Source organism: Trifolium pratense, linkage group LG1 (genome assembly GCF_020283565.1).
Source record: "Trifolium pratense cultivar HEN17-A07 linkage group LG1, ARS_RC_1.1, whole genome shotgun sequence".
In the NCBI taxonomy this organism is placed as follows: Eukaryota; Viridiplantae; Streptophyta; class Magnoliopsida; order Fabales; family Fabaceae; genus Trifolium; species Trifolium pratense.
In genome coordinates, this window is record NC_060059.1 from 15101313 (window position 1) to 15235564 (window position 134252).

General features: G+C 35.2%; 9 protein-coding genes and 2 pseudogenes across 11 annotated transcripts; 9 read left to right on the forward strand and 2 right to left on the reverse strand.

The window, feature by feature from the left end:
* The first annotated feature begins 6056 nt into the window (after nt 1-6056).
* On the forward strand, nt 6057-11862 carry LOC123903194 (U11/U12 small nuclear ribonucleoprotein 48 kDa protein-like). Of its 3 annotated transcripts, none has more exons than XM_045953118.1 (6): nt 6057-7981; nt 8101-8215; nt 8969-9076; nt 9667-10340; nt 10433-11230; nt 11409-11862. In XM_045953118.1, exons 1-4 carry the CDS (start codon nt 6945-6947, stop codon nt 10297-10299), a joined length of 1893 nt encoding a protein of 630 aa, XP_045809074.1. In that variant the 5' UTR covers nt 6057-6944; the 3' UTR covers nt 10300-10340; nt 10433-11230; nt 11409-11862. The 3 variants fall into 3 exon arrangements, with proteins under 3 accessions (XP_045809074.1, XP_045809075.1, XP_045809073.1); XM_045953119.1 differs by having other exon boundaries at nt 6850-7981; nt 11189-11230; XM_045953117.1 differs by having other exon boundaries at nt 6850-7981; nt 9667-11230.
* Nucleotides 11863-12871: 1009 nt separating this feature from the next.
* LOC123888955 (U-box domain-containing protein 9-like) lies at nt 12872-15136 on the forward strand. The gene is made up of 2 exons (XM_045938124.1): nt 12872-13241; nt 14033-15136. The coding sequence occupies exons 1-2, from the start codon at nt 12984-12986 to the stop codon at nt 15134-15136; spliced, it is 1362 nt and encodes a 453-aa protein (XP_045794080.1). The 5' UTR covers nt 12872-12983.
* Nucleotides 15137-17763: 2627 nt separating this feature from the next.
* On the reverse strand, nt 17764-25981 carry LOC123888960 (probable serine/threonine-protein kinase PBL25). The gene is made up of 6 exons (XM_045938135.1): nt 25829-25981; nt 25362-25537; nt 25078-25267; nt 24184-24575; nt 23284-23908; nt 17764-17957 (listed from the first exon to the last, which is right to left on the reverse strand). The coding sequence occupies exons 1-6, from the start codon at nt 25920-25922 to the stop codon at nt 17764-17766; spliced, it is 1671 nt and encodes a 556-aa protein (XP_045794091.1). The 5' UTR covers nt 25923-25981.
* Nucleotides 19215-21230, reverse strand: LOC123903195 (annotated as a pseudogene).
* A 4558-nt stretch (nt 25982-30539) lies between the features above and the next one.
* LOC123888965 (F-box protein PP2-B10-like) lies at nt 30540-31577 on the forward strand. Its single transcript, XM_045938143.1, has 3 exons — nt 30540-30821; nt 30930-31048; nt 31160-31577. Exons 1-3 carry the CDS (start codon nt 30540-30542, stop codon nt 31575-31577), a joined length of 819 nt encoding a protein of 272 aa, XP_045794099.1.
* A 7694-nt stretch (nt 31578-39271) lies between these two features.
* LOC123903196 (putative F-box protein PP2-B12) lies at nt 39272-42139 on the forward strand. The gene is made up of 3 exons (XM_045953121.1): nt 39272-39613; nt 39717-39835; nt 41467-42139. Exons 1-3 carry the CDS (start codon nt 39344-39346, stop codon nt 41885-41887), a joined length of 810 nt encoding a protein of 269 aa, XP_045809077.1. The 5' UTR covers nt 39272-39343; the 3' UTR covers nt 41888-42139.
* Nucleotides 42140-51640: 9501 nt separating this feature from the next.
* On the forward strand, nt 51641-55421 carry LOC123903197 (putative F-box protein PP2-B12). Its single transcript, XM_045953122.1, has 3 exons — nt 51641-51913; nt 52000-52121; nt 54935-55421. Exons 1-3 carry the CDS (start codon nt 51641-51643, stop codon nt 55398-55400), a joined length of 861 nt encoding a protein of 286 aa, XP_045809078.1. The 3' UTR covers nt 55401-55421.
* Nucleotides 55422-56180: 759 nt separating this feature from the next.
* Nucleotides 56181-60539, forward strand: LOC123888976 (annotated as a pseudogene).
* An 858-nt stretch (nt 60540-61397) lies between these two features.
* On the forward strand, nt 61398-64000 carry LOC123903198 (F-box protein PP2-B10-like). Its single transcript, XM_045953123.1, has 3 exons — nt 61398-61695; nt 61796-61914; nt 63305-64000. Exons 1-3 carry the CDS (start codon nt 61426-61428, stop codon nt 63765-63767), a joined length of 852 nt encoding a protein of 283 aa, XP_045809079.1. The 5' UTR covers nt 61398-61425; the 3' UTR covers nt 63768-64000.
* Nucleotides 64001-72506: 8506 nt separating this feature from the next.
* On the forward strand, nt 72507-73935 carry LOC123903199 (F-box protein PP2-B10-like). The gene is made up of 3 exons (XM_045953124.1): nt 72507-72776; nt 72880-72998; nt 73268-73935. The coding sequence occupies exons 1-3, from the start codon at nt 72507-72509 to the stop codon at nt 73737-73739; spliced, it is 861 nt and encodes a 286-aa protein (XP_045809080.1). The 3' UTR covers nt 73740-73935.
* A 4191-nt stretch (nt 73936-78126) lies between these two features.
* LOC123903200 (F-box protein PP2-B10-like) lies at nt 78127-107901 on the forward strand. Its single transcript, XM_045953125.1, has 4 exons — nt 78127-78396; nt 78497-78615; nt 80002-80442; nt 107664-107901. Exons 1-4 carry the CDS (start codon nt 78127-78129, stop codon nt 107671-107673), a joined length of 840 nt encoding a protein of 279 aa, XP_045809081.1. The 3' UTR covers nt 107674-107901.
* Nucleotides 107902-134252: the final 26351 nt, after the last annotated feature.

The window sequence follows — 134252 nt, forward strand, 5'->3', positions numbered from 1 at the left end:
TTAACTTGATTACAAATAAGATAGTTCGTTTATATCTCCAACGAGTCTTTCGGAAATTTATTTTAATTAGAGTTATTCTTTACCCACAAAAGTTCCAATAAAAGAAATCATAAAGACACCATATTTGATATGGAGGTAAGAGTACCTAGTTCGACTTTATGATAGTTTGGATTGTAAGGTTTATTAGATAAACTTAATTCCGACTTGGATGAATGTGTATTTGTGGAGGTATCCTAAAGAAACTCAGGAATACTAATTCTACAACGCTCACTATGACAAAAGTTGTTTTGTTACTAGAATTAAAATATTCCTTTAGAAGGAATGTGTCTCTAGAATAGATAGTGGGAGTAATGTAGAACTTGAGTAAATTCAAGTACCACAAAATACATATCTTTTGAGAATGAACATGGAATCAGTTCCACAAGGGTTGTTATTGGATCACCAATTCGAGTAGCACAAGACCTATATAAGTCGGATATGTCATATCACACGGTTGAGAGACATGGTTTTACCATGACTCAACAAGGTGATCTGATGCTCATAGAAGATGAAAATGTGACTTATTAGGAGGTCGTGAGTGACCTAAATTCTGAGAAGTGGCGGAATCTTAAATAGAGTCCATGTACACAAACCATATATTGATATTGGTTTTGACATCTAAATGGGTAAGACCCATATGATGAAATTGGGTCTTATTGTAAAGACTCACATGGATGGTATTGTGAATACCTTTATGGTGTGATTGGATGTGAAAAGTTTCACACAAATGATGAAACCTTTATTTCAATCATAGTACTTAAACTCATTTGATTTCACTTGCAATTGTTGTATCTTTTATTACGAGTTCTGGCAGATGGACAACGAGGTTACATTCCTTAATTGGAATGACCTTACATATGTATTTGACATATGGATGGGGCTTCGTTAATCTAAAGGATGCTAGAAAGTGTAAAAATTACAAAATTCATTTATGAATTTGTTCAAATTTCTCAAAGTTGAATTATCGGTTTCGTTGATCTAGTTTTATGAAAACTAAGATTAATAAAGGAAATCTTGTGCACACAAGAAATTCAGTGGGAGTATTTAAATTAATCTGGTATTGTATGTGGATGACATACTGATCATCAAGACAATTTTCATACACTACACATGTAAGACATGATTAGGTAATTGTTTCTTGATTAAATGCTTAGGTGAGACTTCCTAAAAGATAGGAATCAAAATCTATAGAGATAGATAGTTGACATATCTCAACCTTAGCCTACATACATATTTGATGAAGTGTACAGACACCTCGTGTGCTTAATTTTATTGAAATCATTGCATACGTCACATGATGTATTTTGTCTGAAAGACAATATCCAACCTCATTAGACGAGAAAGGGATGCATGAGGAGTAACCAAATGCTTTGGCAATTGGATTGATCATGTACATCATGATATGTACTAGACCAGATGTACTATATGCTATTAGCAAAAACAATATGTACCAAATTATTTCTAGTGATTGTCATTAGATCACCATCAAGAATATCCATGGATATCTTAAAAGGACTAAGGATGACTTCTTGATTGGATCTGGAAAGGATCATTGTAAATGAGTTACAATGATATTGATTTTCCAAACCAAAGAACAGTATAACCAGTTTGTAGTCTGGAATAAACTTTATGCTCGGATGTCAAATCTGTAAGCTTACAAGTTTCAGAAGATTGATATATCTATTACAAAGGTCAAATATATGATTTGAATCGTTTGTCTCATAAGATGAGGAAGAAAATTGTTTTCCTTACGTTGCAGATTCCCTTGACCTCATTAAAGATGGTAATGGTTTAATCTTGCAAGCAACGGAAAACCAGATCTCACCAACGATTCAAATACAAGTTTTGACACTTTATTTCCTTTTGATAGAAGATCAAAAGTGTGAATTGGAAGATGTATCGGGTACCAACATAGGAAAGAGTTCCTTATCCACTAATAGAAAATCTTGCATAGGATATGCTTGATGATGACGCTAGTCCAATAGATTTTGAGTTAATATTTGATTGGCTTTAGTGCTAGTGGGAGATTGTTGGAGTAAGCCCTAAAAGCCAATCTATTTTGATAGAATCGTCTTTTGTATGATGACTTTGATTTATATATTTAATATATATAATAAGGCATTACTTTATTATGTTTATTTGAAACTAATAAAGTCCCTAGAATAGCTAGTCTAATTAATGGAACATTAAGTGTGACTTAATAGTGAGACTCCATTAAACATAAGGACACTATTCTTAAAGTATCCATAGTCAAGTTTTACTGTGATGTGGGATAACGATAAAACATAGAGACTATTATGTGAGTAACCTGATGACCTCATCTCACGAGTCATGGATATGAGATATCAAGTCTTCACATAGATATAAATGTTAGGAGTAATATTTATATTGGATTGACCCGCCATGAGAATACTACATAGTATGTTATGAAAAGTGTCATAAGTTATTCTCATAGTGATAATGGTGTATACCACCCTTCGACCTGAAACCACTATGGACCCTAGATGTGGAGTAGAGTACTTAGTTGCTGTTCAAACATTGTCCGTAACAGGATGACTATAAAGTCGGTTGATGGGTACTCTATAAATCATGTTGAGGGACATGAGTGACCTAGATGGAATTTGCCCCTCCTACATAACAGGAGCAATATCTGTAGGCCTCTTGATTGAATATGACTGATAAAATGCGTGGCCACGCCGAACTAAGTCAATATGAGATATTGAGCTTATTCGTTGCTCAGTATATTCTGGGATCAAGAAATAAGATATTGAACCATACAAGGGTGACACGATCTATGCCTTATGTTCAATATAGATATAAGGGCAAAGGGGTAATTATACACACGATCATTATCACATAAAGGTTTCGTCAGATCACATGACATTCTCGTCACTTGGGTAGCAGTGATGTGTTGCTAGATACCGCTCACTGTTTATAATATTAAATATGTGATTTAATATTATTGCCAACGTTACGAGAACCTATAGGGTCACACACAAAGGACAGATAGATGAGAGAAATAAATAAGTAAGACTTATTTATAAAATAATAAGCAGGACTTATTAGTAATTAAATAATTAAGTATGACTTATTATTTAATTTATGAAAAATAGAGAAATGCGGTCCACCGTAAGGTACGGTGCAGTGCTTGGCTTGATGACCAGACAAGTGGTTCTATAAATAGAACCCTTGTGATGAAGTTTTGTAAGCTTAACCTAATTTACAAAGTGAAACCTAGCCGCCACTCTCTAAACCCGGTTCTCTCTGAATCTCTGGTGGAATTGGCTAGCACCGGTCATCGGAGAAGGTCTGTTCGTGTGGACTGAGTAGATGCATCGCTACTTTGCTTTGCTCGTGATCAGAAACAGTTTCTACTTCAAAGGTTCTGCACTTCAAGAGGTAAACACATAAACTTGTGGTTTTGTGTTCTTTGATTTGTGATTAATGGTTTAATCAAGATCCGTTCATCGGGAATCCGCTAAGAGGATAAAATTTTTGAAAAACTCCTCTTAAATCCCTTCATGAGGCCCAATGGGGCTTGTCTCATGAGAGGGGGCAGTTTATATAGCCCATTAGAGAGAGAAAGTCTCATTTTTCTTGTTCTTGTGGAGAGCTAGAGAGAAGGGAGAGCAAGAGGGAGCTAGGGCAAGCTTGAGCAAGAGAGGTCAAGAGCAAATCGTCGAGCTTTCGTCGGATTAAGGTAAGAGAGTAGATTTCATATTCGTGGGTGATACGAGGAAGGGGAGAATGTCGATTTCTCCTTACCCGAACTTCCTCCACCCCATTTTCGTTTTAGTTTTGGATGGATTTTCTTAATGGAAATCGAATCTAAGGTTCATAACATGTTTAACATGCTTTTATCATGATGTATGAACGGATTTATTTGATAAAAACGAGATTTATAAAGGATTAAACTCAAGAACATTGTGTTCTTGAGTGTTTTGAGTAAAAATGGTAAATCTTTACTTTTTCGTAGTAAAAATGGTAGATCGGTGAAATGAACCGTCCTTTTGTGTTTAGGTATGTTTGTTACACTTGAATACAAACTCATTTGGGATTTATGACATGAAAAATGGGATTTTTGGGTGATTTGAAGTGAAAATCGCATGTTTTGAGCATTCCTGACAAAAGGCCTTCGCTACGGCTCGCCAGGAGCCAGTGTCCCACTGGTGTGGTTCGCTGATGCTCGCTAGGCCTTCGCTTAGCGAACCGTTCGCTACGGCTCGCTACGGATCGCTAAGCCACCGTGACAGCACAACACTTTGCTGTTTTGAAATTTGAATGGCTTTGAGGGTTCTAACATGTTATATTATGTATGTTAATTATTGTAATAGACATATATGCTTATAATATGGATAATGAACATATTGTATGAGATTAATTGAGTAATCTTAGAGAATAAATATGATTGTGATGATGTATGCAATTGGATTATGTGTGTGTATCTTGTTTTGGAAGATGATTATCGATGATGTTTGTTTAAATGTCAAAGAAGTATATTAAGGTGTTAATAAACTTAATAAAGAAGGATATTAGAGTATGTTATTATAATAAAGAAGTATATCGAATTATGTTATTCGATAAAGACGTATATTAAGGTATAGTGTTATCTTAATAAAGACGAAATGTCGGATAGTGTTCCACATTATAAATGACGAGCAAAATGCTAATTGTGTGAGTGTGAATTCATGAATTACATACATGCATTCATGAATTGTTGATGTATATTGGATATTCCAATAAAGACGGATATCGGATTATATTTATCCGATAAAGACGAATATTAGAGGTGAGATACTCTAATAAAGACGATGGTACCACATGCATTAGATATGTTTAGGGGACATAGCATGAAGATTGTGGCATTAGATTGCATTAGGATATGTGTACATTATTTGATATTTGATATGTGACACATATGTTTGCATTTATGTGATAATTGTTATGTGACACATATTTTGCTAAGTGTGCTTATTGATATTCGATGAAGTGATGTTTGATTATAATGATCTAGAACTTATAATTGAATGATAGATGATGATGTATATGTATAATGTATGATTATGCATGAGTTAGAATATGCATGATTAATGATGAAGTGTTTAAGTACCATTTACTTACACTTGTATATTTTGAGTATGTTATCTAACTCTCTTTTATGTGTTATGTGCTAGACCGTTGGGGGTCCAGATTCACAGGTTTTGTGGTTATCGATGTCGAGTCGTCGGTGAAGCTCTGCTCTGATTGTGACACGGGAAATGGTTGTATTTAGTATATAGAGTCTTCATGACTATTTGTATTTACTTTGGAAAATGTATCTTTATAAAGATTTATTTTGTATAAAGCATTTTTACTAATTAACTACATTAGTATTATTTTGATTGAAGAATGTAATGCTCGAACCATGACTTTTATAATAATAAACTTTGATTTTCCGCCGCGTATTTTGAAAAAGATTTATCATGGTAGAATTTTATTAAATAATGGGTTTGAGTGTTACATATGCTAGAATAATGTCAATGTCAAAAGCATGCATTGGTTCCATTTGCATGAACATCAGCAATATTAAAATTTCATTTGCAACATCAAGAAACACATTATAACAAACTAACTACACAACCAGTGCAAAAATCCACTCACATAAGTCTATTTTTACCGAAGAGGGATTGGACAATCCTCTTGATTTCAAAAAACATGAGAGAACTAACAAATACCAACAATTCAATTGTGATGATTCATTTTTATCAACATCAGAATTGTTTCTATGAGCAATAGTTGCAAAACAACACTCTCTAATTGGTCTAGCACTAAACTGGTTATACAAACATTGAATTGGAGTATTACAACTAGGCTGAAACCATTGGTATTGCCTCATGGTTTTAGGTAGAGATGATTAGATTAAGACAAAAGGTTATTGCAGTTTCCTGAAAAAGAACCAATAATGCTTTAGATCATAGCAGACACAGTTTTGCTTTTTGTGGAATATTATAATACTGTTTCTCTACGAGGATTGGATTGGATTGACTTCAACAGTGAGTGATAGAGAGACTCAATTAACACAACTTCAATTCAACAACCAAATATATTCAAGTGGTCCTCTTCAACATTCAAATATTCATTTCATTATTTACAACATTCATATGCAGAGAACACAATTGTGATTCAAAATCAATTTAGGGTTTCATTTTGCAATTATTCAATTCCTAAATTATTCAATTCAACATAATCTTCTTCTGTCAATGTGAAATCTATGGTGATGAATGATGAAATCAAAATTCAATTTAGTTTAACCTAATTCTCAAAATCAGAATCAAAATCAATGGTGATGAATGATAAAACCTAATTCTCAAATCAAAACAACATTCAGTTCAGACAAAATCAAAATGAATATCAAAATCAGAAGAAGCTTACTCTAGTACTACAATGAACAGACAGAATCGTCGAACAATGCAGATAGAGAACGAATAAGACGACGGAGAAAACGGAGAAGACGATGGAGAGAACGAAGAAGACGACAGAGAAGAAGCTTTGAAACGGAGAAGACGACGGAGAAGAAGCTTTGAAACGGCGACGGCGTAGACGAGCGATTTCGTGGCTGTGTGATCTAAGTGTGATCGTGTGTGACAAGGCTCACAGTGTCACACATTCAGATCGTAACATGTGGCAAAACAATTCCATGATCAAATGACTATAATTGACTTATGCACTGTGCATAAAAACAGTCTTATGCACATTAACTTTTGCCGAGTGAGAGTTACTTCTAATTTGGTTTGCTTAAATTATTATTATTATTATTTTTTTTAAAACAAAAGTGTCAAAAGACCCGGTTTAATCTTAACTCGTATATTGAATGAAATGTTGAAAAAAGACCGAAACTGAACTCAAAAACATTGCACTAAACAACCATGAATCCACCACCACCACCACCACCAACCTCCTCCGACCACCTGAACACAACACTCTCATCCCTCACCAACCTCCTCACTTTCTCAACTCAAATCCTCTCAATCACCACCCAACCCCAAACCCTAACCACCAATTTCATCCCCTGCCCTTTCAATCCCAACCACCTCATGCCCCCATCTTCCCTTTTCCTCCACCACCTCCGCTGCCCATCCTCCCCTAACCCCCTTCCCCACCTCAACCACCTCCTCACCTCTCTCTCTTACCCTAAAACCCTCCAAAACCCTAACTCCATTCACCTCTCTTCTTACTTTGATTTCACTTCCAATTTTTTCTACAACGATTGCCCTGGCGTCGTTACTTTCTCCGACGCAACCTCCGTCGCTAATTCCGCAACTTTTCATCTCCCTGATTTTCTATCAATAGAATGTTCAGACAACAATACCACACTCAATCATAATCCCAAACCTTCCCCCATTGTTCCTTCTGAGTATTTTTACATTTCACGTGAAATTGAATCATGGAACAATTTTCCTATTACGTTTTCGAACTCTGTTTTTCGTGCAATCCTAGGTATTGGAATTGCGAAAGAGAGTGAAATGGCGAACTGGTTGTTATCGAATTCGCCTCAATTTGGTGTTGTAATTGATACTTCTATGCAGTGTCATATTTTTTTGCTGTTTTGTTTGTGTTTTAAGGCAATTCTTAGAGATGTTTCTGTTTTGAATAATGCTTTAGTATGGTTAGAATCTCAGGTTTCGATTTTGTATGGTGTTAATGGGAAATTGTTTGTTCTTAATTTTGTGAAAAAATGTATTCTTGTTGGTGCTTCGGTTCTGTTATTGTTTCCTTTAGAGAATGAGGTTGGTGATTCTGTTGATTCAAAGAAAGAGAAGAATAATACCACAGATTGTATTCGGGAGAAGAAGATTTTAATGCCGCAAGTTGTAGCGGGTGTTGCGGCGTTGCATGAACGAGCATTGCTTGAACGTAAATTTAAGGGATTTTGGTTTCCGCATCCATCAAATAACTATCAGCTGTATGTATTTTCTGTTATATTCTGTATCATTTTGCCACATGAATGAATACTTGTTTGGTGAATTTGAAACTTGTGGATATCATGAGGTTAGTATGAATTATGGCGATTTGATTATATAGGAAAGCTGAGCATTGTTATTTATCTGACAAAGCTAACGAAGAGCGGAATAAGCGTGTTGATTATAGACCTATAATTGAGTATGATTGGGTTCATCGGCAGCATTCACATAACCAGGTACTTATAAATTATAATCTGGTTTATATAGTTTTGGGAAACAATTTTCCATTTTGTGTTTTTCTAAATTGTTTTATTTGTCTAATTAGGGATCTGGATTCACTACGTTCAATAGATTAGAGTCGTCTAATAGATTAGACGGAGGTGTCGACATATAAGTTGTATGATTTTCATCCAAAGGCTTCTATTTGTTTTTTTTTGAACAAGAAAAGGCTTCTATTTGTTAACTGCGGTGATTTATTTATTTTAATTGTAGTAAACCCAGATCTGTCTAACTAGATGCGTTTTGACTTTTTTAGTCACATTTATAACACTGAAATACGTAGCAGATGACTAATAAGTAATTAGGGAACACTAAAATACGTAGCAGATGACTAATAAGTAATTAGGGAGTTAGTATGCTTAAATGTACTGTTAGGGTTATAAAATCAGCATTACATCCGCTTCCCTGCCACAATCCCGGTTGCTAGTCGCCATCATCAAATGGGTTCGCTATTCGCTAAGTCTAGTATAGCGGCTGCTCCCACCATGACCCCAATTACGACAACATCAAAAGGATGGCTAAATCCAATCCTAATTGTTTTCATTAGTGACAAGTTCTGTATGAGAAATTGTTAATAGAATGGTAGCAGTTAACTCAAAATTTGTACCCAAGTTCATATTATCTAAGGCATCACATTCACGGGAGTAAATATACCATTTTCTTTTGTTTTACCTACAACTGACGTATTTTCAATCTGTTTTCAATTATAGGGAACACAAAAAGAGAAGACACGAGAGGAGTTACTAGCTGAAGAAAGGGATTATAAACGTCGAAGAATGTCTTATCGTGGCAAGAAGAGAAATCAATCAACTATACAGGTTAGACTTACTGGACGGTTATTGAATTTTTCTGCTTCTATCATTGAATCAATCTCCCTCTGTCTAATAAAAAGTGTCTTATTTGCGATATTTCTATGTCTCAAAATAATTATCACTTTAGAATACCAATGAAGCATTAATTATTTTTACCCCACTAGTATGCCCTTATATATTTCAACTCATCTAACTATTTCACTAACTACAATCAATAAGGGTGTTTTAGTAAATGTAATCTATTTTATCATTAAAATTAGTACAACTAATAATTTTCTTAAGAATCGCACACAGCCCAAATAGGATAATTTTTATGAGATGGAGGGAATAGTAATTTTAAGTACTGAATCATGGTTCTGTTCTGTTTTCTAATTGTTCGTTGTCTCTATTGAAGCTGAATAATCATGACATCTTTTAATTATCATGTAGTTATTCCAGTTGGTATCAGTACTATATCAGATTCGGTGGGAAGGAGATTTTTGTTTGGATTGTTTGTCTTTAGCAATATTTCAGAATAAATTATTCAGAGGAATTTTGACTATTTTCTTTAACGTCTTGCATTTTAATGATTTTTTGCTTAATTCTAAACTCTGAAGGTGATGAGGGATCTGATAACGGAATACATGGAGGAAATCAATCTGGCTGCAGGTGTAAAGAGCCCCGTCAGTGTTTCTGAAGACAATAAAATGCCTCCTCCTAAACTTCCTTCTAGTCACGCCATTCCCATGGAAGCCGATAATTCAGGAAAAGCTAGTCATGACTCACCTGCAGTGACAATCAGTAACCCAGGTTATCATGAGCAACAATCTCACACAAATTATTCTGACAAAAGCGAAGCTGTACATGATGCTACTTCTAGAGATTATGAACAACATAAACAAGGACATCACAAGAGCCACCATTACAGAGAAGATCAACGGAGTGCTGATCAAGGAAATCATAGGAGTCGTACTTCAACAAGCCCTGAAAGACATAGAAATCGTGCTTCAACAAGCTCTGAAAGACATAGAAGTCATAGTCGATCACATGATCGTAGAGTTCATCATAAGAAACAAGATTACTCAAATGAAAACAAGTACAATAACTCGTCAAGAACCAAGGATAGGGACCAAAATGTATTTTCAGAGCGCTATGATCCTTCGGAGTATCATGATGTTAGGGAGCATGATAGCTCCCCTGATGACAAATATATCAAGCCAGATAAATTTTATCCTAAGGAACTTAATTAGCTATGCTAGCCAAAACTATGAAGGCATTACATATGCAGTGGGTAAGTTTTGCTTGCCATTCCTATTTAGAAGTTGAATATAAATTTAAATATGAAACTCTACTTTAACGTAGTTTATTTGCATTATTTTGCAGTATTAACATATCAAGCTTTGGCGATTTTAGCAATGTATCCTCTTTTGTATCCTTAACTGTGAAATAGTATCTTTGAAGCATTCCTTGGAGTGATTTTACTGTCCATATTATCACTATGTCTTTATTTTTCCTCTCAAGTTAAATGCAACAAAATGCAATTATGTCAACCACAATAAAAATTCTCATTGTGTTAGTGACAAATTTTGTTACTTTTTAGTTTAATTACATGGTATATGTGTCGCTAGAAGAAATGAAATAAGATGTTAATGTTCTAATTTGGATATTGAATTATTTGATTACCAAAATGCAATTTTATAGGATCCTATGTCTTTAGTAGCTTTAGGTATTGAGGTGAAACAACTTCAGAGAATTTTTTGTCTCAATATACATATAGAGTGATTTGATTTGAATTCTTTTAAATTGCTATTATTTTCTTGTCATCTACTTCCCTGTTGTGCTCACTTCTCTCCCAATCACTTGCTGCTTACCTTGGCTTAGAATATGTGAAGGCTAGCCAAGCATTGTCATTATTCAACTATTTATATTATATATTGCAAGAAAATTTGTTAAATACTTCAGCATTATATGAAATCAAAATGCCTTTGACGGCTAACTTGTTTTGCTTTATTTCATTCAGGTTGAAAAAAAACAGAACATTTCAATATCTACCTGAATTCCCTCTATTCTTTTTTCTTTTTATTTTGCTGTTTCTGAGTGACACATCAATTGACTTCTCTTTGTTTCAACATTGTTTAGTAGTAGAGAGACTCAGCCGCGATGGAGTGATTACAAGCTCAGGTAAGTAAACCCCTGTAAATAATGTTTGTATGCATAGAAATTAGGGGATACCAATACAATGACAGGGTAGTTTGGTATCTGCGGGAGGGAAGATAACTTTGGACATGTCTAAATTTAAGTGCTGCTTACATCTGTTAAAAATATCTAATACGTTTGTTCTCTGGCTGTCTTTATTCAGGACTGCAGATGTAACCATGATAACTGTGGAGGCCGGGGCTCAGCGGGAGACAATACCAAACAATTTATTTTGGAAGAGAAGTGGTCTCAGTTCTTGCTTTGCACAAGGGCCAAGTGGTCGTATGTCATAAGATGGATTGTGAACTGCCTCTTCCCATTTTTGAGAACTTAACTTTATTTTGAAAGAATGTCCACAGGTTCTCTTGATTGGTTTTATAGGGTACTTTGAATGATATACCAGAATGCTGTACAACTTAAAGGGGAATTATCACAGTTTAGCCCCAAGTATGCAATTGGATTAGACTAATGTGGGGAAAGAACAAGTTACCCTGAATGTTTCCTCTGATAGCTATTTTTCGTTTTGAAAGTAGCGTAAGATTAATTTGTCAGAATATGGTTATCGTGCTACATTCGTTATGCATTTCATTATTAGAATGAGTTTTGTAGTTCATGAAGTCCGAGTGAGTTTTGATTCTGCTTGCGTTTGGTTTGGCAATGCGGGGTAGCAACAATATTCCAAAATTTATATAGTACCTTCATGTCAAAAGTTTTCACCTTGATTCACCCAGACTAGTTTATTTCTTTTATCCAAAATGAATTAGGGGCATGAAATCTAAAGGGTGGCTTTATTATACTCAAAAGTTACATTTCTACGAGAACAAATTGTAGTTAATCAGATGATTTGCAAAAAAATATGAAAGATTTAACAAAAAATAGAACATTAGGTGATTGGATAATGGATTAATCATTTACTTAACTACTAACTGTATTATTTTACTTCAAGTTTCTCAACAAATTTGCAAAAGGACACATTGGGAAGTTGAGAATGCTTTTCTTTTGAGAATTAGAGACGATTTTTAATTCCATATTGGTGGCTAATATGTAGATAAGTATTCAATAGGCATAAATTCTACATTTTTTTTTTGGTCAAGAAAAAAAAAATTCTACAATTTATTTTGGTTATTTTTCATTGTTCTTCCCTGACGCATGCATAATAGATGATTGACTGTGTGTTGTATACGCTCTTCTATATTTATATAGTTTCACTTAAACAACCTCTTCAATTCAACAGTTAGTACTATGGAGCATGAACACAAACTCAGACACCGACACTTTGACACCAATAATAATTTGAAAAATAACATAATTCAATGTAATTAATCATAAGCGTTAGAGTTGAACACTGTAGCATGTCTGACACCGAGACATGCTTAATCCAAAGAGTGTCCGTATTTCATAAAATAATAGTATAATAGCTTATTTGGCTAATAAGTCAACGCGGTTTCCTTGATATGGGAGTGAATGATGCGCTTGAACTTGAATAATGAATAACAAATAAATACTGTGTATAGTACATTGTATGACACACACACAAAGACACAATAGTGAAGTGGGTCGGTGGCTTTATTTTCAAGTGGGCCTCTAAACTATTTACTTATCTAACATCATACCATGCATGCCAATTGCCAAGTCATTCTATTTCTGTTATCAAGATTCATTTTTTAACTGTCAAATCTTTTTCTTGTGTACCAAGATTTGACATCTAAGTCTAGTTGCAAGAAATTCTTGTTTCGCAATGGCCAACAATGAAGAACAAACATATGCGTTGAAGGATAAATTGAAGGAACTTGTTAATACTATTGTGGAAAATGATGACTTTACTGTGCATGCTGCTGATGAAGCTATCACTGCTCTTTCTATTCTCCGAGATATGAAATGTAGTGTTTCTTTCTCGCGTAAACTGGATCGTTTATCTGTTTCTGTTCCTCCACAGTTTCGATGTCCTATCTCAGGTCATGTTATGACTGATCCTGTTATCTTGGCTAATGGACAGGTACTTTGTTCTTTCTCTTTCACTAATATAAAGATCATTTCTTGAATGATTTTTTTTTAATTTTATTTTGATGGATCATTGTGTTCTATTAGGTGACTGTATAGTTTTCTCTGGCTGCATGTTTAGTTTTATTTTTTGGGGGATTTTGTAGTGTTACTTGTTTCTCAAGCATCATAAAACCTTGAGGGTTAGATGTTATGATGATTCCAAGGTTTTAAATCGGGATAGTAGTCACAATCATGCAAAGAATTGTGGGTTTTAGAGGGTTAGTTATTATGATGATTCCAAGGTTTTAAAATCGTGGTAGTAGTCGCAATCATGCAGAGATTTGTTGGTAAATTAAGATGACTGATGCAACCTCAATTGCAGTTGCATTGTGGTTGCAGATACATCGAAAATTATGATGTCGCGGTTCAGATTTCGGTGCGGACTTTTGAAAAATAAAATATGATGGGGTGTCAATTAATTTCCACTTGGTTGTTTTTTTTGGGCGGATTTTGAAGTGGTAATTTTTGTAGATTGAGAATTAGTTATAATGATTCCAAGGTTTTAAGTCACAGTACAGTCACGATCCTCCTGAGAATTGCAGGTAAATGTGACTAATGTGCCCTCAATTGCAGCCGCGTTGTGGTTGCAGAGACAAAATTATCATGTCATGGTCAATTGTCGAAAGGTTTTCGATTTAGTAGGATTTCAATTTTCAATATGGAAGGATTAAAGGGTTGGGGTGTTACACTGTTATTCAATGCTCATGATTGTTGTATTACTTACTTAATGTATCGGTACTGCAGACTTATGATCGACCATTCATCCAAAGGTGGCTGAATGAAATCCACAAAACTTGCCCTCAAACTCAGAATGTCCTCTCTCACTCCATCCTTTCTCCTAACTATTTGGTACATGACATGATTTCAAGGTGGTGTAAGGAGCATGGAATTGAGCTACCAATGCCTATTGGGGAAATCGACAATGGAGAAGTAAGCGAAGCACACAAATACCGTTTAAGTTCATTACTTCACAAACTGTCATTATCTACACTTGACCAAAAAGAAGCTGCAAGCGAGCTTCGGCTGTTATCGAAGCGAATGCCTTCGTTTCGAACACTCTTTGGTGACTCAGAAGTGATTCAGAAATTACTCACTCCATTTTCACCCGGCATGGCTTGTATTGATCCTGAACTCCAAGAGGATTTGATCACAGCTGTTCTAAATCTCTCAATAGAAGAAAAAAATAAGAGAGTTTTCGCAGAGGATGAAAAGCTTATCGCCTTTATTATCGATTCATTGAAATCAGGAACCATTCAAACCAGAAGCAATGCTGCAGCAGCTGTTTTGTCATTATCAGCACTTGATATCAACAAACACATCATTGGAAAAACCGGTGCTATCAAATATTTGGTCGATCTTTTAGAAAATGGACATCCATCAGCAATGAAAGATGCTGCTTCGGCTATATTCAATCTATGTATTGCACATGAAAATAAAGCGAGGACTGTTCGAGAAGGTGCAATTCAGGTTATTCTCAGCAAGATCATCATGGACCATGTTCTAGTCGACGAGCTTTTGGCCTTATTGGCACTTCTATCTAGCCATTCCAAGGCTATTGAGGCATTGGGAAGTCACGGCGCTGTTCCTTTCTTAATGGATATTTTAAGGGATGACAGTGTTTCGGATCGGAGCAAGGAGAACTGTGTTGCAATATTGTACATAATATTTTTCAACGATAAAACAAAGAGGAAGGAAATTAGAGATGATGAAATAGCCAATGGTACATTGTCTAAGCTTGCCCAATGTGGAACTTCAAGAGCTAAGAGGAAAGCTTGCGGTATTCTCGATAGGCTCAAGATAGCTCAATCCTCAACACTTGTGGGTCTCTTTGCTGTCAATTTTAAATAATTGTGAGAAACTTTCAAGCAAATTCCCATTAAGGGCAAACAATTGTACTCACCACTTTGTAAATGAGTTTCTTGTGTATATTATGTATATTGCATACAATTGTATCATATTTTCTCTTTACAAGAAGCTTTCTACTTAAAACCTTATTCATATTATGATAATGTTGACTAAATTTCATATGAACTATTGAAAGATTTATGCTTCTCCTTGATGGAGGCTAATGATTGATTTTTTATTTGATTCATCAATGTCGCTTGTAGATATCTTCAAGTCGTCGAAATACTCAGAGTCTAGATAAAGAAAATCATGAGAATTATTGATAGTGCAATCGTTGGTTTTAAAATGATATTGTTTGTCTGCGGCAGGCAATGAAAAAGAGTAAGTTCCAAAGGTGGAACTTCTGATATCAGAAGTGCTTGGAGATGTTGCAAAATTTTCATCTAAGATATAAGGAATAGCTTTTTCTATTGGTTTGATTTGGTTCTGACTCTTACTGAAGTTTTCCAATGTCATTGATGTTACTGCTTTAATGATTCTAGGAATTTCATGATCTATGAGTACAACATTGCTGTTAAGCTGTTTTATGCACTGACCAGCTTCCTTCTTTTGGAATCTGCATTTTAGAAAAATTTATAAAGTTAAGTGTTGGCACATTGTTATTCAAATTATTGCCTTCACAAAGTTAAAGTGTAATAGTACCTATCAAGTATCACCCATGTGGCTTTAATTTCTTTGGCTTTTGTGGCTATTGAACCCGCTTCTGCATCAACAATAACCTTCACTTTGTAATGCACCTAGGATGACAAAACAAATAGTTAAAAATTACTGGCTCCGGTCCTTTTTATAAGAGACAGTTCACCTTTTAAGATTCATCGAATAAATTATGTATCTGGTCCATAATAGTGACTAGATCCATTATTTATTCAATGAATATAGAAAGGTGAGTAGAATTTAGCACCTAACGTTAAGCCAGGTCCAAGGCCGGAACAACATATGCAGAGGCCTTAATTCAACTCGAAACAAATAAGTGCGGATCCACTTTTAAAAGAGAAATATTAATACATTAAAACTTGGAAAAATATTAAGTGTGAAATGTACCTGCATGAGATTGTAAATTAAGCATAGCTGCTGCATCTTATGGACATATTCATAAATTGTTTGTTTAAGGATATCCCTTTTACATTGATCAACTTCATGAGAAGAGCTTTCTTTTTTGTGCTTCTCACCGCCTGTCATCGCGTAGCATCACACGTTCAATTGAAAGTTAAAATAAGGATATGAAAACTAATACTCGTGGAATGGTGAAAAGTGAAAACCTACAAGAAAGAAAACAACATGGTAGATATTTAAGCCTTTGATATAAATTTGGCCTAGGAAGTACAACAAGCAGTATTAAGAAATCATCAGGCTTGATCACATTTTGTATTGTCCATTCGATTGCATAATCGCTGCTGATTTCTTTACTGACATCAACAACAACTAGTATTACCTCCTGCACCATGGTATATCAGTAAATGCACTATGCTGAGAAATTAGAATTAACTATAGACTATAGTATTATTTTTCTGTCAAAACAAAAAACTATGGTATTATTTCTTTTGTTGAGTACTTTTATAGTATTAAATACTAGTATTTTCTTGGAGCAGAAAATTATGCTGTTTATAATTTAACCAGTGCGATGGTTACATAGAAATTAAATGAGGAAAAAACAAGTTTTAGCCAGAGAGAGACAGAGAGTCATGGTGTTGGGATGACCTTGATGCAAAGGGGTCCTACAAGGTTGAATTGGACAAATAGTTGAAATCAATGTGATTTAACAATTCTTTCAAAATCTGATAAGTTTAAATAGCATCAATTTCCACTTGCAGATGTATATAATACTATTTCCGTCCCAATATATAAGACTCATCCATAAAAGCACAAGAATTAAGAAAAACAGTTTTTGCATTAAATTTGTCACTAATATACATTCTCTTTCCAAAATTACCCTTCAATTATTAAGGGATAGAAATAGTGATTTTGTACTTCTTTTCATTCAATTAGGGGTAGTTTTTTAAAAATTTAATTAATGCACCTTAAACTTTGAAAATGTTCTTATAAAATGGGTCAACAAAATGGAATTGGATTACATGCGGTCAGTCTGCATGAAGTCAGTGGTTCTGAGTCATCTGATTAAGATCAGACGGTTTAAATTTTAAGACATTTTTTATTTTTGTTTAATATAAAATTTTCAGATGACATTTGGACCTTCCGATCGTTCGGCCTAAAAGTTACTGACCGCGTGACTGCACCGATTTTCGACTGCACAGAATCCAGGTCCCACCAAAATCTTACAAAAAGGTCTTATATATTGAGACGGAGGTTGTAACATTGATTGATATCATTTTTGTGTGTATGTGTGGAACATTAATAACATTAGATTTGCCCTACGAAAACTCACAGTTTTATCACTCTAGTCCTTGGACCAAAGGATGATATATTAATCATACATATGAATCCTACAAAACAAAACAATAGATTTAAAATTTTCTGTACGACATTCTGCATATGGTTAAATTGTAAAGCTTCTGCTGCATGATACAGTGCCGAAAATATAAAGCACCATGTCAAAGTATGTGCATGCCTATTCATTCTTCTATCCTTCTGCTACCGTTAATGTCCGAGCAAACACTTCCACTTCCTCTTCTGCTGCTACGATCAGACATACGGCTGCTTGTATATTGGCTTGATGAGGCAGTTCTTTGATATGAAAGCATGCTTTCATCTGCCGAAGATTTTGCACTTAAACCTCTTTTGGAAGATTTCCTACTGCTTTTCTGGCCTTTTTCTTTGCTTGAAGATTTTTTACTGCTCTTCTGGCTTAATTCTTTGATAGAAGATTTTATCGATTTGTTAGTCTTTTGGCTTATATTACCAACAAAGCTTTGCCATATTTTACTGCTTTTGCCACTTGAAGAAGCACTTTCATCTGCTGAATCTTTAGTGCTTGTTTTACTCCTTGATCTTGAGCTGCTTTTTGGGCTTGATTTCTTCGAAGACACATTTTTTTGAGATTGGCTTGAGATATCATTTTCGTTGTTTTTTGAGTAATGGCATTGGGAAGTCACGGCGCTGTGCCTTTCTTAATTAATGGTTATTTTAAGGGATGACAGTGTTTCGGATCGGAGCAAGGAGCTGTGTTGCAATCTTGTACATAATATTTTTCAACGATAAAACAAAGAGGAAGGAAATTAGAGACGATGAAATAGCCAATGGTACATTGTCTAAGCTTGCACAATGTGGAACTTCAAGAACTAAGTGGAAAGCTTGCGGTATTCTCGATAGGCTCAAGATAGCTCAATCCTCAACACTTGAGGGTCTCTTTGGTGTCAAATTTAAATATTAAGGGTGCATTGCATACAATTGTACTCGCCTCTTTGTAAATGAATTTCTTGTGTATATTGCAAACAATTGTATCATATTTTCTCTTTTCCTTTACAAGTAGCTTTCTACTTAAAACATTATTCATATTATGACTATGTTAACTAAATTTCATATGATCCATTGAAAGATTTAAACTTCTCCCTGATGGTGGATAATGATCGAATCCTCATTGAAACACTCGGAGTTTAGATAAAGAAAATCATTAGAATTATTGATAGTGCAATGGTTGGTTTTACAATTATATTGTTTGTCTTTTGCAGGCATTGAGAAAGAGTAAGTTCCAAAAGTGGAACTTCTGATATCAGAAGTGCTTGGAGATGTTGCAAAATTTCCATCCAAGATATAATGTACAGCTTTTTCCATTGGTTTGATTTGGTTCTGACTCTTACTAAAGTAAATTTGGTGGTAATCGATTTTAATATATTAGAAGTAGATAAGTGAAAATGTAAACATAAACCAATAGTAAACAAACAATTAATGCCCACATCCGAATTAACTGCAAACCATTGCAAGTTTTGAAATCATTGACAAACAAAAAGGAAATAACTGAAAACATAATAAAGACCACAATTAACATTGTGTACAATATGCAAGTTACTCAACGAGCGAATAATCTACCTCATATTGTAGATGTCTAAAACACCAATCGAACAATTATCAAAAAAAAAAAAAAAAAACCAATCGAACACGAAGGAACTTTCTTCAGGACGAGTTAGAAGCCTAGTGCATTATTTATCATCCCCTGAACACACACTAACGTCTACGGAGTAAACAGTACTGACATAAACAGAGTTGCTCTCATATCCCCATCTGTTTGGGTTGCTTAGTGCATAACAGCTCTTTTCGCGAGTATAAAATAACGCAGCATCTCCCAAAGTTTTCAGGTTGACATAACTCATTGCTGAGAAGTCTATCTTGTATATATTCCTTATTTTTTTGTAATTAAAATCAACCACTAAAAGTTGCTCATCACAATTAACCAACGTAATCCATGGGAGGAGGCCCGGCTTTGTTGTTACATTGGGAGTACTCTTCAATTTTAGAAATTTAATATATGCAGAATTCAAGCTGAGTACCCCTATGTTGGCCTTGTCGGTGACAACATATATTATATTATGCAAAACAACAAAGTCAAGAACCACCCCTACATTTTCCTCCACTGTCGGATAAGTAACCCAACCACAATTTCGAGATTGATAGACATGCAAAAGTCTAGGACAACCAGTTAAAACCACCAAGACAAATTCCTTGGAGCATTTGCCAAAAGCCAATAAGGCATGGCAAACCTTTACTAACTTCAAAGGTTGAGGTATTGATTACCTTGGTTATTCTTGTAAATGGATGATTAGCACAATTGAATTATTGTTCTGCATCTCCAACATGATAAAATATCCGCTAGAAGACGTACAATATTGAAACTCAAAGTAGTACTTCCCATCCATCATCTTCCACCAATAAACTTTGTGGTCGGGTAAGCTTCCAAAGGAATATGCTTTCTTAGTATAATAAAACCTTTGATAAGTAACGGTGCTTGGGATGCGAGTAAATTTCTCCAGTAAATTTTATGAGAAACACTCCAACTCTTGCACACACCAGAAAAATGAAAGAGGTCGTCAAAATCAAGTTTACCGGTCCTCTCGGGCGGAGATGTGATTTGATGTTCAGCTGGCAGGCAGGCAGGCTCCTTCTGAATCATCGCTGTTTCGGGGGATCTCCATCTTCATTGAGACAATGATTCAGTTTAACTAATAACTCCAATTCAGAATAAAACCAAGTACAGTATAAAAAAGATTAGATCTTTATTTTGTTTTGTGTGTTATTTTTTTTTTTTTCACCACCAGTTTAATCTAGCTCGGGTAAGTTCTGACATCAAGTGGTTCTAACCTCCTCCGATCGCAGTTGCGGGGATCAAATCCTGGTCCACCCTACCAATTTTGTGTGTTCTTTTGTTCAAAGTTATATTTTTTTTTTTGTAAGGGTTTTGAATAAATATATTTCAAATAGTGAGGAACAAGAAAACGAGCCTTTAACCCTATTTCAGATATTGTATAATAAATCTTTTTTATTTTATTATCAAATCAACTTGATTGTTCAAAATAATAATAATAAATAAGCTTTTATTAATTTATAAGTTTTTGCCAAGAAATCTTCACAAGTTTATGAATAATAAATCAAAGCTTATTTATTTACATAAGCTCAAAAATAAATTAATCGAAATGGGGAGGCTTATGAATGAAAACATGCGTGAATGAAAACATACCTTGAAGTTTAATGATTGATTTGTGATTCAACTCATCAATATCGCTGCCAGAGATCTTCGAATCCTCATCGAAATACTCAGAGTCTAGATAAAGAAAATCATGAGAATTATTGATAGTGCAATCGTTGGTTTTAAAATGATATTGTTTGTCTGTTGCAGGCAATGAGAAAGAGTAAGTTCGAAAAGTGGAACTTCTGATATCAGAAGTGCTTGGACATGTTGAAAAATTTTCATCTAAGATATAAAGAATTGCTTTTTCTGTTGTTTTGATTTGGTTCTGACTGTGACTCTTACTGAAGTTTTCCAATGTCATTGATGTTACTGCTTTAATGATTCTAGGAATTTCATGATCTATGAGTACAACATTGCTGTTAAGCTGTTTTATGCACTGACCAGCTTCCTTCTTTTGGAATCTGCTTTTTAGAAAAATTTATAAAGTTAAGTGTTTGCACATTGTTATTCAAATTATAGCCATGATGCTATAATAGGTTAAAATATAATAGTACCTATCAAGTATCACCCATGTGGCTTTAATTTCTTTGGCTTTTGTGGCTATTGAACCCACTTCTGCATCAACAATAACTTTCACTTTGTAATGCACATAGGATGACAAGACAAAAAGTAAAAAATTACTCCCTCTAGTACTTTTTATAATAGGTAGTTCACCTTTTAAGATTTATTGAAGAAATTATGTATCTGGTCCATAATAGTGACTAGATCCATTATTATTCAATGAATATAGAAAGGTGAGTAGAATTTAGAACCTAACGTTAAGCCAGGTCCAAGGTCGGACCAACGTATGTAGAGGCCTAAATTCAACTCCAAACAAATAAGTGTGGATCCACTTTTAAAAGAGATATATTAATACATTAAAACTTGGAAAAATATTAAGTGTGAAATCTACCTGCATGAGATTGTAAGCTAAGCATAGCTGCTGCATCTTATGTCACCGCGTTAGAAATGAACATCACACGGTCAATTAAAAGCTAAAATAAGGATCTGAAAACTAATACTTATGTTATGGAATGATGAAAAGTGAAAACCTACAAGCAAGAATACAACATGGTAGAGATTCAAGCCTTTGGTATAAATTTGGCCTTGGAATTAAGAAATCATCAGGCTTGGTAACATTTTGTATTGTCCATTCGATTGCATAATCGCTGCTGATTTCTTTACATTCATCAACAACAACTAGTATTACCTCCTGCACCATTCTGGTGTATCAGAAAATGCACTATGCTGAGAAATTAGAATTAACTATGGTATTATTTTTCTGTCAGAAAATAAAAAAAACTACTCTATGGTATTATTTCTTTTGTTGAATACCTATATAGTATTAAATACTAGTATTTTCTTGGAGCAGAAAATTATGTTGTTTATAATTTAACCAGTACTTATGTTACATAGAAATTGAATGAGGAAAAAACAAGTTTTAGCCAGAGAGAGACAGAGAGTCATGTTGTTAGGACTTAGGATAGCCTTGATGCAAAGGGGTCCTACAAGATAGAATTGGACAAATAGTTTTTTTTTTTTGAAAACTTGGTATCCGGCCTTAGGACCGACTAATCCAAGGGGACCAATCCCACCGCCCACTTGCGGGGGCCCCATTTAAAGCCAGAGTTTTTTTTTTGCTCTGTATGGACTTAGCCCACCGAAATTGGCACCAGTGGGAATCGAACCTGAGACCTTGAGAGGAGCATACTCCAAGGGCCCAAGCCAACACCACTCGACCAACCCCAAGTGGGTTAATTGGACAAATAGTTTAAATCAATGTGTTTAACAATTCTTTCAAAATCTGATTTGTTTAGAAGCATCAATTGCCACTTGCATATGTATAATATTAATAACATTGATTGATGTCATTTTTGTGTGTATGTGTGGAACATTAATAATAACATTAGATTTGTCATATAGTAATATACAAGAAAAATGTTAGTTAGTTTACAAAATTAATATGTATTTATTAAAACATGTAGCATACATTAGAGTACTGGTTAACATGACCAGCAATGCAAAACAAGAGGGACCATTCTTCCAATAACAACAACATTTGCCCTACGAAAACTCACAGTTTTTTCACTCTAGCCCTTGAACCAAAGGTTGATAAATTAATCATACATATGAATCCTACAAAACAAAACAATAGATTTAAAATTTTCTGTAGGACATTCTGCATATGGTTAAATTGTAAAGCTTCTGCTGTATGATACAGTGCCGAAAATATAAAGCACCATGTCAAAGTATGTGCATGCCTATTCTTCAACATTACAAGTAGCAACCACTTCACACTTCCCTCGTCTCCGATCTTATTCACTGTTTTCTTCTATCCTTCTGCTACCGTTAATGTCCGAGCAAACGCTTCCACTTCCTCTGCTGCTGCTACGATCAGACATACCGCTGCTTGTTGTATATTGGCTTGATCTTTGAGAAGAAAGCATGCTTTCATCTCCCGAAGATTTTGCACTTAAACCTCTTTTGGAAGATTTCCTACTGCTTTTCTGGCCTTTTTCTTTGCTTGAAGATTTTTTACTGCTCTTCTGACTTAATTCTTTGATAGAAGATTTTATCGATTTGTTAGTCTTTTGGCTTATATTACCAACAAAGCTTTGCCATTTTTTACTGCTTTTTCCACTTGAAGAAGCACTTTCATCTGCTGAATCTTTACTGCTTGTTTTACTCCTTGATCTCGAGCTGCTTTTTCGGCTTGATTTCTTCGAAGACACCTTTTTTTGAGATTGGCTTGAGATATTATTTTCGTTGTTTTTGGAACTTGCTGCATCATCTGAACTTTCTCCTTCTGATTCACTTCCAGTCTCACTATCGTATTCGCTTTCAGTAGCAACACTATGCTTAGAGACAGAGGTAGCAGTGGGGCGCAAGGGTGGTGGAATAGGTTCTGCTGGAACTGTCGAAAGAAAACTCAGAGCGGTTACAACGTCACTGATCCAAGGACGAGCTTCTGGTTCCTCTTGTAAGCACATTGCTACTATTGCAACAGCCTGGTTGAGATCCTTTTCTGGAAAATGTTTATTCAGAAGTGGATCTGCCATTTCTGGATATTTTTTCGGGTCCCTGAATAAGGGTTGTGCCTGCAAAATCACAGAACAAAAAATAATACCGAGTCACATTACATCAACATAGCTCAGAAATGATATTTTGACGAAAAATTTGACAACGACTTAGATACTTAATTGATCTTTAAACAAGGCAGATGCATACTGACTTGTTGCCCAAGCAACTAACTATCGTTTGATTGCTTAAAGTTATCAGTCTTATTCGATTCAAGTTAGTCCAAAAAGAAATAATATAATTCGGTTAAGCATAAAACACAATATCTATTATCAATTAGATTGGTAAATTTTACCCATGAAACTAGATTTTGCTCTTCGTTAGATCTTGTGGTGTCAATGGCACGTCGACCAGTGATAAGTTCAAGCATGACAACTCCGAAACTGTATACGTCTGATTTCAAGGAGAATTGACCGGTTGTTGTATATTCAGGAGCACAATAACCATATGTACCCATAACTCGTGGAGGTGCATGGTTCATCTTGTCTCCACTACAAAGTTTTGCCATTCCGAAATCATATAGTTTTACATTAAGATCACCATCCAATAAGATGTTAGCTGCTTTCAAGTCACGGTATATAATTGAGGGCTTGGCGCTGTCATGCAAGTATTCTATTCCTTTCGATGCACCTGCTGCTACTTTCATTCTTTCATACCAATTTAATGGTGGTTCATTCTTTTTATTCTCTGCCACATTAAACACACAAGGGCTATATGAATAATTTCATATTGAAATAGAAAAAAAGGACACGTTCTTATCAAAACTAAGATATGACAAGGAAAAGATTAATGGTTGTAAAGCCACAAGTAGTCCTAATTAATTGTAGTCTCCAACGGCAATTGCTGTTGCAATATAATGGTTGTAAAGGTCTTCTTAACAGCATCACAACTGAAATTATGGCCACATTTACAACCATGTAAGCGCGACTGCAGTTTGCAACCACAATTTAGAACCATGTCACCCGCCCTTTTCATACCCCCACCAAGCGGAGCCTCTTGCAGGCTAGTAGGTTCTAAAATAGGACGAACAAGTTTTAGTCGGTATATCTGATTTCACCATAGATAAAGCGCGATAACCACTTGCCTCGAAAGCATTTGTTACCATGAAGATGATCTTTTATGCAATATTAATATACATACATATATGTTAAAATAATCAAATTAGACTTAAAAATTGATCGAAGATTACCAAGCAGACGTTCTTCAAGATTAGTGGCAGGAAAGTATTCATAAACCAAAAGACGTTGATCGCCATCAGCACAATAACCAATGAGATTGACAAGATTCTCATGGTGAGCAAGACTCAGCAGAGAAATTTCAGATAGAAAATCCTTGCTGTTTTCCATCGCATGTCTGTCGAGTTGCTTCACGGCCACAACCTGATAATGATTTGAAACAAAACAAAATGAATCAAAAACATAACATAAACAAACAAGAATAAGAATAAAGATAAATCAATGAAAGCTTTATAACCTGTCCAGTTGCAGGAATAACCCCTTTGTAAACTCTTCCAAATCCTCCTTCACCAAGGAGACATTCCTGTCGAAAATTCTTCGTTGCTGTTGCAAGCTCACGAAAAGTGTAATTATGCGCATTAATGTTATTTGGGTCTCCTTGGATTTGCTCATCCCCCCTTTGTTTCTTCATATCTGCACGCATGTCAACAAAATCACAACAATAGTAAAAAACCATCCCATAATAAAAATAAAAATAAAAACCGTTGCATATAGGAAATATCTTAAATAAAATTCTGCAAACGCAATCTAGACTACAACATCAAAGTTTTTTATGTCTATATGACCGCAACATGATGCATGGTCACGTAAATTGTATTTAACCATAATTCTCTACATTATCAAATATTGTGACATGACCAGAACCGCAATTTAAAACCATGCATGCATATATATAACGAGCCACATAATTAATTAATTAATTACCAGAAGTGGCCTCCTGTTGTGTGGGAGAATCATTTTCTTTCATGCTGTCACTCTTCTTATTTTTTTGAGGGCCACAACACGGAAAGCAGTTCATGCTTTCCAAATCCACAATATGTTAGAAAAATAAAAAAACAATTTCTCCAACAAAAGGCTTATAATTTATACAATTTCTCCAACAAAAGATTAAATTTTCTGAACAATTAATGTTGTTATTGTCACCAACAATAAAACAATGTGACAAAGATTAAGGTCACAAAGGGACGAAGGGTCCCTCAAATTATTTGCATTAATTAAATGAAGGACCCTCCAGAGGAGGGGAGCAGAGGCAGCAGGAGTGGCAAAGAGATTAACAGGGAAATATGAAAACAGGTTATTGAAGGATTAGCCATGGTTGATGACAATGGAAAAATGGTATTGTTTGTCTCCGAGAGAAAAGGAGGATATATGAGTGGACTTAATTATCAGATGGATAACCAATAATTTTGGGATTAAATTAGGTATTATATGTGTAGTTTTTTTACTTACAAGGCCATTTATAGATTGCATCCAGCCATTTCCTTTCCTTTAATTTGCTTACTTGGTTGGTTAATTGTTTTTTTCCTTTCATACTTGTATCATTTTTTATTTTCTTTTACATTAGTGTATATATTAGGTCACGAGGAGGCAGTCAGATGATCATTTATATTGGACTCGGTACAATTATACAAGTGAGTTAAATATCACATTTTATCCAAAACTTTAAGACATTAGGTTTATAAGTCATTTCACTTATATAAAGTGCTCAACCTCTCTACTTTTTGAAGAAATGTAGGACTTAACTCATCTTACACTTGCACCGCTGTTGCTGCTCTGTTGCACTTGATGAGACACGCTGTCTGACCACCTTTGTCAGGAAGACTTTCAATACAAGGAGCCGAGCAAACTCTCCATCAAACCATCGGCTCTGATACCACTATTGGGTCACTAGGGGGTAGCCTGAAGATCATCCATATTATATTGAGAGCAACCATACAAGTGAATTTCACACCACACTTTTACTCAAAACCGCATTAGATTTATGGATCCTCTCATATTTAACCTCCAATTTCCCAAGCAATGTTGAGAATTAACTCATTGCCACAACAATATGATGATTGCTTATTTTCAATCTAAACTAACATATGTGTAACAATAGGGGCCGAGCCGCCTCTCATAGGCCGGGGAGGGCCATGGCCTGCCCCGATTTTTTTTCTCTTCATTTTTCTTATATATATTTTTATTTATATAATAGTGTGTGTATATATATGAATTTAATGTATATACATCGTCTGTGTAAAGTTATTTTACACATGCATCCAATAATATACTGACACATCATGTATGTTATTTAAAAATATATGATGTGTCACATTCATTAAATGATGTGGCAACGCATCATTGGATGTATGTGTAAAGAATCTTTACACCAACGATACACAACAATTAAACTCTATATATATATTCTACGTTGCATTAATACATCAAATGTGTGAAGTGTTCTCGTGGTTAAGAACTGCATTAATTAATACATATTACATGACAATCGATATGGGAAGAATAATTTTTTAAGGAATGTTTTTCCGCTCAATAACGTTTCAACGAATACAAATTTTTGTAAAATTTAACCTAAATGGTCGATATGATATAACTTTTGATCCAAATTTTTTAAAATTTGTATTCTTTAAAGCGTTATTGAGCGGTGTAATATTACTCAAATTACACCGGTGTAACATTTGAGTAATGTTACACGGCTCAATAACACTTTAACGAATAATTTTTTTACAAAATTCATCGTTGTATTGAAATTTTGGTATAAGTAAACCATTAAATTAGTTCATGTTTCTATAACTCGCTCTCATACAGGTCCTCAACTCTTTCAATATCTCTAATTAGTTTTTGTCTCTCTGTCAAATGTTTCTCAATATGGTTCGTTTGTTGGCACCAATTTTCTAACACCGTTAAATGCGTTGATGTAGAGTGTAAAATCCTGAAAAATCGATGTATATGGGTGTTAGCTACTTAAGTAGAGAACAATATTGAAATTCTGGCACACTCATGTTATGATGTTGAACTCAACGCTTCACCACTGTAATACACTTTCAAAGTGTGAATCAATGATTCAACATCCAACAGCGCTTACGAAATGAACAATGAACTTAATAAACTGAGAAATAAAACAACACAGTTATTTGTTAACCCAGTTCAGCATAAGCCTACTCTGGGGGATACCAATCCAGGAGTGAATCCACTATGATAGTATTAGTTTGAAGCCCTCAATAAACAACCCGTTTAAGACTTCTCACCTAATCACCACCCGTGTTATATTCTACCTAAGACACACCTAGGTATGAGAACCTTCGCTCACCTCCTCTTGACCACAGCCACTGTGATCGTACACTTCTAGATTCAACAGGTGAAGACACACTTCATAAAACACACACCACTTCCGTACTTAAAAGCTTTGGAATGGTATACACACACTATGTCCTTGCTTAGAAGCTTCAGAGATATTACAACACAAAGACACACAGTTCCTAGTCTAGTATGTAAATCAACACAAGACTCAGAACACAATTGACACAATACTAAAACCTAAACTCACGCTTTGTAAGACTCAGATCTGGTTTCAGTGCCTTGAGCAATGGTGTCAGCATCTTTAAATAGCCTGCGCTAGCATGGGCTAGGTCTTGAATTGGGCTTCGAAAACTTAGCAGGATCAAAGGTTCCTTCAAGGAATATTCTTAATTAAATGTTTTGTTTCCTTATTTGGATGATCTGATTAGCAAACAAAACTAGGTCACGAATGCCTTCTGAATCATGCGTGACGGCGTTACTTGGCGCATTCGAAGAATTAGCGTGGATTCCATATTTAGAAAAAGGCGCGAGATCACAACTCACACAGGCCCGGCCCACTGGATGTGGTATCCAATGTTGAAGCATTGTACCCAACATCTTGCTTATACTGGATGGTGGAAGCATGTCGTTCCACATCAAGATAGATTACATGTTTTAGCAAAATGAGGCCAATCATACAACGCCAACAAATATAAAATCGTAAAATTTCATGTATATGAGGTTTCAGCTAGTTAAGTAGCAAACTCAATTTTCTACTTAAGTAGCACTTGAAAATTTCTTGTATAGGGGCTATCATGTAGTTAAGTAGTGAACTGAGTTCGCTACTTAAGTAGCGGACAATGTTTTCTCTCAAATTTCTCATTTTTATATATAACGTCCGCTAGTTAAGTAGCGGAAGAGTAAAAATGAAAATGAGCAGGGTGCGCGAGATATACGGGTAGCACCAAAAGAAATTCCCAAAATTTTATGAAGGTTTAATAAATTTCAAAGTTTTGTTTGGATCATTTGAAGGGAATTTCTTTTGGTGCACCTCATATCTTTTCACGCGTGCACCCTACGATATTTTCAAAATATCATGCTCGCTATTTAAGTTGCAAACTGTATTTTTTCAGAATTTATTTTTTTATAAGATTCGCTAGTTAAATCATACCGAACCACTACAAGAATTTCATGTATTACCGGCCGTAGGAATTTGAGTTTATATCCTATAGAAACAAAATTCAAATCCTCAACCCAACGACATTTAGATGAGCTGACGCAAGGTTTCTTCTAGTTTAACCAAGGTCCTGAGTTCCGTCTCTGACTTGGGCATGCAACAATTTTAACACTTTTAGGGCTCATTTGGCCCAGCTTTTTTAGAGCTTATGCAAACAGCTTATGCAATATAAATTAGATTTTATGTTATTTTATAAGTTCACACTAGTGAAAATTGTATTTTTATAAGCTATTTTATCATAAATTATCTTGAAAAACTTATAATAATATATAAAAATTGCATAAGCTATTTGCATAAGCTCTAAAAAAAGATGGGTCAAACGGAGCCTTAATAAGAGTTTGTCACCTATTCGGGTCCGACACGACTCGAAAGATTAGTCTCTACAGTTACGCGTATAGGATACTCGATTTTTAATTTACAAAAAATTGCATTAATATATAATAAATTTATTTTCTATGTTGATTAATGTCACTATATATATATATATATATATATATATATAACACATATCTTCATAACATTTAATATAATATAATATATTTTATAATAAAAAAGAAATAACTCAATATAATATTTAATAGTATGATATGAACAAATATTATTATAATATTTTTATCGACTAAATATTATTATAATATTTAATGTATTTATTTTATAATTTTAACATTAAAGAGCTAAATAAATTCAGACAATCATATATACTTTCTTCGTTAAATTAAAGTTATTTTTTAGATTCATTGAATAATTAACGTATCTAGTATATATTATAGATCAAATACATTAATTATTCAATGAATCTAAAAGATAACTCTTGCTTATAATATATAACGGAGAAAGTACTTATTTTTTTATAGCATTTTTACTATATATACTTGCACAATATAATACTACTATTTAATAGTAGTATTCTTCAAGTGAGTAAAATAAAAATAATAGTATTTTTTTTATGATAAAGTTTTTTTTTTTGACTAAATGATAAAGTTCTTTTTAAAAGACCTCTCTTGTTCTATTTAAGAGGGGAACAAGAAATAACTCATCAAACAAAAATTTATTTTCAAATGTTAGCTTAATGTATTTCATTTTGCATACTCTATCTATCTATTAATGATGATGGAAATAAAAATGAATACAAAAGAAGAGAAAAGCATGATAGAGGTTTTGTCGAAGGATTGTATTGCCAACATATTGTCACATACAACTCCAATTGATTCGTGTAGGCTCTCCCTTATTTCTAAGGACTTCTGCTCGGCCTCTGAATCAGACATTGTTTGGAATAAATTTCTCCCATCTGATTTGGTCTCAATAATTTCTGATTGTCAATTTGCATTTGACACCTCTCTCTCTAAGAAGTCTCTATATCTCACTCTCTCTGATCATCCTATAATAATTGACAGTGGTAAAAAGGTATCATATCAAATTAAAATTATTCTTACATTATTAGGTTATTATAATGTTAAATTTAAATCTTCAATATTGTTTCAACTAATTAAATGGTTGCACACTAAAATTCAGAGCTTTCAATTAGAGAAACCTAGTGGTAAAAAGGTATACATGCTTAGTGCCAGAGATCTCTCCATTGCTTGGGGTGACACTCCTGACCAATGTGATTGGATAATTGTACCAAAATCAAGGTCAGCTTTTACTTAAATTTACTTTACTAATAATTTATTGTCGCATAAAGAAAAATCAGATTATATGTCGTTTTATAATACCAATAAAATATTAATGTTTCTTTTGACCAGATTTCAAGAAGTTGCTAGGCTTCGTTGTATGTGGTGGTTTGAAATTCACGGTACAATTAATACACGTGTTTTGTCCGCAAACAGTCAATATGCCGCTTTTCTTGTGTTCAAGATGAGAAATGCTTTTCATTTTGACGGTTTTCCTGTCGAGTTAACCGTGGGTATACTAGGAAATAAAAAATGTACAAAATTTGTTTGGTTAAAAGCAAGCTATGATGGTATTGAACCAAATGACTCGTTCCAAGGACTACAACGTCCAAAATTGAGAAGTGATGGATTTTTGGAGATCGAGATGGGAGAGTTCTTCAATTCAGGCTTAAAAGATGAAGTCATTCAAATGAATGTTCTTGAAATAAGGGGTGGTCGTGTGAATGGTGCTTTCATTCTTGAAGGAATAGAAATAAGACCTAAGAATTAGTGAGTGAATGATTGAGTTGGGTTGTCCCTAAAATTTTGAATGTTCGATGCGAACTAAGAAAATGATGCCCTATAGGTCATTTGAATATTATATTTCTTAAATTTCTTGTAGCAAAATTATTAATAATCCATTTAAAATCAAGATTCTTAATTACTATTATGTATATACTTCTATTTATTATTTATTTTCATATTATTGGAATATTATTTTCGAATGTTAATCACAATTTTATCATAATAATACAATAATGTTGTTGATTTCAAGAGTTTGAGTTAAATGTAAAAAAATTATAGTAAATTGTCAAATACCCCCATAAAATTTTAAAATTCGTCAAATACCCCACGAAATTTGGAAATAGGCAAATACCCCCCCTGAAATTTTAAAATGTCAATCAAATTGCCCTCTGACACTACCAGTCAGAGTCCACACCAGGGGGCAATTTGATTGACTTTTTGAAATTTTAGAGGGATATTTGACAGTTTATTAAAAAAAATTATGTTTAGAAATGATCTTACGACTACATTTAAATACAACTAGAACATCGACCCGTGCGGTGCACGAGTCTAATTAGCTGTAAGATATATAATGATTAAATAATATATGATAATTCCAATAATGTAAGGTATATGAAAAAAGTTGAGTGACATTAAACGATAGTTCAATAATAATTTTGGATAAATATTCATACAAAGAAAATTATGTTATATTACGAAAGACTTCCTTATAGACCACATTCGAAGTCTTAGTCGTATCTTCACCGTCGTCATCGATGATCAATATTTTTAATCATTTTCTAGAAGTAACTCTTGAAATTGCAACATACAACTGACCATGTGAAAACACTGGCGATGAAAGATATATCCCAACATGCTTTAAAGATTGCCTCTGACTCTTATTAATAGTCATCGCAAAAGAAATCATTATAGGAAATTGTCTCCGTTGAAATTTAAAAGGAATTATCACGTCAGATGGTGTCAGAGAAAATCTAGGTATGAAAACCTGATTACCAATATTACTTCTTGAAATAAATTTTCCTTCAAGAGCACGTTTTCCCAATCTCGTAATAATAAATATTGTTCCATTGCATAATCCTAATTTTTAATTCAAATTCCTTAATAACATAACTGGAACTCCAACTTTAAGTCTCAACTTGTGATTTAAAAGTCCCGACGTAGAAATCGTGTTAAAAAAATCGGGAGTATGAACATCATCCACTGTTTGACCGTCTACATTTTGTGTGAGTGTAGTATCATAACTCAAGTATGTTTTTTCTTCACCAGAAATTAAATCCAACATATAATCATTTATTGTGTCGACTATTGAATTTTTAGGAGCTAGTATAGCTCTATTTTGGAAATACGTTATATCGTTCATGTTTTGTAAAAATTTGGGATATGTGCTTTCAACGATAGAAGCAAGAGGATCACCTGAATTTGGAATCAATAAATTTGATGGAATGTCAAGTTCTAAATCATCGTCGTTTTCATCTCCAATTTCCCCATCGCCAACACCCAAAACCCATTCATAAAACAATTTTCTTTGTTCAACGTCTGCACTCGAAATACCACCGAGAAGCCTCTTGTTTTTACTTAATGTTAAAACTTCACAAAAAAATTTTAAGAACCGAAGAATTAATAGTAGCATGAACAACTTCTGGCCTTGTACCTTTGGGTATTACTGGTAGAATTTGTCTAAAATCTCTGCCAAAAACAACTTTTCAACCGAAGGGAATGTGTTTATTGTTTTTTATCAACAGACTTGAGAATATCTTTTAAAGTTCGATCAACAGCTTCGAAACAGTGTTTGTGCATCATTGGTGTTTCATCCCATATAATGAGGTTTGCTTTTTGTATTAATAGCGCCAAAGGGCTTTTAGGAACTATGATACATGTTGAAAACTCGTCAACATTTAGAGGAATACAAAATCTTGAATGTGTTGTTCTACCGCCAGGTATAAGCAATGTAGCGATCCCACTTGAGGCAACTGTTAAAACTATCTCACCTTTTGAGCGTAATGCGACTGACATGACCCTCAAAATAAATGTCTTCCTTGTACCGCCATAACCACAAAGAAAAAACACACCATGTTTGTTTTCGTTAAATCTTGTCATGATTGTGTCATATACTTTATGTTGCTTTGAAGTCATAGTTGACATCAATCTAACATGTTCCTCAGCTAATGATTGTTTGTTATAATTCAATTCGTCGTGTATTAAACTATTTTGTATATCAGGAACTAATGATGTGTCTGCTCTAGGCATTGGAGGATAATCTTTTAAACTCTTCCCACAACTACGTAACATCATCTCAATATCTCTTAGTGCATATTGTATCAATTGATCATCGGTTAATATTAAATCTGCAATGTTAAAATCAAAATAATGAATGTGATTAGTGACATGACTATGATTGTGTTTGGTTGTATTGCAAAAAAATTGATTTAGCAGAATTGAGTTTGATAGATTTGATTTTGGTTAAAAGTGAGTTAAACAGAATTGATTTATGTTTGGATACATTAACGTAAAAATAAAGGGTATTTATAAAAAATATCAATTCTTTTTCCATTAATCTTTTTTGACAAAATTCTTTTTCCAATTTTAAAAAATTACAATTTAATAAACTGCATAATAAATAATTTAAAAAGTGATATAAGTAAGGTTACATGAGACATTGAAATGTGAAAGATGATTTTTTTTTTAATAGATTTAAATATTGTTGAAGGTGTTATAGTATGAGAATATATATATAACTTTTCAAATCACACGTGATAATAACTTTCCAAATCTCACATGATAATTATTCTCTAAATTTATGATCCAGTAGAAAAAAAATCATTGATCAGGAAAGACATAAAAATATTTCGTGATGAATAATATAGTCAACAATAATTTTGATATGATATACTTTTAAAATTGATGGTGCTTATCAATTATTGCACATAATTTTAATCACAATTGGTATACTTGTCATAGTGGTTAGAAATATTGCCTTGCATTGAAGGATTGCGGGTTCGAATCCTAGTCAAGACAAAATTGTATTATTTTTTAATAAAAATTGCATTATAAAATGGAGGGAAAATGAGAAAAACAAATTAGGGTTTAGAATTTGCTTATCTTTTATATTATAAGCTTGTATACACAAGTAAATTCTAAACCCTAATTTGTTTTTCCTGTTTTCCCTCCATTTTATCTTGCAATTTTTATTAAAAAATAATACAATTTTGTCTTGACTAGGATTTGAACCCGCAACCCTTTGGTGCAAGGCAATATTTTCAACCACTATGCCAAGTATACCAATTGTGATTAACATTATGTGCAATAATTGATAAGCCCCATCAATTTTAAAAGTATACCATATCAAAATTATTGTTGACTATATTATTCATCACAAAATATTTTTATGTCTTTCCTGATCAATGATTTTTTTCTACCGGATCATAAATTTAGAAAATAATTATCATGTGAGATTTGGAAAGTTATTATCACATGTAATTTGGAAAGTTATTATCAAACTTAATTCTGCTAAATCAATTTATTTTTTTTAATACAACCAAACACAACCATAGTAATGTCACTAATCACATTCATTATTTTGATTTTAACATTGCAGATTTAATATTAACCGATGATCAATTGATACAATATGCACTAGCAGACCAATTGTGATTTAAATTATGTCCACAAAGTATTAAGCTCCATCAACTTTCATAGGAAATATTTCACACGACAATTAAGCACCATCAATTTTCATTGCACAATTTAAACAATTAAAAATCGATAATCTCTTATATTATAAGCTTGCTAACATAAGCTAACCCTAAACCTAATTTTTTCCCCTCTCATTTTCTCTTTCTTTTTATTGCAGCTTTATATTAAAAAAATACAGATTTGTCATCGAACCTGCATCCCTTACTTACAATAAAACCTTTCAACCGCTAAAACATGTGCTTCAATTATGAAAGAATTTAGGAATCCTAATATGTTAACTCTGTTTTCAATAAATTTGAACGACGAAATTAATCACAATTTTTATTTATTTATGGATGTCTACTTAAGTTTATGTTCTTGATCATTTTTTAATTTTTAACCTTTAATTATCATCAATTTTTTAACCTTTAGTTATCAGCAATTTTTTTTAATAAGTAAACAAAACGATGGGGGTCCAAAATTATTTAAAAAATATATAAAATATAAAATAAGCACATAAAACAAATATAGAATAATTAGTCCAAGAAATTTCCTATACTACTCTTATTGAAAATGCTCTTAGAATTTTTGTATTTTATTCTTTATCGCTACATATTACACCTAATTAGACCCATGCACCGCATGGGTCAAAGTTCTAGTGTATACAAGCTTATAATATAAAAGATGTTTCTTGTTCACATTTTTTTTATAGTAAAGTTACTTTTTAAGAAAAAAAATCAACCCTAAAGTTTTTTTACAAGAATCCTAAAGTTACTTATAAAATTAAGAATTAGTCTATTAAATTTAGTTATTAATTTAAAAAATGAATAACAAATATTATTTTAATAGTAACAAAGTCATTAATTTTTTTTTTCATAAATAAAATTATAGTGAGACTATATGAAGATTCGGTGGCTCACTGGGCACACCCGTAGATTAATCTTGATTTGTTTAACTAATTTCAATTTATTTATCATGCTTATACTTTTTTTGCCTTCTCCATAGCAATCTTTAAAGAAACAGGAACTTTTTTATTGCCATTATCGAAAAACTCTTGCCCCTTCTATTTCTCCCACGGTTCAATCACAATCACCAGCCTTTCTTGTTATTCTTCTTCGATGTTGTCAGAACTCAGAACTTCTTTAATCTTTTTTTTTTTGATCAAAGAACTTCTTTAATCTTGAATCTTAAAAAAAAGAGAAAAAATTAAAAAAAATAGAGGAAGTACGAAGGGATTTAGCTTGGTTACTTAATTTATGTCTTTCACTCTTTAATTTTCATATTTTAGGGAGTATTTGATGAAATTTGCAATTTCAAGGAGTATTTTACATTCCACTCAAAGAATATATAAAGTTAGCTAATGCACCAACACTCTAATTAAATTTGCGATACGAATGTCTCACCACCATAATTTCCCAATCCAACTCAAGAATAGACGGTTTTTACAACCAACACCTTAATAGATAGTATACTTCCACTGGTATTTCCTATAAGAGAAAATTAACTTCTTAAATATATTGATTAATTATTGTATCTGATTTATAATACAAATTAAACTAGATATATTAATAATATAAAAAAAACTAAATATATTAATTATTCAATATATCTAAAAAATAAATTTTTCTCTTATATTTTGTCAAAAAAAAAAAACTTTTCTCTTATATTAAGAATCAAAGCTAGCTAGTAAGTTAAGAAATTGAATTTGTAGTATGAATTGAATAAAATTAATGGTTGAATAGGATAATAAATGGATTTAAAGGATATACACGTATAACAATTTTACTCATACATCAGATGAAAATCTACCAATTTGCCACCTCTCACTCCCCTCTTGTATGATTATTTTGAGACTATTTGTATGATATAAAAGAAGGGTTATGCTAACATGTTAGCGCTTTTTCCATAAAAGAATTATGGTTTCTTATTGATTATCAATACAAAATTATTTTAGACGGACCATGTATGTCGATTAAAATAATATTTACCTCTGTCCCTAATTATAAGATCCTCTTTACATTTTTCTTTGTCCCTTTTTATAAGATCTCTTACATATTTTCAAGGGCATTAATTATTTCTTTACCGACATACTCCTAATTAAAGTGTATATTTTTTTTACAATCTATAATAAATACTTTAGAAAAGCAATAACTCATTCTCTTTCTTGAAGGATAAAATTGTAAAAATAATATTAATTGTCAACAAATTTAATGTCACAACCCACATTTTTAATCTCCGCAATTTTCTCAACAGAGTCTTATAATTAGGGATGAAGGTAGTAATAAATTTGAAATGATATAAATTTGAAATTTTTGCCAATTGAGTTAAGCTCGCATGACATAATTATGGTTTCTTATTAATTATCAATATAAAATTAATGTACTTTTAATCCTCCTATTTTGAAAAACCTGAACTTTTGATCCCTTAATTTAGGCATGACAATGAGTAGGGTATGGGTAGTGTACTATAGTACCAATCCCCATACCCGCGGATTGAAAAATACACGTACCCATCCTCATACCTGCGTGGGTAACAACTTTTTGCCTCCGTCCCAATACCCTATGGGTACCTAGGTACCCATACCCAAACCAGTTACCCACATTTTTATTAAAAATAAATTGATCAATTATAAAATATCATATAATTTTAATAGAATTAATTTTTTTTTTAAAGATTTTAATATTGAATAATGAAAATTATAAACAAAATTATTACTAACCTTATGTTAAAGTTCATATTTATGTTAAATATTCACATTATTTTTATATTATGTTATAAATAAACATTTTTATTAAAAATATGTAATAGTTTAGTAGAGTTGTATTGTTTTAAATTGATTTACATATATTATAATATACTAATATAAATAAAATAAATAAATATATATTATGCGGGGTGGGTACTAAGGTACCCATACCCGCACCCATACCCGTTCATTTTTGGAAGTAATTACCCATACCGGTGCACGTACCCAAAATGCGGGTTTTTACCCTACCCGTTGTGGGTAATTTTTGCGGGTACCCTCTGGATATGGGTCAAATTGGCATCCCTACCTTAATTTAAAAGCCATCTTTTTGATCCCTTATTTTAGATTTTTCTGAATTTTAGTCTCCGAACTCAATTTGGTCAAATTTTTGCTGATGTGTCAAGCTCATTAGTGATGTGGCAGTGTCCATGTTGACAAAATGTTTCCATGCATTTAATTTTTTACATCAAATATTTTAATTAATAATAATTAAAAAAACAGTAAAATTAACCTCTCTATATATATATAATTAAAAATCCTTTCCAAAATATATATAATTATAAATCAGTAAATTATCCAAAAAAAATTAACGATTGACAACAAAGTGAATGAATGATTGAGAGGGCGTGAACATAGACGAAGGATGTTAACACGAGTGTGATGATTTGTGTATCTGATTTCTTATGGTTCCATGATTTGGAAAATCGTTTGTTTTTCTGACTTCTTTGAGTAATTTACTAATTTTTAGTTATATAATAATGTTAACATGTTTATTTTAGTTATTATTATATAATGTAAAGAGGTTTATTTTATTGTTTTTTAATTATCATTAATTATTTTATTGTTTTAATACTTTTAAAATATTTGATTTTTAGAAAAGATTAATGACATGAAAATGTTTTGTCAACATGAAAACTGTCATGTCATTAATGAGTTTGACGCATCAACGAAAATTTGACCAAATTGAGTTTGGGGTCAGAAAAATCTAAAATAGAAGATCAAAAAATTGTCTTTTAAAATAGAGGGATCAAAAGTTCAAATTTTTCAAAATATCAAAAAATTGGGTTTTAAAATAGGGAATCAAAAGTTCATATTTTATAAAAGAGTTTAATTGATATGCAGAAACGATGTAAAATATACGGATCAGATATGCATTAAAAGTCGGTTATATTATTTAGAAGGACCATGTATGTCGATTAAAATGATGTAATAAATTTGAAATAATAATAAATATGTTTAATATCAGCCGTGTTGATCAAACATTGGATGAAGTACATTATAAAGTACGCTGATTTAGCATTCCTTGTTCGTCGTCACTACTTTACATAACCAATATGGCGGAGATCCAGGACTTGCCAGAAGGCTGCATCGCCGACATACTCTCTCGTACAACCCCTCTTGACGCCTGTAGATTCTCCCTCATTTCCAAGACTTTCCGTTCTGCCGCCGATTCCGATGCTGTATGGAATCGCTTTCTCCCTTCCGATTCCAATTTCATCGACTCTATCATCTCACAGTCTCCTTCCCTTGCCAACATTCCTACCAAAAAGGCTCTCTATCTAGCTCTCTCGGATCGCCCTATCATCATCGACAGTGGTAAAAAGGTATTATTCTTGATCATCGACAGTGTAAAAAGCTATTGATTTTTTGAAATGTTTTAGTTCAGAATGCTAATAATAAGCCTTCGATGGATATTTTGAAATCCAGAGTTTTCAATTGGATAGAAAGAGTGGAAAAAAGTGTTACATGCTTGCTGCTAGATCTCTCTCCATTGTTTGGGGTGATACTGACCAATATTGGACCTGGATTCCTTTGCCTGATTCCAGGTTTGCTCTTAACTTTTCTATTCTTTTTTTTTATTTTTATTTTTGCTCCTAATATTTTTTTTTTAATTTCACCTTTTAAGATGAATAAGTGGGCGCTAACTTATCGGAATAAGCTTAGATTAGAATATAAAAGATTACCTATGAACAAAAGGTCGACGGGCAACAAGCTGCCGCTAGAGAGTTCGAATCTCGGTCCCTGCCATATTGCATGCAATGTCTCTGCCAACTGACACTAGACTTTTTTTCTTCCTTGTGTTAACACTATTATCACATATTACCAGTGTTTCTTCAGTTACAGCCAATATGTCACCTAATTCGAGGCTATTTTAGTAGAACAGGAAGACTATAAACCCCAATTACTTGTTCTTGTTGACCAATTCAAGACATTAATGACTTGATTACTCTAAAGCTGAGCATGTCATGTCCCTTTTATGGGAATGAATGATTCTATTTCCCATGTTAGTGATCAATTACTGTTGATGGAGTCTAATCATCCTATCCCCCTCATCAACAAAATTTTCTTCTAGGTCATTCAAGAGAAAAACAGAGAGTTTGAATATGTTCTTCCATCTCTAGTAAGAATCAACTGACTTTTGCTATCATATTTTCAACTACCTGTTGGTGAATCTTCTAATCCAAGTTAGCGAAGAATGATTACCAGAACGTGTAGTGTGGCGATCTAGGCCATGCCATATAACAAACCCAATTTAAAGCACATTCAGTCAAACCAGTGTTGGTAGTGGTTTCTGTTGCCCCCTGGCTTAGAATTTGGAGTCTGTGTTCCTCCATATCGCTTCCAGTGTTGTCAAATATGCCATGCTGGTTTCATAGAGGATTTCTTTTTACAGCCGCCGCGGCTAATTTGTGACGGATGGAGGTGCCGTGGCAACTTTAAGTGCTGGATTTTTGGCATTGCCAGCGGTAACACTTCACTTCAGCTAAGTATCAACAGCACGTATCCATGCTCTTCACCCGCCTATCTCTAGCATCAAGTTAGGCTTGAAGCACCAAGACCCTTCATCTGTATTGCTGCAGTTACTGCATCTTCACAGTTTCCTCTTTGATCCTAATTGCTGCGATAACCATTCCTATTTATTTTTTAATGCATCATCAGTCCAAATTTTTAAAATCTCTGCCCAATATGTTTGTTGCTTTACAAATAAAGGTGCAGTTCCTATTTTAAGCCTTGATATTGCTACACATGTTCTTGACAAATTGACCGTGCATGGTTCGTGTTTTCATTCCTTCGTTCAAATTAAAATTGATTTCTATTATTTCATTGATATGAACTTATACCTATTATGTTATTTTATTTGCTGTATCCTTCATCAATGAGATAGTGTGGCATGTAGAAAAATGGATGTCCTTTAAAGTGAGAGAGGAGATGAATGATGGATTTTCTATAACATCATATATAACTAATTAACTAAGAAGTCTGTCATAATCAGTTTCAGCTAGAATGCTTCATTTATGCTTGTTAACGACCTCCAATTTTTATTTAACGAACCTGCAATGTTAATTTGGTTACACCGATATAGATACTACATCTGTTATGTAATGATTCACTTTCAACTTTTCTTTCAGTTCCTATATTCTAATCTTTGCAAATTTTGTGTACTACTTTTGGATAGGTTCCCTGAAGTTGCTCAGCTTTGTGATGTGTGTTGGCTTGAAATTCATGGTATGATAAACACCACTCTCTTGTCTCCAAATACTCAATATGCAGCTTATGCCGTGTTCAAGATGATTGAGCCCTGGGGATTTCAGAATCGTCCTGTGGAGTTATCAGTTAGTGTCGAAGGTGGCCATAGTAGTACTACAAATGTATGTTTGGATCCAATTGTTGAAGGTACGCCCCACCCCAGAGTAGTAGGATTGCAGAGTCCTAGTGTGAGAACCGATGGGTGGTTGGAGATTGAGATGGGGGAGTTCTTCAATTCAGGCATAGAAAATGAAGAAGTCCATATGAATTTTATGGAGATAAAGGGTGGTAATTGGAAGAGAGGTCTCTTTCTTGAAGGCATAGAAGTGAGGCCTAAGGAAGACAACTAAGCAACATTCACTAAACTATTGAAGGGTTCTTGCGTCTCGGCAGAACAATGTTTGAAGATATGAAGTCCCAACTTTTCAATATACTATATATTATTGTTCAAAACTGTTTCTTCGTAAAGTATATTATATACCCAAGTTATATTGCTGGTCATGATTCAGTATACTGGTATATCTGTTGTGGATGGATATCAGCCACCTTTTGTGTTTATTGCTCCAACTATATATAATATATATTGTAATATTGTGATCCAATATGAATTTGCTCTTAATTGATTTGGAACACTCCACCATGGACCCTAGGTATTCAATTATTCCAGTGAGTCAGTGACTTAAGTCTTGTCTACTTAAGGTATTGGTTCTATTTTAATCGATATTGTTATTCGTTGTGCACAGTGAGAACATAAAATAAAGAAGGACCGACTCTCCTTCTAGTACTCGCTAGTGTAGTAACAATGTTGATTAAAATACAACCAATGCCTTAAGGAAAATTGCTCTTTAGACCTCCCATGTTGCTTCCAAACCCACCAAAAATCCAAAAATACCCTTGATTTTGGTTTTCCGTATCCTACAATCCGAATTTGAGCGATTTCAGCACCTAGGATCCGAAATCTAGTGTTAGTGTCCTAGTGTTAGTTCTAGCTCTGTAAGTGTTGGTGTTGCTGCTATCATATTGTTGGTCAACCAGTTGGCATCACTAACACCTTGCTGCTTCAAATGTAGCAAATTTAGAAAATCTTCACTAATCACAACGCCCAAATTTTAGTAGATCTATAATCTATTAACTCAAATACAAATAGAAATATGTGGATCTATTATTGTACCTTGTGAATATCTCTAACCCAAATAGAATGTTTTGGTGTGAAGGAGAATACCAAAGGAGGATGAGTTCAACTTTGAGCATAGAAAACACAATTTCGGAAGTTACGTTCCAAACTTAAGCGAGTTAGGAATCTAGTATCCGAAATCAAGGGTGTTCGGATCGTAGAATCCGAAATTAAGCAATTGGGGAAAAAATTTGGGGTTTTTGAAAAGGGTTGTTATTTTTTGGTAAGGATGAGAAAGATGCTTTGTGTGTATGCAGTTGTAGTGTGTTCTATATATCCATTTTACTGTCTATTCTTGTTTCCAACATATTGATAGCACTTTTTGTTGATTTCTTGAATTTTCAGCATAATGATAACGCACCACTGAAAATACAAAAGCAAGACAATATCTCAACGCCTCATCATGTTACCTTGTGTCTGCAGTTGCTAATATAGGGGATATTTATTGCTCGCCTCATCATGTTACCTTGTGTCTGCAGTTGCTAATAGGTGTTTATTGCTCAGCAGCATTTCATAAAAAAAAAGGAAAAAAGTGCATTTCGGATCCTAAATTATGAAATTACTTTAGGGGCAATTTTGGCAGTTTGGGGGGCCTGGTAGCAATGCATGGCGGCCTAAAAAGAAATTTTCATGCCTTAAGTCAGGCGGACTACAATTTAAATTACTGAAAATTATAAGAATCGGTTAGTGATAGAATCAATTAAATTATAGGTTGTGGCTAATATGCACAAGCGAAATAAGTTCGAAATAAGTTCAAAATCAATAATATCCTAGTAATATTATGAAGGTTACAGAAGACCGTCTCGAAAGTCGAAAATAGTTCAAATCAATAATATCCTAGTAATATTACAAAACCAGTTTGACAACCCCCACAAGAGTACAGACTAAGCTTATAATAAAGCATGACATAACCTATTAATAAGGTACCATGAGAAAAAGGAGTGTCCCATTATGAATGTTACCACCCCAACTCTTAAACATTGAGAAATTCAACAAGTTTACACCACCACCATAACACTCCACCAAAGAATAATGCCAAAGGCCCAAAACCACACCACGGTAGGCATAGCTGTTGAGATTGCAAACTGTATTGACAGTTGCAAAACAGTTGTACAAGTTGGTTTTGGCAGTTATGCCAACTGTATTAGTTTGTTAGGATCTGTTGCTTGCACCTTAAGTTTAGCATAGTTTGTTAGTTTACATTGCCTATAAATTGGCACTCAATGTTGTAACCAAGATAGTTGATTGGGTTGAATGAATGCAATAGAGCTTTTGATCTAACAAGTGGTATCATCGAGCCACAGAGAGAGAGCACTGCATTCATCATCATCCAGGGAAGGGAAACAGTGTGTGTGTGTGTGAAATCAACTCGTTTTACAATCTTTTTCTTCTGGGGAGGGAAACACGTGTGTGTAGAAAGATTGTGTGTGTTGCATTCAGTTTCATCTTGTAGTTTCTTGAAGTTCTTGCAAAAAAAACTTCAATGGCAGAAAACAAAGAATTTGGTTTTCCTATACCAAAATACGATGGTCACTATGATCATTGGTCCATGTTGATGAAGAATCTCTTGGAATCAAAGGAGTTTTGGGAAATCGTTGAAACTGGTGTGCCAGTTCTTGCAGCAGGTGCCACTGCAGAAGAACAAAGAATTGCTAAAGAAGCAAAATTGAAAGATCTCAAAGCCAAGAACTACTTGTTTCAATCGATTGATAGAACAATCATTGAAACAATTCTTGACAAATCCTCCTCTAAGGCTATCTGGATTCCATGAAGCAGAAATTTGAAGGATCCACAAAAGTCAAGAGGGCTCAATTGCAAGCTTTGAGGGGTGAATTTGAAATCTTGCGTATGAAAGAAGATGAATCAGTGAATGATTACTTTGGGAGGACTCTCTCAATTGTAAACAAGATGAAGATTCAAGGTGAGGTCATGGAACAAAGAACTGTGGTTGAGAAAATTCTTAGGTCCATGACTAGCAAGTTCAACTATGTTGTCTGTGCCATTGAAGAAGCCAGCAATGTGGAGACATTGACAATTGATGAATTGCAAGGTTCTTTAATTGTGCATGAACAAAAGATGAAACCTGCCAAAGAAGAGGATCAAGCTTTGAAGGTTAACTATGCAGACAGAAATTCTGGAAGAGGTAGAGGAAGAGGTGCTAAGACAAGTCAAGGCAGAGGTAAAAGAATCAATAAAGAAAGTATAGAATGTTATAAATGTCATAAGCTTGGTCACTTCCAATATGAATGTCAATCTGGGGAGGGTGGATATGCAAATTATGCTGAATTTGATGACAGTGAAGAGGTCTTGTTAATGGCCTATGATGAAGATTCATCAAATTCAAATTCCAAATTGTGGTTTATTGACTCTGGATGCAGTAATCACATGAGTGGTGTGAAAGCATGGTTTCATGATCTTGATGACAGTTTTAGAGAAACTGTGAGGCTAGGAGACGATTCAAAGATGAATGTTATGGGAAGAGGGAATGTCAAACTGCAGTTAAATGGCATAGTTCAAGTCATCACTGGTGTGTATTACATACCAAAATTGAAGAACAATTTGTTGAGTCTAGGTCAATTACAAGAGAAGAATCTTGCTTTTGTGATCAGAGACAATTGGTGTAAAGTTTATCACCAAGACAAAGGAATGATTATGAGTTCACAGATGGCTTCAAACAAACTCTTTCCCATAATTGCTGAAGCAAAACTAGCATGTCTTCAAGCCAAGAGTGATGATGTAAGTCAGATATGGCACTGTAGATATGGACATCTAAATATCAAAGGAATTCAACACCTGCAGCAGAAGAATATGGTGATTGGATTACCAAGGATAGAAGATTCCAAACATGTGTGTGCTGATTGTCTGAAAGGAAAACAACATAGAGAAAGCATTCCTAAGTCAAGTAATTGGAAAGCTTCAAAGAGGTTAGAATTGATTCACTCTGACATTTGTGGACCTATAACTCCAGCCTCCAACAGTAACAAGAGATATGTGCTCACTTTTATTGATGATTTCAGCAGGAAAACTTGGGCTTACTATCTGGTCGACAAGTCTAGTGCATTTGAAAACTTTAAAAGGTTCAAATGTATGGTAGAAAAGGAGTCTGGTGAGATCATATGTTGTTTAAGAACTGATAGGGGTGGAGAATTCAATTCTGATGAATTCAAGGAATTCTGTGAATTAAATGGAATCAAAAGACAACTTACAGCAGCTTATACTCCTCAACAAAATGGCATAGCAGAAAGGAAGAATAGGACTATAATGGAGATGGTTAGGTGTATGTTGGCAGGCAAAAATGTTCCTAAAGAATTCTGGCCAGAAGCTGTCAATTGGTCAATTCATTTGATTAATAGAAGCCCTACTGCAGCAGTTGAAAACATGACACCAGAAGAGGTATGGAGTTCTATCAAACCCTCAGTAAAATACTTCAAAATATTTGGATGTATTGCATATGTTCATGTGCCTGAGGCTCAGAGAAAGAAGCTGGATGACAAGAGTATAAAATGTGTATTCTTTGGCATGAGTGAAGAGTCTAAAGCTTACAGACTATACAATCCCACTACCAAGAAGATAATCATCAGCAGAGATGTTAAATTTGATGAAAAAGCAAAATGGAAATGGGATAGTACACAAACCTCACAAAGACTTGTTGAAATTAGTGATGAAGAAGCAGAGAATGTCAATGCAGGAATTGAAAATGCTGCAAACAGTGATGCTGCAGACACTGATGAAGATGTGCACAGTCAAGTTAGCACTCCTCCAAATTCACCAGATACTCACTCTCCAGTCATAGATCACATTGGAACTTCTACTTCAAACTTGAATAATCAAGGGAGAAATAGAAGACCACCACCATGGCATGCTGATTATGATACTACTATGACAGAAGAAGAAACTGGAGAAGAAGACTCTATGAATTTGATGACTGTTACTCCTTGTCTGAGCAATGATCCTGCTACTTATGAAGAGGCTGTGAAGAGTTCAACATGGAAAGCTGCTATGGACAAAGAAATTGAAGCAATTGAAAGAAATGGTACTTGGAAACTTACTGATCTTCCCAGAAGTGCTAAAGTAATTGGTGTCAAGTGGATCTACAAGACTAAACTCAATGAGAGAGGAGAAATAGAAAAGTACAAGGCAAGATTAGTAGCAAAAGGATATGCACAGAGATATGGTACTGATTACAAAGAAGTATTTGCACCAGTAGCTAGGTGGGATACAATTAGAAGCTTATTGGCCATTGCAGCTTCAAGAGGCTGGGATGTATTTCAACTAGATGTGAAGAGTGCATTTCTTCATGGTGAGTTGAAAGAAACTGTGTATGTTGAACAACCAGCAGGATATGTGAAAGCAGGGAGGGAAAAGCAAGTTTACAAACTTCACAAAGCTCTATATGGATTGAAACAGGCACCTAGGGCTTGGTATTCAAAAATTGAAGCTTACTTCATCAAGGAAGGATTTGTAAAGAGTTCTCATGAACACACTCTCTTTGTGAAGGAACATGGTAATGTCTGGTTGATTATAAGTCTATATGTGGATGATCTTATTTTCACAGGAAATGATAACAATGCACTCAGTCAATTCAAAGAGTCCATGATGACTACATTTGATATGACTGACTTGGGCAAAATGAGACATTTTCTAGGCATTGAAGTAATACAAGATGATCAAGGAATATTCATAGGTCAGCAGAGATATGCTAAAGAGATTTTAGAAAAGTTCAACATGGACAAAAGCAATGCTGTGTGCAGTCCTGTTGTAACTGGAACTAAACTCTCTAAGCATGATGAAGGAGAAGAGGTGAATCCTACTCAGTTCAAGCAGATAGTAGGAAGTTTGATGTACTTGACTGCTACTAGGCCAGACATTATGTTTGCAGTCAACTTGATTGCAAGATTCATGGAACATCCTGTGGAGTCTCACATGGTGGTTGCCAAAAGAATTTTGAGATACATCAGAGGCACACTTGAACTGGGAATCAGATACAAAAAGGAAAAGCAAGAAGCTAAATTGCTTGCTTACACTGACAGTGACTATGGTGGTGACACTGAAGATAGGAAAAGCACCTCTGGATATGTGTTCAAAATAGGTTCTGGTGCTGTGTCTTGGTCCTCTAAGAAACAGCCAGTGGTGACTCTCTCCACCACTGAAGCTGAGTTCATTGCAGCTGCACATTGTGTGTGCCAAGGAATCTGGTTACAAAGGATACTAGTGAACATGGGATTTGAATTGAAGAAATGCTTGACTGTGCATTGTGACAACAGCTCAACTATCAAATTGAGCAAGAATCCTGTGTTACATGGTAGGAGTAAGCACATAGACATAAGGTTTCATTTCTTAAGAAATCTATGTTGTGATGGTAAAGTTGAATTAGTACATTGTGCTTCTCAAGATCAAGTTGCAGACATAATGACCAAAGCGTTGAAGTTGGAAGCATTTGAAAAACTCAGAAGCATGCTTGGAGTGCAGATAAATCCTCTCTCTCAAAGTTGAATCATAGTTTTGTTGTAAACTTAGTTGGTTAGAACAACTAGTTTAAGGGAGGGAATGTTGAGATTGCAAACTGTATTGACAGTTGCAAAACAGTTGTACAAGTTGGTTTTGGCAGTTATGCCAACTGTATTAGTTTGTTAGGATCTGTTGCTTGCACCTTAAGTTTAGCATAGTTTGTTAGTTTACATTGCCTATAAATTGGCACTCAATGTTGTAACCAAGATAGTTGATTGGGTTGAATGAATGCAATAGAGCTTTTGATCTAACAATAGCCATAATGGGAGGAACAGTCTGGTAGGCATATCCATAAAAGAATTGGGGGGGGTGTCGGGAGAGAAAACTTCATAAAATAAAGCTTAGTCCGGTAGGCATACCAATGAGAGGAACAATCTGGTAGGCATATCCATAAAATAACTCAATAATTAAAGTCAATCAGAATAACTAGATTTTCTACACGTCCTTCTAATAAACTATCCCCAAGTACCACCTTAATTTGGTTAATTAGTAATAGGATTATTGATTTAGTGATGAAAATAAATTCGTGTACGATAAAAGACTTATCTCACCTATAGATTTCATCTAAATTATAAATATATAAGTATTACATCAGTGTAATTTCACCGCTTCTCATTCCTACAAAAATACTTCCACCATGTGTCGTTAATTAGGGTAGATGTTGATTATCAAAAAAAAAAAAAAAAAGGGTAGATGTTGGCTTATTTAGTGGACCAGTTTAAATAATTTCTTGAATTGCTTAAAAAAAGACCATTCCTCCCTCCACCTCCCCTCTCTCTCACCTTCTCTCTCCCTCTCCTTTTTCTCGGTAAAACTAAAAGCACACATATAGTTCATTGATTAAAAAAATGGATCTAGTTTTTTTTCTTTTTCTTTTTCCGTTGTGCTTTTTTCCACACCGCCACAAAAAAAAGTTCCAAACTAAGTTCCGAAAACGCAAAAAAGTTCACCACAATGGATATACGTGAAATCGAAATTTAGGATTCAATTTCAATCTCGACCAAGGATTTAATTAGGGAATACAAATGATTCCTTAAATCTCAAAATAACTGGACATGTGATTTTCTCCTTAATTTTAAACTTTTTCTTTATTCACAGGGAACACAACATTAGTGCAATTATCACTTTAATCAGATCCATCAGTGTAATCTGGGAGAATGAAAATCATGTTTGTTTTGGTATCTATTGTTCTTCAACCTCACTTTGTTTCCACGTCAACAATCAAAAAGAAAAATATAAACCAAAGTAATAAAATCAAATAAAAAATCCAAAAAGGAACAAAACTGCGGTGAGCAATATTAAAAAAATCTTCACCTAATCCACTTGAATTGGTATGATGGTATTAGGGGTGTGCAAAAAATTTGGTTATCCTTAACCAAATTACTAACCAATCCATATCTAATTTTAGTTTGTAAAATCCATTTAAAAAAAAAACCACACCACTCCAATAAAAAAACACCAATTATAAACCATAACCACATTTTGTAATTTGGTTTGGAATTGGTTTGAAAATTTAGGCCCAATAGCTAATTCAGGCCCAATCTTCAATTTTATTAAATTTTTTATTATATAATAAAATAATTAATTAAAGGAAAATGTTAACTTGTGCCCTTAAGGCACATTTTAATGAGATAAATGTGGAAATATTCTCTTGAAAATCGTGTAATCAACTCTTTTAACATTTAATATTTTGTATCATTAAATGCTAAATTTCTATATTTAGGTATCTTATCATGTGCCCTTAGGGCACATGTTAACATGACCCTTAATTAAAAGAGGGGTGGAGGACCGGTGGTCAACGCCGGACCACCGGCGGCCGGTGCGGCGGCGCTTCGGCCGGGACGGCGGCGGCCGGCGGTTTCCGGCGAACCTCCGACGACTTTCACGGCGGCCGGCGGTGGCGCTCCGGTGACCGGCGGTGGTGCTCCGGCAGCCGGCCACCACCAACCACCCATACTATTTTAATACTATTTTATTTTAAAAATCAGATTTTTAATAATTATTTTAAAAATAATTAAAAAAATCAGTTTTTAATGTTTTTAATTTTTAAAAATAATTAAAAAATCAGTTTTTTTTAAAATAATTAAAAAATCAGTTTTTAATGTTTTTAGTTTTTCAAAAATTTAGTATTTTAATTTTTTTTCCTATTTATTAGTTTTTTTTTGTATTTAAAAATCAGATTTTTTAATTTTAAAAATTACTCTTTTTTTAAATAATAAAAAATATTTTTAAAACAATATAAAAAATAAGTTTTCGGCTAAGTAAAAAATAATTTGGGTTTAAAAAAAATATTTTGTGAGTTGATTATAAACCAATTCAATCATAAAATTAATGAAAAATTATGTTTTTAAAATAATTAATAAATCTATTTTTTTTAATCAACTAATAAAAAAAATTAGTTTAAGTAAAAAACCTATTTAAAATTGGATCATGTGAATAACTTAAATTTTATTACAAACCGGTTATAAATTGGTTCGATCCGGTTAATAACCAAATCCAAATTAGTTTTAAAAAATAACCGGTTTGTTATTTAAATGGTTTTGGTTTAGAACCAAAACCATCAATTAGGTGTGGTGTGGTGTGGTTTCCAAACCATGCACACCCCTAGATGGTATTGGTTTGGGACTTAGGAGTGTGCTCCTCCTTAGGGTCTTAGGTTCGATTCTCTCTGGTGTCAATTTGGGTGGACTAATTTAGCTTCTTTAAAAAAAAACTTCACTTTTGTAACTTATTTATTTATTTATTTTGTTTGAAATTCATTAAGGACAAAACTTATATGCATTTTTTTAGATGCAGTTTTTCATGTTCCTCTCACAAAAAGGTAGTTATTTATATTTTTTTTAATTAAAAAAAGAAAAAGAAAATTGTTTTTAAATAAATATAACTTCCCCATGTATCTAGCACAGTAAGAACTGTGTATATGGAACTGTACATAAGTTTGGTCCATTCATTAATCTTTCAAAATCTTAAAAATCTACAAATTACTGTGAAATTTTGAAAAATTCATTAATTTTGACATAAGTTAGACAGAGGCAGGCGTGAAACTGGTTTGTCTAACCCGCTAGTATATATATAATGCGTCTATATTTCCGTCAAAATATAAAATATAATGCATCTATAAATACACCCCCTTAAATTTTGTTCTTTAATTTCTTTTAACTTTGAGTCAACATTTTTTTTAGGTAAATAGTATTATTTTTCTAAAAAACTTTTTTCTTAAATAAATAAATAGTATTACTTTTTTTAAAATATTCTAACCTTATCAAAATAAATATATTTTTTTGACCAAAATAAATTCTAACATTGTCTTGACCAAAAAATATAAATTCTAACATTGTAATGAGATAAACTATTTCCACCTATTTTTTTAAAAAAATAATAACAATTCCACCTCTATTCTTCTCAAGTCAAAACCAAAATAATGGCAGCTTTTGAAGATTTGCCGGAAGGTTGCATTGCCGCCATACTTTCTCGCACCACTCCGCTTGACGCCGGCAGACTTTCCCTCGTTTCCAAGAATTTCCATTCTGCTTCCGATTTCGACGATGTCTGGAACTCTTTTCTCACTTCCTCCGGTTCCCAATTCATTGACTCTATCATCTCACACTCTCCTTCCCTTGCCAAAATTCCTACCAAAAAGGCTCTGTTTATGGCTCTCTGTGATCACCCTGTCATCATTGACAATGGTAGAAAGGTATAATTCTTCTAATTTATCTTATATTAGGGTTTATCATAATTGATTGTGTAGCAAGTAAACTGAATTTTGAGTGTTTGTTTCAGAGCTTTCAATTGCATAAAAAGAGTGGTAAAAAGTGTTACATGCTTGCTGCTAGATCTCTCGAAATTTCTTGGCGTAGTCATGAGCAATTTTTTAACTGGTGGACTTCTATGCCTGAATCTAGGTTAGTTGTTTAATTTTTCTATTTGCTTAATTGTTGTTATCAACCAATGCGTCTCAATTATAGCTCTCATTCTTGTACTCGCTCTAGCCACAATTATAAGTAAAATTTTATTTTTCAGATTTTATTGAATAACTTATGTACCTGGTATAATATATAAGACCGGGGGTTATTTTCTCTAGTAGTGAGCGGTGTATTGTGAAAAACAAGAGTCCAATAGTTCCTATGAGTGAGCGGTGTATTCGGAAAAACCTGAGTCCAATAGTTACTAGGAGTGACCGGTGTATTGGGAAAAAACCCGAGTCCAATAGTTCCTAGGAGTGAGCGGTGTATCGGGAAAAAAACCCCAATTTCCACGTTGAAAAGAAATAAGGCGTCATAATAGTTTACAAAGAGAGGCATCCTTCACTTTATAAGTTGATTTTTGTAAGGTTGAGCTAGAGCCAATATTAAAACATAATATGGTATCAGAGCTCACACCCGGTGGGTGTGATTTTAAATAATCAAAACCTCAAGTCAGATAGATAGTCCTAAATTTGAAACACTAGTTTTCAAGTCTTCCCACCAACAACCACCACCCACCAACCACCAGAACTCTGCCGTCATTAGAGGTCCGATGCGTCGTCATCTGCCTAAACATTTTTTCAGGGTTTCTCTTTTTCAAGGTTGAGTATGTCATGTCCTTTTTATGGGCTTGAATGATTCTATTTCCTATGTAAGTGGTTATTGGTGATTGATCCTATTCCCCTCATCATTGAAACTCTCTTCAATTCAATATAAAAACAATGACAGGTTGAATATGCTGTTTCTTTCCTCTTGTACCAAGAGTCTATTTGCTTTTGATGCCATATTTTCAACTTTTGGTGGTGAAACTTCCAAATCAAAGTTAGTAAAGAAGGTTTGGCCATTTAATGCTCAATGTTTCAAAATCCATCGCTACTCCTTATCTAAAGAACATTAAGTCAGACAAGACGTTCGACAAGTTTCTGATGCAGCCGTGGCTTGGAATATGGAGTCTATTTCTCCGCTTCTCTTTAGCCAAGTTTCCAAAGAACATATCCATCTCTTCCCTCGTTTATCTCTTGCATCCAATTTCAATTTGGAATGGAGTACTCTGATCTTTCATCATGTAGTCCGTCATCTACACATTTTCCTTTCTTGATCCAAATTGTTAGATTTTGGATTCTACGACAGCCAATCCTATTTATTTTTCAATGCATAAGTTACTTAGCATGATTTGTTTTCACTTTTCGGTTCCTTCATCCAAGTTAAAAAATAATAGTTTAACCCCCATCCCAACTATGTGTTCCTTGTTATATATATATATATGTCCATTACTCATTAGCCAAACAAAATAGACTCTCATTTTATGCAAATAATAACTTATGTGTTCTATCTTTAATATCACGAGTTTTGATGTTTGGGGTCCATACAATGTGACCACCTTTGCTGGCCATATGCATTTCCTCTCATTTTGTCTTTCAGATGTTACAATGCAAGGGTAAAACTGGCTTTAACTGGTTTCCTTGAAACTAAGGGAACTTCACATCAATTTTCAAGGGTAAAACTGCAATGCAAATATGTTTAGAATAAACACCAACATCTCTTGAATTTGACAGATTTTTACTGTATCAGTCTTGGCTAGCTATTCATACAATATAACTCTGAATTTCTAGCTTCTTATAATGTGCCTATGTTTTTTCATAGTAGTGAGATATGTTCTTTGATAGCAACATTCCTGCATTATTATTGGCTCTCAAAAAAGGTGAAACGACTACATATATTGTATGATATAACTGAAAAATCATTAGTATTTCTCATTTCTAGGGATGTAAAGTTGAATGAAACTATTAGTATTTTTCATTTTCAGCTTCTCTCACTTTCTCCACATTTTTTATGCTTAAGAAAATACTTCTTGTTAGAGTATTCAATCCCAAAGTGAACTATACACCCAAATCTGACCTTGCTTACAGTCATGGTGATCCACTGTCTGATAATTCCATTTATAGATAGTTAATAAGTATAATATTATTATACTTGACAAATTCTAGAACTAGCATTAGTTATGCTGCCAGAAAAATGAGTCCGTATGTATACGAGGCTTGTAGTCCTTGTCTTAATATTTTGAAAGGCACACCTGACTAGGTACTCATATTTTCTGAAACTTCATCCATACAGCACCACTTGCAAGTCTATGCAGAAGCTGAATAGGCCAAATGTGCTGGCACACCTACAGATCTGCTACATGTTACCATGTTATCTTTTGGATTTTACTTTGTATGGAAACCAGTAAATCTACCGTCAGCCGATCATTTGTAAAGGCTGAGTATATGTCCTTTGCAACCATGGCAAGTGATTTAACTTGGCTATCATATCCCCCACATAATTTTGTCATTTCTCCAACCCTTATATTGTGACAACCAAGCATTTGTCTATAATCTATATTGCTTCCTATCCACAATTATCATGAGGGGATGAGGAACGTAAAAAATTGGATGTCCTTTTGGTGAGGAAGAAAATGAATGTCGTCGTTCTCAAGTTGGCTGTCTTATCTACATATGCTCTTCTTACATTTCACTATCAGTTTTGTATATTTTTGTCCAATATCGGATTCCACTCTATTTTCCTCCGATCTCGAGAGGAGCGGGGCATTATTTATAACTAATATAACTTATTAACTAGGAAATTTATCATAATCAGTTACGAATTGAAATAATTTAGTTATGCTTGGTTTATAGTTTCCAAATTTTAGTTGACGAGCTTTCACTGTTTATGTATTCTTATCTTTTCAACTTTTGTGCACAAATTTTGGACAGGTTCCCTGAAGTTGTTGAGCTTCTCAATGTGTGTTGGCTTGACATTCGCGGGAAGATAAACACTCTTGCATTGTCCCCAAATACTCATTATGAAACTTATCTTGTGTTCAATATGATTAATGGCTTTGGTTTTGAGAAGGAGAAGTATCCTGTGGAATTATCAGTTGATGTCGAAGATGGCAGATGTAGCACCAAAATTGTCATCTTGGTAGATCCAGACGTGAAGTGTAGGCGACTCAACAAAATATTAGACAGTCAGCACAACAACGAATTTGAATTGCGACGTCCTAGTGTGAGAAGTGATAAGTGGTTGGAGACCAAGATAGGAGAGTTCTTCAATTCAGGCGTAGAAGATAGAGAAGTCCAAATGAGTTTTACTGGGATAAGGGGTGTTTATCCATTGAAGAGAGGTTTCTTTGTTGAAGGAATAGAAATTAGGCCTAAGGAATACAATTTATACGGTTAAGCAACATACACTGAGCTATGCACAGGGCTTGGATGGCAGAAAAATGCTTAAACTAGTACAAGCAAATCAAATTTAATAAATCTTTGCCATCAAGATGATTGATGGCAATATAGAAATATTCAACTATGGCCCCGTTTGGATTAGCTTATTTTTGAGCTTATGCAAACAGCTTATGCAATTTTCATGTATCAATATAAGTTTGTCAATGTAGTTTATGATAAAATAGCTTATAAAAATACAATTTTCACTAGTGTGAAGTTATAAAAAAGCATAAAATCTAATTTATATTGCATAAGCTGTTTGCATAAACGGACCCTATATTGAGAATAAACACCAACATCTCTTGAATTTGACGGTTCTTTACTGTTTCAGTCTTATCTCTTGGGTACCAATTTTGTGTTCAAATGATTGTTTCTCTACTGCCAGTCTGCATATCAACACAGTCCCGTCTCCCATTTAAGAACAAATCAGCAAATTAGCTTATGTTGTGCTTATGCTTTTTCATAATTGTGAAATGAGCTCTCTGATAGCAACATTCTTGCATTATTATTGGCTATAAAAAAGCTAAATAAAACTATATACAAGCAAGTAAAATTAAAATTAACATCATACTATACAAATTACAAACAAATTATAAAACAAAACACAAAATTGTTTGTCTTTTCGCTAATTCATTATCGTAGTGTTTTCATGTTATTTTTTCAAAGCAACCAAATACCTAAATATATTTACCAAACATTCTAAATTAGCACAAATTGTGCACAATTTATAGGTTAACGAATGGCAAGTTACAAACATAAAACATAAATAGAAATTATAGCAAAAGTTAAAGCAACAAAAAATTACAATTAAGAAAGCTCCCAAAAAAGCAGTGGGTTGTATACAACTATGTTGCATAGCTGCGGGTACGGTACCGGCATCCTCGTATAATTTTTTTTAATATAGTTATATACTTAAAATAATAAAATTATATTCTTAAAACAGATAATTAAACATTAAAAGTCGCAAACTTTAAAAGTAGTTATATTGTGGTTTACACGTTTAGGAAATTAGGAGGGGTGGTAAGACTATGCGGCTCTACTTTTAAAAATAAATAAAAAGGAAAAGAGACTGAATTGATTCTAATTTTAAACTAAAGTGAAACTTTATTAAAAAAAATAAACAAATAAAAAAGAACGGGATTGGAAAATGTTGCAAAAAAAAGAAAGAGTAGTTTTTGATGAAATATGTACCATGTTTGTACCCTGAGAGTACCACGAGCGTACCCCGGAAGTACCACGCGTGTACCCACATGAAAAAACAAAAAAAAAAAACTCGGTACTTTGAGGGTACGTACCATGAGAGTACCATACGCGTACCGGTATCCGGTACGTACCCAGATTTCCTGAAATGAGGAATCAGATTTCCTGTTGTAACTACGTGTCACGTAGTTAGTCAGTTACAACTGTTAGTCGTTTGATCAAAAATGAATAGTTGAGATTGATTTATTTTATAATCTTAAATCAAAAGGTTGAGATTTGCTACAACATTAAACTATGGGAAAAGTCTCGACTATACAATTAAACCAAAAAAACGTCTTGAATTAAACCACCACCACACTTGAATTTTTATACTATTCTGATTGAAGATACATTAATCATTTCTAACTTTCCTCCTCTCTACTAGTCAACGTCTTATAGGCTTATTTGATTGAAAAAGCCTCTAAGGGTCTGTTTGGTTCGGGGGTTTTGGAGGGGAGGGGAGGTAATATTTTAATTTTTTTGTGTTTGGTTCAATTTTTAGGAGGGGATACGAGGGGAGGGGAGGTGAGCAGAATCCCTCATAACTCAATTTTTGCTTCCCCCCAAATTGGGGGGATTTGGAGGGGAGGAGAGGGAAGCTTTTTAAAGTTTATTAAACTGACAAAATTATCCTTAATATATTTTAGAATTCCAATATTATCCTTATTACCATTTTTATTATTAGGTCTTTATTGTCTGTACTTTGTATTGTATGTACTCCTTGTCTACCTCTGTTTCTATGTGGTGCCGTTGCTACTCATCAAGTATGTATTTTTTTTTTATAATCACTTGCGTTTATATATCTGTTTGCATATATGCATATATGTATCATGTTTATGTTTGCGTTTATGTTAAAAAGATCCTGTACATACATAATCACTTGCGTTTATGTTAAAAAGAAAGAAGGGATTGGATGGAACGATGATAAGATCCTTGAGGCAAGGAGATAGCAAATGGGAGGCTGTCTTCCTTAAGCAAGCAAATTACTAATAATATATGTGTGTCTGTATTGATCAAAGAGATATTAGTTTTAAAAATGAGTTTTATAAGATTTTAAGGGTAAAAAAGTAAATTGCTTTTAAAATACCTCCCCTCCCCTTGTGAACCAAACATATATTTAATTAAAATATCTCACCTCCCCTCCTCTCCCCTCTTTTGAACCAAACACATATGTAATTAAAAAATTTCCCTCCCCTCCCCTTCCCTCCCCTCCCCTCTATAAAAATACCTCACCTCCCCTCCCCCTATTTTGAACCAAACAGACCCTAAATGAGCCATCCTCTAAAGCCATCCTCTAAATAACATTATGTAACAGAGCACAACAACCCTCCAAGAATTCCTCCTCTCATACAAATAAGGACCTTCTCCAACTCCGGCCACCCTTTCCCCCACCTCAACCCCGTGACATAACTATGCCACTTTTATACTCGACTCCAAAAATAAATCTGCTAAGCAAGTAAAACGTTCTCTCAAAATGTGTCACATTTAGGCGAGTCTTATCACTTCGTCTACAAAATATTGGTCTGGTTGCATTTTTATTTTAGTCCCCTTATTTTTACCATTTTACATAATTTGTCCTCTTAGTTTTTTTTTTTTGACAAAATTTGTCTCTTAGTTAAAATTTGACAGTTTTGGTTTCTCCATCAAATATTTGATCTAAAATACGGTGACATGAGATGTTTTAAATAAATTATTAAGTAATTGTTCTCAAAATTTTATCAATATTGATCTTTTTTCTATTGCCAGATCATATATCAAATTATGACATTTAAAACGTATCACTTAAATTAGTTTTTAGTTCAAAAATATGATAAAAAAATTAAAATTGTCGAATTCTAAAATAGAATCAAAGCTATAAATTAGTGGAAATACGGAACCAAAATTACAACTAAGAGATATATGTTTGTTAAAATTAAAGAGATTTTTTTGGTACAAATTAAGAGATTTCTTCAACATTAAGTCATTTTAAAAATAAAACGAAAAAATCATTTAACTCTAAAAAACAATAGTATAAATAAATGCTGAAACTAATATATCTCTTCCTAAGTTAAAGTTGAAGAAGAATGGCAGCATGTGAGGACCTGCCAGAAGAGTGCATTGCCACCATACTCTCTCATTTCCAAGACTTTCGATTCTGCCGCCGATTCCGATGCTGTTTGGGATCAATTTCTTCCTTCTGATCCCAATTCATCAACTCTATTATCTTACAATCTCCTTACCTTGCCAACATATTCCGACCAAAAAGGCTCTCTATCTTGCTCTATCCGATAGCCCTATCATCACCGACAACGGTAAAAAGGTATTGTTCTTTCTAACTGCCGATTTATCGAATGTTAGGGTTTATCATCGATTTGATTGTTGTATAAAATGCTAATAGATATTTTGGATAATTTTAAAATGTAGAGCGTTCAATTAGATAGAAAGAGTGAGAAAAAGTGTATCATGCTTGCTGCTAGATCTTTCGCCATTTCTTGGGGTGATGATGAGCGCTATTGGAACTGGATTGCTATGCCTGATTCCAGGTTTGCTCTTGACTTTTCTAATTGCTTTATTTAATTTTGTTCATTAACTTATTTTATTGAGAAGTAATAACCAGCTAACATTTCATCTTTAACTTAATTTGATATTTTAGGTATGAAACATGGACTCCGACCCAGACACCTCACACGACACATACACATATATGTCGACACTTTTAATTTAAAATATATAGGACACCAACACCACCATTATTTGATAATTCTCTTTGTAGAACGATATATGTGAGGATTATCAATTTGAATAAATGAATATGGTTTATTTTTAATACTAAACAAAAAGTGAGAGTTTTAGGCTTCCTTTGTTACGGATTAAAAAATAGTCATTTTTATATAAAATAATTTAGGGATTAATTTTTTGAGATTTTATAGAAAACGGGAATTTATTTTGTGTTTGTTTATTATAGTATCAATCACGAAAATAATTTTTAGTTTGTTTGGATACAACTTGTAAAAGGGATTTTTTTTATTACAAAATAAGTTTCACCTTTTAATATTTGCTATCTTTCTTCTCTAAAAAACGCTTCTCATTTTTAACCGTTTTTCTGGTTATTTTTAGATTATGATTTTTTTAAACATCTATAATAAAAAGATGCAAAATCTTTTAAAGTGATTATTTTTATAAAAAAGAAAATGCTTTTTTTTCTAAGATAAACTATACTCCTTCCTTCCCAATATAATTGTCACAATTTGACCGTTTGCACTATTCATATAAACTACTTTGACTATATTTTTTACTAATGTACAAAGATAAATATTAACATATGGAATCTTGTTAGATTTGTATCGATGAGTACTATCAAAATATCATTTTTTTTTCATAATTTTTAATAATACACAACAAAAGATATTCACGATCAAAATTATGCATTGACAAGTGTGCAGTGATAAAATGCGACTATTATTTTGAGACGGAGGGAGTAACAAACAACCTCATATCAATTTAGTTATGCTTGGAATAAATTTAGTTATGCTTGTTTTACAGCTTCCAAATTTTAGTTGATGATTAGTGTAACATATATATGCATTAATTCTTATCTTTTTGTGCACAAATTTTGCACAGATTACCTGAAGTTGCTAAGCTTATTCACGTGTGGTGGCTTGAAATTCGTGGGATGATTAACACCCTTGCCTTGTCCGCAAATACTCAGTATGGGGCTTATCTTGTGTTCAAGATGATTGATCTTAGGGTCTTCCTGTGGACTTATCATTTGGTGTCGAAGGTGGCAATAACAACACTAAAATTGAGAAGGTTGCTTGCAGGACAGGGTTGTAGGATTGCCACGTCCCAATATAAAAAGCGATGGGTGGTTGGAGATTGAGATGGGAGAATTATTCACTTCAGGCCTTGAACATGAAGAAGTCCACATGAGTGTAATCGAGACAAAGGCTCTGAAGGGAAATTTCTTTTTTGAAGGAATAGAAATTAGGCCTAAGGAAGACGGTTAAACAACATCATTCACTAAACTATACAAAGCCATAAGCTACAGCTTCCCCTGCCGAAACTTTTCAACATACTATGTGTGACAGATATATTCTTGTTCCAAATTGTCTCTTGATAGAGTGTATGAATCAAGGTTTTAAATTGCGGTTGCAGTCGTTGATGTGGTAACGGTTGCGGTTGTTGCTAATGCGGCCATTGCGGTTGCTGCAACGCGCAATGCAGCTGTTGCGACGTGAACTCATTTTGAAATTTCACAAGCAATATAAAACGAAACATGGTGTTTGTGCAGCAAATTAATCCTCACAGAAGCATGGTTATGCTATAATCATCATCGACAATGTTAGTTACAACAAAGAGATTTTTGTTTTGTTACAAATTAAATAGATTTTAACCAATCGTTAATTATTTAGTGGTGATTGACGCTGAACTTAATTTTACAAATTAAATAGATTTTAACCAATCGTTAATTGATTTAGTGTTGATTGACTCTGAACTTAATAGGAAAGACCACACAGTTCGATTCCCGCAACTGCGATCGAAGAGGTAACCCCCGAACTAGATTAAACTCGTGCTGATAACCAAAATTAAAAAGATTTTGTTTTTTTGTATATAAGAAACAAAGAGATATTTTTGGTACAAATTAAGAGATTTCTTCAACATTAAGTCTTTAAAAAAAAATCATTTAACTCTAAAAAACACTAGTATAAATAAATGCTCCAAGCTTCCGATAATAAACCCTCTTCGTAAGTTAAAGTTGAAGAAGAATGGCAGCATTTGAGGAGTTGCCGGAAGGGTGCATTGCCACCATACTCTCTCGTACGACTCCGCTTGACGCCGGAAGGCTCTCCCTCATTTCCAAGACTTTCCGTTCTGCCGCCGATTCCGATGCTGTCTGGGATCAATTTCTCCCTTCCGATCCCAATTTCATCGACTCTATCATCTCACAGTCTCCTTCCCTTGCCAACATTCAAACCAAAAAGGCTCTCTATCTCGCTCTATCCGATCGACCTATCATCATCGACAATGGTAAAAAGGTATTCTTCTTTCTAACCGCCTATTTATCGAATGTTAGGGTTTATCATTGATTTGACTGTTGTATAAAATCTAATGTCAATTGGATATGTTGTAATGTAGAGCTTTCAATTAAATAGAAAGAGTGGGAAAAAGTGTATCATGCTTGCTGCTAGATCTTTCGCCATTACTTGGGGTGATGATGAGCGCTATTGGAACTGGATTGCTATGCCTGAATCCAGGTTTGCTAACATATCATCATTAACTTAATTGGATATCTTGGTTATGAAACAGGACTCCGACAAGGACACAGATACATGGTGACACTGTTAACTTAAAATACATAGGACACTGACACTGCTACATATATGTTGATTTATTTATTATAATTAAATAAAATATTATTTATTATTTATATATCTAAATTGATAATCAAAATATCGACATGTGCATCTTAATTGAACAATTTATTTTATTTGAAAGATGGTCTGAAATATTAGGATACAATAGTACAATGTCTGATCGTTATTTGAAAGATGTTCTGAAATACTAAGATACTCCCTCCGTCCCAAATTATATTTCAAACTATTATGATTTCCTTATAATTTGGGACGGAGGGAGTACAATAGTACACTTGTTGATGTGTCCAATGAGTGTCTAAGGAGGTGTGTTGATGCAAATAAAAATAATTTATTTTGGGACACTTGTCTAAGTTGAGTGTCATACACATGTTGGACACTTATCCAAGGAGTGTTGAAACAAAGGAAAAAACAAATTTTTTTGAGTTATCTGACATGTCGTACAAGTGTCAGACACTGTGACACGCTTAATTTTAAAGGTGTCCATGCTTCATAGCTTAGTTGTCTTTCTACCAAATGTTGTAATTTGTGAATGTCCATTCTCAATAGCTTAAGTCGTAAACGACCGACTCTGTATAAAATGAGTACAATATGTTTTCAAATAAGAACCCACATATAAGCAAAAATAACTACTTTCACATATTTCCAACCGGAATTTTCTGTAAACATGCTCTTCCTTCTTGTACTGATATCAACTGGCTTTTGCTTCCATATATTATCAACTTTTGGTGATGAATATTCTAAATCAAAGTTAGTAAAGAAGGTTTGGCCAGGGTGCTCTATGTGGTGTTCTACTTCAAGACCATGCCATAAATAAGTAAATGTTTCAAAATCCATAGCTTCTGCAGATTGTACTAGTTATATGAAAGATAATTTTTTCATTTCAAAAGTTGAATGAAGGTATTTTCTATTTTCAGTCTCACTTTCTCCGCGTGATTTCTTTTAGGTGAATACTTCTTGTTAGATTATTTAATCCCAAATTTAACTGATACCCAAATTTGAACCTCAATAACAGTGATGGTGGTCCATTGTCTGAAAATTTCTCTTTATGGATAAAACACAAATATACATAACACAAATATACGTAACTTATTAACACAAATATACACTTAAAATAAATTTGGTTATGCTTGTTTTCCAGCTTCCAAATTTTAGTTGATGAGCCTGGCAGCCTGCATTGTTAGTGCAAATACTCCTTATGTGATGTTATCGATCATTTTCAACCTTTTTCTTAGTTCACGCACTCATCTTTTTGTGCACAAATTTTGGACAGGTTCCCTGAAGTTGCTAAGCTTAATCATGTGTGGTGGCTTGAAATTCGTGGGATGATTAACACCCTTGCCTTGTCCGCAAATACTCAGTATGGGGCTTATCTTGTGTTCAAGATGATTGATCCCAGTGGATTTGAGAACCTTCCTGTGGACTTATCTGTTGGTGTCGAAGGTGGCAATAACAACACTAAAATTGTCTGTTTGGATTCAAACGTGGAACCTATGTGGCACATAGCAGGAAGACGGAACCGTGATTGGAACCGTCATATGAGAAGGTTGCAGGACAGGGTTGTAGGATTGCCACGTCCCAATATAAGAAGCGACGAGTGGTTAGAGATTGAGATGGGAGAATTCTTCAATTCAAGCCTTGAACATGAAGAAGTCCACATGAGTGTTATTGAGACAAAGGCCGGTCAGTTGAAGTATAATTTCTTTGTTGAAGGAATAGAAATCAGGCCCAAGTAAGACAGTTAAACAACATTCAGTAAACTATACAAAGTCATAAGCTACAGCTTCCCCTGTCGGAACTTTTCAACATAAAGCGACACACATAGATACTACAGTATGTGAGAGTGAGATTCTTGTTCCAAATTGTCTCTTGATAAAGTGTATGAATCAGTATATACTATAATAACTGTGTTTTGGATGTTTCAACTGTGTATATTTGAATTCAATATTTATTTGCGGCCATTTTTTTTTGGGAACCTCAACTATGAAAGCTAGGTACTTGACCCTCTATGATTGATGACATTACACTGCACAATATAAACTCACATTTGTGAAAATATTTTAAAAATTAACTTATAACAATGATACTATGATATAGTTTAATTAATTCCTCTATACATCACATAGATATCGCGACACGGATTGCTCTCGCTCTCACTCCGATCTTGCTCCGTTCGCGATTCTGCTCCGATCTCACTCTCCCTTTGATCTTGCTCCGATCTCAATCTCCTCCTATCCTCTTCGCCGCATTCCTCCTTCCTCGCAATTGTTATTCTTCGTTGAAATTTGATGTTGTAGTGCTCGATTCTTCTCCGATTTTGGCGTAAGTTAAATTTCAACACTCTAATTGAGTTCTGGATTTGATTTGAACGCTATGAATCACATAATCTCATTCGTATGAATTAGAAATCACTAGTGCATAATCAGAAAATTAGGGTTCCTACTTCATGCTTGTTTAATTGCATAATCATCGACTCACTAAGCATTGATTATTTGCATGTTATTACATTACAGGAGTCTTACTGAGAAAAATCCTTTTGAATCTCTTTTCACATCAACAAAATCCTTCAATTAAACACATTTTATGGCAATTTTTGTTTCCATTTCTCTATTTAGGTTTTGCACAAACTGAATTCATAGATTGAATTCAGGTTACTAAATTTGTTCACCAAATTCATTTTACTGTATGAGATAGAATTAGATCATACTTATTGGATTGATTCTATAAGTAACATCTAGTGGCATGTATTTAGATGATACTGTACATGATTCTTATTCTTACAAGAAACTTTGCTGTGATACAATAATTTCCTCTGTATATTTGCTACTGACTTGTGATTGGGCAGAGCAATGAGTCACCGATCCCTTTATACATGTTCATAATGGTAGTCTTTTTTCTAGTGTAGGTGATTTGTGATCTGGTTTAGTAAGTTAACCAATACTCAATTTGTGATATGATCATCTTTGCATATTGTATGCAACTATGTTGATGGAGCTATAGGCTATAGTATGCAACTATGTTGATGAAGCTATTGGAAGCAACTATTTTGATGTTCCACTATTGGAAGCAATTCTTTCGATAAGGAACTGTATATGGAAGTGTGGATTTCTCCAAACTAACTTTTAGTGAAAGTATGAAGCTTAGAGCTGGTGTTAACAAAATCTCTCTTCTGAGTGTTGCAGTTGGGATTCTGGTTCGTTTTCTCCCTCTCTATTTGTGTCTGCCTGCGCATGGATGTGTCTAAATATATTATCTTTGCACATCAAAACTAACTGATTTTTAAGAAACATGAACGGTAGTTGATGTCATGAGTCATGACTATGTCTGATTAGACATGGTCGAGGGAGAAGTCGCAATCCACCCCAGTCTTCCCCAAGTATGTTAGTTACTGCATCAGATTTTTAATAGGGAATAGAGGGAGTATTTTACTTGTTTCCTACTCTGTAGTTTTCCTTTAATAAACTTCTACAAAATGTTATACTCTTGTTGCATGATCCTTCCTTTTATTAGCCATATTTAGTCGATGCTTTAACCAAATGTGTGAAAGGGAAATAATACAAAGAATGAATGTCAATTAAATCTACATTGTGCGTTTGATCTGCTAAAAAATAAGGGACTGGACAGGAGAACTCCTGCTGTACTGTGTTTGATTTTAAAAGTGTTTCTGGTACTGGACAAACTGGAGCCAAGGGACGGGACAAAAACTGAAATTTTTGTCCTCTACAGAACCACAGGACAACTTTTTGTCCTCAGCACAAGTTGTCTAAAATACCAAAATAACCTTTTGTACACCAAATATCGTACAATACAAAGTTTGTTCAATATCTTAAACGTTTGTCCTGTGCTGTTCTGTCTTGTAATGTACTGTTATAAATATCAGAGAAATACTAAGTTCCAGCTCCACGACATGTTCCCATTTTTGCTGCGCGTCTTGTGTCAGAACTTTGCATTGTCTTATCATGTTTATTTTAGAATGAATTTGTTTAGTAACTGTAGTTGATGTCACAATTATTCTGCTCTTTTTTGGATTGTATCTCATGTCAAACTGTCATTTGAAATGTGAGTGTGCAATTAATTTGAAGCCTTAATGCTGATTTTTTGCATAATGATACACTCACTAAGCATTGATTATATGCATGTTATTACTTGAACAGTATACGTTAGCAGATTCACTAGTCATTGAATTTTGAAATTTGAATTGTTTCTGCATAAAGTAGAAAGTAATTTTTGCTTGATTAATACTATAAAAGGCACTTTTATATATTAAAGTAAATATGATTATAGTTGTCCTCTCTAAATCACATCCAATACAAGGAGATGTGATTATTAGCTGAAACTCTCCTTTGATGGCAGACATTCGCTATCACAGTGGTTGGATCAAGTCCATTTGAAGTTCACAGAAGAGATATATATATTTATAGGTTCCTGAATTTATTGGTTCATTGATCCTTATTGTTGAGTTTGTTTCTCCACAATTGATTTCTAGTCCAACTAGTATGATGCATGAATTTATTAATTGGTTCATGTATTCTAACCATACTGTGTTACGAACTTTATTTATAGGGACGTGCTTGTATTAGCAGAGCATCAAGATGGCGAAATTCAGTTGGGAAGTAAGCTAAAAACATCCAGGTAAAGCTTCTCCATCTTATGTTCAATTACTGAAATGTGTTTTAAATGTGCTCTTTTTTATTATTTTGTTTATACATATAGGTTACAGAGCAATTAAGTGATTCAAATTAATGTGAGTTGGAGAACAAATCTACTCCTTGGTTTGCAAGTATGAAGGTAATGGACAGACCTAATCTATAGGTCAAGTTTCTTAAAGGTTGTGGTATGATTATTATTTGACTATGATATGATTTGAATATTATACCTTATACTTTTTCTTTGGTTATCAGTAATAAATTGCAAGTTACATTTATTTGAGTAGTTACACTTCCATGATATGTAAAGAATGCTTTTTCAGTTGCAATTTAGACTAGCTTGTTATTTTAGTTCATTTTTTACTAGCTGGTTATTTTGGTTTGACACAACCGTCATTTACATCATTTTGATGAATAAATGGGATTTCCTAGTGGTTTTGTGGGGAATGATTAAATAGGTGAAGAAATTGGTTCATGAATATGTGTAGGAGAAATCAATTACATGTATGCTATAGTTTTTTTATTTATTAATTTGGAGTCTTTTTGCATTATGGAGTATTAGCATCTATATAGGAATGATGATGATTCATTCAAAGTTTACAATCCAGCCTAATCAGTTTTGAATAGAAAGGCATTTTATAAATATTAAAAAAAAAATCTAAAAAGCTTGGATATAGCTGCGAAATTGCTAGGGAACGTGTAGCTAGAGATTTATTGCGAAATTGATGTGACAATATCCTAGCGATTTAGTTATGAAACACAAACTTTTGAACATTATTTAACTAGGTATTAATTGGGAACTAACTAAGATTCTCTTTATATTAGTTTCAAATTAACTAGCAAATTTTTTGATAGATGATATGCCGCCCAATCCATGCTACGACTTATAAGACAGCTAATTCACAACAAATCTGTAGTAACTCTGTTTTACTAGAGATTAGCTACGAATTAGCCACAAAATAAGTCGCAGCAAATCTGGTATTTTCTTGTAGTGTTAGGTCTCTCTTTCACAACATGTGCATGGTTGCCAACATTGATTGAAGTTTAACCAATGCCTTCTTTTTTGGTCACTAGACAAAATGCCTTAATAGACTAGAATTTAAGTCACCTGAATATATATTGTCAAAAAAAAAAAAGTCACCGGAATATATATATATAAAATATATAGTGTTTAATAATCTGTTTTAAAATGAAAATGAGTATAGAACTATACATATAAATACTCTGAACAAAACCAAAATTTAACATGTAGTGATCAGAAGCCCCACTGTTGTATTCACCAATGGCTTGGGTTGATGATAACTACGATTAAATTAGTTAAAATTTGCCTTTACCAAAAAAAAAATAAAAAATAAAATAGTTAAAATTTGCTTACATTTGAGTTTACAAATTTTTTTTTTTACTAGAAGAATTTTTGTAATCCTTATGAATTTTTTTTTTTTGAACAATCCTTATGAAAATTAATATTAAACACCTTATTCTAAACTGGAAAGACTATTATGGAAGTCGGGGAACTAACGACTTCATGACACCAATTTTACAAGTCCTTTTGGTTACGGGTGATTGCTTTTCTAAGTGATTACAACAATGCCATAGCAAAAGGGGAATAACTTGCATGTGATATCCAAACATTATGTTCATGTATCATGGAAGGCGCCTCTATGCAGAGATGGCTGTCTCTAAACATTATTGATGGTGCTGCGAATTGGATGATACTCGAAGTGCAGGTTGTGGTGGTCTGCTTCGTGATGAACATGGTTGCCGGATTAATAGCATTGAAAAAAATATTACGTGTCACAATGACATATATGGCAAAACTAATTTAGGGAGTTATGTATGGCAGCGAGACAACATGAAATTTTGAAACCGGAGAATCAAGATCCAGTTGTGATTGTCCAAAGTTTGTGCGATGGAAAAATTGGAAGTGCCAATGGTTGGAACATTTTGACGAAGATTAAGGCATAAAACATTGCTCGCTTTGGAGTGGGAGATTAGAATAATTTTTGTTTACCAAGAAGTGAATAAATTTGCGGATATCCTTGTTAATATGGAGAAATTCTTAGGTGAAATGGTTAGGTGATGACTCACCTAAGAATTTCTGTTGGATATGAGTTTAATTTGTGCACCAGTTTTTACAATTACCTCCCAAATAAGTGGTTCAGGATGTAGCTGACGACATTAGGGATGTATCTACAATCTACACCTTGATGAGTTGCTTTGTAATTTATTTAGAATTTTTCTCTTCCCATCTTCCGTGTTTCTTTTTTATCCCCTATTTTTTCATTTTTCTTTTTGGTAAAAACTTCGAAACGTGTTTTTCGAAAAAAAATTTAGTTCAAATTCGGGAAAAATTAGAAAAATACATTCCAATTTTTTTCCAAGACAAATAAAAAACCTTTTTTTATGGCTCGTAACAAAAAAAAAAAGGCCTTTTTATTGCTTGAGTTGTTTTTTAGTCTCAGGGTTGGTTTTAATTAGAGTGTAATTTGATATTTCATGATCTATGTTCTTTTTTTAAAAAAAAATCGGCATCCGACCTAAGGACCAACTAATTCAAGAGACCAATCGATCTCACCAATCACTTATGTGGTCCTATCAAATCCGGAATTTTTTAGCCCTATATAGAATAACTCACTAAGAGGGAATTAAACATGAGATGAGACCTTGAGAGGAGAACACTCCAAGTTTTCAAGTCAATACCGATGTACCAACATGATCTTGCTCACAAAGTGGCACAAAGAGTGGGATTGGAAAACGAGTAATAAGGACTACAACTTCTTTCTACAATTTGAAGAAGATGATGTGGAACCAGAGGAATCAAGAGAAGATCTTGCTACTCCGCCGGCTTCACCAACCCCGAGTTCTGAAGAAGGAGAAAGCTCAAGTGAAAAGACTCCTCACTTTAGAAGTTTGCAAGAGATTTACGAGGTAACCGAAAATCAAGACAATCTTACTCTTTTTTGTCTATTTGCGGATTGCGAGCCCATGAACTTCCAAGAAGCATTCGAGAAGAAGACTTGGAGAACTGTCATGGACGAAGAGATCAAGGCGATAAAGAAGAATGAAACATGGGAGTTGGTCTTACTTCCAAAAGGGCACAAGGCGATTGGTGTGAAGTGGGTGTATAAAGCAAAGAAAAACTCCAAAGGAGAAGTTGAAAGATACAAGGCAAGATTGGTGGCAAAAGGATACAGTCAAAGAGCCGGCATCGACTATGACGAGGTATTCGCTCCAGTTGCTCGATTAGAAACTGTTAGACTAATCATTTCATTGGCAGCTCAAAACAAGTGGAAGATACATCAAATGGATGTCAAGTCAGCCTTCTTAAATGGGGTCCTTGACGAAGAAGTCTACATTGAGCAACCACAAGGCTACGAAGTCAAGGGAGAAGAAGAAAAAGTCTTGAAGCTAAAGAAGGCACTCTACGGGTTGAAACAGGCCCCAAGAGCTTGGAATGCTCGAATTGACAAGTATTTCCAAGATAAGAACTTCATCAAATGCCCATATGAGCACGCACTCTATATCAAAGCGCAAGGCGGAGATATTTTGATTGTGTGCTTATATGTAGATGACTTGATCTTCACGGGGAACAATCCAGCCATGTTTGAAGAGTTCAAGAAAGAGATGACAAAGGAGTTCGAGATGACCGACATTGGATTAATGTCTTACTACCTCGGCATTGAAGTGAAACAAGAGGATCATGGAATCCTAATCACTCAGGAAGGTTACGCTAAGGAGGTACTCAAGAAGTTCAAGATGGATGATGCAAACCCAGTTAGCACGCCAATGGAATGTGGAATCAAGCTATCAAAGCACGAGGAAGGTGAAACAGTGGATCCATCACTCTTTAAGAGCTTGGTTGGAAGCTTACGATATTTAACATGCACGAGGCCTGACATCTTGTATGCGGTCGGAGTTGTAAGTCGATACATGGAGCATCCAACAACAACTCATCTGAAGGCGGCAAAGAGGATTCTTCGCTACATCAAAGGTACAACAAACTTAGGCTTGTACTACTCTATTTCTGATGATTACAAGCTCGTTGGATATAGCGATAGTGATTGGGGAGGAGACGTGGATGACCGAAAAAGCACAAGCGGCTTTGTTTTCTACATTGGAAACACAGCTTTCACATGGATGTCAAAGAAACAATCGATTGTCACTCTTTCCACATGTGAGGCAGAGTATGTGGCGGCCACTTCATGTGTTTGTCATGCAATCTGGTTGAGAAACCTGTTAAAGGAGTTAAGTCTGCCGCAAAAGGAGCCGACCAAGATATTCGTGGACAACAAGTCAGCAATAGCTTTGGCAAAGAACCCAGTCTTCCATGATCGAAGTAAGCACATTGACACACGCTACCACTATATTAGAGAGTGTGTTTCTAACAATGATGTGAAGTTGGAGTACGTGAAGACAGATGACCAAGTAGCTGATATCTTCACCAAACCTCTCAAGCGTGAACACTTTGTCAAATTAAGATATTTACTTGGAGTAGCAAAATCAAGTTTAAGGGGGGTGTTGAATATGTAAATTGATTTTGGGTTTGTTTTGGGCCTTAGGAATTTTAAGCCCAAACTTAGTAATAAGTAGTAAGTCTAAAGAATGTTCTAGAGATATGTAGAAATAACTAGTAGAAGTTATAATATGTAGTAGTAGAGAGAAGTGTGTAGAACTCTCTCATAGAATTATGTAGAACTCTCTCTTAGAAGCATGTAGAAGAGTCTCTAGGAGTATGTAGAACTCTCCCTTGAAGACTATAAATAGGGGAGAGGTAGTCATTTGTAAACCAAGCCAAAAATTACAAACACTCAATAATATAAGTAGCATTCCCTTCCAACAAGTTTCATATCCTCTCTCAAATATTTAAACACATTCTCCACCTATTAAAGCTTCCTTCCAACAGATCTATGTTAGTTGCAATGTTGAGCGTTTGCCTGCAATATTCCTTTCCTATAAAGATTATCTTTCAGATTCGCTAGAAAACGCCAAGCAAAGACTGCTATTTTCAACCCGCCTCCATGCCATCTTCCTCCTCTCTACTAGTCTTATAGGCTTGTTTGATTGAAAAAGACTCTAAATGAGTGATCCTCTAAAATTAATAATTGTTAGAAACATTATTCTACAAAATAACAATATGTAACAGAGAACAATAACCCGCCAAGAATTCCTCTCCTCTCATATAAACAAGGATCTTCTCCAACTCCAGCCGCCCTTTCCCCATCGCAACCCCTGTGACATAACTCCGCCACTATTCCAATTCCAAAAATAAATCTGGTAAGCAAGTAAAATGCTCTATCAAAATGTGTCACGATTTTATGCGAGTCTTATCACTTGTCTAAAAAAATTGGTTTGATTGCAATTTTATTTTACCATTTTGCAAAATTTGTCCTCTTAGTTTAAAATTTGTCAATTTTGATTTCTCCATCAAATATTTAATCTAAAATACGGTGACATGAAATGTTTTGAATAAATTATTAAGGGAATTTTCTTAGAATTTTATCGATCTTCTTCTTTTTTTTTTTTTCAAGAAATATTGATCTTTTTCTATTGTTAGACTTAGACCCAGATATAATCAAATCATGGCATTTAAAATATATTAAAATAGACCCAGATTTCTAAATAAATTAGTAGTGGACATCTGGAACCAAAATTAATTACAAAGAGATTTTTGTTTACAAATTAAAGAGATTTTGTTTTGCTACAAATGAAGAGATTTCTTCAACATTAAGTCTTAAAAAAAAAAATCATTTGACCCTGAAAAACATAGTATAAATAAATGCTCCAAGCTTCCAACCAATAAACCTCTTGGTAAGTTAAAGTTGAAGAAGAATGGCAGCGTTTGAGGACCTGCCGGAAGGTTGCATTTCCACCATACTCTCTCGCACCACTCCGCTTGATGCTGGAAGGCTCTCCCTCATTTCCAAGACTTTCCATTCTGCCGCCGATTCCAATGCTGTTTGGGATCAATTTCTTCCTTCCGATACCAATTTCATTGACTCTATCATCTCACAATCTCCTTCACTTGCCAACATTCCAACCAAAAAGGCTCTCTATCTCGCTCTATCCGATCGACCTATCATCATTGACAACGGTAAAAAGGTATTCTTCTTTCTAATGGCTGATTTTTCGAATGTTAGGGTTTATCATTGATTTGATTGTTGTATAAAATGCTAATATATATTGGATAATTTTGAATATATAGAGCTTTCAATTAGATAGAAAGAGTGGAAAAAAGTGTATCATGCTTGCTGCTAGATCTCTCTCCATTGTTTGGGGTGATGATGAGCGCTATTGGAACTGGATTGCTTTGCCTGATTCTAGGTTTGCTAGCTCTTAACTTTTCAAATTGCTTTATTTAATTTTGTTCATTATAACGTAATTTACTGAGAGGTAATAACCAGGTAACATGTCATCATTAACTTAATTGGATATCTTGTTATGAAACACAGATTCTGACATAGACACAGACATGCGAATGACACTGTTAATTTAAAATACATAGGAAACCGGCACCGCTTCATATATGTGATCATTTTCAACCTTTTGTCAGTTCATCCACTCTTATCTTTTTATGAACAAATTTTGGACAGGTTCCCCGAAGTTGCTAAGCTTAATCATGTGTGGTGGCTTGAAATTCGTGGGATGATTAACACTCTTGCCTTGTCCCCAAATACTCGGTATGGGGCTTATCTTGTGTTCAAGATGATTGATGCTCATGGATTTAAGCACCTTCCTGTGGACTTATCTGTTGATGTCGAAGGTAGCAATCGCAGCACTAAAATTGTCTGTTTGGATCCAAACGTGGAACCTATGTGGCACATGTCAGGAAGACGGAACCGTCGTTGGAACCGTCATAATAGTAGGTTGCAGGACAGGGTTGTAGGATTGCCACGTCCCAATATAAGAAGTGATGAGTGGTTAGAGATTGAGATGGGAGAATTCTTCAATTCAGGCCTTGAACATGACCAAGTCCACATGAGTGTTATCGAGACAAAGGCTGGTGAGTTGAAGTTAAATTTCTTTGTTGAAGGAATAGAAATTAGGCCCAAGGAAGAAGGTTAAACAACATTCACCAAACTATAAAAAACCATAAGCTACAGCTTCCCCTGCCGGAAGGAACTTTTCAAGAGAGATATATTGTTCCAAATTGTCTCTTGACAAAGTGTATGAATAAATAATATTGCCTATTATAACTTGTGTTTTGGATGTTTCGTGTATATTTTAATGCAAATATTTATTTGCTGCCATTTTTTGATATGGGAAGGGAACTTCAACTATGAATGCTAGGTACTTGATCTTATATGATTCGCATTAGTTAGCTCTTTCTTTCATCCCGGAGTCCATTTGCTCCGAGGAAAGGAAGGAGTAATAAGGTTACCGGAAAATAGATAAAATGATATTTTAATAATAGGGAAATGATGTTTATCACGCCTTCTGTTGTATTTTACCAAGCTCGTTGATGATAACTATGATGAAATTTGTTTACATTTGAATTTACAAAGTATAAATTATTTTTCCTTTTATTCGAATCTAGAAGAATTTTTGTAAATCCCTCCCACTACAAAAAATTCTGGAGTTAGCCACAGATTTGTTGTGAATTAGTTGTCGTATAGGTCCTAACATGGATTGGGCGGCAAATCACCTAGTAAAATATTTTCTAGCTAACTTGCAACTAATATATAGAAAATCCTAGCTATAATTCCCAACTAATTCATAGTTAAATATTGTTGAAATCTTTATGTTTCCTAACTAAATTTCTAGGATATTGTCACAACGATTTCGCAATAAATCTCTAGCTACATATTCCTAGCGATTTCGCAGCCAAATTCAAGTTTTTTTTTTTATAAATAATTTATAAATATAAAATGTCAATTATGAAGCCATGCCCAAAACCAAGAAAATTATAAATTAATTATCATTCATTAAAAAATCGAAAAAAGTTAAATTAAATTTGCATGATATACACTCATTACATCTTATTATTGGCAAATATGCATCTTATACTTAAAGATATCTTATGTCTTAATATACCACTATAATCCTAGAGGAAATATTTAATTTAAAATACTAATTAAAGCTTCAATCCAAGAGATACAGTGGTTTTTATTCCTAAAATCAAATACAAAATGAGAAAGCAATGTTTTTGACATAAACATAAGAATGTACCTGTGCTTGAGTAAATAGGAATGACAATCGGTAGGGTACTATAGTACCCATCCACATACCCGCAGTTTGAAAAAATACTCGTACCCATCCCCATATCCGTGTGGGTAAAAAACTTTGTCTCCGTCCCCATACCCTATGGGTACCTAAGTACCCATATCCGTACCCGTTACCCGCAGTTTTGCTAAAAATAAATTGATCGATTATAAAATATCATATTGTTTTAATATAATTACTTTTTTTTTTAAGATTTTAATGTTGACTCATGAAAATTATAAACAAAAAATTTATCAACCTCATGTTAAAGTTCATTTCTTTGGTGACATATTCACATTGTGTTTGTATTATATTATAAATAAACATTTTTATTAAAAATGTCTAATAATTTAATAGTTGTTATATTTTTTAAAATTGGTATAAATATGTTATTATATAAAAATAAATACAAAATAAATAAATATATATTATGTGGGTATGGGGCGGAGTGGGTACTAAGGTACCCGTACCCGCACCCATACCCGTTTCATTTTTGTGGGTAATTACCCATACTCGTACTCGTACCCAAGATAAAAGTGCTTCTTTGTCTTGTACATAGTTGACTTAATGAAATAAGTACTTTTGCATTTATTCTTGTTCATGAGGAGAATGTTGCGTTTAAACCAGAGATCATTCTCAGACTGATCATGAAGCTTCTCTTTTTGCCAAAGCATAATGAATATCATTGATATTAGAAGCTTAATTGTTCCTAGCTAATTAAAACACTCAAGAGCACTTGTTAGATAACAATGAGATCAGAATTACATTTAAAATATAATTAAGATGTTTGTTATCTTTAAAACATCAAATTGGAATTTTGCCTCAACAACTCTCTCTTACTTCCAAACCACCATCGAAACTCATTTCTTCAACCTCACAAGAACCCAAACTTTAACCAAATTGACAGATTTTTGTTTATTACAAATTAAAGAGATGTTCTTTTTTTTCGTGAGCTTATCTCAGTTGGTAGGGATATTGGACCAAACTTTTTTGGCATATGTTTGTTACATGTTTTAAAAATAATCAGAAGCTAAAAATAATCAGAAAATAGCTAAAATTGGGAAGCTACTAAGAGTAGCTTATGAAATACTCCCTCCGGACCTATATATTGTAAGTTTAATTTGCAACCTAAGAGGGGGGGTGAATTAGGTATGATGACTTTTATTGGTTATTTTTGAGATGTTATGGTAAATTTATTTTTCTCGAAGGTTTAGATGAAAAATATGAATAAAAGTGCAGAAAAATAAAGAGTGCAGGGAAGAAAAGAAAGACACAGAAAACTTATAGTGGTTCCCCTATCGGTACGTCCACTCCCTTCACACCCTGTGAAGGAATTCACTATGTCAGAATCCTTGTTACAAGACAGCCTAATCCCAAGGCTTCCCTAACAATATCCCACAAAACAACACAAAGAGAAAACACTCACTTTCTCTCAAACACACTTGTTTCCACAAACCAGGAAAACAAGCAACAATACAGAGTTACAGAATTTGATTACAAGTTTGAGTATAAGAGAATTTTGATATAACAAAATTCTAACAATATAACAATCAGTATTATTAAACTCTAAGTGCTCAGGAAACTTTTAAAGAGTTTTTTGAAAGTTTTGATCAGAGAATTGTTATAATAATGATAATGAAAATGATGAGTAAGTTTCAAGAAAATTCTGATTGAATTTATATTGAATAAAGACACTTCTTAGCAAATAATATGACAATGTTTTGAAAGGATATAATTATGAAGAGGTGTGTTTTTACGTATCAGAATTTTTCAAAAAAACAGAGGTAAATCGATTTACCAAAAGAGGGAAATCGATTTCTCCTGTTATAACGTTAAAAAATTTCCAATTTACACTTAGGTAAATCGATTTCCTATATGGGTAAATCGATTTACCCTGTTGGTTTTCAGAAAGTTCATAAACGACAGAGTGTATGTAAATCGATTTCCATAGTTAAAAACTTGAAAATTTTCTAAGTTAAAAAATACTTAAGATTGAAAAGGTGTATCATTGTTATAACAACTTTTAACTTATTTAAATGAAAGTTTATGAGCACCTAAAGCTTATAACAATGAATTATATATATTGTACCTATGAAAATTCTTCATGAACTTGATCGCCATCTTCAATCTTGAACACTTGATCATGACCAATATTTTTCTTCTTTTCGCATGTTTGTCGTCATCAAAATAACTTCACTTTAGAAGCTTGTCTTCACATATATAAGAAAAGTTTTGATTTTTAGGTTCATTTTAAAATGGATATATCTAGACTATAATATAATCTAAATACATTCATTTTATAATTAATCTAAAAAGTCAAACTTTTCTTATATATAGGACCGGATGGAGTAATAGATTTTATTAGAGGAGAGAGAAAAGAAATGTTAAAAAAAAGGTTATTTGTAATTAAAAAAAATTAGTTTTATAAGTTGTATTCAAATAAACTAAAAATTATTTTATTTTAAAAAAATGATTTTTATTATTATAAACAAACAAAAAGTAAATTCAATTTTTCTAAAAATCTCTAAAAATTAATCTCTAAGAGACCGTTTGTTACGGATTAAAAAAATAGTGATTTTGATGTAAAATAATTTAGAGATTAGTTTTTAACGATTTTTTGAAAAGTTGAATTTACTTTGTGTTTGTTTATTATAGTAAAAATCACTTTTTTAAAATAAAATAATTTTTAGTTTGTTTGGATAGAACTTATAAAAGTGAATTTTTTTTTGTCAAGTAGCTTAGTGGCTAGAAAATCCACCTTAAAGGTGAATTATTGGAGTGTCCCGGGTTCGAACCCGTGCTCCTGCACATATTGCGCGATATCCCTACCAATTGAGCTAAGCTCACAGGGATAAAAGTGATTTTTTTTAATTATAAATAACTTTCTTCTTTTAACATTTCTTTTCTTTCTCCTCTAAAAAAAATCTATTATTTATTAAGCTACTCTTAGTAGCTTCTTATTTTTAGCTGTTTTCTGATTATTTTTAGCTTCTGATTATTTTAAATATCGGTAACAAACAGATGCAAAACAATTAAAAGTGATTATTTTTATAAAAAAAATAGTTTTTTTATCTAAAATAAGCTATAACAAACCGCCTCTAAATTATTTTACAACAAAATCACTATTTTTTTTCAATGCGTAACAAATATATGGTAAGTCTTTAAAAAAAAATCATTTAACTCTAAAAAACAATAGTATAAATAAATGGTCAAACTTATATATCTCTTTCTAAGTTAAAGTTGAAGAAGAATGGCAGCATTTGACGACTTGCCGGAAGGGTGCATTGCCACCATACTCTCTCGTACGACTCCGCTTGACGCCGGAAGGCTCTCCCTCATTTCCAAGACTTTCCGTTCTGCCGCCGATTCCGATGCTGTCTGGGATCAATTTCTCCCTTCCGATCCCAATTTCATCGACTCTATCATCTCACACTCTCCTTCCCTTGCCAACATTCAAACCAAAAAGGCTCTCTATCTCGCTCTATCCGATCGACCTATCATCATCGACAATGGTAAAAAGGTATTCTTCTTTCTAACCGCCTATTTATCGAATGTTAGGGTTTATCATTGATTTGACTGTTGTATAAAATCTAATGTCAATTGGATATGTTGTAATGTAGAGCTTTCAATTAGATAGAAGGAGTGGGAAAAAGTGTATCATGCTTGCTGCTAGATCTTTCGCCATTTCTTGGGGTGATGATGAGCGCTATTGGAACTGGATTGCTATGCCTGAATCCAGGTTTGCTAACATATCATCATTAACTTAATTGGATATCTTGGTTATGAAACACGGACTCCGACAAGGACGTAGATATGGCGACACTGTTAACTTAAAATACGGACACCGACACTTCTACATATATGTTGATTTATTTATTATAATTAAATAAAATATTAATATTATTTATTATTTATATATCTAAATTGATAATCAAAATATCTACATGTGCATCTTAATTGAACAATTTATTTTATTTGAAAGATGTTCTGAAATACTAAGATAAAATAGTACAATGTCTGGTCGTTATTTGAAAGATGTTCTGAAATACTAAGATACAATAGTATACTTGTTGATGTATCCAATGAGTGTCTAAGGAGGTGTGTTGATGCAAATAAAAATAATTTATTTTGGGACACTTGTCTAAGTTGAGTGTCATATTTTGGGACACTTGTCTAAGTTGATCATGTCATACACATGTTGGACACTGATTCAAGGAGTGTTGAAACAAAGGAAAAAGCAAAAAAAAATTGTGAATTATCTGACATGTGTCGTACGAGTGTCATACAAGTGTCAGACACCGTGACACGCTTAATCTTAAATGTGTCCATGCTTCATAGCTTAGTTGTCTTTCTACCAAATGTTGTAATTTGTGAATGTCCATTCAAAATAGCTTAAGTCGTAAACGACGACTATGTATAAAATGAGTACATACAATATGTTTTCAAATAAGAACCCACATATAAGCAAAAATAACTACTTTCACATATTTTCAACCGGATCTTTCTGTAAATATGCTCTTCCCTCTTGTACTGATATCAACTGGCTTTTGCTTCCATATTATCAACTTTTGGTGATGATTATTCTAAATCAATGTTAGTAAAGAAGGTTTGGCCAATAGGTGCTTAATGTGGTGTTCTACTCCAAGACCATGCCATAAATAAGTAAATGTTTCAAAATCCATAGCTTCTACAGATTGTACTAGTTATATGAAAGATCATTTTTATCATTTCAGAAGTTGAATGAAGATATTTTCTATTTTCAGTCTCATTTTCTCAGCGTGTTTTCTTTTAGGTGAATACTTCTTGTTAGATTATTTAATCCCAAATTTAACTGATACCCAAATCGGAACCTCAATAACAGTGATGATGGTGGTCCATTGTCTGAAAATTTCTCTTTATGGATAAAAAACAAATATACTTAACTTATTAACTGAGAGCTTTATCATTATCTAGTTACACTTAAAATAAATTTTGTTATGCTTGTTTTCCAGCTTCCAAATTTTAGTTTATGAGCCTGGCAGCCTGCATTGTTAGTATATATACTCCTTATGTGATGTTAATGATCATTTTCAACCTTTTTCTTAGTTCACGCACTGTTATCTTTTTGTTCACAAATTTTGGACAGGTTCCCTGAAGTTGCTAAGCTTGATCTTGTGTGGTGGCTTGAAATTCGTGGGATTATTAACACCCATGCCTTGTCTGCAAATACTCAGTATGGGGCTTATCTTGTGTTCAAGTTGATTGATCCCAGGGGATTGGAGAACCTTCCTATCGACTTATCTGTTGGTGTCGAAGGTGGCAATAACAACACTAAAATTGTCTGTTTGGATCCAAACTTGGAACCTATGTGGCAAATGGCAGGAAGACGGAACCGTCATATGAGTAGGTTGCAGAACAGGGTTGTAGGATTGCCACGTCCCAATATAAGAAGTGATGAGTGGTTAGAGATTGAGATGGGAGAATTCTTCAATTCAAGCATTGAACATGAAGAAATCCACATGAGTGTTATTGAGACAAAGTCCAATCAGTTGAAGTGTAATTTCTTATTTGAAGGAATAGAAATCAGGCCCAAGTACACAGAGAAAAAGAAAATTATGACATTCACGTTCACATCAAGTGCCTTTCAACCACCAATAGAGACAATCATACCACCAAAACCTCCAGATGGTGACAATGCTAATAGAAAAGGTGCTAAAGAGATGATCTCTTTTAGAGACAAAGTGTTGGGAAACCATATTTTAATGGAAAGAGAAAAAGTGGATCTTTTAGCAACAAACAAGGCTAAGGTTGAGCTTGTTCAAGGAAATCGGCTTATGCCTATGCTTCATGTTGAAAAATCTGTAATTGCTGAACTGAGTGTGCCATGGAAGGATACTCTTGTTGTTAAATTGCTGGGAAAATCTTTGGGTTACAATACCATGAAGGCTAAACTTGAGAATGTGTGGAAACTCACAGGAGGATTTGAATTATTGAATGTTGGTAAATCTTATTATATGGTCAAGTTTGATGGGGTGGAAGACAAGAACAAAGTCATCAATGGAGGTCCTTGGATCATCTATGATCATATATTGGCGGTCAGTCAATGGTCTCCAACGTTCAATGCCACGACCGCAACGATAGATAAAACTATGGTATGGATCCGAATACCGAGTCTAAATCTAGTGTATTATGATGAGAGCCTTCTATGGGCGCTGGCTTCTATGGTCGGTACCCCTGTCAAAGTTGATATGCATACACTGAGAGTGGCTCGAGGAAGATTTGCTAGAATATGCGTTGAAATTGATCTCACGAAGCCGGTGGTCGGGCGTGTCGGAATTAATGGAGATTGGTACCATGTGCAATACGAAGGTCTCCATATCATATGTACTCAGTGTGGATGTTATGGCCACGTCCTAAAAGATTGTGGAATGAAAAAAAACTGTGTTTCAATAGAGAAAAAGAATAATTCCGGTGAAAACAACGGCGACAAGACTGATTCCGGCGCCGGAGAAAAAATCATGGAAAATCAAAACGTAAATCAAGGGGTGAATAATGATGAGAATCCTTCAAAATCGGTACAAGCCGTTGGAGAATTAACTCCTGATTTATTGCATGGGGAATGGATTAAAGTGGAGAGAAGAAACAAAAACAAGAAAGTTCCTAAAAATGGATTTAATGGGCAACCTGTTAATGGAAATAATCAACATTCCAATAATACTTTCCTTAATATGGTGGAGAAGTTAAATAGAAAATATCCCCTCCATCAAGGCCACGTAAATGATGCTACCCCACCTAGTAGTAGAAACAAAAATAGGTCCAAGAAAAAAAGGCAAAGAAATGATTTTGTTGGCCCAAGCAAAAATATTCCTATTGGAATACAAAATAAAATGGGTGATGAGAAGGCTTATGTGGAGCGGCCAATTGCAAAAGAAAATAGAGCTCAACATGACTTTGAGCTCAAACATCTTGAACAACCTGAGATGCATTCCTCTATGGACAAGACACAACACAACACGCACAACAACACAGTTGGAACATTCATTCATGGAATGGAGTCAAACAACACGGTCAATGTGGAAAGTCAATCAACATCTAATGGAGATGAACACATGACCATGGCTCAAAGAAGTGGAGATAATAGTGTGGGAACAACCCATGACACTACTATGTTTCTTAATTAATGTATCCTTTTATTAGGAGTAGTTTGTTTCTTATATCATATTATTTTAATGATTATTATTAATTGGAATTGTAGAGGAGCTCAAAGTTTAAATTTTCGGCGAGCTCTTAATAATTTCTGCAGGAAAAATAAAGTTGATATAGTGGCCTTACAAGAGCCACGCTGTAGTGGGAGTACCGCAAGAAAAACTATCAAGAAGCTAGGTTTCAAAAATTATGTTATGGCCGAAGCTAGGGGTTTTTCTGGTGGTATTTGGCTGATGTGGAACAGGGCAGACATTCAAATTCAATTAATTCAAAATAACTTTCACTTTCTTCATGTGCAGGTTAGCGAGAAAGGTATGGAACCTTGGCTTCTCACTGTGATTTATGCTAGCCCTCGAGAGAATGAGAGACATGATACTTGGCAATTATTGAGACACCTTGCTACTTCAATTAACAAACCGTGGCTTGTGATGGGAGATTTTAATGAAATTGCTTATCCAGATGAGAAGAAAGGAGGTGCCCCAGTAGATGTTAAAAAATGTCAAATTTTTAACAGTTGGATCAATGATTGTAACCTCCTAGAAGTCACTACCGCAGGAACACGCTTTACTTGGAGAGGTCCTAAGTGGAATGGAAGGGATAGAGTTTTCAAGAAACTAGACCGTGTCCTATGTAATGTTGATTGGAGAATTAAATACCATGAAGGGTTTGCTAAGGTCCTTCCAAGGGTTCAATCTGATCATCATCCCATTATTGTATCACTAGAGGGGCATGCCACTTCAAGCAGAAACCGTCCTTTTCGTTTTGAGGCAGCATGGAATTCTCATGTTGATTTTAAGGACTTTCTGAATTCCAACTGGGAGAAGGACACAAATATCGTTCAAAGTCTTCACAATCTTACAATTCAACTCAAAAAGTGGAATAAAGATATCTTTGGGGACATATTTAAAAGAAAGAAGGAGATTTTGGATAGACTTAATGGTATCCAAAATAGCTCTAACTACGGACATAGCATATTTCTTGAGAATTTGGAAAAAGAGTTACAAGATCAACTTCTTGTCACCCTTTATCAGGAAGAGTGCTTCTGGTTTCAAAAATCTAGGAGTCAATGGATTAATGATGGAGACCGAAATACAAAGTATTATCATTCTAAAACCATTGTTAGAAGGAGACGCAACAAAATCATTTCTTTGCGCAAAGAGGATAGAACATGGGTGGATGAACCAGAAAGCCTTAAAGACTTGGTACGAGAATTCTATATCAATCTTTTTAAAGAAGATAAAGAAGTTCGTGATCCGATTATTTCTTGGACTACCTGTTGGAACAAAATTGATTTAAAAATGTTTGCCCCTAAATCTATTAAAGTTTTGATGATAACAAAGTATTAATAAACAATTGGAAGGACTAAAAATTTAATTGAAGTGTGCAGGACTTAGATTCAATTAAGCTATGATTGAAGATCAGAAGATAAGGACCTCAGAAGTTTGTAAGCACTCAGAAGATCGTATAACTCAGAAGTTGTACTTCTCAGACGATGAAGTCTTCAGAACTTCTTAAGGTCTTAGCTTCATCAAACTCTGATGATCTTCTTGAAGTTTGTAAAGATTCTCTTTTGCAAGTCAACTCTTCTACCAATGAAGAAAATGACCTTTCAAGCCTGATCAGAACAACTAATCTCTTTCTGTCTGTTCTCTTTTGAGAACGTGGGTCATCAGTTGTGTTAGCTGAATAAGGAAAGTCTTCTCTGCAGTAGTCAAAGTACCTGAAACTCTTACTTAGTTTTGGATACAACCAAACTGTATCAAGACAGGCTGCTTGAAGACAAAAGGTTATCTACTTCAACGGTCATCTTTGCAACGACTCTTTCCTAGTCGTATATATACTAAAGGAATCAGTTGTAATTATAATTATCAAGGATTATTATCACGCACGAACAAACTCTGAATTCCTCATACAAAGCTCTGAACCTCTGAACTGTGTTGTTGCACATTTAGTTCAAATATTTAGTATTTGTTCTTCTAGGTTCTGACTAAGAGCTGTTGTATACTTTTCATTACTTTATTATATCTAGTACTTGAGGTAACTTAAGCTTGTGTGCTTAATTGTGAAGTCTTAAGCTTGTGTGCTTGAGCATTGTTGAGAAGTCTCTTGCTTGTGTGCTTGAGCAATTGTAATCTTGTGTGTTTATAGTGAAATCCCTTGGAAGTGCAAGGGGACTGGACTACTCTCGTTTTGTGAGAGGAACCAGTATAAATTGCTTGTGTGATCTCTCTCTCTCAACTTGTTTTATTGTGTTATTTATCCGCTGCTGTTGTAGTTAAGTTAAGAACTTGAAAAAGTTTTAAACTTGACTAAAACACAATTCAACCCCCCCTTCTTGTGTTTTCACACCTTCAATTGGTATCTAGAGCTCTGGTCTGTTACTTTCACTTAACAGTGAGACAGTAAAGATCTTGTGAGAACACTATGTCTGGAGGAGACGATAGTAGCACTAGAACAACCGGTGAAGTCGGTGATGCCAGTGGTGCTGGTGGTGGTCCTAGAAATGCTTTTGGTTTTGACTACTTAAGTAATGAATCACATGAACATAGTGGCAACAGGAAAGCCCCTATATTCAATGGTGATGCATCATTATTTGAGTGGTGGAAGGAAAGACTGTATAGCAATATTACTGCTATTGATCATGAGTTGTGGGATTTGATTGAGCTGGGAGTAACTTTTGAAAACTTAAATGAACATGGAAGATTGTCCATTGAGCATAGAAAATTACTCACACCAGCTAACTTAAAAACCTACACTAAGCATCATAGAGTAAAGGACATTGTTGTTGGTGCTATTAGGCATGAGGATTATGTCAGAATAGAAAACAAGTCTACTGCTAAATCTATCTTTGATTCTATGTGTGCTACCTATGATGGTAATGAAAAGGTTCAAGAGGCTAAGGCTAGTCTCTTGATAAGGCAATATGAACTATTCACTATGCAACAAGATGAAAACATTGAGACTATGTTTACAAGGTTTCAAATCCTTGTATCTGGTCTTAAAGCTCTTAAGAGAAGTTATTCCACCTATGACCATGTTCAGAAGATTCTGAGAAGTCTTCCTATTGCTTGGAGACCTAAGGTCACTGCAATAGAGGAAGCTCAAAATCTCAAGACTCTGAGTCTTGAGGCTCTGATAAGCAATCTCAGAAGCCATGAGATGGTTCTGAATGCTGATTCAGAAGCTAAGAAGAAGTCCAAGTCTGTGGCTTTACAGTCAACTAGGACTCCTTCTAAAGCTCTTAAGACTCAGCTTCTTGACTTTGAAGAGGAATCTTCTGCAGATGGTCAAGAGGAGGAAATGGGTGAAGATGAGTTTGCTTTATTCACCAAGTTTCAGCAATGGAACAGATTTAACAAAAGAAACTTCAGAGGTAACAGCTCCAGAAATTTTGTCAGCAAAAAGGATGATCAGAAGAACTGCTTCAACTGTAAGAAGCCAGGACACTTTATTGCTGACTGTCCAGAAATGTCTGCCAAAGACAAAAACAAAAGATACAGCTCAAAGAAGCAACAATTCAAGAGCAAATTGAAGAAGAGTCTGATGGCTACTTTTGAAGAGCTATCATCTGAGGAAGAAGCTAAGGAAGAAGAAGAGGCAAATCTAGCCCTGATGGCTTCAACTGACTCAGATGCAGACTCAGAGGATGAATCAGAATCAGATTCAGAAGTAACAGATGAGGTATTTTCTGACTGTTCTAAATCTCAACTTATAACTGCACTTAACAAGGTCATTGAGAAACATCTCAGAGTGTTAAGTAAACAAAAAGTTTTACAAGAAAAGCTTAACACTCTGACTGAGCAAGCAGAACATTTTCAAGGTCTATATCAAGAAACTCTGAATAGAGTAAATGACTTTGAAAAGGGTTGTGCTGTCTGTCACAAACCTATTGATGAGCAGGAAATAGCTCTTCAGCAGTTTGTGCATCTCAACCTTGGGAAGAGCAAAGCTGCTATTAGAATTTATAATGTTTTGAGACATAGAGGAGAGGGACTTGGCTATGAATATGGTAGAACATATTCAAAGCTGAAGACCTTTGCCAAAAAGGTTGGAAAATCTTCGGTTTATTATGTTGTTCCACCAAGTGAAGAGGGAAAGAATCCTGGTATTGTTGAAAATGACAATGATGATCTGAGTGATTTAGAAGCTGACAGCTCAGAGGAACCAAGTGCCTCAGGATCTGGAAAGAAAAGTTCAAAAGATAGAAGTTGTTCAGAACCTGAGAACATTAGTTCAGATGTTCTGAAAGCTTCAACATCTGAGACTTCAAATTCTGGATCCAAAGGAACTTCAGTACCTGATGCTAGTCAATCTAAAAGATCAGAAGTTTTTAAAAGAAAAAATTCAAACTCCAAACCTCAGATGCAGTACAGGACTCAGATTATTTATGATTCTAGAGTCAGTAGATATAATCAATCAGAACATGGGATTGATGATAAATACAAACCCTGGAATCATAAACAATCCAAATCTTGGAACAATAACAGATTTCAAACAAAGAAAAGGTTTCAAAAAGGTTATTATTCCAAACCTAGATCTTTCTCTAACACTAGACAACATAGTAAGCATTTGTGGACTAACAAGCGTGGACCCAGAAGATGGGTACCAAAAGCTGAAATAATGTATCATTCAGATTTACCAACTAGGAAAGGATATGTCCTACCTAAAGTATGGAAACAAGTCCTATGCAAAGGAAGAAGGGCTTATGTCCTAGACAAATGGCTGACAAGTTCTCAAGATAACAATCAGAACTTGAGAAATGAAGAGGAAGAATACTGGGATGACTTTATCATTAACTGTGATGAAGAGTTTTACCGCAATGATTAAAGTTGTTTCTCATACAGCCTGCCACTCAAAGAAGTATCATGAATCATTCATGGTATCTGGATAGTGGATGTTCAAGGCATATGACTGGTGACAAACAACTATTTTCTAAGCTGACTATGAAAGAAGGAGGATCTGTTGGCTTTGGAGGTAATCAAAAAGGAAAGATAATAGGTACAGGTACAGTAGGTAATTCTTCCCTATCTATTAATGATGTTTGGTTAGTAGATGGACTCAAACATAACTTATTGAGCATAAGTCAATTTTGCGACAATGGTTATGTAGTTGTCTTTAATAAGGAATCATGTACTGTATCTAAACAATCTGATAACTCCATTATATTCAAAGGTCTGAGAAAGAACAATGTTTATAAAATTAATCTTTCTGATTTGAATGAACAAAAAGTGATGTGTCTTTTGACCTTGAGTGAAGAAAAATGGATCTGGCATAAGAGGTTAGACCATACTAACTGGAGGTTAATCTCTAAGCTTAGTAAGCTTGACCTTGTCAGAGGTTTACCTAAAATCAAATATCACTCAAACACACTTTGTGGTTCATGTCAAAAAGGAAAGATTACAAAATCATCTTTTAAACCTAAGAACATTGTTTCTACCTCAAGACCATTGGAACTTCTTCACATTGATCTTTTTGGGCCAGTTCACACTGCCTCTATCAATGGAAAGAAGTATGGATTAGTAATTGTTGATGATTACAGTAGATGGACTTGGGTAAAATTCCTAAGAACAAAAGATGAAGCTTATGATGAGTTTAGCATCTTCTACAAACAAATTCAAAATGAAAAAGGCTACACTATTTTAAAAGTTAGAAGTGATCATGGTGGAGAATTTGAAAATGAACCTTTTGAAAACTTTTGTGAAAAATATGGCATCTTGCATGAATTCTCTTCTCCTAGTCCTCAACAAAATGGGGTTGTAGAAAGGAAGAATAGAACTCTGCAAGAAATGGCCAGAACCATGATGCATGAAACTAATGTAGCAAAATTTTTATGGGCAGAAGCTGTAAACACAGCATGTTATTTTCAAAATAGAATCTATATCAGATCTAAATTAAACAAAACTGCTTATGAATTGTTCAAAGGAAGAAAGCCTGACATTTCTTATTTTAATCAGTTTGGATGTACTTGTTATATCTTAAACAACAAAGTCCATCTAAAGAAATTTGATGCTAGAGGTTATAAGGGTATCTTTATAGGATATTCTGAACGCTCAAAAGCATACAGACTGTATATTTCTGAAACACACACTGTGGAAGAAACTATGCATGTCAAAATTGATGACAAAGAGCCTGACCAAGTGTCAGAGCTTGTGGAAGGTTTGTCTAGATTTCAGGTATCAGAGGATCAATATTCAGATATTCCAAACTACTTAGAACATTCATTCTCTGAAGAACCTCTGAACATAACAGTTCCTACAGACTCTGAACAACAAAGAATTGAAGCAACTGCTGAACCTGCTGTTGATGAGTCTGAAGATGATGAGCCCCCAAGAAACACTTTCAAATACAAATCATCACATCCAGAGGAACTGATCTTAGGCAACAAAGATAGTCCAATGAAGACAAGATCTCAACTGAGAAATGAGGAATCTTTAGTTGGTCTTATCTCAATGATGGAACCTTCAAAGATTGATGAAGCTCTAAAAGATGATGCTTGGATTGTAGCAATGCAAGAAGAGCTGAATCAATTTCACAGGAATGATGTATGGACTCTAGTGCCCAAACCTTCACACAAGAACATTATTGGAACAAAATGGGTATTCAGAAACAAGCTAAATGAACAAGGTGAAGTGGTAAGAAACAAGGCTAGATTGGTTGCACAAGGTTATAGTCAGCAAGAGGGGATTGGCTATACTGAAACCTTTGCACCAGTTGCTAGACTTGAAGCAATCAGGTTACTTCTATCTTATGCTGTTAATCATGGAATAACTTTGTATCAGATGGATGTTAAGAGTGCCTTCTTAAATGGTTTTATTTCTGAAGAAGTGTATGTTAAGCAACCTCCTGGTTTTGAAGAAGTCTCAAACCCAGAACATGTTTTCAAATTGAAGAAATCACTGTATGGTCTGAAACAAGCTCCAAGAGCTTGGTATGATAGACTCAGTAATTTCCTTCTTGAAAAGGGTTTTGAGAAAGGGAAGGTTGACTGCACACTCTTTAGAAAAACAACCAAAGAAGACATTTTAATCATTCAAATTTATGTTGATGATATTATCTTTGGTTCAACTAATACTTCCTTGTGCAAGAATTTTTCTAAGATAATGCAGGATGAATTTGAAATGAGCATGATGGGAGAATTGAAATTCTTTCTTGGAATTCAAATCAATCAGAAGAAGGAAGGAACTTATGTTCATCAATCAAAATATACCAAGGAACTTCTGAAGAAATTCAACCTAGATGACTGCAAGATAATGAACACTCCTATGCATTCAACTACCAACATGAGCAAGTCAGAAGATGAAGGAAAAGTAGATCAAAAGGTCTACAGAGGTATGATTGGTTCCTTACTCTATCTGACAGCCTCTAGACCAAATATTTTATTCAGTGTTTGCTTATGTGCAAGATTCCAGTCAGATCCTAGAGAATCTCATCTTACTGCTGTAAAGAGAATCTTTAGGTATCTGAAAGGAACAACTAATCTTGGACTTCTCTATAAGAAATCCAATGATTATGTGCTAAATGGATTCTGTGATGCTGACTATGCTGGAGATAAAATTGAAAGAAAATCCACAAGTGGCAATTGTCAATTTGTTGGTGAAAACCTTATCTCCTGGGCTAGTAAGAGACAAACTACTATAGCTTTGTCTACAGCAGAAGCAGAATACATTTCAGCAGCTAAGTGTTGCACACAACTACTCTGGCTAAAATATCAGTTAGAAGATTATCAGGTAAGCAGTCACAATATTCCTTTATATTGTGATAATACTGCAGCCATTCATTTATCTAAAAATCCTATCCTACACTCTAGAGCCAAACATATTGAAATTAAACACCATTTTATCAGAGATTATGTTCAGAGAGGCATTATAGATATTAAGTTTGTTGATACTAAAAATCAATGGGCTGACATATTTACTAAAGCCTTACCTGTTGAAAGATTTGATTTTATAAAGAAACATCTGAACATGTTTTCAATCTCTGAATGAAAATTTTTTTTGGGCAATTAAAGTGTAAGAGGTTATGTATATCAGAACTTATGATTCAGAACATCTGAAACACAAGCTCTGAAGTACTTAACTCTGATAGAGAATTTTAAATATCTCAGAGGCTCTGAACTATTTAAGTGGGAAACGTTTAGTATTCGCTACTGAACAGTTGTCCATTAAAATAGCAGTTACCGAGTAAATTTCTGCACGTGGTCTACGTGTGTCAGGTAGTGGGTGGTTAATGATGATTTTTGGTATTCAACTTTCTGTCAATTAGCGTAACTTCCCAAATTTGCTATTTTCGTGTTAACTATGTGCATTTAAATAAAACTTACACAATACACTTGCACACTTCTCACTTTCACAACCTACACTTTCTTTTCTCTCTAAACCTTCAACAAAATTTTCTTTCTCTCTCATTAGTTCCTACCCTTACCCAAACTCCATCATGGCTGGTTCTTCATCTTCTTCAACAACAAAGATCCCTCCGTTTATGTTCAGACACCTTCAGATTGTTGGGAACGAGATGGAATTCCCAGAATCTCAACTGACGTTACTACCTGAGAAGATGGTCGATTTTGAAAGTCTAAAGGAAAATGGGTATGATGTGAAGCCGTACTTCTCTGCTCAAGGATGGAATAAGTATTTTGATATGCTGAATGGTCCCATTTATCCAGATCTTTTGAAGAAATTCTGGATGAAAGCAAGAGTATTTACAAAGTTTGAAGCTAAGCAAGAAGAACTTGCAGCAATCGAAAGAGATCCTAGTCTGAAAGGAAAAACTAGGAAGGAGATGGGTCTTTTGGAGTTCACTGGTACACAGATTAGGTCTAACATCTGTGGTATCAATCTTACCTTCTCTCCAATTCACTTCAATGCTTTGTTGGGTTTGGACAACTCTGGTTTGGTGCTGGATGATTTTGAAAAGGATACAAGATTCAGAGACGAACTTCTGCACAGGATGTGCATTGATATGAAGTTGAAGGGAAAGGTTAAAGGATTGACAGATGAGTGCAGGGTTCTATTCAAGATTATTTTGTCAACTATCAGTCCAAGAGTTGGTGGTACTGATACTATTTCATGGCCTCATCGTCATTTAATTTACTTTCTTCTGACTGAAAGGAAAGTAAATCTGGGTAAATATTTCTTTGAGAGGATCTGTGAAGCCATCTTCTCAAGCAAGTCTCAGAGGAAAACAACCATTGTTTATTCTAGACTACTTTCAGATCTTCTCTTCCAAGGTCACATTGTTCAGAATCTGAAGAAGTTCTATCCAGAACTTATGGCTCAGAAGCTCTCGCCAGAAGTTCTGAATGCAAGCTTCTTAACAAAGATGCACTTAATCGACACCAAGCTGGTTCAACCTAAACAAGCATTTAGAGTTAGTCTGGAAGATCGCTTGTATGTGGATGGATATCCAGTAATCTCTGAAATGGATGTTGAGCACATCATTCAAGATTACCTGAAAGTTCTTAAGGATGAAGGTTATAATGTTGATAGGAGTATGGTCCCTCCAGCTCCTGTAAACATGTATAATCCTAAGAGGAAACCTAAGAGGAAAGCTGAACAAGTTAAACCAGATCTTCTTGCTCAGAAGAAGGTTAAAGTAGAAGAAGCTGTTGCTGAGCAAAGAACAAAAAGGAAACATGAAGCTTTGTCTGGAAAAGCTGCTGCAACTTCATCAAAGAAGCCAATTGTTGTTGATGATGAAGAGGAAAGTGAAGAAAGTGACTCCTCTGAATCTCAGTCTGATTCAGAAACTGAGTCTGATGAAGAAACTCTGAATCCTAGGATGCATCAGAAACATGTCCCTGATCCTAAAGGTAAATCTCCTCAGTACATCTTTAATGAAGCTGAAATTGGAATAGGGTTTACCAAACCACTTAGAACTATTCTTCCTGACATTTCACCTTCTGATAACCCTCTTTCTGAACTAGAAAAACACCTGAGCCCTGACCCCCTCAATAATCAGCCTCTCACTCATGAAACCCACAAATCTTCCTCATCTCCTAAACCAAAATCACCTCTACCTCAACCTCAACCACAAAAACAATCACCTGACATTCCACCATCTGAACCTCAACCAGATATTCCAACTGCTGAACAAACATCTCCCACCAAACAACTCTCTCCACATAAATCTCCTGATCCAACCCCTGAACACAAATCTCCTGAACCATCACCTGAACACATTTATCCTGAATCAACATCTGACATCTCTTCCTCTGAATCAACCCCTGAACCTAATCCTAATCCACGCATTCATACTTGTGCCCCTAACACTTCAGAAGCAGAAGTTGTTATCATTGACAACCCTGCTAATGAACCAACAAAACTCTCTACCATTCCCAATATCTCACCCTCATCCTCTGACCCTTTTGGTAACCTCTCCAATCAGCTGTATGATGATTTACTTAGGTTATCCCATATTCAGGACAAGTTTTTGGTGTGTCCCTCTGATGTGGATCTGGAGGTGTCACTAATCAAAGCTAGGATCTGCAATGCTCTGGATGCAATGGGTGATGAAATCAAGACCGTGATTGGGAAACGGGATTTGGATTTGGTACATCTGCTGAAGGTCAGCTTAGCAAGAGCTAGTTTGAAACGACTGATTGGGTTTAATCATGAAGAGCATGAGCGTGCTAAGCTTGCTGCTATTGCTGCTACTGCAAGGCATATGTCTGCTTTTAAGGAATGCTGGGTGGATTCTAAGCTTTTCAAGAGTCTTGAGGATCAAAGGATTGAGAATGAACGTCTAGCTGAAGCTGCTGCAAGACTTGCTGAAGAAATCCCTGAGCTGAACCAAGAGGATGATCAAGATGCTGATATTCTGATGATTGATTATCCAGAGGAAGGTGAACCCTCCTCTGATAAAGGCAAGGCACCTTTGGTTGAAGATCAAGCACCTGTGGTTGTTGATCAGCTGCAGATTTTTCAAGAAGCTCTGAGGGAACAACAAGAAGGTTTGGAAAGGCAAAGGACAGCTCACCTCAATTTGGAATCTAAAGTGGATGGTCTTGTTTCCAACGTGGGGTCTCTGAATGACAAATTTGACCAGCTCTTAGCCTTTCTCAAGAAACCTTAGGATTCTTTGCACTTTATGTCTTTCATGATATTTATATTCTGAACTTGATATTCATATTTTTTTTTACTTTATTTTTATATTGTCTGAACAATTTTTATTTTGCTTTTAACTTAGTTATGTGGTTTGTTATTTTTTTTGTGTGCTAATTTTCTTTGATAAACAAGAACATAAGAACACAAGATGAATTTAAAAGAAAATTTTTATTAATGATCTAACAATGTTGAGTACATTGGTAAAAAGAAAAAGACGACCTAATCCTAGTCAGATGGATAATACTCAGAAGAAATCTCAGATTTCTCCTCAGCATCCTCTGATGAAATTTCTATGGGATCTGGGTTCTGCTCTTCTTCTTCTTCTTGTTCTTCTTCTGGAACATAGCCAGCCAAGAACTCAACATAGTCAGCATCATCTTCATTTTCTTCAGCTTCAGAATCTGATGAAATGATTATAATCTCAGCATCTTGTGGTTTCTTGTCGTCTTCTTTATCTTTCTCATCTTTTTCGCGTTTTTCTTCTTCTTTCTTTCTCCGAAACTCTGCAATACGTGAACTAAACCTTCTCATTCTTCTTGATCTTTCTTGATATACTCGTTTATTATTGTTTTTATGTGAAGAAGGTATGTTAACTCGTTCACCTTTTATAAACTTTTTAGCGCGTTGTTTTTTGTTTTTGAAATAAATTCACCTTTGTAACAACCACTCTTCTTCTTTGACTGTCTTGGTTATCTAAATTTTTTTTTACTTTTTGATAATGACAAAAGGGGGAGTAGTTACGCATTAATTGATAAGTGATAAGTTTCAAAGCTGAAACCACGCTCTCGTTTTTATCTATTAAGCTTACGCTTTTATCCATTAAGTTAAAAGTTGTTACTTTTAAGTTGTTTTTCATATTTCAGTGTGGAGACTAAGTTAGTTGAAACTGAAATAAATTTCATAAGTAAGGATAAGTTAAGAGTGCAATTTTAACTTAGCCTTATGAGACTTAGGGGGAGAGCTTGCAAACCTCTCACTCTGAAGAAAGATATGAAATTTGTTTTATTCCAAATTATCTTAATCTTATACTAAATTAAAATGTCATGGATAAAACTTAAAGCTCAGGCTTTAAGGAGTATCAATCTTAGGGGGAGCTTGCAAACCTCATAAACCTAAGAGAAACATGATAAGTTAATTTAACAACAATTGTCAATTAATACTTATGTTTGTCATCATCAAAAAGGGGGAGATTGTTGGAACAAAATTGATTTAAAAATGTTTGCCCCTAAATCTATTAAAGTTTTGATGATAACAAAGTATTAATAAACAATTGGAAGGACTAAAAATTTAATTTAAGTGTGCAGGACTTAGATTCAATTAAGCTCTGATTGAAGATCAGAAGATAAGGACTTCAGAAGTTTGTAAGCACTCAGAAGATCGTATAACTCAGAAGTTGTACTTCTCAGACGATGAAGTCTTCAGAACTTCTTAAGGTCTTAGCTTCATCAAACTCTGATGATCTTCTTGAAGTTTGTAAAGATTCTCTTTTGCAAGTCAACTCTTCTACCAATGAAGAAAATGACCTTTCAAGCCTGATCAGAACAGCTAATCTCTTTCTGTCTGTTCTCTTTTGAGAACGTGGGTCATCAGTTGTGTTAGCTGAATAAGGAAAGTCTTCTCTGCAGTAGTCAAAGTACCTGAAACTCTTACTTAGTTTTGGATACAACCAAACTGTATCAAGACAGGCTGCTTGAAGACAAAAGGTTATCTACTTCAACGGTCATCTTTGCAACGACTCTTTCCTAGTCGTATATATACTAAAGGAATCAGTTGTAATTATAATTATCAAGGATTATTATCACGCACGAACAAACTCTGAATTCCTCATACAAAGCTCTGAACCTCTGAACTGTGTTGTTGCACATTTAGTTCAAATATTTAGTATTTGTTCTTCTAGGTTCTGACTAAGAGTTGTTGTATACTTTCCATTACTTTATTATATCTAGTACTTGAGGTAACTTAAGCTTGTGTGCTTAAGTGTGAAGTCTTAAGCTTGTGTGCTTGAGCATTGTTGAGAAGTCTCTTGCTTGTGTGCTTGAGCAATTGTAATCTTGTGTGTTTATAGTGAAATCCCTTGGAAGTGCAAGGGGACTGGACTACTCTCGTTTTGTGAGAGGAACCAGTATAAATTGCTTGTGTGATCTCTCTCTCTCTCTCAACTTGTTTTATTGTGTTATTTATCCGCTGCTGTTGTAGTTAAGTTAAGAACTTGAAAAAGTTTTAAACTTGACTAAAACACAATTCAACCCCCCCCCCCCCCCCCCCCCCCCCCCCCCCCCCCTTCTTGTGTTTTCACACCTTCACTACCTATCCAAATAACATGGAAGAACATCAAAATGTTTTAAATGCTACTCCCTCCGGTCCTTATTATAAGGAACAATTTGGAAAAAACACACATACCAAGAAATCTTATCTTTCTTAATAAAAATTCTAAAATTTTACAATCTATTCCAAAACTAACCTTGGTGTATTAATTTATCCTTAGGGAATATATCACTCTAATTAATGCATAACTTTGGAATGAATACAATTTAATAAGGGTAAAAATGGAATTGTAAGAATAAATTTAATGATTGTTTCTTATAAAAAGGACCAAATTTTTTTTCCAAATTGTTCCTTATAAAAAGGACCGGAGGGAGTATAATTCAGTTTGATGAATGCAAGAAAGCCCTTTTTGATATGGGGCCTCTGAAATCACCTGGGGAAGATGGATATCCTGCTCTCTTTTTTCAACAAAATTGGGACATTATTGCTGACTCTCTTTTTCAATATGTTAACCAGGTTTGGCGTAATCCTTCTCTCATCTCTTCTATCAATAATACTTTACTTGTGTTAATTCCTAAAGTTGACAGACCTGAATTTGTTTCTCAATTTCGTCCTATAGCTTTGTGTAATGTTGTCTACAAAATTATCACTAAGGTTATTGTGAATAGAATTAAGCCTGTGTTGGATGGGATCATATCTCCCTATCAATCTAGTTTCATCCCAGGGCGCACTATACATCATAATATCATAGTGGCACAGGAAATGGTGCATTCTATGGCTAGGATGAAAGGTAGTAAAATGTTTATGTCCATTAAAATTGATCTTGAAAAAGCTTATGATCGTCTAAATTGGAAATTTGTGGAAAATTGTCTGAATGAATGTAAGTTTCCGCCTAACCTCATTAACATTATTCAACATTGTATTTCTTCCCCCTCTTTTAAAATTTTATGGAATGGTGAGAAAACAGATATGTTTACTCCTTCGAGAGGCATTAGACAAGGAGACCCTCTGTCTCCTTACCTTTTCGTCATTTGTATGGAACGACTGTCTCATATTATAGCTGATCAGGTGGATGCCCAGTATTGGAAACCAATGCGTGCAGGTAGGTATGGCCCTCAAATATCTCATCTTCTTTTTGCTGATGATCTTCTTTTGTTTGCAGAGGCTTCTATCGAGCAAGCACATTGTATTATGCATTGCCTCGATATTTTTTGTCAAGCTTCTGGACAAAAAATCAATAGTCAAAAAACAGAAATCTACTTCTCTAAAAATGTCGATCAACAGGTCAGGGAGGACATTTTACATCACACGGGTTATAAACAAATCAATAACATGGACAGGTATTTGGGGGCAAATATTAGTCCAGGCAGAGCTTCTAGGGGAAAGTTTAATAACATCATTGACAAAATACAAAACAAGTTGAGTGGATGGAAGCAACAATGTTTGAGCTTTGCAGGCAGACTTACTCTATCTAAATCAGTTTTGAGCTCTATACCATACTATCATATGCAGTATGCCAAGCTCCCAAAAAACCTCTGTAATGAGATGGAAAAAATTCAAAGGAGTTTTTTATGGGGAGATACTGACCAATCTCGTAAACCCCATCTAGTTGGATGGGACATTTGTTGTCTCCCAAAGAATGAGGGTGGTCTAGGCATTAAGAGACCTCAACATATAAATGACGCTTTTCTTATGAAAATGCTTTGGAATCTGATCAACAAACCAGATGACCTTTGGTGTAAGGTTCTTTATAATAAGTATGGAAGAAATAAGGACTTGAGAGTAACAATAAGCTCTCAACCCTATGACTCTCCTTTGTGGAAAGCTTTGACAGGTATTTGGGAAAAATTCCAGCAGAATATTGTGTGGCAGTTGGGAGATGGAAACAATATCAACTTTTGGCTGGATAAATGGACCCCGAGTGGAACTTCTTTGCTCTCTGTTACTAATCAAATTATTATTGACACGACTCTTTCTGTGAGGGATGTGCTTACCCCCTCAGGAGAGTGGGATTTTGATTTCCTTACTTCTAATTTACCATCTAATTTTTCTTTTCAGGTTCTTGCTATCCCAGCACCTATGGACATAGACGGGAAAGACACAATTGGTTGGGGAGGGACCAACACTAGGAATTTCACAGTTAAAAGTGCTTATGAGAATCAAAACATTAGAGCTCAACCTATTGAGGGAGATTGTGTAACGACCCATTTTTCGTATTCGTATATTTTATTAAATGTTATTTTATTTATTAATTGGCTTTTATTATTTTAGTGAGCGACGAATAATTATTTAGCCGATCGTAAGTTATTAGGCGCGAGAACCTTGTTTTGGGCTTAAAGGGGCGTGAGAGGCATGGGCCTAAGCCATTTGGGCTTGGTTCATGACAAATGAGAAGTAGTATAAGTAGCAATTTCAACCTTGAATAGTATCATAACTTCATTTCTTTGAGTTTGAGTGAGTAGAAGCAAGATAGAGCAAGAGCTAGGGTTTTGGCTAAGAGAAAGCTTGAGCAAGAGAAGGCTTGAATCATCATCTTTGCTTAAGGTAAGAGATTAGAATTCATGATTCTTGAGTGGTAAGGAGAGGGGAGATTGTCTATGTCTCCGTTCCCGAACTCTCCCACTCAATTTCTTTTAGATTTTGATTAAGCTTTTGTATGTGAGTATGATGTTCTTCATCATCACTTTGTATGTGTTAATCACTAGCTTGATTCCATGATAAATATGTATGTGTTTGGATCATTTTTGGAAAGTTTATGAAAGTTACTTAAAACCCAAGAAATTGCCATGATTTTGATTATTAGAGGTATTTGGATGTTTGGAAGGGATGATTAATGTTCCTTGATACCATATATGTTTGAAATGACTGTTTATATGAATTTATAACATGTTTGGATGAATTTTTGAGTTGATTTGAGGTTAAACCGCCTTAGATAACTCAAGAACAGATATTCTGTTCTGGTGTGGTTCGCTAAGCGACCAGGAGTTCGCTGTAGCGAACATGTTCGCTGAAGCTCGCCAAGTCTCGCCATGAGCAGGTGATTCTCTGGTGATGTTCGCGTAGGCTCGCTAAGCCTTCGCTCAGCGAATAGTTCGTTGAAGCTCGCCAATGCTCGCCATGAGCAGGTTACTTCCTGGTGTGGTTCGCCATGTCTCGCTAAGGCTTCGCTTAGCGAAGGCCTCTGTGACAGCAATTCTTGTTGATGTTTGTAAGTGTGGTTAGGCACTTGTAACATGGTTTAAAAGTATCCTTACATGATTGTTGATACATGTTGATACTGTTAATGCTTATTGCTAATCGTTATATGAATGATAAACGTGTATGCAGTAAGTTGTAGCTTAAAGTGAGCAATGTTATATTTTGGCATTAATTTGCAATGTTAAGTGAATGTGTTAGGATTGTGTTCCCGCATTCATAAAAGAGTAGCTTCGAGCTAGAGAATATCATATGGTTGATATGTGTATGCATACATGCATTCATGATTGTATGTGAACATTGGAAACTTGGGTTCCAATAACGAAAATGGATTATGTGTCCATAATGAAGCCGAGGATCGGATTAGATGAATCCATGAGTCCAGAGCTGCTATCCAACAGGATATAAAACTGTTTTGGCTTATCCAAGGGAGATAAGATGGTTCGGTAAGTTCCGACATATCCAGCATGATATAAAACTGTTCTTGGTCCACCGTTGGTGAGACATCTTGGTACCACATGCATTTAGTTATGTCTAGGGATGGCATGACAGTGAATTAATTGGCATTAGATACCTTAGGGTAAATGCGCATATATTTGATAAATGGTAAGTGACATTATTTGGTTGAATGGTGTTGAACCTTATTAATTGATAATTGTTTAGTGCGATGTTTTGACGTGAGTTAGAATATGTATGATGTAGTTCGAAAGTGTAAGGTCTTTCTTATGCTCGTATGATATGCGATTATGTTTTCTAACTCTCTGCTTTGTGTTACTTGCTGGACCTTTGGGGGTTCAGATATTCAGGCTGAGGATTGTGCCGACGTTTAGACTGCTGTTCTAGCGTGGTGTTGAAGTACCTTTTGGTGAGGAGACTTAGCATAGATTACTCCTCTTAGTACTAGCTTTTGACTAGAGTTTGTAAATAGTGAATGCTCTGGTAATGTAACATCGAGTCGGGGATTACGCTTGGATTTCATCGTATATCGGTGTTACCTTTTTGTTATGCTAGTTCTTGTATAAGTGACATCCTTAGGGATGAATATGGCTTATGTATATATATATATGTATATATATATGCATGCTTGGTTTGATTGGAATCCGCTGTTGCTTTTCATGTTAAATTTCATGATGCTCTGTGTGTATGCATGTGTTTTAATTACCGCGTGGCACTCTGCCTTTACACTTGTTGAAAAGTTTTTAAAATTACGTTTTTAAGGGTAGTATGGGTTAGGGTGTTACAATAGTGGTATCAGAGCAGGTCGGTTCGTGTGAACCAATTAGGACTTTTCTTTTCCCCGTATGAGCATGTGTAGGGAACACTGTTAGTACTTTCTAACGTCTAGTTGTGATTCGTTCAGGAATCATGGCTGCTGCGAGAACGAATGCTCAGATTGCGGAGGCTTTGGCCGCACTCACCAACATTGTGGTTAGAGATCATCAACCTGGAAGAGAGGTAGAGATGAGGTTGGAACGGTTCATGAAGCAGAAACCGCCAACATTTACCGGAGGTTACAACCCGGATGGAGCTCACAAGTGGCTGGAGGAACTTGAGATAATTTTTGAAGCAATGGATTGTTCCGAGGAAGGGAAGACAACCCTTGGGACATATGTGTTGCGTGAGGAAGCGAACGTGTGGTGGAAGAACGCCAAGTTGAGGCTAGGACCCGGTGGTATGGCTATACCATGGGCAATGTTTAAAAGAGAATTTTTGGTTAAGTATTTTCCTGTGGATGTGAAGAATAAGAAGGTGGTGGAATTCATGGAGTTGAAGCAGGGAAATATGACGGTAGCTGACTATGCCGTCAAGTTTGAGACTTTGTGTGCGTTTAGCCCGCATTACAACACTTTGGAAGCGGAGAACGACAAGTGTGTGAAGTTTGAAAGTGGTCTACGTCCAGACATCAAGCATATGATTGGATTTTCGCAGATAAGGGATTTTGCGACCCTTGTGAACAAGAGTAGGATCTGTGATGAAGATGGTATGGCAAAGGTGAACTACTACAAGGCTGTGAATGACCGAAAAGGGAAAGGACAAGAGCGCGGAAAACCTTATGATAACCGCGGTAGGGGTAATACAAGTGGTGGTAAGAAGCCGATGAATGGAAGTTGTTACAACTGTGGAGAAAGGGGTCATGTGTCTTATGATTGCCCGAAGAGAGGAGATAGGTGTAAGAATTGTGGAAAACTGGGCCACAAGACCGAAGTGTGTAGGACAAAAGTGGTGTGTTTCAATTGTGGAGATGAAGGCCACAAGAGTCTGACTTGTAAGAAGCCCAAGAAGGTGATGGGCAAGGTGTTTGCTTTGAGTGGAGAGGATGCTAGCCTTGAGGACAATCTTATTAGAGGTACGTGTTTCATCTATGACACTCCTTTAATTGCGATTATAGATACGGGAGCGACGCATTCTTTTATTTCTTTGGATTGTGCGAAGCGTCTTAGTATTCCTTTAACGGATATGATGGGTAGGATGGAAATAGAAACTCCTGCTAATGGTTCAGTGATTACCCGACAAGTATGTCGTAACTGCCCCGTAACCATTTTTGGTAGGCATTTTGGTATGGATTTAGTGTGTATTCCACTTAGTGGTATGGATGTGATTTTTGGTATGAATTGGTTAATCTTCAACCGAATTCATATCAACTGTCGTGAGAAGGCCGTTGTTTTTCCGAAGCCGGAGGAGAACTTGCATTTGATGAACGGGAAGGAAGTATCGGAAGCGTTGAAAGAACATGCCGAGATGTTCATGATGTTTGCATCATTGAAACTCGAAGGAGGAGTTAAGATAGAAGAGTTACCGATTGTTTGTGAATTCCCAGATGTGTTTCCGGATGATATATCTGACGTGCCTCCGAAGCGAGAGGTAGAGTTTTCTATCGACCTAGTACCTGGAACTAGTCCGATATCTATGGCGCCGTATCGAATGTCAGCGTCTGAGTTGAATGAATTGAAGAAGCAACTTGAAGAGCTGCTTGAGAAGAGGTTTGTTCGACCGAGTGTTTCGCCATGGGGAGCGCCGGTGTTGCTTGTGAAGAAGAAAGATGGAAGCATGAGATTACGTATAGACTATCGTCAGTTGAACAAAGTGACGATCAAGAATAAATATCCACTTCTGAGGATAGATGATTTGATGGATCAACTAGTCGGAGCTTGTGTGTTTAGTAAGATCGATTTGAGATCTGGATACCATCAGATTAGAGTGAAGACGGAAGACATACCTAAGACTGCATTTAGGACGAGGTATGGGCACTACGAGTATTCAGTTATGCCGTTTGGTGTGACTAATGCACCTGGAGTTTTCATGGAGTATATGAACAGAATTTTCCATTCATTTTTGGATAGATTCGTGGTGGTGTTCATCGACGACATTTTGATTTACTCAAAATCCGAGGAAGAGCACGAGGAGCACTTGAGGATTGTTTTGCAAGTCTTGAAGGAGAAGAAGTTGTATGCCAAGTTGTCGAAGTGTGAGTTTTGGATGAAAGAGGTGAGTTTCTTAGGGCATATAATTTCAAGTGGAGGAATCGCGGTAGATCCTGCGAAGGTTGACGCTGTGTCACAGTGGGGAACGCCGGAATCTGTTTCAGAGATTAGAAGTTTCCTTGGTTTAGCCGGTTATTATAGAAGATTCATCGAAGGTTTTTCGAAGTTGGCTTTACCGTTAACCAAGTTGACGAGGAAAGATCAAGCGTTTGTTTGGGATGGTATTTGTGAGGAGAGCTTCCAAGAGCTCAAGAGAAGATTGACTACTGCACCCGTGTTGATTTTACCCGATGCCAAAGAGTCGTTCATCGTGTATTGCGATGCTTCGAAGTTAGGACTTGGTGGAGTGCTTATGCAAGGGGGTAATGTGGTAGCATATGTTTCAAGACAACTGAAGGTTCACGAGAGGAACTATCCAACGCATGATTTGGAGTTAGCCGCAGTGGTGTTTGCTTTGAAAGTGTGGAGACACTACTTGTATGGATCGAGGTTTGAAGTGTTTAGTGATAACAAGAGTCTGAAGTACTTATTCGACCAGAAGGAGTTGAATATGAGGCAACGTAGATGGCTCGAATTCTTAAAGGACTACGATTTTGAATTGAGTTATCACCCCGGAAAAGCCAATGTGGTGGCCGATGCATTAAGTAGGAAAACTTTGCATATGTCATCATTGATGGTGAAAGAGTTAGAGTTGATTGAAGAATTCCGAGACTTGAGTCTTGTGTGTGAGGTTACTTCTACAAGTGTGAAGATTGGAATGTTAAGATTGACGAATCCTTTTCTTGAAGGTATTAAAGAACGTCAGAAATCGGATAAGAAATTGATGGAGAAGATGGTACTCATCAATGAAGGCAAGGAGACCAATATCAAGATTGACGAGAGTGGAGTCATGAGATTTCACGGAAGAGTTTGTGTACCGGATGTACCCGAATTGAAAAGAATGATCATGGAAGAAGGTCACAGAAGTGGTTTGAGTATTCATCCTGGAGTAACCAAGATGTATCAGGATTTGAGGAAGTTGTTTTGGTGGCCGGGAATGAAGAGACAAATTTCTGAATTTGTTTATTCATGCTTAACTTGTCAGAAATCGAAGATTGAGCATCAGAAGCCGTTTGGTTTGTTACAACCAATGTTTATACCCGAATGGAAATGGGATAGCATTGCAATGGATTTTGTGGGAGGTTTACCGAAGACCAAGAAAAGTAACGAGGTGATTTGGGTAGTAGTAGATCGTTTGACGAAGTGTGCTCACTTCATTGCTATCAGGAAAGGTACTTTGGTGCCTAAGTTGGCCGAGATTTATGTGGAGCAGATTGTGAAGCTTCATGGTATTCCAACAAGTATTATTTCGGATAGAGATCCGAGATTTACTTCTAGATTTTGGGAAAGCTTGCAAGAAGCTTTAGGAACGAGGTTAAGGTTGAGTTCAGCGTATCATCCTCAGACAGATGGTCAGTCGGAGAGAACGATACAATCCTTAGAGGATTTGTTGAGAGCTTGTGTTTTGGAGCAAAACGTGAATTGGGATTCTTGTTTGCCGTTGGTAGAGTTTACATACAACAACAGTTACCATTCTAGTATCGGAATGGCACCGTTTGAGGCTTTGTATGGGAGAAGGTGTAGGACACCTCTGTGTTGGTATGAAACTGGAGAAGGTGCAATTCTTGGACCAGAGATTGTACAAGAGACAACAGAGAAGATTCGGATGATTCGTGAGAAGATGAAAGCGTCTCAGAGTCGACAGAAGAGTTATCATGATAAGAGGAGGAAGGACATTGAATTCCAAGAAGGGGATCATGTGTTCCTACGAGTTAAATCGACTACTGGAGTAGGACGTGCGTTGAAGTCAAGGAAGTTGACATCGAGGTTTATTGGACCGTTTGAGATTTTGAAGCGAGTTGGGAAAGTTGCATATAGGATTGCATTGCCGCCATCATTGGCGAATTTGCACGATGTTTTCCATGTATCACAGTTGCGCAAGTATGTGTCTGATCCGACACACGTGATTGAATCGGACGATGTTCAAGTGAGGGATGACTTGACCATTGAGACTGTGCCTTTGAGAATCGAAGGAAGAGAAGTGAAGAGGTTGAGGAACAAAGAGATTGCATCCGTGAAAGTCGTGTGGGGAGGACCGGCTGGTGAGAATGCGACGTGGGAGTTGGAAAGCAAGATGAGAGATTCTTATCCCGATCTGTTTCTAGGTAATTTCGAGGGCGAAATTCTTTTAAGGGGGGTAGGATTGTAACGACCCATTTTTCGTATTCGTATATTTTATTAAATGTTATTTTATTTATTAATTGGCTTTTATTATTTTAGTGAGCGACGAATAATTATTTAGCCGATCGTAAGTTATTAGGCGCAAGAACCTTGTTTTGGGCTTAAAGGGGCGTGAGAGGCATGGGCCTAAGCCATTTGGGCTTGGTTCATGACAAATGAGAAGTAGTATAAGTAGCAATTTCAACCTTGAATAGTATCATAACTTCATTTCTTTGAGTTTGAGTGAGTAGAAGCAAGATAGAGCAAGAGCTAGGGTTTTGGCTAAGAGAAAGCTTGAGCAAGAGAAGGCTTGAATCATCATCTTTGCTTAAGGTAAGAGATTAGAATTCATGATTCTTGAGTGGTAAGGAGAGGAGAGATTGTCTATGTCTCCGTTCCCGAACTCTCCCACTCAATTTCTTTTAGATTTTGATTAAGCTTTTGTATGTGAGTATGATGTTCTTCATCATCACTTTGTATGTGTTAATCACTAGCTTGATTCCATGATAAATATGTATGTGTTTGGATCATTTTTGGAAAGTTTATGAAAGTTACTTAAAACCCAAGAAATTGCCATGATTTTGATTATTAGAGGTATTTGGATGTTTGGAAGGGATGATTAATGTTCCTTGATACCATATATGTTTGAAATGACTGTTTATATGAATTTATAACATGTTTGGATGAATTTTTGAGTTGATTTGAGGTTAAACCGCCTTAGATAACTCAAGAACAGATATTCTGTTCTGGTGTGGTTCGCTAAGCGACCAGGAGTTCGCTGTAGCGAACATGTTCGCTGAAGCTCGCCAAGTCTCGCCATGAGCAGGTGATTCTCTGGTGATGTTCGCGTAGGCTCGCTAAGCCTTCGCTCAGCGAATAGTTCGTTGAAGCTCGCCAATGCTCGCCATGAGCAGGTTACTTCCTGGTGTGGTTCACCATGTCTCGCTAAGGCTTCGCTTAGCGAAGGCCTCTGTGACAGCAATTCTTGTTGATGTTTGTAAGTGTGGTTAGGCACTTGTAACATGGTTTAAAAGTATCCTTACATGATTGTTGATACATGTTGATACTGTTAATGCTTATTGCTAATCGTTATATGAATGATAAACGTGTATGCAGTAAGTTGTAGCTTAAAGTGAGCAATGTTATATTTTGGCATTAATTTGCAATGTTAAGTGAATGTGTTAGGATTGTGTTCCCGCATTCATAAAAGAGTAGCTTCGAGCTAGAGAATATCATATGGTTGATATGTGTATGCATACATGCATTCATGATTGTATGTGAACATTGGAAACTTGGGTTCCAATAACGAAAATGGATTATGTGTCCATAATGAAGCCGAGGATCGGATTAGATGAATCCATGAGTCCAGAGCTGCTATCCAACAGGATATAAAATTGTTTTGGCTTATCCAAGGGAGATAAGATGGTTCGGTAAGTTCCGACATATCCAGCATGATATAAAACTGTTCTTGGTCCACCGTTGGTGAGACATCTTGGTACCACATGCATTTAGTTATGTCTAGGGATGGCATGACAGTGAATTAATTGGCATTAGATACCTTAGGGTAAATGCGCATATATTTGATAAATGGTAAGTGACATTATTTGGTTGAATGGTGTTGAACCTTATTAATTGATAATTGTTTAGTGCGATGTTTTGACGTGAGTTAGAATATGTATGATGTAGTTCGAAAGTGTAAGGTCTTTCTTATGCTCGTATGATATGCGATTATGTTTTCTAACTCTCTGCTTTGTGTTACTTGCTGGACCTTTGGGGGTTCAGATATTCAGGCTGAGGATTGTGCCGACGTTTAGACTGCTGTTCTAGCGTGGTGTTGAAGTACCTTTTGGTGAGGAGACTTAGCATAGATTACTCCTCTTAGTACTAGCTTTTGACTAGAGTTTGTAAATAGTGAATGCTCTGGTAATGTAACATCGAGTCGGGGATTACGCTTGGATTTCATCGTATATCGGTGTTACCTTTTTGTTATGCTAGTTCTTGTATAAGTGACATCCTTAGGGATGAATATGGCTTATGTATATATATATGTATATATATATGCATGTTTGGTTTGATTGGAATCCGCTGTTGCTTTTCATGTTAAATTTCATGATGCTCTGTGTGTATGCATGTGTTTTAATTACCGCGTGGCACTCTGCCTTTACACTTGTTGAAAAGTTTTTAAAATTACGTTTTTAAGGGTAGTATGGGTTAGGGTGTTACAGATTGGAAGGCCGTGTGGAGTTGGAAAGGACCTCATAGAATTCAAACTTTTATGTGGATGGCTGCTCATGATCGGTTGCTCACTAATTTTCGTAGGAGTAAATGGGGTGTTGGAGCTTCTCCCACATGCTCTAGATGTGACAGAGTCAATGAAACACTTATTCATGTTTTGAGGGATTGCCCTGTTGCAACCCAAACCTGGATAAGGTTAGTCCCTTCAAATCAAATCATTAATTTTTTTCTTCTTCTAATTGCAGTGAATGGATCTTCAAAAACATCAACCTTCAACTGCAAGATATCCAGAATAGGAAGTGGAAAACAATTTTTATGGTGGCGTGCTGGCACATGTGGAAGTGGAGAAACCAAACGATTTTTGAAGATGACTTTCAACGTCCGACTGACCCAACCTACATGATTATCAAGATGGCTGAAGACATAGACAAGTGCATCCACCATCCTCTGAATATTCGCCAATGTGACACTATTTTCATTGGATGGAAAAAACCCCGAGAAGGGTGGATTAAGCTTAACTGTGATGGAGCCTACAAGGATTCTTTGGGTTTAGCTGGTTGTGGTGGACTCTTTCGAAATTCAGATGGCAGATGGATTAAAGGATACTCGCGTAAAATAGGAACTTGTGACGCTCTCTCCGCTGAAATGTGGGGAATGTACTTGGGAATGCAACTTGGTTGGAGACAAGGTTTCTACCATCTTCAGGTGGAAAGTGACTCAAAAAGTCTGGTTGATATGATCACGGGGAAAGTTAAATTCAATGGTAATCCGCCGACCTTGGTGCGTCGTATACAAGAGCTTTTAAAGTTGGATTGGCAGGTGCAATTCAATCATACTTGGCGAGAGGGAAATAGAAGTGCTGATTGGCTGGCTAATTTCAGCTTTTCTCTAAATTCTTTTAATATTCATGTTATGGAGACTCCTCCAAATGAGGTTTCGAGTCTTCTTTTTGATGACTTTTCTGGGGCTTGCATGCCTAGAAATTTTCATGTAACTCTATAGTTGTTTTCTTTTTGGGCGTTAGCCCTCTTTTACTACCAAAAAAAAAAAAAAAAAGAAATCAGGCCCAAGTAAGACAGTTAAACAACATTCACTAAACTATACAAAGCCATAAGCTACAGCTTCTCCTGTCGGAACTTTTGACACACATAGATACTACAGTGTGTGTGTGTGTGTGTGACACACATAATAACTGTGTTTTGGATGTTTCAACCGTGTATATATTTTGAATGCAATATTTATTTGCTGCCATTTTTTGATTTGGGATCAACTGTGTATGAATGCAATATTTATTTGCTGCCATTTTTTGATTTGGGAACCTCAACTGTGAAAGCTAGGTACTTGACCCTCTATGATTGACGACATTAGTTCTCTCTTTCACCCTGGAGTCCATTTACTCCTAGCCGAGAAGGTAGGATCAGTAAAGACATGTGCATGGTTACCAACACTGATTGAAGTTTAACCAATGCCTTCTTTTTTGGTCACTAGACAACCAATGCCTTAATAGACTAGAATTTAAGTCACCGGAAAATATATATATATATATATATATATATATATATATATTAATCTGTTTTAAAATGAAATTAATGAGTATAGAACTATACATATAAATACTCTGAACTAAACCAAAATTTAACATGTAGTGATCAGAAGCCCCACTGTTGTATTTACCAATAGCTTGGGTTGATGATAACTACGATGAAATTAGTTAAAATTTGCTTACATTTGAGTTTACAAATTTTTTTTTGGTTTACTAGAAGAATTTTTGGAATCCTTATGAAAATTAATATTAAACACCTTATTCTAAACTGGAAAGACTATTATGGAAGTCGGGGAACTAATGACTTCATGACACCAATTTTTTAAGTCCTATACGGGTGATTGCTTTTCTAAGCGATTACCACAATGCCATGGCAAATGGAATTTTGAAACTGGAGAATTAAGTAGATCCATTGCGATTGTCCAAAGTTTGTGCGATATGGTGGAATTGGTAGTGCTAATGGTTGGAACATTTTGACGACGATTAAGGCATAAAGCATTGCTTGCATTGGAGTGGGAAATTAGAATAATAGGAAGCGAATAAATGTGCGGATATCCTTATTAATATGGGATATGAGTTTAATTTGTGCATCAGTTTTTATAATCACCTCCCCAATAGGTGGTTCAGGAGATGTAGCTGACGACGTTAGGGGTGTATCTACACCTTGATTAGTTGCTTTGTAATTTATTTATTTGTTGGTTACTATATAGCCAACTAAGGACTTTTTATAGCTTGAGTTGATTTTTTTGTCTAAGAGTTGGTTTTAATTAGAGTGTAATTTGATATTTCATGATCTATGTTAGTTGCTGGTTTTATTCGAATAAGTACACAAGTGCCAAACTGTGGAATTTTAATGTGTCTATTAAAGAATCCTGGTAAGAAATGCTCTAACGTGCTGCAGCATGATGGTAAATATAGTCGATGATGAGAAATTGTTGATGTACTTATTTGTAACTTGTAAGGTTGCTCAATTGGTCGTGTTGATGCAGATTAAGGCAGCGTATGACGGTGACCAGCAAAAATAATTTGCTCCAAGTTTTGAAAGTACAAACTCTATTCACAACAATATCAAATTTTAAATTTATGGCTCATAGTTTATAAGCTCGCATTGAAGAGAAAAAAAATACATATTTATTAATATTTTTTTATGAGCTTATAGTTTACTCTGATAAGCTAATTCAATTAGTTTATAATTTATTTATTTTTATTTCAATTTTACTTTTATTATCTTATTTGAAAAAAATTAAATATTGTCCACAAATTCTAGCTCAACCGGTAGAAATGTTAAAATTGCTAGTGTCGAACGTCAGGATCGGGGTTTGAACCCCTATCACTCCACTTTGTATGTGTAAGTTTTCAACGGCTTTGTCATTTCGTCTATCAACAAAAAAAATTAAATATTAACCAATTGTAATGCGATTAGCATATTAATTACCAATTGGTAGGGACATATTAATTAATATGCTTAATATTAATTTTTTTTGTCAACCGCTAAGGACCTCATAATAATTTTACCTCTATTATCAATTGAGCTAAACTCACATAAACTTTTTTTTTATTAATATTAATTAAATCTAAATACCTATTTTTATAAGAAAAATGTATATGTTGTTGTTATAAACTAAATTATTTGGATAAACTAGTTTTACATTGTCATTATTTTAAAAATTGTGGTTACAATGTCGGCTTACATATCGTAAAACTATTTTATCTAGACATTGTTATTCTTATTTTATATAGACGAAATGACAAATTATTATAAACTCACATACACAAAATAAGTGAACTAAAGTTCAAACTTTGTTTATGATAACAATTTCAGTATTTTACCAGTTAAGCTAGGATGATTTAAGATGATTTATAGACATAGGCATTGTTATGCTATTAGGCTACGTTTAGATTTTTAGAAAAAAAACAAAATAAAATAGAGTGATAAATAATTAGGTTTCATTGTTCGAGTTCGTAAAAAATAGTTAAGATAGAGTAAAATATTGTGGAATTAATCTCATTACATACCATCCAATCCTCCAATTTTGTTATATTTTGGATACAAAAGGAGCCGAAACCAAAAGGAAAAAGAGACTACAGAGAGATGACTCCAGGGACGAATCCAGAAATTGATGAGACAGAGGGCCGAAAAATGTAATATTAAATGTTAAATAAGTAAGGTCTGAATTCAGTAGAAAGATGATTAAGTAAAGTCTAACAAAAAAAATTTCCTTCAAAAAATTGATAGTATAATTTTAAAAGTAGTGCATTTCATTTTTATTTCCTTAATCATTGTCCTAAAAACACTATTTAACATGACTAAGAAAGGAGGGAGTATAATCATTTTATTTAATATGACTACACATATATTATTAGTATTGTAAGACAATGAACAAGAGGGAGGAAGGGGCCCAAGCACCTAGAGCTGTAAAAAGGGCCTTAAGGGGCCGGCCCTTTAAGGGGCGGACCCACTTATTCCTGATTATTAATTTTATTTAAATTTTAAACAATTTTTCTAGTGTCGTGAACTTATTCTCGTTTTCTTCAATCAGCACTGTCCACGATCGGCACCCTAAAAAAACTGTGTTTAAAATTTAAATAAAATTAATAATCAGGAATAAGTGGGTCCGCCCCTTAAAGGGCCGGCCCCTTAAGGCCCTTTTTACAGCTCTACAAGCACCTGCTTGCCGCTGCCCAAGTCCGTCCCTGGATGACTCTGGGTTTTTTTTTTTACTAGATTCTGGGGTAGTTACCCCCATAACATAAGAGCTCAAACTCACGTGATATTGCTCATACACACACATGTCCGACTCATCTTAACTTCCCAATCCATAGACCTACCTATAAGATAAACCAAAACACTTAATGCAGCAACCGTAAGTCTAGAACTGGTTTTCTTCTTTCTTCTTGTAAAAAAACCTAAAATAATGGCAGCTTTTGAAGAATTGCCGGAAGGATGCATTGCCGCCATACTCTCACGTACAACTCCGCTTGACGCAGGCAGACTTTCCCTCGTATCCAAGAGTTTCCTATCTGCTGCCTATTCCGATGCTGTATGGAATCAATCTCTCCCTTCCGATCCCCAATTCATCGACTCCATCATCTCACAGTCTCCTTCCCTCGCTAACACTCCTACCAAAAAGGCGCTCTATCTCGCTCTCTCTGATCGCCCTATCATCGTCGACAACGGTAAAAAGGTCTTCATCTTCCTAACCTCCAATTTCTCGCATATTTGGGATTATTAATATAGTGAAAGTGATATCAACCTTTTGATTATTTAAGATGTTTAGTTTAGAATATGCTAATTAATAAGCCTTGGATGGATATTTTGAAATTCAGAGTTTTCAATTGGATAGTGTTCTGGACTGGGCCAAGGGCTGGCCCAATCCCTTCTGCCCGACATTTGGGGCACAACCTAATAAGGGGAGACTTCCCCGACACGTCAGCCAATGACGTGTCCTGCTCGACATAACGGATAGGCAGCACGTTAAACACGTGCTCATCTACCCATGCATGTTGATCCACTCCGTCATAGCTTAACTGCTAAGCAGCACGTTTAACACGTGCTCATTCACCCAACCATATCCGTCACGGAGCTTATCCCTTACCCGCGAATAGCGGAACGACTCCAACCAAGATAGAGGCAAATAACGGCCTTCCCCTACGATACAGGGACTATCTTGGCAGTTGAGTCTATTGGGCCGGTTATCCCGGCCCAATAGACCAACCTTTGGCCCAGCGCTGAGGGCACTATATAAGCTCTCCTAGACAGGAGAGCCAGGTATTCTGAATCATTCTGCATTCTACTTTCTCTCTCTTCTCTTGTATCTCTCATTAGTTCCTACCCTTACCCAAACTCCATCATGGCTGGTTCTTCATCTTCTTCAACAACAAAGATCCCTCTGTTTATGTTCAGACACCTTCAGATTGTTGGGAACGAGATGGAATTCCCAGAATCTCAACTGACGTTACTACCTGAGAAGATGGTCGATTTTGAAAGTCTAAAGGAAAATGGGTATGATGTGAAGCCGTACTTCTCTGCTCAAGGATGGAATAAGTATTTTGATATGCTGAATGGTCCCATTTATCCCGATCTTTTGAAGAAATTCTGGATGAAAGCAAGAGTATTTACAAAGTTTGAAGCTAAGCAAGAAGAACTTGCAGCAATCGAAAGAGATCCTAGTCTGAAAAGAAAAACTAGGAAGGAGATGGGTCTTTTGGAGTTCACTGGTACACAGATTAGGTCTAACATCTGTGGTATCAATCTTACCTTCTCTCCAATTCACTTCAATGCTTTGTTGGGTTTGGACAACTCTGGTTTGGTGCTGGATGATTTTGAAAAGGATACAAGATTCAGAGACGAACTTCTGCACAGGATGTGCATTGATATGAAGTTGAAGGGAAAGGTTAAAGGATTGACAGATGAGTGCAGGGTTCTATTCAAGATTATTTTGTCAACTATCAGTCCAAGAGTTGGTGGTACTGATACTATTTCATGGCCTCATCGTCATTTAATTTACTTTCTTCTGACTGAAAGGAAAGTAAATCTGGGTAAATATTTCTTTGAGAGGATCTGTGAAGCCATCTTCTCAAGCAAGTCTCAGAGGAAAACAACCATTGTTTATCCTAGACTACTTTCAGATCTTCTCTTCCAAGGTCACATTGTTCAGAATCTGAAGAAGTTCTATCCAGAACTTATGGCTCAGAAGCTCTCGCCAGAAGTTCTGAATGCAAGCTTCTTAACAAAGATGCACTTAATCGACACCAAGCTGGTTCAACCTAAACAAGCATTTAGAGTTAGTCTGGAAGATCGCTTGTATGTGGATGGATATCCAGTAATCTCTGAAATGGATGCTGAGCACATCATTCAAGATTACCTGAAAGTTCTTAAGGATGAAGGTTATAATGTTGATAGGAGTATGGTCCCTCCAGCTCCTGTAAACATGTATAATCCTAAGAGGAAACCTAAGAGGAAAGCTGAACAAGTTAAACCAGATCTTCTTGCTCAGAAGAAGGTTAAAGTAGAAGAAGCTGTTGCTGAGCAAAGAACAAAAAGGAAACATGAAGCTTTGTCTGGAAAAGCTGCTGCAACTTCATCAAAGAAGCCAATTGTTGTTGATGATGAAGAGGAAAGTGAAGAAAGTGACTCCTCTGAATCTCAGTCTGATTCAGAAACTGAGTCTGATGAAGAAACTCTGAATCCTAGGATGCATCAGAAACATGTCCCTGATCCTAAAGGTAAATCTCCTCAGTACATCTTTAATGAAGCTGAAATTGGAATAGGGTTTACCAAACCACTTAGAACTATTCTTCCTGACATTTCACCTTCTGATAACCCTCTTTCTGAACTAGAAAAACACCTGAGCCCTGACCCCCTCAATAATCAGCCTCTCACTCATGAAACCCACAAATCTTCCTCATCTCCTAAACCAAAATCACCTCTACCTCAACCTCAACCACAAAAACAATCACCTGACATTCCACCATCTGAACCTCAACCAGATATTCCAACTGCTGAACAAACATCTCCCACCAAACAACCCTCTCCACATAAATCTCCTGATCCAACCCCTGAACACAAATCTCCTGAACCATCACCTGAACACATTTATCCTGAATCAACATCTGACATCTCTTCCTCTGAATCAACCCCTGAACCTAATCCTAATCCACGCATTCATACTTGTGCCCCTAACACTTCAGAAGCAGAAGTTGTTATCATTGACAACCCTGCTAATGAACCAACAAAACTCTCTACCATTCCCAATATCTCACCCTCATCCTCTGACCCTTTTGGTAACCTCTCCAATCAGCTGTATGATGATTTACTTAGGTTATCCCATATTCAGGACAAGTTTTTGGTGTGTCCCTCTGATGTGGATCTGGAGGTGTCACTAATCAAAGCTAGGATCTGCAATGCTCTGGATGCAATGGGTGATGAAATCAAGACCGTGATTGGGAAACGGGATTTGGATTTGGTACATCTGCTGAAGGTCAGCTTAGCAAGAGCTAGTTTGAAACGACTGACTGGGTTTAATCATGAAGAGCATGAGCGTGCTAAGCTTGCTGCTATTGCTGCTACTGCAAGGCATATGTCTGCTTTTAAGGAATGCTGGGTGGATTCTAAGCTTTTCAAGAGTCTTGAGGATCAAAGGATTGAGAATGAACGTCTAGCTGAAGCTGCTGCAAGACTTGCTGAAGAAATCCCTGAGCTGAACCAAGAGGATGATCAAGATGCTGATATTCTGATGATTGATTATCCAGAGGAAGGTGAACCCTCCTCTGATAAAGGCAAGGCACCTTTGGTTGAAGATCAAGCACCTGTGGTTGTTGATCAGCTGCAGATTTTTCAAGAAGCTCTGAGGGAACAACAAGAAGGTTTGGAAAGGCAAAGGACAGCTCACCTCAATTTGGAATCTAAAGTGGATGGTCTTGTTTCCAACGTGGGGTCTCTGAATGACAAATTTGACCAGCTCTTAGCCTTTCTCAACAAACCTTAGGATTCTTTGCACTTTATGTCTTTCATGATATTTATATTCTGAACTTGATATTCATATTTTTTTTTACTTTATTTTTATATTGTCTGAACAATTTTTATTTTGCTTTTAACTTAGTTATGTGGTTTGTTATTTTTTTTTTGTGCTAATTTTCTTTGATAAACAAGAACATAAGAACACAAGATGAATTTAAAAGAAAATTTTTATTAATGATCTAACAATGTTGAGTACATTGGTAAAAAGAAAAAGACGACCTAATCCTAGTCAGATGGATAATACTCAGAAGAAATCTCAGATTTCTCCTCAGCATCCTCTGATGAAATTTCTATGAGATCTGGGTTCTGCTCTTCTTCTTCTTCTTGTTCTTCTTCTGGAACATAGCCAGCCAAGAACTCAACATAGTCAGCATCATCTTCATTTTCTTCAGCTTCAGAATCTGATGAAATGATTATAATCTCAGCATCTTGTGGTTTCTTGTCGTCTTCTTTATCTTTCTCATCTTTTTCGCGTTTTTCTTCTTATTTCTTTCTCCGAAACTCTGCAATACGTGAACTAAACCTTCTCATTCTTCTTGATCTTTCTTGATATACTCGTTTATTATTGTTTTTATGTGAAGAAGGTATGTTAACTCGTTCACCTTTTATAAACTTTTTAGCGCGTTGTTTTTTGTTTTTGAAATAAATTCACCTTTGTAACAACCACTCTTCTTCTTTGACTGTCTTGGTTATCTAAATTTTTTTTTACTTTTTGATAATGACAAAAGGGGGAGTAGTTACGCATTAATTGATAAGTGATAAGTTTCAAAGCTGAAACCACGCTCTCGTTTTTATCTATTAAGCTTACGCTTTTATCCATTAAGTTAAAAGTTGTTACTTTTAAGTTGTTTTTCGTATTTCAATGTGGAGACTAAGTTAGTTGAAACTGAAATAAATTTCATAAGTAAGGATAAGTTAAGAGTGCAATTTTAACTTAGCCTTATGAGACTTAGGGGGAGAGCTTGCAAACCTCTCACTCTGAAGAAAGATATGAAATTTGTTTTATTCCAAATTATCTTAATCTTATACTAAATTAAAATGTCATGGATAAAACTTAAAGCTCAGGCTTTAAGGAGTATCAATCTTAGGGGGAGCTTGCAAACCTCATAAACCTAAGAGAAACATGATAAGTTAATTTAACAACAATTGTCAATTAATACTTATGTTTGTCATCATCAAAAAGGGGGAGATTGTTGGAACAAAATTGATTTAAAAATGTTTGCCCCTAAATCTATTAAAGTTTTGATGATAACAAAGTATTAATAAACAATTGGAAGGACTAAAAATTTAATTTAAGTGTGCAGGACTTAGATTCAATTAAGCTCTGATTGAAGATCAGAAGATAAGGACTTCAGAAGTTTGTAAGCACTCAGAAGATCGTATAACTCAGAAGTTGTACTTCTCAGACGATGAAGTCTTCAGAACTTCTTAAGGTCTTAGCTTCATCAAACTCTGATGATCTTCTTGAAGTTTGTAAAGATTCTCTTTTGCAAGTCAACTCTTCTACCAATGAAGAAAAGGACCTTTCAAGCCTGATCAGAACAGCTAATCTCTTTCTGTCTGTTCTCTTTTGAGAACGTGGGTCATCAGTTGTGTTAGCTGAATAAGGAAAGTCTTCTCTGCAGTAGTCAAAGTACCTGAAACTCTTACTTAGTTTTGGATACAACCAAACTGTATCAAGACAGGCTGCTTGAAGACAAAAGGTTATCTACTTCAACGGTCATCTTTGCAACGACTCTTTCCTAGTCGTATATATACTAAAGGAATCAGTTGTAATTATAATTATCAAGGATTATTATCACGCACGAACAAACTCTGAATTCCTCATACAAAGCTCTGAACCTCTGAACTGTGTTGTTGCACATTTAGTTCAAATATTTAGTATTTGTTCTTCTAGGTTCTGACTAAGAGTTGTTGTATACTTTCCATTACTTTATTATATCTAGTACTTGAGGTAACTTAAGCTTGTGTGCTTAAGTGTGAAGTCTTAAGCTTGTGTGCTTGAGCATTGTTGAGAAGTCTCTTGCTTGTGTGCTTGAGCAATTGTAATCTTGTGTGTTTATAGTGAAATCCCTTGGAAGTGCAAGGGGACTGGACTACTCTCGTTTTGTGAGAGGAACCAGTATAAATTGCTTGTGTGATCTCTCTCTCTCTCAACTTGTTTTATTGTGTTATTTATCCGCTGCTGTTGTAGTTAAGTTAAGAACTTGAAAAAGTTTTAAACTTGACTAAAACACAATTCAACCCCCCCCCTCCCCCCCCCCCCTTCTTGTGTTTTCACACCTTCACTACCTATCCAAATAACATGGAAGAACATCAAAATGTTTTAAATGCTATAATTCAGTTTGATGAATGCAAGAAAGCCCTTTTTGATATGGGGCCTCTGAAATCACCTGGGGAAGATGGATATCCTGCTCTCTTTTTTCAACAAAATTGGGACATTATTGCTGACTCTCTTTTTCAATATGTTAACCAGGTTTGGCGTAATCCTTCTCTCATCTCTTCTATCAATAATACTTTACTTGTGTTAATTCCTAAAGTTGACAGACCTGAATTTGTTTCTCAATTTCGTCCTATAGCTTTGTGTAATGTTGTCTACAAAATTATCACTAAGGTTATTGTGAATAGAATTAAGCCTGTGTTGGATGGGATCATATCTCCCTATCAATCTAGTTTCATCCCAGGGCGCACTATACATCATAATATCATAGTGGCACAGGAAATGGTGCATTCTATGGCTAGGATGAAAGGTAGTAAAATGTTTATGTCCATTAAAATTGATCTTGAAAAAGCTTATGATCGTCTAAATTGGAAATTTGTGGAAAATTGTCTGAATGAATGTAAGTTTCCGCCTAACCTCATTAACATTATTCAACATTGTATTTCTTCCCCCTCTTTTAAAATTTTATGGAATGGTGAGAAAACAGATATGTTTACTCCTTCGAGAGGCATTAGACAAGGAGACCCTCTGTCTCCTTACCTTTTCGTCATTTGTATGGAACGACTGTCTCATATTATAGCTGATCAGGTGGATGCCCAGTATTGGAAACCAATGCGTGCAGGTAGGTATGGCCCTCAAATATCTCATCTTCTTTTTGCTGATGATCTTCTTTTGTTTGCAGAGGCTTCTATCGAGCAAGCACATTGTATTATGCATTGCCTCGATATTTTTTGTCAAGCTTCTGGACAAAAAATCAATAGTCAAAAAACAGAAATCTACTTCTCTAAAAATGTCGATCAACAGGTCAGGGAGGACATTTTACATCACACGGGTTATAAACAAATCAATAACATGGACAGGTATTTGGGGGCAAATATTAGTCCAGGCAGAGCTTCTAGGGGAAAGTTTAATAACATCATTGACAAAATACAAAACAAGTTGAGTGGATGGAAGCAACAATGTTTGAGCTTTGCAGGCAGACTTACTCTATCTAAATCAGTTTTGAGCTCTATACCATACTATCATATGCAGTATGCCAAGCTCCCAAAAAACCTCTGTAATGAGATGGAAAAAATTCAAAGGAGTTTTTTATGGGGAGATACTGACCAATCTCGTAAACCCCATCTAGTTGGATGGGACATTTGTTGTCTCCCAAAGAATGAGGGTGGTCTAGGCATTAAGAGACCTCAACATATAAATGACGCTTTTCTTATGAAAATGCTTTGGAATCTGATCAACAAACCAGATGACCTTTGGTGTAAGGTTCTTTATAATAAGTATGGAAGAAATAAGGACTTGAGAGTAACAATAAGCTCTCAACCCTATGACTCTCCTTTGTGGAAAGCTTTGACAGGTATTTGGGAAAAATTCCAGCAGAATATTGTGTGGCAGTTGGGAGATGGAAACAATATCAACTTTTGGTTGGATAAATGGACCCCGAGTGGAACTTCTTTGCTCTCTGTTACTAATCAAATTATTATTGACACGACTCTTTCTGTGAGGGATGTGCTTACCCCCTCAGGAGAGTGGGATTTTGATTTCCTTACTTCTAATTTACCATCTAATTTTTCTTTTCAGGTTCTTGCTATCCCAGCACCTATGGACATAGACGGGAAAGACACAATTGGTTGGGGAGGGACCAACACTAGGAATTTCACAGTTAAAAGTGCTTATGAGAATCAAAACATTAGAGCTCAACCTATTGAGGGAGATTGGAAGGCCGTGTGGAGTTGGAAAGGACCTCATAGAATTCAAACTTTTATGTGGATGGCTGCTCATGATCGGTTGCTCACTAATTTTCGTAGGAGTAAATGGGGTGTTGGAGCTTCTCCCACATGCTCTAGATGTGACAGAGTCAATGAAACACTTATTCATGTTTTGAGGGATTGCCCTGTTGCAACCCAAACCTGGATAAGGTTAGTCCCTTCAAATCAAATCATTAATTTTTTTTCTTCTTCTAATTGCAGTGAATGGATCTTCAAAAACATCAACCTTCAACTGCAAGATATCCAGAATAGAAAGTGGAAAACAATTTTTATGGTGGCGTGCTGGCACATGTGGAAGTGGAGAAACCAAACGATTTTTGAAGATAACTTTCAACGTCCGACTGACCCAACCTACATGATTATCAAGATGGCTGAAGACATAGACAAGTGCATCCACCATCCTCTGAATATTCGCCAATGTGACACTATTTTCATTGGATGGAAAAAACCCCGAGAAGGGTGGATTAAGCTTAACTGTGATGGAGCCTACAAGGATTCTTTGGGTTTAGCTGGTTGTGGTGGACTCTTTCGAAATTCAGATGGCAGATGGATTAAAGGATACTCGCGTAAAATAAGAACTTGTGACGCTCTCTCCGCTGAAATGTGGGGAATGTACTTGGGAATGCAACTTGGTTGGAGACAAGGTTTCTACCATCTTCAGGTGGAAAGTGACTCAAAAAGTCTGGTTGATATGATCACGGGGAAAGTTAAATTCAATGGTAATCCGCCTACCTAGGTGCGTCGTATACAAGAGCTTTTAAAGTTGGATTGGCAGGTGCAATTCAATCATACTTGGCGAGAGGGAAATAGAAGTGCTGATTGGCTGGCTAATTTCAGCTTTTCTCTAAATTCTTTTAATATTCATGTTATGGAGACTCCTCCAAATGAGGTTTCGAGTCTTCTTTTTGATGACTTTTCTGGGGCTTGCATGCCTAGAAATTTTCATGTAACTCTATAGTTGTTTTCTTTTTGGGCGTTAGCCCTCTTTTACTACCAAAAAAAAAAAAAAAAAAAAGAAATCAGGCCCAAGTAAGACAGTTAAACAACATTCACTAAACTATACAAAGCCATAAGCTACAGCTTCTCCTGTCGGAACTTTTGACACACATAGATACTACAGTGTGTGTGTGTGTGTGTGTGACACACATAATAACTGTGTTTTGGATGTTTCAACCGTGTATATATTGTGAATGCAATATTTATTTGCTGCCATTTTTTGATTTGGGATCAACTGTGTATGAATGCAATATTTATTTGCTGCCATTTTTTGATTTGGGAACCTCAACTGTGAAAGCTAGGTACTTGACCCTCTATGATTGACGACATTAGTTCTCTCTTTCACCCTGGAGTCCATTTACTCCTAGCCGAGAAGGTAGGATCAGTAAAGACATGTGCATGGTTACCAACACTGATTGAAGTTTAACCAATGCCTTCTTTTTTGGTCACTAGACAACCAATGCCTTAATAGACTAGAATTTAAGTCACCGGAATATATATATATATATATATATATATATATATATATATATATATATATATATATATATATATATATTAATCTGTTTTAAAATGAAATTAATGAGTATAGAACTATACATATAAATACTCTGAACTAAACCAAAATTTAACATGTAGTGATCAGAAGCCCCACTGTTGTATTTACCAATAGCTTGGGTTGATGATAACTACGATGAAATTAGTTAAAATTTGCTTACATTTGAGTTTACAAATTTTTTTTTGGTTTACTAGAAGAAGTTTTGGAATCCTTATGAAAATTAATATTAAACACCTTATTCTAAACTGGAAAGACTATTATGGAAGTCGGGGAACTAATGACTTCATGACACCAATTTTTTAAGTCCTATACGGGTGATTGCTTTTCTAAGCGATTACCACAATGCCATGGCAAATGGAATTTTGAAACTGGAGAATTAAGTAGATCCATTGCGATTGTCCAAAGTTTGTGCGATATGGTGGAATTGGTAGTGCTAATGGTTGGAACATTTTGACGACGATTAAGGCATAAAGCATTGCTTGCATTGGAGTGGGAAATTAGAATAATAGGAAGCGAATAAATGTGCGGATATCCTTATTAATATGGGATATGAGTTTAATTTGTGCATCAGTTTTTATAATCACCTCCCCAATAGGTGGTTCAGGAGATGTAGCTGACGACGTTAGGGGTGTATCTACACCTTGATTAGTTGCTTTGTAATTTATTTATTTGTTGGTTACTATATAGCCAACTAAGGACTTTTTATAGCTTGAGTTGATTTTTTTGTCTAAGAGTTGGTTTTAATTAGAGTGTAATTTGATATTTCATGATCTATGTTAGTTGCTGGTTTTATTCGAATAAGTACACAAGTGCCAAACTGTGGAATTTTAATGTGTCTATTAAAGAATCCTGGTAAGAAATGCTCTAACGTGCTGCAGCATGATGGTAAATATAGTCGATGATGAGAAATTGTTGATGTACTTATTTGTAACTTGTAAGGTTGCTCAATTGGTCGTGTTGATGCAGATTAAGGCAGCGTATGACGGTGACCAGCAAAAATAATTTGCTCCAAGTTTTGAAAGTACAAACTCTATTCACAACAATATCAAATTTTAAATTTATGGCTCATAGTTTATAAGCTCGCATTGAAGAGAAAAAAAATACATATTTATTAATATTTTTTTATGAGCTTATAGTTTACTCTGATAAGCTAATTCAATTAGTTTATAATTTATTTATTTTTATTTCAATTTTACTTTTATTATCTTATTTGAAAAAAATTAAATATTGTCCACAAATTCTAGCTCAACCGGTAGAAATGTTAAAATTGCTAGTGTCGAACGTCAGGATCGGGGTTTGAACCCCTATCACTCCACTTTGTATGTGTAAGTTTTCAACGGCTTTGTCATTTCGTCTATCAACAAAAAAAATTAAATATTAACCAATTGTAATGCGATTAGCATATTAATTACCAATTGGTAGGGACATATTAATTAATATGCTTAATATTAATTTTTTTTGTCAACCGCTAAGGACCTCATAATAATTTTACCTCTATTATCAATTGAGCTAAACTCACATAAACTTTTTTTTTTATTAATATTAATTAAATCTAAATACCTATTTTTATAAGAAAAATGTATATGTTGTTGTTATAAACTAAATAATTTGGATAAACTAGTTTTACATTGTCATTATTTTAAAAATTGTGGTTACAATGTCGGCTTACATATCGTAAAACTATTTTATCTAGACATTGTTATTCTTATTTTATATAGACGAAATGACAAATTATTATAAACTCACATACACAAAATAAGTGAACTAAAGTTCAAACTTTGTTTATGATAACAATTTCAGTATTTTACCAGTTAAGCTAGGATGATTTAAGATGATTTATAGACATATGCATTGTTATGCTATTAGGCTACGTTTAGATTTTTAGAAAAAAAACAAAATAAAATAGAGTGATAAATAATTAGGTTTCATTGTTCGAGTTCGTAAAAAATAGTTAAGATAGAGTAAAATATTGTGGAATTAATCTCATTACATACCATCCAATCCTCCAATTTTGTTATATTTTGGATACAAAAGGAGCCGAAACCAAAAGGAAAAAGAGACTACAGAGAGATGACTCCAGGGACGAATCCAGAAATTGATGAGACAGAGGGCCGAAAAATGTAATATTAAATGTTAAATAAGTAAAGTCTGAATTCAGTAGAAAGATGATTAAGTAAAGTCTAACAAAAAAAATTTCCTTCAAAAAATTGATAGTATAATTTTAAAAGTAGTGCATTTCATTTTTATTTCCTTAATCATTGTCCTAAAAACACTATTTAACATGACTAAGAAAGGAGGGAGTATAATCATTTTATTTAATATGACTACACATATATTATTAGTATTGTAAGACAATGAACAAGAGGGAGGAAGGGGCCCAAGCACCTAGAGCTGTAAAAAGGGCCTTAAGGGGCCGGCCCTTTAAGGGGCGGACCCACTTATTCCTGATTATTAATTTTATTTAAATTTTAAACAATTTTTCTAGTGTCGTGAACTTATTCTCGTTTTCTTCAATCAGCACTGTCCACGATCGGCACCCTAAAAAAACTGTGTTTAAAATTTAAATAAAATTAATAATCAGGAATAAGTGGGTCCGCCCCTTAAAGGGCCGGCCCCTTAAGGCCCTTTTTACAGCTCTACAAGCACCTGCTTGCCGCTGCCCAAGTCCGTCCCTGGATGACTCTGGGTTTTTTTTTTTTTTTACTAGATTCTGGGGTAGTTACCCCCATAACATAAGAGCTCAAACTCACGTGATATTGCTCATACACACACATGTCCGACTCATCTTAACTTCCCAATCCATAGACCTACCTATAAGATAAACCAAAACACTTAATGCAGCAACCGTAAGTCTAGAACTGGTTTTCTTCTTTCTTCTTGTAAAAAAACCTAAAATAATGGCAGCTTTTGAAGAATTGCCGGAAGGATGCATTGCCGCCATACTCTCACGTACAACTCCGCTTGACGCAGGCAGACTTTCCCTCGTATCCAAGAGTTTCCTATCTGCTGCCTATTCCGATGCTGTATGGAATCAATCTCTCCCTTCCGATCCCCAATTCATCGACTCCATCATCTCACAGTCTCCTTCCCTCGCTAACACTCCTACCAAAAAGGCGCTCTATCTCGCTCTCTCTGATCGCCCTATCATCGTCGACAACGGTAAAAAGGTCTTCATCTTCCTAACCTCCAATTTCTCGCATATTTGGGATTATTAATATAGTGAAAGTGATATCAACCTTTTGATTATTTAAGATGTTTAGTTTAGAATATGCTAATTAATAAGCCTTGGATGGATATTTTGAAATTCAGAGTTTTCAATTGGATAGTGTTCTGGACTGGGCCAAGGGCTGGCCCAATCCCTTCTGCCCGACATTTGGGGCACAACCTAATAAGGGGAGACTTCCCCGACACGTCAGCCAATGACGTGTCCTGCTCGACATAACGGATAGGCAGCACGTTAAACACGTGCTCATCTACCCATGCATGTTGATCCACTCCGTCATAGCTTAACTGCTAAGCAGCACGTTTAACACGTGCTCATTCACCCAACCATATCCGTCACGGAGCTTATCCCTTACCCGCGAATAGCGGAACGGCTCCAACCAAGATAGAGGCAAATAACGGCCTTCCCCTACGATATAGGGACTATCTTGGCAGTTGAGTCTATTGGGCCGGTTATCCCGGCCCAATAGACCAACCTTTGGCCCAGCGCTGGGGGCACTATATAAGCTCTCCTAGACAGGAGAGCCAGGTATTCTGAATCATTCTGCATTCTACTTTCTCTCTCTTCTCTTGTATCTCTCATTAGTTCCTACCCTTACCCAAACTCCATCATGGCTGGTTCTTCATCTTCTTCAACAACAAAGATCCCTCCGTTTATGTTCAGACACCTTCAGATTGTTGGGAACGAGATGAAATTCCCAGAATCTCAACTGACGTTACTACCTGAGAAGATGGTCGATTTTGAAAGTCTAAAGGAAAATGGGTATGATGTGAAGCCGTACTTCTCTGCTCAAGGATGGAATAAGTATTTTGATATGCTGAATGGTCCCATTTATCCAGATCTTTTGAAGAAATTCTGGATGAAAGCAAGAGTATTTACAAAGTTTGAAGCTAAGCAAGAAGAACTTGCAGCAATCGAAAGAGATCCTAGTCTGAAAGGAAAAACTAGGAAGGAGATGGGTCTTTTGGAGTTCACTGGTACACAGATTAGGTCTAACATCTGTGGTATCAATCTTACCTTCTCTCCAATTCACTTCAATGCTTTGTTGGGTTTGGACAACTCTGGTTTGGTGCTGGATGATTTTGAAAAGGATACAAGATTCAGAGACGAACTTCTGCACAGGATGTGCATTGATATGAAGTTGAAGGGAAAGGTTAAAGGATTGACAGATGAGTGCAGGGTTCTATTCAAGATTATTTTGTCAACTATCAGTCCAAGAGTTGGTGGTACTGATACTATTTCATGGCCTCATCGTCATTTAATTTACTTTCTTCTGACTGAAAGGAAAGTAAATCTGGGTAAATATTTCTTTGAGAGGATCTGTGAAGCCATCTTCTCAAGCAAGTCTCAGAGGAAAACAACCATTGTTTATCCTAGACTACTTTCAGATCTTCTCTTCCAAGGTCACATTGTTCAGAATCTGAAGAAGTTCTATCCAGAACTTATGGCTCAGAAGCTCTCGCCAGAAGTTCTGAATGCAAGCTTCTTAACAAAGATGCACTTAATCGACACCAAGCTGGTTCAACCTAAACAAGCATTTAGAGTTAGTCTGGAAGATCGCTTGTATGTGGATGGATATCCAGTAATCTCTGAAATGGATGCTGAGCACATCATTCAAGATTACCTGAAAGTTCTTAAGGATGAAGGTTATAATGTTGATAGGAGTATGGTCCCTCCAGCTCCTGTAAACATGTATAATCCTAAGAGGAAACCTAAGAGGAAAGCTGAACAAGTTAAACCAGATCTTCTTGCTCAGAAGAAGGTTAAAGTAGAAGAAGCTGTTGCTGAGCAAAGAACAAAAAGGAAACATGAAGCTTTGTCTGGAAAAGCTACTGCAACTTCATCAAAGAAGCCAATTGTTGTTGATGATGAAGAGGAAAGTGAAGAAAGTGACTCCTCTGAATCTCAGTCTGATTCAGAAACTGAGTCTGATGAAGAAACTCTGAATCCTAGGATGCATCAGAAACATGTCCCTGATCCTAAAGGTAAATCTCCTCAGTACATCTTTAATGAAGCTGAAATTGGAATAGGGTTTACCAAACCACTTAGAACTATTCTTCCTGACATTTCACCTTCTGATAACCCTCTTTCTGAACTAGAAAAACACCTGAGCCCTGACCCCCTCAATAATCAGCCTCTCACTCATGAAACCCACAAATCTTCCTCATCTCCTAAACCAAAATCACCTCTACCTCAACCTCAACCACAAAAACAATCACCTGACATTCCACCATCTGAACCTCAACCAGATATTCCAACTGCTGAACAAACATCTCCCACCAAACAACTCTCTCCACATAAATCTCCTGATCCAACCCCTGAACACAAATCTCCTGAACCATCACCTGAACACATTTATCCTGAATCAACATCTGACATCTCTTCCTCTGAATCAACCCCTGAACCTAATCCTAATCCACGCATTCATACTTGTGCCCCTAACACTTCAGAAGCAGAAGTTGTTATCATTGACAACCCTGCTAATGAACCAACAAAACTCTCTACCATTCCCAATATCTCACCCTCATCCTCTGACCCTTTTGGTAACCTCTCCAATCAGCTGTATGATGATTTACTTAGGTTATCCCATATTCAGGACAAGTTTTTGGTGTGTCCCTCTGATGTGGATCTGGAGGTGTCACTAATCAAAGCTAGGATCTGCAATGCTCTGGATGCAATGGGTGATGAAATCAAGACCGTGATTGGGAAACGGGATTTGGATTTGGTACATCTGCTGAAGGTCAGCTTAGCAAGAGCTAGTTTGAAACGACTGACTGGGTTTAATCATGAAGAGCATGAGCGTGCTAAGCTTGCTGCTATTGCTGCTACTGCAAGGCATATGTCTGCTTTTAAGGAATGCTGGGTGGATTCTAAGCTTTTCAAGAGTCTTGAGGATCAAAGGATTGAGAATGAACGTCTAGCTGAAGCTGCTGCAAGACTTGCTGAAGAAATCCCTGAGCTGAACCAAGAGGATGATCAAGATGCTGATATTCTGATGATTGATTATCCAGAGGAAGGTGAACCCTCCTCTGATAAAGGCAAGGCACCTTTGGTTGAAGATCAAGCACCTGTGGTTGTTGATCAGCTGCAGATTTTTCAAGAAGCTCTGAGGGAACAACAAGAAGGTTTGGAAAGGCAAAGGACAGCTCACCTCAATTTGGAATCTAAAGTGGATGGTCTTGTTTCCAACGTGGGGTCTCTGAATGACAAATTTGACCAGCTCTTAGCCTTTCTCAACAAACCTTAGGATTCTTTGCACTTTATGTCTTTCATGATATTTATATTCTGAACTTGATATTCATATTTTTTTTTACTTTATTTTTATATTGTCTGAACAATTTTTATTTTGCTTTTAACTTAGTTATGTGGTTTGTTATTTTTTTTGTGTGCTAATTTTCTTTGATAAACAAGAACATAAGAACACAAGATGAATTTAAAAGAAAATTTTTATTAATGATCTAACAATGTTGAGTACATTGGTAAAAAGAAAAAGACGACCTAATCCTAGTCAGATGGATAATACTCAGAAGAAATCTCAGATTTCTCCTCAGCATCCTCTGATGAAATTTCTATGGGATCTGGGTTCTGCTCTTCTTCTTCTTCTTGTTCTTCTTCTGGAACATAGCCAGCCAAGAACTCAACATAGTCAGCATCATCTTCATTTTCTTCAGCTTCAGAATCTGATGAAATGATTATAATCTCAGCATCTTGTGGTTTCTTGTCGTCTTCTTTATCTTTCTCATCTTTTTCGCGTTTTTCTTCTTATTTCTTTCTCCGAAACTCTGCAATACGTGAACTAAACCTTCTCATTCTTCTTGATCTTTCTTGATATACTCGTTTATTATTGTTTTTATGTGAAGAAGGTATGTTAACTCGTTCACCTTTTATAAACTTTTTAGCGCGTTGTTTTTTGTTTTTGAAATAAATTCACCTTTGTAACAACCACTCTTCTTCTTTGACTGTCTTGGTTATCTAAATTTTTTTTTTACTTTTTGATAATGACAAAAGGGGGAGTAGTTACGCATTAATTGATAAGTGATAAGTTTCAAAGCTGAAACCACGCTCTCGTTTTTATCTATTAAGCTTACGCTTTTATCCATTAAGTTAAAAGTTGTTACTTTTAAGTTGTTTTTCGTATTTCAATGTGGAGACTAAGTTAGTTGAAACTGAAATAAATTTCATAAGTAAGGATAAGTTAAGAGTGCAATTTTAACTTAGCCTTATGAGACTTAGGGGGAGAGCTTGCAAACCTCTCACTCTGAAGAAAGATATGAAATTTGTTTTATTCCAAATTATCTTAATCTTATACTAAATTAAAATGTCATGGATAAAACTTAAAGCTCAGGCTTTAAGGAGTATCAATCTTAGGGGGAGCTTGCAAACCTCATAAACCTAAGAGAAACATGATAAGTTAATTTAACAACAATTGTCAATTAATACTTATGTTTGTCATCATCAAAAAGGGGGAGATTGTTGGAACAAAATTGATTTAAAAATGTTTGCCCCTAAATCTATTAAAGTTTTGATGATAACAAAGTATTAATAAACAATTGGAAGGACTAAAAATTTAATTTAAGTGTGCAGGACTTAGATTCAATTAAGCTCTGATTGAAGATCAGAAGATAAGGACTTCAGAAGTTTGTAAGCACTCAGAAGATCGTATAACTCAGAAGTTGTACTTCTCAGACGATGAAGTCTTCAGAACTTCTTAAGGTCTTAGCTTCATCAAACTCTGATGATCTTCTTGAAGTTTGTAAAGATTCTCTTTTGCAAGTCAACTCTTCTACCAATGAAGAAAAGGACCTTTCAAGCCTGATCAGAACAGCTAATCTCTTTCTGTCTGTTCTCTTTTGAGAACGTGGGTCATCAGTTGTGTTAGCTGAATAAGGAAAGTCTTCTCTGCAGTAGTCAAAGTACCTGAAACTCTTACTTAGTTTTGGATACAACCAAACTGTATCAAGACAGGCTGCTTGAAGACAAAAGGTTATCTACTTCAACGGTCATCTTTGCAACGACTCTTTCCTAGTCGTATATATACTAAAGGAATCAGTTGTAATTATAATTATCAAGGATTATTATCACGCACGAACAAACTCTGAATTCCTCATACAAAGCTCTGAACCTCTGAACTGTGTTGTTGCACATTTAGTTCAAATATTTAGTATTTGTTCTTCTAGGTTCTGACTAAGAGTTGTTGTATACTTTCCATTACTTTATTATATCTAGTACTTGAGGTAACTTAAGCTTGTGTGCTTAAGTGTGAAGTCTTAAGCTTGTGTGCTTGAGCATTGTTGAGAAGTCTCTTGCTTGTGTGCTTGAGCAATTGTAATCTTGTGTGTTTATAGTGAAATCCCTTGGAAGTGCAAGGGGACTGGACTACTCTCGTTTTGTGAGAGGAACCAGTATAAATTGCTTGTGTGATCTCTCTCTCTCTCAACTTGTTTTATTGTGTTATTTATCCGCTGCTGTTGTAGTTAAGTTAAGAACTTGAAAAAGTTTTAAACTTGACTAAAACACAATTCAACCCCCCCCCCTCCCCCCCCCCTTCTTGTGTTTTCACACCTTCACTACCTATCCAAATAACATGGAAGAACATCAAAATGTTTTAAATGCTATAATTCAGTTTGATGAATGCAAGAAAGCCCTTTTTGATATGGGGCCTCTGAAATCACCTGGGGAAGATGGATATCCTGCTCTCTTTTTTCAACAAAATTGGGACATTATTGCTGACTCTCTTTTTCAATATGTTAACCAGGTTTGGCGTAATCCTTCTCTCATCTCTTCTATCAATAATACTTTACTTGTGTTAATTCCTAAAGTTGACAGACCTGAATTTGTTTCTCAATTTCGTCCTATAGCTTTGTGTAATGTTGTCTACAAAATTATCACTAAGGTTATTGTGAATAGAATTAAGCCTGTGTTGGATGGGATCATATCTCCCTATCAATCTAGTTTCATCCCAGGGCGCACTATACATCATAATATCATAGTGGCACAGGAAATGGTGCATTCTATGGCTAGGATGAAAGGTAGTAAAATGTTTATGTCCATTAAAATTGATCTTGAAAAAGCTTATGATCGTCTAAATTGGAAATTTGTGGAAAATTGTCTGAATGAATGTAAGTTTCCGCCTAACCTCATTAACATTATTCAACATTGTATTTCTTCCCCCTCTTTTAAAATTTTATGGAATGGTGAGAAAACAGATATGTTTACTCCTTCGAGAGGCATTAGACAAGGAGACCCTCTGTCTCCTTACCTTTTCGTCATTTGTATGGAACGACTGTCTCATATTATAGCTGATCAGGTGGATGCCCAGTATTGGAAACCAATGCGTGCAGGTAGGTATGGCCCTCAAATATCTCATCTTCTTTTTGCTGATGATCTTCTTTTGTTTGCAGAGGCTTCTATCGAGCAAGCACATTGTATTATGCATTGCCTCGATATTTTTTGTCAAGCTTCTGGACAAAAAATCAATAGTCAAAAAACAGAAATCTACTTCTCTAAAAATGTCGATCAACAGGTCAGGGAGGACATTTTACATCACACGGGTTATAAACAAATCAATAACATGGACAGGTATTTGGGGGCAAATATTAGTCCAGGCAGAGCTTCTAGGGGAAAGTTTAATAACATCATTGACAAAATACAAAACAAGTTGAGTGGATGGAAGCAACAATGTTTGAGCTTTGCAGGCAGACTTACTCTATCTAAATCAGTTTTGAGCTCTATACCATACTATCATATGCAGTATGCCAAGCTCCCAAAAAACCTCTGTAATGAGATGGAAAAAATTCAAAGGAGTTTTTTATGGGGAGATACTGACCAATCTCGTAAACCCCATCTAGTTGGATGGGACATTTGTTGTCTCCCAAAGAATGAGGGTGGTCTAGGCATTAAGAGACCTCAACATATAAATGACGCTTTTCTTATGAAAATGCTTTGGAATCTGATCAACAAACCAGATGACCTTTGGTGTAAGGTTCTTTATAATAAGTATGGAAGAAATAAGGACTTGAGAGTAACAATAAGCTCTCAACCCTATGACTCTCCTTTGTGGAAAGCTTTGACAGGTATTTGGGAAAAATTCCAGCAGAATATTGTGTGGCAGTTGGGAGATGGAAACAATATCAACTTTTGGCTGGATAAATGGACCCCGAGTGGAACTTCTTTGCTCTCTGTTACTAATCAAATTATTATTGACACGACTCTTTCTGTGAGGGATGTGCTTACCCCCTCAGGAGAGTGGGATTTTGATTTCCTTACTTCTAATTTACCATCTAATTTTTCTTTTCAGGTTCTTGCTATCCCAGCACCTATGGACATAGACGGGAAAGACACAATTGGTTGGGGAGGGACCAACACTAGGAATTTCACAGTTAAAAGTGCTTATGAGAATCAAAACATTAGAGCTCAACCTATTGAGGGAGATTGGAAGGCCGTGTGGAGTTGGAAAGGACCTCATAGAATTCAAACTTTTATGTGGATGGCTGCTCATGATCGGTTGCTCACTAATTTTCGTAGGAGTAAATGGGGTGTTGGAGCTTCTCCCACATGCTCTAGATGTGACAGAGTCAATGAAACACTTATTCATGTTTTGAGGGATTGCCCTGTTGCAACCCAAACCTGGATAAGGTTAGTCCCTTCAAATCAAATCATTAATTTTTTTTCTTCTTCTAATTGCAGTGAATGGATCTTCAAAAACATCAACCTTCAACTGCAAGATATCCAGAATAGGAAGTGGAAAACAATTTTTATGGTGGCGTGCTGGCACATGTGGAAGTGGAGAAACCAAACGATTTTTGAAGATGACTTTCAACGCCCGACTGACCCAACCTACATGATTATCAAGATGGCTGAAGACATAGACAAGTGCATCCACCATCCTCTGAATATTCGCCAATGTGACACTATTTTCATTGGATGGAAAAAACCCCGAGAAGGGTGGATTAAGCTTAACTGTGATGGAGCCTACAAGGATTCTTTGGGTTTAGCTGGTTGTGGTGGACTCTTTCGAAATTCAGATGGCAGATGGATTAAAGGATACTCGCGTAAAATAGGAACTTGTGACGCTCTCTCCGCTGAAATGTGGGGAATGTACTTGGGAATGCAACTTGGTTGGAGACAAGGTTTCTACCATCTTCAGGTGGAAAGTGACTCAAAAAGTCTGGTTGATATGATCACGGGGAAAGTTAAATTCAATGGTAATCCGCCTACCTTGGTGCGTCGTATACAAGAGCTTTTAAAGTTGGATTGGCAGGTGCAATTCAATCATACTTGGCGAGAGGGAAATAGAAGTGCTGATTGGCTGGCTAATTTCAGCTTTTCTCTAAATTCTTTTAATATTCATGTTATGGAGACTCCTCCAAATGAGGTTTCGAGTCTTCTTTTTGATGACTTTTCTGGGGCTTGCATGCCTAGAAATTTTCATGTAACTCTATAGTTGTTTTCTTTTTGGGCGTTAGCCCTCTTTTACTACCAAAAAAAAAAAAAAAAGAAAAGAAATCAGGCCCAAGTAAGACAGTTAAACAACATTCACTAAACTATACAAAGCCATAAGCTACAGCTTCTCCTGTCGGAACTTTTGACACACATAGATACTACAGTGTGTGTGTGTGTGTGTGACACACATAATAACTGTGTTTTGGATGTTTCAACCGTGTATATATTGTGAATGCAATATTTATTTGCTGCCATTTTTTGATTTGGGATCAACTGTGTATGAATGCAATATTTATTTGCTGCCATTTTTTGATTTGGGAACCTCAACTGTGAAAGCTAGGTACTTGACCCTCTATGATTGACGACATTAGTTCTCTCTTTCACCCTGGAGTCCATTTACTCCTAGCCGAGAAGGTAGGATCAGTAAAGACATGTGCATGGTTACCAACACTGATTGAAGTTTAACCAATGCCTTCTTTTTTGGTCACTAGACAACCAATGCCTTAATAGACTAGAATTTAAGTCACCGGAATATATATATATATATATATATATATATATATATATATATATATATATATATATATATATATATATATATTAATCTGTTTTAAAATGAAATTAATGAGTATAGAACTATACATATAAATACTCTGAACTAAACCAAAATTTAACATGTAGTGATCAGAAGCCCCACTGTTGTATTTACCAATAGCTTGGGTTGATGATAACTACGATGAAATTAGTTAAAATTTGCTTACATTTGAGTTTACAAATTTTTTTTTGGTTTACTAGAAGAAGTTTTGGAATCCTTATGAAAATTAATATTAAACACCTTATTCTAAACTGGAAAGACTATTATGGAAGTCGGGGAACTAATGACTTCATGACACCAATTTTTTAAGTCCTATACGGGTGATTGCTTTTCTAAGCGATTACCACAATGCCATGGCAAATGGAATTTTGAAACTGGAGAATTAAGTAGATCCATTGCGATTGTCCAAAGTTTGTGCGATATGGTGGAATTGGTAGTGCTAATGGTTGGAACATTTTGACGACGATTAAGGCATAAAGCATTGCTTGCATTGGAGTGGGAAATTAGAATAATAGGAAGCGAATAAATGTGCGGATATCCTTATTAATATGGGATATGAGTTTAATTTGTGCATCAGTTTTTATAATCACCTCCCCAATAGGTGGTTCAGGAGATGTAGCTGACGACGTTAGGGGTGTATCTACACCTTGATTAGTTGCTTTGTAATTTATTTATTTGTTGGTTACTATATAGCCAACTAAGGACTTTTTATAGCTTGAGTTGATTTTTTTGTCTAAGAGTTGGTTTTAATTAGAGTGTAATTTGATATTTCATGATCTATGTTAGTTGCTGGTTTTATTCGAATAAGTACACAAGTGCCAAACTGTGGAATTTTAATGTGTCTATTAAAGAATCCTGGTAAGAAATGCTCTAACGTGCTGCAGCATGATGGTAAATATAGTCGATGATGAGAAATTGTTGATGTACTTATTTGTAACTTGTAAGGTTGCTCAATTGGTCGTGTTGATGCAGATTAAGGCAGCGTATGACGGTGACCAGCAAAAATAATTTGCTCCAAGTTTTGAAAGTACAAACTCTATTCACAACAATATCAAATTTTAAATTTATGGCTCATAGTTTATAAGCTCGCATTGAAGAGAAAAAAAATACATATTTATTAATATTTTTTTATGAGCTTATAGTTTACTCTGATAAGCTAATTCAATTAGTTTATAATTTATTTATTTTTATTTCAATTTTACTTTTATTATCTTATTTGAAAAAAATTAAATATTGTCCACAAATTCTAGCTCAACCGGTAGAAATGTTAAAATTGCTAGTGTCGAACGTCAGGATCGGGGTTTGAACCCCTATCACTCCACTTTGTATGTGTAAGTTTTCAACGGCTTTGTCATTTCGTCTATCAACAAAAAAAATTAAATATTAACCAATTGTAATGCGATTAGCATATTAATTACCAATTGGTAGGGACATATTAATTAATATGCTTAATATTAATTTTTTTTGTCAACCGCTAAGGACCTCATAATAATTTTACCTCTATTATCAATTGAGCTAAACTCACATAAACTTTTTTTTTTATTAATATTAATTAAATCTAAATACCTA

Bases quoted from the DNA above. Each gene is read 5' to 3' on its own strand.
- LOC123903194 (XM_045953118.1), top strand. From the start codon at position 6,945: ATGAATCCACCACCACCACCACCACCAACCTCCTCCGACCACCTGAAC. The intron at 7,982-8,100 runs GTATGTATTTTC...TTGATTATATAG, and splicing joins CCATCAAATAACTATCAGCT to GAAAGCTGAGCATTGTTATT. The intron at 9,077-9,666 runs GTTAGACTTACT...TAAACTCTGAAG, and splicing joins GAAATCAATCAACTATACAG to GTGATGAGGGATCTGATAAC.
- LOC123888955 (XM_045938124.1), top strand. From the start codon at position 12,984: ATGGCCAACAATGAAGAACAAACATATGCGTTGAAGGATAAATTGAAG. The intron at 13,242-14,032 runs GTACTTTGTTCT...TCGGTACTGCAG, and splicing joins TTATCTTGGCTAATGGACAG to ACTTATGATCGACCATTCAT.
- LOC123888960 (XM_045938135.1), bottom strand. From the start codon at position 25,922: ATGAACTGCTTTCCGTGTTGTGGCCCTCAAAAAAATAAGAAGAGTGAC. The intron at 23,909-24,183 runs GTAAAATTTACC...GTGATTTTGCAG, and splicing joins AGCAAAATCTAGTTTCATGG to GCACAACCCTTATTCAGGGA. The intron at 17,958-23,283 runs GTGCAAAATCTT...GCAAAGAAAAAG, and splicing joins ATCTTCCAAAAGAGGTTTAA to GCCAGAAAAGCAGTAGGAAA.
- LOC123888965 (XM_045938143.1), top strand. From the start codon at position 30,540: ATGAATACAAAAGAAGAGAAAAGCATGATAGAGGTTTTGTCGAAGGAT. The intron at 30,822-30,929 runs GTATCATATCAA...ACTAAAATTCAG, and splicing joins TAATTGACAGTGGTAAAAAG to AGCTTTCAATTAGAGAAACC. The intron at 31,049-31,159 runs GTCAGCTTTTAC...TCTTTTGACCAG, and splicing joins ATAATTGTACCAAAATCAAG to ATTTCAAGAAGTTGCTAGGC.
- LOC123903196 (XM_045953121.1), top strand. From the start codon at position 39,344: ATGGCGGAGATCCAGGACTTGCCAGAAGGCTGCATCGCCGACATACTC. The intron at 39,614-39,716 runs GTATTATTCTTG...TTTGAAATCCAG, and splicing joins TCATCGACAGTGGTAAAAAG to AGTTTTCAATTGGATAGAAA. The intron at 39,836-41,466 runs GTTTGCTCTTAA...ACTTTTGGATAG, and splicing joins ATTCCTTTGCCTGATTCCAG to GTTCCCTGAAGTTGCTCAGC.
- LOC123903197 (XM_045953122.1), top strand. From the start codon at position 51,641: ATGGCAGCTTTTGAAGATTTGCCGGAAGGTTGCATTGCCGCCATACTT. The intron at 51,914-51,999 runs GTATAATTCTTC...TGTTTGTTTCAG, and splicing joins TCATTGACAATGGTAGAAAG to AGCTTTCAATTGCATAAAAA. The intron at 52,122-54,934 runs GTTAGTTGTTTA...AATTTTGGACAG, and splicing joins ACTTCTATGCCTGAATCTAG to GTTCCCTGAAGTTGTTGAGC.
- LOC123903198 (XM_045953123.1), top strand. From the start codon at position 61,426: ATGGCAGCATTTGAGGAGTTGCCGGAAGGGTGCATTGCCACCATACTC. The intron at 61,696-61,795 runs GTATTCTTCTTT...GTTGTAATGTAG, and splicing joins TCATCGACAATGGTAAAAAG to AGCTTTCAATTAAATAGAAA. The intron at 61,915-63,304 runs GTTTGCTAACAT...AATTTTGGACAG, and splicing joins ATTGCTATGCCTGAATCCAG to GTTCCCTGAAGTTGCTAAGC.
- LOC123903199 (XM_045953124.1), top strand. From the start codon at position 72,507: ATGGCAGCGTTTGAGGACCTGCCGGAAGGTTGCATTTCCACCATACTC. The intron at 72,777-72,879 runs GTATTCTTCTTT...TTGAATATATAG, and splicing joins TCATTGACAACGGTAAAAAG to AGCTTTCAATTAGATAGAAA. The intron at 72,999-73,267 runs GTTTGCTAGCTC...AATTTTGGACAG, and splicing joins ATTGCTTTGCCTGATTCTAG to GTTCCCCGAAGTTGCTAAGC.
- LOC123903200 (XM_045953125.1), top strand. From the start codon at position 78,127: ATGGCAGCATTTGACGACTTGCCGGAAGGGTGCATTGCCACCATACTC. The intron at 78,397-78,496 runs GTATTCTTCTTT...GTTGTAATGTAG, and splicing joins TCATCGACAATGGTAAAAAG to AGCTTTCAATTAGATAGAAG. The intron at 78,616-80,001 runs GTTTGCTAACAT...AATTTTGGACAG, and splicing joins ATTGCTATGCCTGAATCCAG to GTTCCCTGAAGTTGCTAAGC.